At 41.4% G+C, this 127,615-nt stretch overlaps 7 protein-coding genes across 9 annotated transcripts in view; 3 read left to right on the top strand and 4 right to left on the bottom strand.

Moving 5' to 3' along the window:
* Positions 1 to 1,388: 1,388 nt before the first annotated feature.
* Positions 1,389 to 10,196, bottom strand: syngr3a (synaptogyrin 3a). The gene is made up of 4 exons (XM_008415707.3): positions 9,941 to 10,196; positions 7,490 to 7,724; positions 6,599 to 6,744; positions 1,389 to 5,097 (listed from the first exon to the last, which is right to left on the bottom strand). Exons 1-4 carry the CDS (start codon positions 10,040 to 10,042, stop codon positions 4,888 to 4,890), a joined length of 693 nt encoding a protein of 230 aa, XP_008413929.3. The 5' UTR covers positions 10,043 to 10,196; the 3' UTR covers positions 1,389 to 4,887.
* A 516-nt stretch (positions 10,197 to 10,712) lies between these two features.
* Positions 10,713 to 12,952, bottom strand: gfer (growth factor, augmenter of liver regeneration (ERV1 homolog, S. cerevisiae)). The gene is made up of 3 exons (XM_008415705.3): positions 12,549 to 12,952; positions 12,054 to 12,265; positions 10,713 to 11,049 (listed from the first exon to the last, which is right to left on the bottom strand). The coding sequence occupies exons 1-3, from the start codon at positions 12,753 to 12,755 to the stop codon at positions 10,887 to 10,889; spliced, it is 582 nt and encodes a 193-aa protein (XP_008413927.1). The 5' UTR covers positions 12,756 to 12,952; the 3' UTR covers positions 10,713 to 10,886.
* Positions 12,953 to 13,008: 56 nt separating this feature from the next.
* drg2 (developmentally regulated GTP binding protein 2) lies at positions 13,009 to 18,906 on the top strand. Of its 2 annotated transcripts, none has more exons than XM_008415704.3 (14): positions 13,009 to 13,141; positions 13,971 to 14,063; positions 14,935 to 15,095; positions 15,292 to 15,381; positions 15,492 to 15,552; positions 15,639 to 15,729; positions 15,813 to 15,885; positions 16,329 to 16,419; positions 16,519 to 16,616; positions 16,698 to 16,774; positions 16,859 to 16,947; positions 17,037 to 17,095; positions 17,182 to 17,235; positions 18,625 to 18,906. In XM_008415704.3, the coding sequence occupies exons 2-14, from the start codon at positions 14,000 to 14,002 to the stop codon at positions 18,709 to 18,711; spliced, it is 1,095 nt and encodes a 364-aa protein (XP_008413926.1). In that variant the 5' UTR covers positions 13,009 to 13,141; positions 13,971 to 13,999; the 3' UTR covers positions 18,712 to 18,906. The 2 variants fall into 2 exon arrangements, with proteins under 2 accessions (XP_008413926.1, XP_008413925.1); XM_008415703.2 differs by lacking the exon at positions 13,009 to 13,141 and adding an exon at positions 13,623 to 13,778.
* Positions 18,907 to 18,918: 12 nt separating this feature from the next.
* LOC145552487 (uncharacterized) lies at positions 18,919 to 28,093 on the bottom strand. Its single transcript, XM_081609816.1, has 2 exons — positions 24,756 to 28,093; positions 18,919 to 19,320 (listed from the first exon to the last, which is right to left on the bottom strand). The coding sequence occupies exons 1-2, from the start codon at positions 27,436 to 27,438 to the stop codon at positions 19,229 to 19,231; spliced, it is 2,775 nt and encodes a 924-aa protein (XP_081465942.1). The 5' UTR covers positions 27,439 to 28,093; the 3' UTR covers positions 18,919 to 19,228.
* A 4,072-nt stretch (positions 28,094 to 32,165) lies between these two features.
* myo15aa (myosin XVAa) lies at positions 32,166 to 78,129 on the top strand. The gene is made up of 64 exons (XM_081609817.1): positions 32,166 to 40,361; positions 40,668 to 40,750; positions 40,877 to 40,940; positions 41,710 to 41,819; positions 42,151 to 42,225; positions 43,543 to 43,633; positions 44,898 to 45,001; positions 45,092 to 45,155; positions 45,246 to 45,359; positions 45,437 to 45,598; positions 46,516 to 46,629; positions 48,607 to 48,665; positions 48,746 to 48,869; positions 49,665 to 49,760; positions 50,004 to 50,135; positions 50,221 to 50,346; positions 51,023 to 51,100; positions 51,190 to 51,353; positions 51,474 to 51,519; positions 51,601 to 51,725; positions 52,814 to 52,931; positions 53,108 to 53,283; positions 53,485 to 53,569; positions 53,735 to 53,788; positions 53,948 to 54,029; positions 54,293 to 54,423; positions 55,390 to 55,485; positions 55,566 to 55,801; positions 56,571 to 56,761; positions 57,188 to 57,260; positions 58,059 to 58,250; positions 58,350 to 58,468; positions 59,219 to 59,313; positions 60,411 to 60,537; positions 62,253 to 62,317; positions 63,291 to 63,428; positions 63,503 to 63,560; positions 63,638 to 63,785; positions 64,059 to 64,152; positions 64,244 to 64,367; positions 64,487 to 64,602; positions 64,747 to 64,806; positions 65,533 to 65,608; positions 65,690 to 65,805; positions 65,924 to 66,042; positions 67,519 to 67,660; positions 67,901 to 68,012; positions 68,131 to 68,205; positions 68,455 to 68,657; positions 68,755 to 68,879; positions 68,983 to 69,046; positions 69,743 to 69,815; positions 70,186 to 70,259; positions 70,348 to 70,430; positions 70,516 to 70,646; positions 71,777 to 71,871; positions 73,755 to 73,832; positions 73,977 to 74,073; positions 74,180 to 74,340; positions 75,102 to 75,235; positions 75,405 to 75,538; positions 75,757 to 75,890; positions 77,136 to 77,276; positions 77,394 to 78,129. Exons 1-64 carry the CDS (start codon positions 34,905 to 34,907, stop codon positions 77,493 to 77,495), a joined length of 12,435 nt encoding a protein of 4,144 aa, XP_081465943.1. The 5' UTR covers positions 32,166 to 34,904; the 3' UTR covers positions 77,496 to 78,129.
* Positions 78,130 to 79,354: 1,225 nt separating this feature from the next.
* llgl1 (LLGL scribble cell polarity complex component 1) lies at positions 79,355 to 116,079 on the top strand. Of its 2 annotated transcripts, none has more exons than XM_081609814.1 (24): positions 79,355 to 79,669; positions 83,511 to 83,608; positions 95,789 to 95,870; positions 95,983 to 96,143; positions 96,224 to 96,370; positions 98,690 to 98,852; positions 98,965 to 99,100; positions 99,287 to 99,341; positions 99,746 to 99,900; positions 100,981 to 101,201; positions 102,289 to 102,356; positions 103,722 to 103,887; positions 105,240 to 105,344; positions 106,050 to 106,342; positions 106,957 to 107,107; positions 107,172 to 107,310; positions 107,773 to 108,086; positions 108,163 to 108,354; positions 108,429 to 108,501; positions 108,637 to 108,751; positions 110,511 to 110,575; positions 111,812 to 111,947; positions 112,024 to 112,106; positions 114,757 to 116,079. In XM_081609814.1, the coding sequence occupies exons 1-23, from the start codon at positions 79,589 to 79,591 to the stop codon at positions 112,100 to 112,102; spliced, it is 3,195 nt and encodes a 1,064-aa protein (XP_081465940.1). In that variant the 5' UTR covers positions 79,355 to 79,588; the 3' UTR covers positions 112,103 to 112,106; positions 114,757 to 116,079. The 2 variants fall into 2 exon arrangements, with proteins under 2 accessions (XP_081465940.1, XP_081465941.1); XM_081609815.1 differs by lacking the exon at positions 79,355 to 79,669 and adding an exon at positions 82,008 to 82,196.
* Positions 116,080 to 124,695: 8,616 nt separating this feature from the next.
* flii (FLII actin remodeling protein) overlaps positions 124,696 to 127,615 on the bottom strand; it is a 16,428-nt gene continuing 13,508 nt past the window's right edge. The window contains exons 28-31 of the mRNA XM_081609813.1: positions 126,942 to 127,048; positions 126,736 to 126,841; positions 126,580 to 126,645; positions 124,696 to 125,995 (exon numbers count right to left, since the gene is read on the bottom strand). Coding sequence (XP_081465939.1) covers positions 125,861 to 125,995; positions 126,580 to 126,645; positions 126,736 to 126,841; positions 126,942 to 127,048 — 414 coding nt within the window. The 3' untranslated portion in view covers positions 124,696 to 125,860. The remainder of the gene's footprint in view (positions 125,996 to 126,579; positions 126,646 to 126,735; positions 126,842 to 126,941; positions 127,049 to 127,615) is intronic.

The following is a 127,615-nucleotide window of genomic DNA, read 5'->3' as shown; positions in this document are numbered from 1 at the left end:
TTTGCGTGTTGCGGCGGAAAATCACCTCTGGGGTGAAGCACGTCAAAATGCATCAACACAACGAGTCTAACATGGCATTTAAAAGAGGAGCACTTGACGGAGTTTGGCTATATCTTCGAGGCTCAATGCAGGAAAAAAAAAAGACATCCGGAGCGGCCAGATAGCAGGTAAAGCAGCGCACAACACTCACCCGGATTAGCATGACTGTCAGAAAGCTAAACAAATACCACGAAAAATAATTGAAGTCTTTGAGCTAGCGGAGTAAGACGCTGGTTCTGAGATCGGCCTCATGGATGATCGGTATCGGAATCGGCAGCCAAAAAATCCCGATCGGAACATCCCTATACATGTTTCACACCATTAAAAACATTTTAATATCAGATGAAGATAGCTTGAGTTACATTTGTAGGGAGAGGGGGGAGGGAGGCAATCCAAGCTAACCTAATTTTGTGTGGAAACGGTATCTCCTCTCGGCTATCAAGCATTTGCCGTAAGATTTGCTTTAGATGATTGCCCTGCTAATTAATTTAGGTACATTAATGTTGCAAACTGATGCTGCAGAGGAGAATTCATGATTTCATTCAATTTGTAAAGTTGTCCTGATCCTGAAGAAACAAAGCGGCTCCATTATAGTAGAACCACCAAGTTTGCCTGCTGGTATAACATTATTTGGTGAATTTAAAATGATTCTGAAAAACTATGGGTTGTTTTTCCCCACGAAGAGTTAATTTACATACCAAAATCTAGTTTGGATTTTTTTAAAAATGTTTATTTTACTTGAACTTGCATCTTTGTGTAGTCGTCGTCCATTTTGAAGGGACACAACTTTCTGAGTTCCTTGAAAACCGTCATCTAAAATTGTATTTCAGCTTCATAATTGTGAGGTAGAAGTAAGATGTAAAGTGATTATCAAAAATTACAGTCAAAATTTCAGTTGTGCTCTTCAAAAATCATGTCTCCTTCTAAATAAGTTGCTCTGTCTGCAGAAGAATGTGCTCCAGCCAGATTAAACCTGAGTAGTATTGCTTCCCCTTAACACAGCATGCTGACGCTCAGACATGGTGGTGGAAGTATCATACTGTGGGGATGCTTTTCTCCAGACAAAGAGGTTGCAGCTTTAATAACAGAAGCAGCCAAGAGACCCACTGTATCTCAGGAGGGGCATCAGTTGACACGGCAACTATGGTAGTTGTGACCCATACTTACTGTGAAACATGATAGTGGCAGCATCATGGTGTGGAGACACTCACACCACATTTTTCAGAATTATATTTTCAATCAAATTTAAAAAATGATGTGTCCTGACGAAGTCTTTCTCTGCTGCACGTCCACGTCCTCTTGAGTGCAGCCACCGCTGAAATAATGACAGAAACAGGCAGGCCAAGAGCGATTTTTGTTGTTTTTTTTATTGGCGTGATGTCAGACTGCAGTCCAGATAACAGACAGTGACACACATCTCTGTACACAGCGAGTTTACACTGAAGAGGCCGTACAGCTTCAGAACAGGAGGAAATAACTTAGAAACATGTTAAAGGGCTACAAAAACCAACGTCCGCTTCGTCAGTCAGCGAGAATCCTTGTGTTATTTTCAGATTTGTTTTAAAGGGCAGGGGCTGTATGGGACGGACGTATTGTAAAAATCCATGCAACTTACTGTTCTGGTACCACTGACGGCTCCAGCTGAACTACATCTAACAGCCTTTTCATCACTTCAGCTTCACAAAACAACAGAACGATGGCGTAAAACATCGACGTCGGCCCTGTTCTCCACAAAGTATTTGCAAAAAAGGAGTGCAGTCTAGGTAATAAATAACTCTTTTTGATAATATTTTCTTCTTTTCAGTAGCACAGGACAAACCGGACCCTGGACAGCATCACACAAGAGTTCCATTTACTTCATGAACATACTGAGGTTTTTTTTTTGTTGTTGTTGTTTTTTAAAGACTTTTTTCGATTTTTTTTTTTTTTTATTATTATTATTTTTATTTATTTTTTTTTACAATCAACCAATACCACATAGTGTACATAGGGCAGAGCACAAAACACAGAGAATGCTTGTATCATTATTATTATTAGAATTATTAATAATCATCATCATCTACCACACTGACTGAATAAGAGACTGAAGCACTGAGAACGATAAAACATCCTGACCTGACAGCAACCCAAATTCATTACATTAACCCAAAAGGGACTTAAAGCAAAAACAATTATGCTTATTTTCCCTCCCCCTCTTAAATAATATCATTATGATTATTTCCCACCACATGAAATGTCTTCACCTCACTTTTTAAAGTTTAAATTCACTGAATTGGGCCAAACGCACCAGGCGGGCAGGTCGCTGTAAACACGGTGACAGTCAAGTCAGTCAACCACCAGGGGGAGTAGTCGGGTTCAGACGCGCAACATAAATTACTTGTCCACATGATTCCGTGCATGTTTGATAATTAGTTTTTCCTCGTCTGAATTTAGAAATTAAGAAATAAATGAAAAGTGATTTATTATTTTTATGAAAACAGAAAATACTAAACTGAAGGACAAGCTGTGGGGCTTTTTTTTATATCCAAAACGGACATTTAAATTTGTTTGAGTTTTTTTTTTCACTCAGCTTTCATTTCTACCAACCCGCTGATGTTCCCTGATGCAGAAATATCAGCAACCGGAAACTGTTTTACACATTTAAACACTTACTCAGCTACATGTGTAAATTATATGAGTGATCTCCAGGATCACAGTGATGAAGAAAAACACTGAGTGAAGAGCCAGAGTTCTGCTTTTTGGGGACTTTTTTTTTAAAACTCTACTGCCTGCTCGTAAAAGCTCTGTGAAACGCCTTGGAGCCAACTTAAAAAATGATTTATTTTTATATATTTAATGAACTCTATACAAAAGGTTTAAGTGTTATTAAGTCCAACTTGCCAAGCTGACTTTTGAGAAAATATTAGTGTGAGCCCACTGTTAAAAAATAAGTAAATAGCTGAAATAACCCATTAGACGAGACTTCTGAGAAGAGTCTTCACATTTGGTGCTTATTCAAAACAAATAGACCTCTTGAGTTCATGCTTTGGACTTTGGATAACTTCAGTACAATTTAGGATGAATTATAAACAATCCAAGTTAGCGCGCAACAAGAAGTTTGCTAAAACTGTCTCAAAAACATGTGGAGGAAGGAAAAAAAGGTTTATTTGGCAAAAACTCAGACATCAGTTATTCTCCTCCTGCGTCCTGATCTCAGTTGCTCTCATGTGAACCCCTCATCACAACGACAGATCGATGAATGGCAAGAGTGTGTGTGTGTGTGTGTGTGTGTGTGTGTGTGTGTGTGTGTGTGTGTGTGTGTGTGTGTGTGTGTGTGGACCACAGCACAGAAGTGATGGTGCTATATACATCGGAGCAAACGGTGACCCATATCCTCCCGACATCAATCCATGTCATGATTTAACCCCCTCAGATCTAAACGCAGGACTGGAGGATTGACGGATCAGACGTCAACTCTAGGTTCATTCTTCTTTCTTTTGCCTGAGACTTGATCCGACCTCAGCAAAAGCTCGTCTGTATTCTAACCTCTAAAGAAAATGCTGTGAAAACTACCAGAGCAATAGCAAACACAGGACAGTTTGGCAGCTTTAAAAAAAAAATACATGGAAACATAAAAGGACCCGATTTCTCCAGAAAACCCCTACACACCTCGTCTTACGCTCTTACCATAGGATGCTGTCTCAGATTACACACCTCGTTTACATTCTCATCCACTGCAGATGGATTATGGACGTTTGTTTTGCATTCAAAAATGCAAAACAAAACGTACAAAAAAACTCAAGGGTTCCCCTAAAGAAAATTCTGCCCAAGGCCTGATACAGATTTTGCTCGGCTCTGCCGGAAAGTAAAACACTGCATTGGAGAATTGAGTTATCATTGTTATCAAACTGAACTGCCTACAAGAATGAAATAAAGCCTCAGAATTAATCTACGGGGACAAAGCAGAGAAGAAATATTCTCCGCTGTGATGCTGTTTACATCTTTGAGGATTCCTAGAAAGACCCTAATTCTGGGACTGATCATTTCAATTTCGAGAGCTGCTCATTTGTTATGCATGTTTGTATTAGAAACTTTCCAGGATAAGGATTTTACAGGAATTTCAGAAGTGTGTTATTTGAGACAGAACCTACAGTTGACCTGCCCTGACTACGACCTCTCTACCTCCAGTACAGTACAGTGTGTGCCTACCCTACAGTACATAAGAAAGCGAGATATTGCACTAAGTCACTTTCCGAACAATATGGCACTTAGTTGATCTCTACATCTGAAAACGTACAGATTCAGAGCAGATGATCGCCAGCTGGGAGCTCAGGAGGAGTTATCAGTGCAGCTTTAAAAAAAAAAAAAAAAAAGATATAAAAAGAAAGAAAACAAGAGCATTCCCAGTGTTTGGCAAGAAAAGGGGACACCTGAACGAATGAAAGCAACAAGATCAAGGTGCTCCAAGAGAGCGCCTTTAAAACAGCTTTGTTGTGGTGGAAATTGTTCAGCACTTCATCTCTTTCTTTGACAAAATGGTTTTTGAAACACCTTACTCGCAACCCGCTTCTGTTTTCCCTCCTCTGGTTTTGATTTCGATTTATCTGCGCTGATGCAGGAGGAAACTCCTTTCTGCAGGTCTAGAAAAAAGGCAGATAAAGCTGGAATGTTCAGGAGGGGTCAGGAAACGAGAGGAGGAAACAAAGAAGCAGACGCCTGACTATTTTCTTCTTTTTTTTTTTGCCTTTTCTAACAGCGACTGAAAATTGCGCCCCGGATCAACTCATAAACAGCTTCACTTGAAACAGAAACCACAGAAAGCTATTTTCTCTCTCATCTGCAATTCTTTCACCGTCACGTCCGTCTGTCCTAGTAAATGGGAACCTGGTATGTGGGGGCCGTGTTGTTCTCGGTGAAGGGTGGGCTCTGGTAGGCTTCCTTGGTCTCGGCCGGGCCGCCGCCCGGCGAATTGGACGGGTACGGCTGGGTGGGCGCGGCGCCGTCCATGTGCTCAGTGGTGAACAGGGTCATGTCTGTACCCAGAAGGTACTTCTGGACTGCACGTACCGTTAGGCCAGCCTGCAAAGGGCAGCGGAGGGGGCAGGGACGATAAAGTAGAGTAAATTATTCAAGATGCTGCACAGTCAGAGTGAGCTCATCAAAATCAATAGCCAGGATTTCATCCACGTAAGAAAATCCATCAAACACGACTGGCTGAGCTAAATTATGCCGAATATGAAATGTAAACAAACTGGTGTCTTCTGTTTTCCAGTTTCTTTAGAGAATACCTTGTAGTTTCTTTGAAATAATATGTCTTGTTAAGAAATGATAAGTATTACTATGTTCAAAACCCAAATAGGCGCTCAAGCTAAGCTAAGACAACTTAGCTTTAGCTAGCTAGTCGTCTTAGCTTGTTTTCTTACTCAAGGCAAGAAACCAAGTTAGCTTAGTGCTTAAGCTAAGCTGACTTAGCTTTGCTTAAACGAATTTCATCTGGGTAATGTCCAAAATCCACGCAATAACTCAAAAACTGTCAGCACAGAGAAACATGGTCCTAGTCACTCACATACTAAAGAAAAAAAAAAGTTTAGCCTTTTGGTTTAATTTCCTAGCACGGCCAATGGTAATCACCTAACTTTAGCCTGGCTGCTAACCAGATGGCTGTCTGTTTGCTGTACAGATTGAGATGTCTGAACTTTTTAGCAAAATTATCAACCTTCACCACAAAAACATAGATTTTCGTTTTTTATTTAAAAAGAAATCAAAAGCCTGCTCATTGGTGATCTTTGTTTTTGTTTTAAATGATAAGCTACATAAGCATTAAGCCAGCCGATGTCAGAATCACTGTTTTCAAACAGTGGGACGTCAGGTATAAAAAGACGTCCTGCTTTATTTCAAGAGCAGCGCTCTGATTTGCAAATCCTGACTGCCAAACGTTCCCTACCGACACCCCAGAGGCTAGGCTGATCTGGAAACAGGAAATGACTAAAATTCCCCAAAGCTGATGTGCAAGACTGATTAAAACCGACTAGAAACATTTAGATTAATATCTGGTCCTCAAGAAAGTCTACGTTGCTGTCAAAGTTGCTCTCCTTTCACCGTTGTTACACGTTAAATGTACAGAGTAGAGCTGCTTTTAATGTTGGGTGATAAGATCGTAGGTTTTTAAAGACACAAAGACAGGTGAACTAATCTTCTTGAGGCAGAAACTGATCCATAACTTGGAGGGAGTAGTCCACCATTTTCCAATTGATTTCTAAAAAATCCAACAGTACCACACCATCTACAAAAAAGCAAACCAGACACCATCCTTTCCAAGACTTCACCTTGAGATGTTGTCCATCAACACCGCTAACAGAATCAGTGAAAAGGAGCAACACCTGTTGGCAAACACTTTCGATTTTGTGCTGAGCAAACGGACACGGCTCTTGCTTTGGTTGTATAAGGACTTGAAGACGTGATAAAGGTGAAGAGACAGTCAGCACTGCTCCAAACCCTGTTTATGGGACCCATTTTATCAATTTCAAAATCAGTTTTTTGGCATTTTTCTTCCGGTGCGTGCGTGGTTTCATAGCCTTACCCATGTGACTATGGAGAAGAAGGAGAAGGCGATTGCTGCCCGTGCTGCGTCCGCTCCCTGGTTGAGAGGCAGATCGTCGACTTTGGTCCGAGACCACTGATTGGCTAGGAAACAGAAACTTACAAAGTACAGAAAGGTCCAAAAACCTGCAGGAAACCAGCAGAATAAAGAAATGTTATTTCCAAGGAAACTCGTTTGATGCTCCTGGCAGGAACAACCTGAGGTCCATTATTTCCCATTTCTCACTTCCTTGAACTGAGAATAAATATTTTAGGAATAAAAAAAAACTACTCTCATTTCTTTAATGGATGAAACCAGATTACAGTTTCATTTCACCAAATGTTTACATGATGTTTTGGAGAACGTACTTTCAGCTTTAGTCAGGTTTCATAAATTCTCATTGAATTTGTATAATGCTCACCTTTGTTTTCAGAGAAAAGCAACACCTATTTCTGCCTCTTACACTACCGTAGGAGGGATTAATATCTCTTGCAACTTTTTTTTATTTAGTTGCACTACAACTTCAAACCTAAATGTTTAATATTATTCTGACCTTATGTAACAAACCAAGGTAACGTTTGATTCTGAAACTGAAAAATGATGTACGTGGGTTTTATTTATTTATGAATGGAAATCGCCGGGGTTATGTCTTTACTGGCTTTGCACTTTTCTGTCCATTCTTCTTTGCAAAAGAATGTGAAGGTGAATCTCTGCCATAGTCTCAAATATTTTTGCTAACTCAAACAGGTTTTCTTCTCCTATGGTTCGAGTTAGTGACCCACAGCATGACGCTGAGGACGATGAATTCAAGATAACGTGCATTGTTGGTTTTCCTTCTTCCACACGTGTGTCCTGTCCCCTACTGCAATGTTCGATTTGACTTGCTCTCACCTGAGAAGCCAATCTCCAGCATCACAGCCTTCTTCCTGTCTTTGACCGAGCTGATGGAGGAGAACTTGTAGTCGAGAAGGAAGAAGAAGGAACACGCCAGCAGGCCCACCAGGCCCACAAACACGCCGTAGTTGCAGGCGTCGCCGTTCCTGTTGAAGACGCAGTGGAGGCGCTCGCTGCCCAGGTTGACGTAACCCTCGTTCACGATGGAGGCGAAGACCACCAGGGAGAATATCTGTGGCAGGCAGGAAGAACAGGAGGCAGATGAGTTAAAACGTGCAAATTTAGTATGAAAAATATCAGTATTGTAGGGTGAAATTCTCTTTTTTGTGCTTAGAAACTTTGAAAGCACCGTGCTCTAAAAGCCCCTCTTTGGCATTAACCTAATTTCTGCTTGGCCTTTTTTTTTTTTTTTTTTCTTCTCTGACTGACTGAAGATGAGGATGCTTCACTTCCTCTACAGAATCAAACTCCCCTGAACACCAAACACACGAAACAGAAGTGTGCCACCGGCTTGCCGTGTTCGTCTCACAGCATCGAGTTAAAGCTTTTACCATGAAACACCTAGTTCCTCATCCAGCCTCTTCTCTTTGTTCACAACCTAAACTCCAACATGCGTCAGCTGACCGGCAATCTTCAGCTTAATAAGGCCATGTGACACATCAACACAGAGAGAAAAATGCACTCATACTGGGGGGAGTCTGGGTCATATGATGAAGAAAGGACACACAATGGGATAATGTCAGGCCCATGTTCTAACCTCATCACATGAGCGGACGTAATCTGAGCAGAGAGACGCGCAGGAGCTCTGGGTTTATCAGTGGGATGAAGCAGCGTTGAGCGTCATGGCAACGCGTCGTTGAAGTTCAAAACGATAGTTTTCTCAGGTTTCCTGTCCTTTCCACTTAAATATTATCTTAATTTTTTATTATTTTTTTAGAAAAGTTTTCACGTATTTTTAAAAAAGCAACAAAAATGAAAATCACTGGCAAAAAAAATGAAACAGATTTATTCTGTTTTTGCTTTTTTTTTTTTTTTAGCCGCACTTGAATGCTTCGGATTTTGAAGGAAATTCTAATGTCATACAAAGATAACTTGAGTAAATGGCAGAAAGTAATTTTTGAACGGGGATTTTTTTTATCGAGGAATAAAAAAAAAAAAATCTATTCAAACAGACATGGAACAAGGTGAAAATGCTAAATTATGTTCTTATCAAATTATGTCTTAGTAGCCTTATCCATCCCTGCAGAATCATCCATCCATCCATTTTCTTTACACCCTTGTCCCTTATTGGGGTCGGGAGGGTTGCTATCTCCAGCTAACATTCCAGGTGAGAATCAAATAAAAAAAATTTTTTTAATACTTAAACAGAACCTGTCTGACAAAATAAGCTACTATAGCTGAAAAAGCAGTAAAACCTTTGTAGAGAACCTTAAATTGACAAAATAAATAAAATCACAAAAAAACATTGTTGGCACACTTGCTCACTTTAAAACCAACTATGATAAACACACAACACAAAAATATTTGGTGGACCCCCAAATTAAATTCTGCCCAGGGCTCCAGTCAGCCTTTTGCAGGCTCTGGATTCATTACATTTCTAATCTTGACTGATCTTCAATATTTCTGCTGGAAATATTTATAGGTTTTCTGTGTTACAAGAATCTAAGTAAAAAATGTTATGGCCCATCTATAAAAACACAAACACACACACACACCGCACTCTGTTGTCAGAAGACGTAAGATAATGCAACGCAGTGCACGCACTTCATTGTTCCACAAACCCCTGGGCCGCTAAAGACGAGCTCCTTCGCGGAACCCAAACGTCAGACCACGACGCATGTCCGTGGTCCTGCGTGCGTAATGATGCTGGCGGACCAATCACAGGTGAGATGGCGAACGACAACCGTGTAGGGTAAATCAGTAAAACCATCAGCTGGAAATTACATTGCAAATAAAATAAAAAATGAAAATAGCGTTTAACTAAACCATAAAATAATCCAAAATAGTAGCATCTAGTGTGTGAGTAATTTGGTTAATTTGATGGATAATTAGCCTGAATGTCTGATTCTCTGATCCGATTTGCTGTGTGCGCGCGCGCGCGCGTCTGTGTGTGTGTGTGTGTGTGTGTTGTGCTGTGTTTCTAAAGCGGTGCCCGGTGAGGTGTAACCTGGAAATAACAGCACCGGGCAACAATAGGTCAGTTTGTACCCCGGAAAACATCTGTAGTGGAAGCAGTTATGGACGGTGTCAGCCAAACAGCAGGCCCTGGTAACACCCTGCACCAGATTTCTTGAAACACACACACACACACACTCACAGCAATTCACCTTCATTTTTTTTTTTACGTTTCTATCCGCACACCCCGCTGCCCAGTTTTTCCCCACACACGCACGAACAGCCACACTAATAACAGGCTGAAATGCAGCACGCAAACGGAACATGTCTCACCCAGGAGAGCACTCTCAGGATGGTCTGCGGCTGCTTGGCGAACGTGATCGGGTCCACAGCGGTCCCGGTTCGGCCCGCTCCGAACGATCCCACTCCGTCCATCTTCTGTGTGTGTGTGTCTCTCTCTCTCTCTCTCTCGCTCTCCCTCTCTCGGTGTGTGCGCTCTGTGCGGCTCCACGATCATCCGGCTCCGCGGCAGGATGGATGCGCTGCTGCGCGCTGCTGAAGGGACTGGTCCTGCGCGCTCCCAGTGGCGCGGGGACGAGCACCAAAGACGGGCGCGAGAGAGAGAGAGAGAGAGAGAGAGAGAGAGAGAGAGAGAGAGAGAGAGAGAGAGAGAGAGAGAGAGAGAGCTGCCAGATGTAAATGTATTCATATGTGCTTAAATTAATGTAGCTTTAGAACCTTGTTTTTACTTTTTTTTTAAAGTATGATTCTGTAGGAAGGTTTTGAGCAGTTGGTATATTAATTAATATCAGTAGCACATCCAACATATTTTGCTTGGATAAGGAGAAAGTTATCGAAGTTGGGATGTGAGGGAATGAGGGAAGCTTTTTGTACCAAAGAGTTAGTCCAGTTGACTTCCTGTTTTCTGTCCAATCAACCTGCAGGTAAGATTCTGACTGTTCATAGCTTTTCCAGGTAACCAACCTAAACGAATCTGAACCGTGTTCTTCAAGTAAAAATATTCAGACACCACTCTCACAGAGGAGAAGAATGGGTTACAAAGAACCAAAATGTATATTTTGTTTAAAAAAAAAAATTAGAAATATGTTTTTCATCATTTTTTATTATTATTATTAATTTAGAATTACACTTGTCACACAAACTAAACACAAAACAACAAAGGTGTAGAATTGATCATTCACTGTTCTTTCATATTAGAGTCTTTGCAAGTCTCCCCTCAGAGGCTGACGCCCCGTCCTCACGTCTGTCAAACACGCGCTCAGTCACAGGAGCCGTCCTTCCAGCCGTCTCTCCACCTCTCGTCCACCAGCGAGCAGTCGAACTCGGGCTTCCCCAGCCGAACGTTGACTTGGTTGTGTAGGCGGCAGAGCCACTGGGAGAGAGCATGGCGGCTGCTCGTGTCCGGACGGTTGGTCTTCAGTCTGCAGGGAGGAAATGGGGTTTGATTAGAGCCGTCATTGATTTTAAGCTTTGTGCTCTCGTGATGGACGTTGTGACGCAGCTGATTGTCCTGACCGATGATCCCAGCCACACAGCTAAGCTGGCTTTAAGAATAGATAAGGAAGGCAGGCATTAAGCTTCTGGGATGACCGAAATGGAAACTCATTTAAAGAGGCAGCATTATGTGTTTTCTAGCCACAGAGTGCCGTTTTATAGCACAATCAAGTAACCATGTCGACTTCAGGTGTTATATTAAAAAAAAAAAACTATACATGTATATAATACGACTCAAAAGAAATTTGACTTCGTAACTTAACGCCTTGAAATTGAGCCTCTGTCTCTTTAAAAAGAGACAGTTTCTTCCTGAAATTCCGCCTTCAGGAAGTCATCACAACATGGCTTCTCTATTAACCCTTTAGCAACGCTTTTAACCAGCGTTTCACTGAGGAGTACCTCACTCAGCGGATGCGTAGTTTCACCAGGTGTTTGCTAATTGCTGCAGGCTAGTCTAGAGGAGCTGCGTCTCAAAGGCGGAGCTTGGTCCACCTAGTCGTTTTGCACAGCTGAATGGTTGCCACGGGAGACGAAAAGATTTCTCTAACACGCATGAAAGAAATACTCCAGGTATATTTCTGACTGCGGAATACCTTAATAATGTGATGTGAGGCTCAAAGCTGTTTTACATAATTCTGCCCCTTTAAATGAACCAGCTATGCCAAGAGGAATGTTAAAAATACAGATGAAGTTTTGCCGTAATCTTGTCGATGACAAGAAATTTGTAGTTTCTGTACAACTTGCAACGTGTCTGATTGTGAAATCTAGAACGGATAAGAGTAAACACACAAATTCGAGACTGTGTACTCAACTTTTGCTATTTACATCCTTCATTGAAGCTTTAATAGCGCCAGATTTAGGTGATATTCTTGTCCATGACAAGTGTATGTAAACTCCTGTGGGCCTTTACGGCAGTGCACTGTGGTCTGACCTGCTCCTGAGATCTTCTGCACATTCTTCACAGGGGTAGAACTTGGAGAAGAGGTTGATTAACTGTCCCATGTCTTGTTGCTGGGTGGAAGACGGACGATCGGGATAGTACGCTGCCATGGTGTGCAGAAACGACCAAGTACTCCGGCCCAACTCCTCTCTGTCCAGTGGGCACTGAGGATCTGGCTGCTCTGTTTCTGAACCTTGCTTCTGCTGCGGAAGAAGAGAGACAGTAAAACCCAGATAAGTCACTTAGTTACAAAACTTAAGAGGGTGAATTGGGTGAAGCAATGCTCTAAGGTCAACAACCCATGATAAGAGAGGTGGTGGTAGTATGGGTTGAGGGTACGATTCTTCAGCAGGAAATGTAAAGTATAGTGAAGTCCTGCAGTATTGATTCACGGGTCAGTCACTAAAGTGTACTCGGTGCATCTCTCCCAAGACGACTTCACTCAAAACTAAAACCTCTACCTTGTACCTTTATCCTTTGACCCACCTGTGCAGCAGCTACTGTGCTTTGCTGCTTCTGCAGTTTCATCCAGGACTTAAAGTCCGTACAGGCTCTACACGGCTTCTTTTTGGTCTCCCCACTTTGCTCATGTGCTTTCCCGGAGATGTCCTGCTGAGGTACCGGGAAGGGAAACCCTTCAAACCCAGGTGGGCTGGTGGATGACGGTCCTTTGCCTGCTGGCTGCTCAGACATGTTTGCGTTAGTTAAGAGCTCTAACAGACCTGCTGGATCGATAAATAACAAAAATAACTGTTGGACAAAACTAAGGTAGTTACGACTGGAGACATCGCTGGTTGCTAGTTTTCTCTGCGCTGTGAGTACATCGTTACGGTTAAGCCGGCGACTAAAGCAATTCCGTGTAATGTATGAAGGGGTCAAGTTTCGTAATCGCGAGGTTCCTTGTTTCTGCCGGACTTTTTACAGGAACGGAACTGTTTCCTGGTGTTGCGTCGAGTAGGAGTTCCCCCCACAAAATGAGTTTACCCATCAGATGCCATGCGCTTATACACGACTTTTTATGGCCGCTTTTTAAACTTGACGGTGCATTCAAACCAAATTACAGTTGATCGTATTTTCAAGTAAGTCAAAGGAATCAAGTTACATTTAATCCTGAACGCACTACAGACTTATGATATGACATTTTATTTTATTATAACATTTCTAAGCACTCTTAATTAAACTCTGCGAAGATGAAATGCCTAACTAGGTAAAGTTTTTTGCAGATCAGCTACTATTGTCAATATTCATATATTACTTTAATTTATGTATTACTGATTAATTTTATTTGTATCTACATGCCTTCTACGTCCCAGGCAAACAAGAATAATAAGACAGGAAACTGAATATATTCAACTAATTTCTTTCTTTGAACTCAAACTATTTCTTAATCAAGATTTAAACATTTGTTTTGGTTTTTATATAACCTTATTGTATTCCTCAAGCTTTTGAAAAAGTTACTTAGATAAAAGCAACATTGATTATTTTTGATAACACTTGTTTTACTCTGAAAATTTAGTTTTACTTATTTTATATCTATTTAAGTAAGAATTATGTAGTATACGAGGTGTACCTCTTAGAATTTTGTACTTCGCCGTAAACCTTAGTGTAGAAGCGCAATGACTTGACAGGTCGGGGATACATTTTGATGGTGGAACTGTGTTCCTCACACCACCGGCTAGCAGTGTGTGCATGCTGCTGAGTTCACCCTCTGTTAAAGTAAATTCCTCCTTTAATTTAACTTTGTAAATCGCTGACAATATGTTTTTTTATAGGTCAGATGCTTGTTTACCCTTCTAAGGACTGCTTTTAATGCTGTTTCTCAGCTGTTACCGGTTTGTAGTTAGCCCCGGCAGGCTAGCAAAGTTGACACGTTTCTCTTGTAATTTTTTTTCCCCCTCTCCCCGACAGATTGGCTGCACAACGCCTGGATTGCTACAATGGGTATTTTGGAGAAAATCTCGGAAATAGAGAAAGAAATTTCTCGGACACAGAAAAACAAAGGTAACAGAAGGGCGAGGAGGGAGCAGGGCTGCTAGCTGCTAGCTGCACAACAGGCGAACTTGGAGCCAGCTGCAGCTGTAGGTTTCTGTCCAGGGTTATACTGAGGTCCAGGAACTGCAAGAGTACTGAGCTAATGAGGACCGACAGCTTTCTGGAAAGCTGAAATGCACTTTAAATGCCTGCTTAGGATCAAGATTTGATGTTAATGTTAGTGTAGGAATGCCGCGTTTGCCCATGAACAGATTAATAAGTGTTATGTCTCAGCTGTTAATGTGAACAATCACGCATTTATAGCCGCATTTATGATTAATTCAGACACATCAATAAACCTAATAGTGATTACCTTGGACTGTGGCAGTCACCCCTTTATCGAATTTAGCTCAATAAGGTAACTCGTGTATTTTATCTATGAGTTACAATATTATATATATATTGCAAAAACACAAAATCTTTCCAAGTATTTTTGATCTAGTTTCTAGTACAAATAACAAAGACAAAACTAACTTACAAGTAACTTTTCAGCAAGATTTAGAGGCGTGTTTTAACTAAATAATTACTTAATATTGATGGAAATAGTACAAGGTCCATTGGCAGATAAATGTATTTATAACATGGGAAAAATGTCTTGTTGTAAGTGAAATAATCTCCCAATTGAACAAGAACTTTTTCATCAATACTAAGAAATTGTTTACTTAAAACAAGCCTCTATATCTTGCCAAAAAGTTATAAGTTCCTCTTTATTTCAAGTTTATTTTCTAAGGAACTGTAAATGTATTCTTTTAAAAGACAAAGTCAGAAACTATTTCATTAATGTGCTTCGATTTTTATTTTATTAAATGCTTTTTTCTCTTTCTTTCTTTCGTCTCTGCAGCCACAGAGTACCATCTGGGTTTGCTAAAGGCCAAGCTTGCCAAATACAGAGCTCAGCTCCTGGAGCCCTCCAAATCTGCGGGGCCCAAAGGCGAGGGCTTCGATGTCATGAAATCAGGAGACGCTCGTGTTGCGCTCATCGGGTTCCCTTCAGTCGGTAAGGTAGGTGGATGTGACCTGGGTTGGGAGCCGGTTTTAGATGCTTATCGCAGCAGTAATCTTTCTAAAATCATCCATCAAGGCATCGCAATCGTCATCAGTCGGAAGTTAGCGAGTTAAGGGGCAACGAGAGATGCATTTGAAGATTTATTATTTCTTTTTAATCCCTAAAATGTTAACGTCGATCTTCTCCGTGCAGTCCACCTTCCTCAGCTTGATGACGTCAACGGAGAGCGAAGCCGCGTCCTATGAGTTCACCACCCTCACCTGCATACCGGGCGTCATCGAGGTAACCCCCAGGAGACGATACGTCCTTTTAAACGGTGTGATTTGTAAAAGTTACAAAGTGTCACTTTGCTTTTTTTTTTTTGTCTTCTGCCATTCATTACTGCTCTTCAGTACAAAGGCGCCAACATCCAGCTGCTCGACCTGCCAGGAATCATAGAGGGAGCCGCTCAAGGTACAATAAGTTTCACACAGATTTTAGGCACAAGAAGGTCCTAATTTTTGTCAGAGTTGTTGTGCTCACGGGTAACTTTGTCGCAGGAAAGGGTCGAGGCCGACAAGTCATCGCCGTCGCCAGGACAGCAGACGTCGTCATCATGATGCTGGACGCCACAAAAGGAGAAGTTCAGAGGTGTGTGTTTGTGAATATGTGTGTGAAAAGGCCTTGAAGCGTGGAAGACTGTCATCGGTGACTTTGTGCTTTTTGTTTTGCAGAGAACTCCTAGAAAAGGAGCTGGAGTCGGTGGGCATCAGACTCAACAGGACGAAGCCAAATATTTATTTCAAGGTATCACTTCGTTTACTCGGATCGACTCAACAGAATTATTTAGCTTTTAAGATGTTGATACACTGATCTGTTGCTTTGGATTAAATAGAAAAATTGTTGAGTCCGTTTATTTGACTGATGCGTTCTGCTTAATGAAACCATTTTAACGATTTGGACGGTCAAAGATGACAAACATAGATGTGAAACGTCTATCGACATCTTCCAATGCTCCGAGGACGGAGGTTATCCTTCCATCCTTGCGCTTTTTGATTTATACATTAAAATTTTGCCCACTGTAGAAACAGCAGCCATAAATTCATGATGAACTCTTGTACGTTTTATATTTTACAAGGATTTGAAGGACTGAAAACTATGGAAATTTGGGAAAAATGAAAACTTGTAGGCACGATTGGTTGTTAGTTTTGTGTCGCCAGATTAAAAATGTTCTTTTCTCTCTCTTTCAGCCTAAGAAAGGCGGCGGCCTCTCTTACAACTCCACCGTTCCTCTCACTCAGTGCTCGGAGAAGCTCGTCCAGCTCATTCTCCACGAGTACAGTATCCTTCGAGAGACGGCGAGCGGAAAGCAAAAGCCGTGCGGCGTGTTTCTGCCACCATTCGCCTCGCCTGGCTCACGTCCTTAACTTCCCGTTTCAGAAATCTTCAACGCGGAAGTGCTCTTCAGGGAGGACTGCACGCCAGACGAGTTCATCGACGTCATCGTCGGGAACAGAGTTTACATGCCGTGCCTTTACGTACGCCAGATCTTCTTTGCTCGAAAATTGGAAAGCAGCTGCGAGACGCGACTTTTCCTGATGTTTCTTTTGTACCGTCAGGTGTACAATAAGGTGGATCAGATCTCCATCGAGGAGGTGGACCGCCTGGCGCGCCGACCTCACAGTGTCGTCATCAGGTCAGACATCTCTCTTCCGTCATCGACTTGTGTGCGTCAACATATTTAGTAATCTCATCTCTGTCGTCACGTTTTTGTTCCCAGCTGTGGAATGAAGCTGAATTTGGATTACCTTCTGGAGACGTTGTGGGAGTACTTGGCGCTTATTTGCATTTATACAAAGAAAAGAGGAGGTACTCTGCTCGATTTAGACGACTTCGCTTAGCTTTTTACATGCAGTAGATCCCTAAACGAACCGTCTTATGCTTCCTTTCCATGTTAGAGCGACCAAACTTTGGTGAAGCCATCATCATGAGGAGAGGAGCTTCAGTAGAGCATGTGGTCAGTATGGCAGCTGGAACATTTACACAAGTATAATAAGTAGTAAGAAAAGCGATTTTAAGTGTTTTTTATTTTGTAACCTGCAGTGCCACAGAATCCACAGAACTTTAGCCAGCCAGTTCAAATATGCCTTGGTGTGGGTAAGTCTGCTTTTTTTTGCGATAAACATCATTGATTTTGTGGAGCTAATTTAGAAATATTTGCGTTTCTGTATGACGGTAAATGTGACTTTTTGTTACTCGCCACATTGATCACAGGACAATAGCGTGACATCAAACAGGGCTGAGACAGAATGAAATACTGCCACCTACAGGTGGGAGTTAGCATCACGTCAACCCAACGTTGACGTGATGCTAACTCTTCAATTCACAAGTTCGCACTAACGCAAAAACATTTCGGGATATGTGAACAACAAACTGGAGGGATTGATTGACGTAATTTGACAGTAAGCAGATAAAAAGTGTTTTGATTTGATTGATAAAATCATATTTAAGCACAACGATTTTCTTTAAGGTTTCACTTATGTGTCACTCTTGAGTCTAGGAGGCCACATTAGAAGCTATGGTGGGCCAGATTTGACCCCTGGGCTTTGAGTTTGACACGTGTGCTGTAGCTTGACCTTAAACAGGCCATTCATGCTGACAGATTAATTAATACATTGCCTTGGATATTTTTCCCTTAAATTTTGCAAATGCATTGATTTATTTTCCGGACTACAGAGTATAAGCTGCATCCACAAACTTAAAAAAAATAAATAAAAAAAAACTGGTAACGTACATATATAAGCCGCATCTCCGCAGCTCTCGGTTTTCCACAAGGACACAACAGAGGGCTGGGTCCTTAATAAATCTGCTATTAAGGACGCAGCGTCTCCAACGCCGAACCATGGTTTTGTTTACGCCAAGTTTATGTATAGCGGCTCTATTTCCCTCCTGTACTGCCAGATCAAAAGCCCTCAACTTAAAAGCTGCATCATATGAGTTTTAAAACATTTCTCCGTCGTGCCTGCTGCTAGCATGCGCTTGTTCTAACTGAAAATCAGTGCTTTCTTCTTTGATTTACAATTTTGACTTCCAATGATTCACTTCCTGCTAAAGCGCCCCGTGGTGGTTGAAGAAAAATCCACAGAAAAGCCGCACCGGGCTACAAGCCGCATGGTTCAAAGTGTGGGAAAAAAGTAGCGGCTTATAGTCCGAAAAATACGGTAAATTTGTTCAATGATCTAAAACGTTCTGCTATGGACTGGCGACCTGTCCAGGGTGTACCTCGCATCTCGTGCTGGTGCCTGTCTCTCTGGAGATGGGCACCAGTACCTCTCCCAACCCTACTGGGGACAAGGGTGTAAGAAAATGGACGGATGAATCGAAAACGTTTAGGTGCGACGGAAAAGATCAGGAGCAAAAACTCTCTCACCTCCTGCACACTTCCTCTCTTTCTGTGTTTTATCAGATCTGTTGAGAACAAGAGTCTTTTTCCTTTTCCTCGCCGTCACCTTTAACTCAAAGTCCGCTTTCCCTCTGCCGTTTCAGGGAACCAGCACCAAGTACAGTCCTCAGAGGGTGGGCCTGACACACGTTATGGAGCACGAAGACGTCATCCAGGTCGTCAAGAAGTAAAACCGCTTCTGACTGGACAGAAAACGAACTGCATAACAACTATACAGCAAAAGACGAGTAGCTAGCCTTCCTATTTTGTATATGAAACCTAACGGCGAACGGAAGAAGATGGGGGAGAAATGTCGAGCAGATTCTGGACACAGCATGTAAGATAAGGAGAGAAAACGACGGAAATAAAGTCCATAAAACATTTTAGAGAGTCTCAAGTGTTTGCTTTATTTCTTATACTTCCTCTACGCGCGTCTCTTGGACGGTCAGGATGTGTTTTTGCTCAAGATGTTAACAATCCCTTTCGGTGCTCATCATGTAGAACACGATGCTCGGTCCTCTTTGACCCCCCTCACACACACACACCCGTCCCTGCTGCCCTGCTGTTGGAGCTCCACTCAGGCTCGCCACTTTTCTGTCAAAGAATATGGGCTCCCATTGACTCGCGTGCACACACAAGCACAATGGCGCCTTTAAATATTAACGAGCAGGTCTTCGGTCCAGGAGAGGGGGTTCTGAGCGGGAGGCTTCATCGGGAGAGGGAACGAGCGGACGCCAAGATGTCCCGAAGATGTCTCTTCTGTCCGTCCTGTGGATGAAGAGACGGTGTCTTGATATAACCTGAATTGGAAAGAGAGAGATGGAATATTCTGGAGCCTGACGGCAAGCAAAGGTAGCGTTAACTGGGCGTGTTATTGTGCAGAGCGGGCATGACACTTGATGCTGCTCGGCTCCATATGGCGTGGCCGAGCAGGAGCGTGTGCAATCAGGCTTAAGAAAGGAGGAAAAACTTTCATCTTTATGAACAATAATTGCTTCCTGTAGGGCTTCAGGGTGGGATTTGTTTTTCTTAAACCAGTTACAGCGCCTTGGGAAAGTGTATATTCTAAGAATGTGTCAAACTTCAGGCCCGGGGGACAAATCCAACCTGCCAAAGCTTTTTTTATGTGGCTCCCTAGACTGTCAAAAATAACAGTGGTGTGCTTAACCCTTTCATGCATGAATTATGATCCATTATGTCAGGATTTTTTTTCCTAAATTTCTTTATGATTTTCTTAAGGCATAAAAAAAGGAAAATAAAATTCTTAAAAAAAAGTTATTTTATTTTTTGTATATGAAATTCAACAACGATCAATTGTAATATTCTCCAAATGCAAAGTTATTTGAAAAGTACATTAGTAGTATTGTTCTTTATGGGTTATCTGATGTCACAATGTTTTTTTTTTGTTTTTTTTACCTGTAAGAGTCGTCTACAGTAGAAGGAGGGACCGGGTCGGTCGGCATGCTGTTTTTGTCTGTCGGCCATATTGGATTTAACAAAAATAATTTCTTGCATTTGCAGCTGATGGCCAGTAGTTGATGGTGTGTTTTATGATGCATTAGTGTCCAGTTCAGTGGTCTGTGTGCATTTATAGCATAAAAATCCACAAGAAAATGGCTTTTAGATAGCTGTCCACTGTAGTCACCACTATGCATGAAAGGGTTAAATATTACTTTATCAATCAAATCAAAGCAGTTTTTGTTTTTACAAAGTTTTACTGCCAAATTACATCATTGTGAAAAGATGTTCAGCGTCCTTCAATTTATGCTCTTGTTGAATTTAGAGACATCTATTAAGTTTGTTAGCTTTTAAAAAAAAGTTTTATCAATATAATCTGCCACAATCGGTCCTTTGAGGACATTTGTGATTTTGATATGCCCCAAAATAAAAATGAGTTCGACATCCTTGTCTTAGAAGGAAAAGCATAAAAGTTTTGGAAACCTTTTTACTATAACAAAAAGCTGAAAAGTGTAGCTCTGTTAAGCCCCCTGAATCTAAACGTTAAAGAATCCAACAGAGGTTGCAGTTCTTCAATGTGTCTCTCTTTGAATTTTACCCACTCGTTGTTTGCAAAATGGCTACATTTCAGTCAAATTGGATGGGACGCATCTGTGAAAACAATTTTTAAGCTAAAGACTAGCTATCAGTTTGATTTAAATCTGGACTTTAGGTCGTTCAAACACATGAATAATGTTTTTTCCAGTCAACATTGAACAGTTTTCCTGTTCCTGCTGGAGAAAAGCGTTCCCGTTGCATGATGCTGCCACCATTCTGTTTCACTCTGGCTGGTGTGTTCAGGGACATGTGCAGTGTCGGATTACTGCTGCATGCATGCTGTGTTTCAGATGTAAACCAAACAGTTTAGGTTCTGCCTCAGTGGATCGCCTGATGTTTCAAATGTGATCCCATGTGGGAGAAAATAGCTGCATCAAACGTTTTCACTGCAGAAAAATAAAAATGAAACCATAATCTCAAAAAATTACATTGTATGATTTTTTTTTTTATGTGGTCGACAATAAATGGAGTAAAATTATATATAGATTCAGACCTTAAAAATTATTTGTTTGTTTTTCTTGGTAAGAGAAAGGCATCCATGTTGCAAACTCTTTTGAACTTGTCCGGTTTAAAATGGGTTCTTTAGTGAGTTGTCCGTTCCATGTGGACAGTGGCGCAAAAAGTGGGTATGCAGCGCATGAAGCACAAAGGGGCGCATTTTTATTTATATATATATATATATATATATATATATATATATATATATATATATATATATAGAGAGAGAGAGAGAGAGAGAGAGAGAGAGAGAGACGTATATATTTATAGATTGACATTCATATAAAGATATCTATATATAGATATCTATATATAGATTTACATGTATGTAGAGGGGCATATATATATATAAAAAAACAAATTCCCTTCTCACCCTCCGCGGGTGGTCTGTTTCATCCTCTGAGCTCGGGTCCTCTACCAGAGGGCTGGGAGCTTGAGGGTTCTGCGCAGTATCTTGGCTGTGCCTAGAACTGCACATTTCTGGACTGAGATGTCTGATGTTGTTCCTGGGATCTGTTTGAGCCACTGCTCCAGTTTGGGGGTGACTGCCCCGAGAGATCTGTGCCTACTGGCTTAAGAAACTCACTGCCCTCCATGAGCGACTGGCAGCTCAACTAAACCAGCTGCTACAAAATGGGACTCACCCTGAATGGTTAACTGAAGGGCGCACAATCCTGACACAGAAGGAACCCTCGAAGGGTTCAGTCCCATCCAACTATCGGCCAATAACCTGTCTCTCTACAACATGGAAGCTCATGTCAGGCATCATAGCGGCTAAGATAAGCGGGCACATGGATAAATACATGAGCAAGGCACAGAAGGGCATAGGCATAAATAGCAGAGGAGCCAAACACCAACTCCTTGTAGACCACACAGTCGCCCAAGACTGCAAAACCCGACACACCAACCTGTGTACCGCTTGGATTGATTACAAGAAAGCCTATGACTCAATGCCACACACTCGGATCATTGAATGCTTAGAGATGTACAACATCAATAGGACTCTAAGAGCCTTCATTGCAAACTCAATGGGGCTGTGGAAAACCACCCTTGAAGCCAACTGCATACCACTTGCACAAGTGTCCATCAAATGTGGCATATACCAAGGAGATGCTCTGTCCCCACTGCTGTTCTGCATAGGCCTGAACCCTCTCAGCCAAATCATCAACAAGACTGGCTACGGATACCGACTCAAGAATGGGGCCACGATCAGTCACCTCCTCTACATGGATGACATCAAGCTGTACGCCAAGAGCGAGCGAGACATCGACTCACTGATCCACACCACCAGGATCTACAGCACTGACATTGGGATGTCATTCGGACTAGACAAGTGTGGTCGGATGGTTACAAAGAGAGGGAAGGTCGCCCACACAGAAGGGGTCTCACTCCCAGAAGGAACAATAGCAGACATAGAGCACAGCTACAAGTACCTGGGAATACCACAAGCAAATGGCAACCTCGATGAGGTCACAAGGAAAGGAGCCACAGCCAAATACCTCCAACGAATAAGGCAAGTCCGGAGAAGCCAGCTCAATGGCAAGAACAAGATCCGTGCAATAAACAGCTATGCCTTACCAGTAATCAGATACCCTGCCGAAATAATTAGCTGGCCAATGGAAGAGATGAAGGCCACGGATGTTAAGACTAGGAAGCTACTAACCATGCATGGAGGGTTCCACCCCAAATCCAGCACCCTGAGACTGTACACGAGCCGTAAGGAAGGAGGCAGAGGACTAGTGAGTGTGAGAGCCACTGTCCAGGATGAAACATCCAAGATCCATAAATACATCAAGGACAAAGCCTCAACGGACGATGTGCTCAGCGAATGTCTCAGGCAATGGGGAACAGAAGACAAGGTGCTGGAAGTACCATCATGGGAGGACAAGCCCCTACATGGGATGTACCACCGACAAATAACATAAGTGGCTGATGTCAGGAAAACCTACCAATGGCTGGAGAAAGCTGGACTCAAGGACAGCACAGAGGCTCTCATCCTGGCCGCCCAGGAAAAGGCCCTAAACACCAGAGCAATAGAGGCTCAGATCTACCACACCAGAGAAGACCCAAGGTGTAGGTTGTGCAAGGAGGCCCCTGAGACAGTCCAGCACATAATAGCAGGGTGCAAGATGCTGGCAGGGAAAGCGTACATGGAACGACATAACCAAGTGGCGGGCCTGGTGTACAGGAACATCTGTGCAGAATATGGACTGGAAGCCCCGAGATCAAAGTGGGGAACACCCCCAAAAGTGGTGGAGAATGACCGAGCTAAGATCCTGTGGGACTTCCAGATCCAGACAGACAAGATGGTAATGGCGAACCAACCGGACATTGTGGTGGTGGATAAAGAACAGAGGAAAGCCGTTGTGGTGGATGTAGCAATACCAAGTGACTACAACATCAGGAAGAAGGAGCATGAGAAATTGGAGAAATACCAGGGCCTCAGGGAGGAACTGGAAAAGATCTGGAAGGTGAAGACCACAGTGCTGCCTGTGGTCATCGGGGCCCTCGGGGCCCCGATGATATATATATATATATATATACAGAGAGAGAGAGAGAGAGAGAGAGAGAGAGAGAGAGAGAGATTTATAGATTGACATCCATATAAAGATATACATAGATATCTATATATAGATTTATATGTGTGTATATATATATATATATATATATATATATATATATATATATATATATATATATATATATATATATATATATATAGAGAGAGAGAGAGAGAGGTATATATTTATGGATTGACATCCATATAAAGATATACATTGATATCTATATATAGATTTATATGTATATATATATATATATATATATATATATATATATATATATATATATATATATATATATATATATATATATATAGAGAGAGATATATATATATATATATATATATATATATATATATATATATAGATTGACATCGATATATAGATATGCATACACATCTATATATAGATTTATATATATTTATAGAGAGGCAGATATGTACACATGTATGTATAAAATCATACGTTTCACAGACATTTTTGTTGTTTATTTAAGGCCACATGACTGTTTTTTTAATGATGTAAAGCACTTTGAAATGCCTTGCTGCTGAAATGTGCTATACAAATAAAATTTGATTGATTGATTGATCAGGAAGATAAAGTTTCCTAAATTTTTCCCAGTTTGTATCGGTTTAGACTTTTAAAATCCTCTTTTTGTTCCACGTTGTTTACATTTTCTGTGTCTAAATCTCCCTCTAATTAAAAAATGTAGTTTTCTGATTTTCTGTTTCGAATTAGAATTAAACATCTTACAATGGATGAAGATGACTACTGATGTGGTTGAACGTGGGGGAAGCCGGAGTCCCCGGAGTGAACCCACACCTGCACGGCGAGACGTGTCCCACCGTGCAGTCCTGTCTTTTCAATATTAAAATGTCCAATTAAAAATCACAGTAGCTTTTTTTCAAATTACCGCCAATCACTAAAACACACGTGGCCCCGCCCCCTTTTAAATCTACTTTAGACATCAGTTGATGTCTAAGCAGGATGGACTTTGCATCTGTTTTTGAACAGGCGTAGAGGAGGTGGAGTCAGAGCCTTTTTGATTCGCTTCCACAGCGATTTCTTTTTCTTGGGGTTCTCTTCTCCTTCAGAAAAATTGTTCTCCTCAGCTGACTCACCAGCTGATTGCGGCTCCAATTCCTGAGGTGGTGTTTGGACTTCATCTTTGTTTAACGTAATAATTGTTTGTGGAAGCGATGTCTGATTTTTCATTGGACCACACTCCTCCTCTGTGGAAACTGCCTCAACTTTACATGCTACGTCTTCTGAAACTGTCCCAAGTTCAGTTTTTTCTCCAGCGACCTGCTGTTCTTTAGAGATTTCTGTTTCTATTGTCTGAATATCGTTTTTAACCAAGGCGGTTTGATCCCCAGTTGTATCTATTGTAGAAACGTCTTGGTCTATGTTTGTTCCAGAAACGTTTCCCTTACAGAGGCTGTCCTGTTCAGACGCATCTCTTGTCGCTGCCTTTCTCTTGACCTTGCGTTTACGTTTCTTTGAACGCCTTTTCTCAACCTTCGCGTCTCCATTTTGTGGTGTCATGGAGACCGTGCCTTCTTCTATCACTGGTAGTACTTCACCCATGGCTGATTCATGCATGTGAATATCTTTTTCGATGCTCTCTGTCTGGTCTCCAGCTATTTCTAGTACTGAAACTGCTTTTTCATTGTTGTCACCAGAAACGTTTCCCTTACAGAGGCTGTCCAGTTCAGACGCATCTCTTCTCGCTGCCTTTCTCTTGACCTTGCGTTTACATTTCTTTGATCGTTTTTGATCCTTCGCATCTCCATTTTGTGGTGTCATGGAGACCGTGCCTTCTTCTATCACCTGCTGTACTTCATCGATGGCTGTTTCTTTCGTGTTAATATCATTTCCGATGCTCTCTGTCTGGTCTCCAACCATTTCCGGTACTGTAACTCCTTTTTCATTGTTGTCACCAGAAACGTTTCCCTTACAGAGGCTGTCCAGTTCAGACGCATCTCTTCTCGCTGCCTTTCTCTTGACCTTGCGTTTACATTTCTTTGATCGTTTTTGATCCTTCGCATCTCCATTTTGTGGTGTCATGGAGACCGTGCCTTCTTCTGTCACCTGCTGTACTTCACCGATGGCTGATTGATTCATGTGAATATCTTTTTCGATGCTCTCTGTCTGGTCTCCAGCTATTTTTAGTACTGAAACTCCTTTTTCATCGTTGTCGCCTGAAACGTTTCCCTTACAGAGGATGTCCAGTTCAGACGCATCTCTTGTCGATGCCTTTCTCTTAACTTTGCTTTTACGTTTCTTTGAACGCCTTTTCTCAACCTTCACGTCTCCATTTTGTGGTGTCATGGAGACCGTGCCTTCTTCTGTCACCTTCAGTACTTCAACAATGGCTGTTTCTTTTATGTGAATCTCGTTTTTTATGGCCTCTGCCTGGTCTCCAACGATTTCTAGGACTGAAAGTTCTTTTTCAATGTTCTCCCCAGAAATGGTTTCATTACAGACAATTTTCAGGTCAGATGCATCTCTCCTTGCTGACTCTCTGCTGTTCTCACCTGTTGAGCTCTTGAATACTTTTGTCTGCCGATCCTGATGTCTGTTCCTTTCTGTTTCAGTGGATTGCTTTCTAAGCAATAAGAAAAGCTCAGTTTGGGTTGGAATGCTTTTATATACTGGTTCCAAGTGACATCGGTTCTCCAGCACATCCATCTCCGTTTGCGTTGATACTGATTGTCGGATTTGTTTCACGTTATATATGGTTTCAGGCACATCCATCTCTGTTTGGACTGAAACACATTGGGAAACTTGTGAGGTGCCTTGTAATTCGCTTTGAGTTTGAACAGAAACCGTAGTCTTCTTCCTCTGTCTTGTCTCTGAGAGTAATTTCCTCATCAGTTCTTTTTGCTGTTTAAGTTCAGCGTTTAGTTTCTCATTTACTTTGAACATGTCATCGAGCTGTTTCAGTAAGTATTTTTGTATTTCCATATGTTCCAATTCAGACTCCTTACATTCGGCAGGCATTGAAACATTTTTGGTTTCAATAGTCTCGGCAAAAAAACTTACATCTATGCAAGGTTCTGACTTTGGGAGCATTTTCCACAAGGTCTTCTTTTTGCTGCTGGAAAAAGCTCCCTGATTATTTTGGTTTTCTGGCAGAGGACCATCATCAATTTCACTGTTTTCAGTGAAAAATGTCAGATCGATGCAAGCATCAGTCTCGGGGAAAGATTTCCACAATAGAGGTTTCTTCTTGTTGCGCTTAGTCTTTGACTGTTTTTCCCCTTTCTGGTTGACTTTCTTCTGCGTTTCTGTGACGGGTTTCTTTTCAGTCACCGGCTCTGATGTGAAACTAACAAGTTCCTCTTTGCAAATCTTTGTCTTTGGTGGCCTTTCCTCAGACTTAGAATGTTCTTTCTCTATTGTGTCGACTTTCTCCTGCACTCCAGTGATGGACTCTTCTACCATGGCCAGTGAATCCTTCTGCTTTTTGATATTTCCAGCAGAAACCTCTTTGTCAGTGGGGATGTCTTTCTCCGAACAGGTTTTAAATGCTACCTGGTTGTTTTCGTTGGACTCACTCTGAGGTTCCTGTCCATCCCCTTTTAGATCTACTTTTTGCGGTGCTTTGGCGCTCGATCCATTGTCAATAACCAACGAAGAGTCTTGCTGTTCCATGTTTTCAGTTGACTTCGTAAGCTCCTCAGATCCATGCAGCGCCCACCAGACTGAAAATGACATCTTCTTCTTGCGCTTGGGTGGCGTGGGTGGCTGTACTTCCCTCTTGACGATGTTGTTGGATGCTACGTCTTGGTTGGACTCCATTTTAACTTTTGCTTGTGGTTCTAAGATAGATCACTTCTCTAGAAATTCAGTAGATCTCAAAGTTGAAAATCCTACTACGTACTGCTAAGTAACTTCTCACGAGACACTATCGACAACAGCTGCTAACAGGTTGCGATGAAGGTAGATGGATGTGACGAGCTTATATAAACGCTGGTGATGTCAGAATTCTGCCTTTGGAGTTCTATTGTGATGTCACATTGTGACGTCACAGTTTTGTTTGACATTCAGAGTGGGCTCCTCTGACGGATTTTGTTAACACAGCGGATGCGTGCGCAACCTAACTGCAGAAAGAGTAGGCGGGCTTTTAAACCGTCACTGGTTGCCATAGTTACCCACTGTTGCGGAAAGTGCCTCCACTGTATGTGATGATTAGCTCAGTGAGTTGTGTGTATGCTGTGTGTGGGTGAATGAAATGTGTGGCAGTCGTCCTCCGGTCTAAAGGGGGCGCTGCGTACTAAGAAAACCCCGCATTCTTCAGGAGCGGGAGAGAGACGGTGTGTGTGGCGGAGTGAGTGTAGACGACGAGCAGCGGCTGAAAGAAAAGTCTGTGCAGCTTTCACTTGTTAGCTGGAGTTATTAAAAAGTTAACCTCCAACCATCTCCGTGCCACCGCGTGGTTCATGTTCAAGGCGTGTGAGGGAGTATGATGTGGACACAACACTGGTTCTTGCTTTGACTCTGAGACCTTTTCTTTTTTTATTTCAACACCAAATGATTCTCAACTTGTAGTAAAGTGTCCTAAATTATAATCTAACTACAAATTAAATGTGTGACAGGAAGTTTTTAGAGTCAGTCAAGGAGAATGAACACAAGAATGATCACAATATGAAAAATCTAAGAATCATTTTGTACTGGTTGAACTACTAAAAAAATCTAATCCTTTAACATATAATTAAGCATTATTATAATAATAATTACACAATTTAAAAATAAAAAATTACCCAAAATGTCTTAGAAAAGTGGCTGATAATACAGTAGTAAAATGATCTGACAACAGCTCAGTGCCTCAAAATGTTTGTTTCTTCCGCCCCCTTGTGGTTCTTTCTGATCATCGCATGGGGCTGCATTCTGGGCAAATACTGAAGATATGACACTCATACAATGTAAATTAGTCAACGTAGAGCTTGTGGAAAGTGTACATTTGCTCTCCTCTCAAAGTAGCTCATCCAATAACTAAATATGTTACGTTTGGAGGTTAGTTTTTCCGCAGAAATGTGTAAAATCACTAAACTTTCCTTAGGCAGATTTAATCAGATAAAAAGATGCAGATCAACAGCATTTAGTTACATACTAAATTACTTAGCATGGATTCAGCACAAACCATTAGTCATTACGAGAGCAGGTGTCTTTTTGTTATAAAGATGGAGAACGACCGGATTGAATTTCCTTTATGTTATCCTAATGCAGCTTTAGCCGGTGGGTTTTTTGTGCTTACATTGCTCTGTACATTGCGTACATCCATCATGTGCTGTGGATTTCTGTGCAAACAAAGTATATTTACTTTTTTTAAAGGCACAGCATACAGCAGAAAAAAAACATCCTGCAAGTCAGCTGTGACCCATACCGTAATTCTCCAGAGCAGATGATTATTGCTGAGGAAACCAATCATAAGATGATTTTTAGAAGAAAAAAAACAAACTTCTTCTTTTATTTAAAAAGTTAATAATTTTCATGGAATTTTATATTTCCAAAAGCAACTATTTAGGATTTAACATGTCAGTGCCACCTGTTAGTGTTTTACCCAACCAAAAGTGGCTTTTAGGCTTTCGTTTAAACATTAACCCAAGGTGCGCTGAATCTCCATTTCATCTGGAATCATTTAGACTTTTTTTCAGGCCAAACCAGGAGCAGCAGACAGTGTGAGAATAAATCTCAGTTCTCCAGATGGCGCCTCCTACAGACTGAAAGATCACAATGCTGTTGGAGAACGAAGTGAGCGCTTCACTTAAACTGAAACCCCAGTCGAGAAAAAAACTGTAAATTAGTCACTACAAGGATTTTGCACACAGTAGACACATTCTGGCTTTTGACCTAACTATGCGCAAAACTGCAGCAAAAAAAAAAAAAAAAATCAATAAAACAAAAACAAAAAAAAAGTATCAGGTAACAATATAATAATTTAATTCAACCACAAATATTTATCTCATCGTTAAAAAAAACAATCAACCTTTGCCTACTAGGCTTTACACATGCACACCCTACACCCTGTGTGTGTGTGTGTGTGTGTGTGTGTGTGTGTGTGTGTGTGTGTGTGTGTGTGTGTGTGTGTGTGTGTGTGTGTGTGTGTGTGTGTGTGTGTTTGAGTTTGAGCTGCACTGATAAGGTACACAAATGCCTCTCCAGTCATTGTAAATCCAGGCCCTTAATAATAAATCCCTCTTTCGGGCTTTGACGTGCAGAAACAAGTGTTCCTCGTTGATAGTACAATGCGTCTGTTTTTGTGTGTCTGAGTGCACATGAAATCCTGCCATTAACGCACAATAGGTACGTGAAATTGTTTGCTGGCGCTGCACAGATATAAAGAAGTGCAAGATGTTTTCTCAGTAACCCAATAGCTGCTACACCAATGCACGGATTGATTTGCAAACAGCTCAATATTACACATTTGTTTAGACAGATACTGAGTCCTTGCTAAAGCAGGGGGGTATCTGTGTTGTTTGTGGGTCCATTGTGTGTGCAGATGCTTGTAATTGTGCTTGGTCTTCACATAAAGCATTAGAGGCAGAGTACAGAGAAGGACTAGAGGTCAGAGGAGCTGCACACCGGACCCTGTTGATCTGAGCGCTTTGATTTTTAAGCAGGCGGTTGTCATATTTTCATGAATGAGAAATCTCTAAGTGTTGATCATGGAAGAATAAGGTAAGCAATTAAAAAGCTGATTTTCTCATTGAATGAGTTTAATCTTCCATATGCATATAGTTGATATTGTTCACACGAGATCTAACTTGTCAGAAATAAAATTCTTAATAATCGATCACTGCAGAGATACAGAAAATTGAATGTGATTGCAATCGGCTTGGTGTTTTCAAGCAAGTGGATGAATCTTCTTTCCTTATTTAAATTCTGCAAATCCAGACGCTGTTCATGTGTCCTACAGTTGTGTTTCTTTTGTGGCAAACAGGTTGATTCTGGTTTGCCATTCACAAAATGTAATTGAAACCAGGTGATTTATAGCATTGCTTCAGTGATGGTAGAACATTACTGAGTTAACGGGACAAAGTTCTTCATTTCAGCTACCTATTAATCCGAACACCCTCATAAACTCTACTATCAGCAACATCGGGGCATTTTTGGCGAACGTGGCGACCAGCCATCAATTACATCATGTCCCAAGTGGATGGTTTTACTTTAGATCACGTGTGTCAATTTGCATTGGCAACTTTTGAATCCAGTTCTCAAGTATTCAAGCAGGTTCTGACAGGTTTCCACCAATCGTCTGCGCACTTCGTGACATTAAAACCAATGCGATGCAGGAGCTGTGTTTGAAGTCCAAGGCAGTTCTTTGATATATTAACATCTTAGGAGCTGCTGCGTCTCCATTGTCAAGTCACAGGATAATCTGAGAGTGAAGGTTAAGACCTGAATGGAGCGTAAAGGCTTTTAGGAAACCTGAGTAAAGCCGACTGTCTCATGTTCTGTCGTAAGGTTGACCTCTATCAGCAACATCACTCTTTCTTTCTTCCTCCTTCTCTACGTCGCTCATCTTCCTCCTCACATTCTCACAATTCACAATCAAAGTGATGCTCCGAAATATCAATAATTTTTTTCTTCAACACTTTCTGTAGTTTCTATAGAAACATAGAAATATTTTGTGGACCTTAATTGCGGTGAAACTCTATTCAAAAGGCTCAATATCTTACTGGCATGCGAAGTGTGAACAATTGATTTTTGGAATACGTCAGCAAACAATTACAACACTCCAGATATGAATATTACTTGCACTGATATTCACAATTATTTCTCCTGTCCTGTTCTATTCTAGCCAGTGAGTATTTAAAAATGACATAAATTTTCCTTGTTTCTTACTTGGTATTTGTGCTTCATTCTGTACATTTAAATTAAAATCTAAATAAACGTAATACCTTGCATTCTTACAAGTGCAGTCATCGATATTCTCAAGTTGTACGATCTCATGCCCAGGCATGCTTAGTATTTTTCGCCTCTGACAGACTGCAAAGGGCAAAACTTCATTTTAATTTTGCTGAGTCACCTCTGGTGCTTCACATCATTCGTTCTTCATCCTAGGCAATCTTCATTACAAACCTGAATCTGTATTTTCTTTGTGCTTCTTATTGATTGGCATCAGGAGGCAGAATCTCTTGACTACACTCTCACTGCCTAAATTTACTCCATGTTAACAGAAAATCACAGTTTTAGTCGTCCTGATGCAACTACTGGCTATCATCTTTGTGCAGTTGCTTCATTTATTTATTTTTTATTTTTTTTACGTCACTTCTTCTCAGTACCTTCTTTTTGCCATTGTCTCCACTTCTCCTACCTCTACCATTGACCTGGTCAGCGCCAGTTCACTCGTTCGTCCGACCAAAAGCAGAAGATGCTTATCAAACATTCCCGTACATGTGGTGTTTGTTGAATCACACTACTCAGTATATCTGATATGGATTGAGGAACTTTTGAACTTTTCCCTGTACCTACTTGCCATGAATATCCCACGTCTGTAGTTAAATGATACCAGCGTCTGCTACCGTTACATGCCCAGCCTGCAGGATACGTAGCAGATTATTGTGGTCGCTGCTCCTGGGAAATGTGATGCAGACTTCAGCTCGATAATTATTAGAGGTCAAAAATGTTTCTCGCCACGTCTAGCTTTTCGCATTTTCACAAAACAACCAAAGATGTGAAGGTATTTTATGGGGATTTATGCGAAAGACGACACGTATAACCCAAAGTAAAGGACAAGGAGAAGCGTGGTATGAATTTGGTTTGGTTTACTGCTGTCACACTATCACTGCGAACAAAGCTTTCATTTTGACAGTGGTAGAATACATAGGAAAACCGTTCTCCAACATTGCCTTCCTTTGCATTTAATATAATACACGGTGTGATTAGCACATAATCCAGTCCACCACAGTTTCTTTGGACATGAGTTGAGTAATTCTGCATCAGTGTGCACCGCTGACTCAAACATCACAACCATGATCCAGTTACAAATCATAAAACTGCAACTCAATGAAATAGTTTACTCCTCTGCAAAGGCTAGTTTCTTCAAAGCGATAGTGGAACCCTGTGGACTGCTGGGGGGTGTTCATAGAGCATTTAATAACTAGACAGTCAGCTTAACCTTTAAAGAAAAAAACAAAAAACAAAAAAAACCAAGTGGTGATGTCATGGAAAAGCATGGTACCTGGTTCTGAGACAGCAGAACACTGTGAATTATGTCCATTGTTCACTGTATACAGGCTGTGTGATGAATCATGTATGGCACACATTCTTCAAAGACATTACAGGATTTCATGTTCCACAAAATCACTTTCAGACGTCATTTTTCTTGTGTTTCATAATTAATGCACAATATACCTTTATTGATCTATTACCTGAAACCCCAATAAAACGAATTCAAGATAGTCGTCATGAACTGATGTCATATTTAAAGGTTAAGAGGTCTGGTATGGATTGCACTGAGTGAAGGATGATGTGTGAGATTAAGATGTAAAATAAAATCTGCTTTTTGGCTCCCGGCTGCCAACCTTTGACTCAAATCTGTTCTGTTTATTCCTGTTTGTGTGCGAGAAGGCCCGGGTTGGGTTGACCTGTTGTGATATATTTATAGGAGCCTGTGATGAATGTTTCATCCTATCTGCGTAGGAGGAACACGGGGCACCCATTAAACATTCATTTCTGCCACTGAGATGACCTCCTGGAAAATCAACCCATCATTGACGAACGAACCCCAAACCCTCTTATCAATACGCTAACGCCCAGCTGTACTCAAAATCAGTTCCCAACCCAATGTTAAGTCCTGACGTTCAGTCAGAGATACACACACCTATATTTATGTTTTTAAAGCACATAACCTACTAGAAAAGTTGATATTGTTTTATAGTTTATGCTTTTTAGAAACGCAATAGATTGGCAACTATTAACAACTACAGGCAACGAGACGTGTCCGTGAACTCCACTGACTATAGGGTGTTACATTTGCAGCTATGCATGATAAATAATTATATTGCAATTCTATTTTCATACAATGCTATACTAATAACTTTTTTTTGTTTTGCATAGCTAATTTATTATATGAATCCTTTATATCTTCATGCGCGACAGTTGTGGCCTCTACATGCATTATTGGTGTAAGCTGATAGCGTTGGATGGATGAGCGTTGTGTCATACATCGTCATTCCCGGCTGTGATCCGTCCTGCCACTGATGGGCATCTTTTGGCTCCGAGTACCTTTGCCGCTCAGACACAGTTTAGCAACAGCTCAGCCAGCGTGCATTATTCATACACAAGTGAACCAGTAGATATGGTTACACCAAGATAGTACACCTGCTATATTAAGGTGCCCTTTGCGGCTTTAAAAGGTAACGCTCACTCAGATTGCACATGCAGGTGAAGGCAAACGGGACATGGGCTTCGTTTCTGGTTGTAGATGCATTGAAAAAAAAAATACGACAAGATGTCAGACCCGACAGAAACGTTAGAATGAGGGTTTCAGTAACCAGAGAGAGACACAGAGGGTTGCAGGAGGTCACAAAGGCAAGCTGACGTGGATGTGGGAGGATACAGCCACAGATAAAACACACACGGACACGCGGTCTAAAACAAAGAGGACACCGAGGCTCACACCATTGCACTCACGCTTGCTCTCCTTGTCAGAGGGACTTGCTGCCAAAGTTGGTGCGGCCGCCACCATGAGGATTCCCTGCCGGGCTTACGGACCGGATTTACAATGAACATTAGACAAAGGACTACACTGACTCTGTCATTGGAATGGCAGGATAATTTATTCATTGTGTGACCCTGGGAGGTTACTTACAAACACATAAAAGAACAGGATCTTACATCGGACACTACTTTTGTTTTTGAAAAAGAGATGCACTTTGCACTTCTAGCCACAAATGGATTAAACTAGAGACTTTTCTGGACACATTTCTTTCTTGTTAAACTTATACAACTCTTTTTCTTTCTTTTTTTTGACAACTGAAGGAGAACCGTAACACGAGTGAGCACAGATGGCTGAGATTTCGACTCCATTACTAGATCGTGTTTTAACAGAAAGTGGCTGGGGTTCGTCTGAGGGTACTTTACAGAGCAACTGACCTGGGAGAGAGGGCATTTCAAAGGTTTTCAAACTTGTGATGGACTGAGAAGCAAATGGAAGGATGTTAATGCTGTTAAAACCCATCGACTTTTTTATACTCACCTGCTTTTGCAGTACTTTTGGGAACTTCTTCGTCTAATTTGGAAAGATCTGAGAAGGTACCATGGCACCAAAGAAAGGTGACTCAAAATCAGCTGCTAAGAAAGGCAAGCCAGAGGAGCCAAAGAAGGGAGGAAAAGAAGACAAGAAGGGAACAAAAGATGACAAAAAAGGTGGCAAAAAGGATGCTGACCCACCGGCAAAGGGTAAGGGGAAAGATGATGGGAAGAAGGGAAAAGGAAAGAAACCTGTCAGTGAGTCAGAAGAAGGTTCAGAGGAAGAAGAAGAGGAGGTTATGTCTGAGGAACAGGAAAGTGGTGACAGTGAAGAAGAGGTAGTAACCAAGAAGGCAGCCAAGGGAGATAAGGGAAAAGGCAAGGCAGCTCTAAAAGGAGCATCCAAAGCTATGGCTATGAAACCTAAACGCGGTTCCCCTGATGATGAGGAAGATGAAGGCGATCCAAAGAGAAAACCACAAGTGAAAAAAGGCATGGATGCAGTAAATCTAAAGCAGATGAGTGATCTCAAAGGAGCGTCTAAGAGCATGATGGGCTTGGCTGCAGAGGGGCAAAAGAAGAACTTAGTTAAAAAAGTAGACGCAACAGCTCACCTTAAAGGAGCCTCCAAAGCCCTGTCAAGTATTGCTGGGAAGTCCTCTCCTTTTAGCCTGCCTTCTAAACAAGCTGACAAGGCAAAACCAAAGAGAAACCTTAAAAGCACCTCTCGCCTCTTTCTACGACTTTCCAAAAAAAAGAAACCCTCTTCTGGCAGTAAACCTCTTCTTGGTAACAGCAAGCTTTTTGCTGGCTTTGGGGGGAAATCTGGGTCTGCTGACAAAAAACCTGGTCTGTCTGGTTTCAGTTTGTTTAACAAGAAAGACGATGCCTCTAAAGAAACCGCATCTAAAAAAACACTGAATCTATCCAACTTGGGAAGTAAGGGAAATAAAATGGCATCCGAGGCAAAGGGATTAGGAGGGAAGTTCAAAGGGATGTTTGGGAAAAAGAAAGCAGGACAGGGATTTAAGAGTAAAAGCTGGATGGTTGGTAGGATGGCTGCAACAACTAACTGGTTGACGGGTAGGTTCCTGTCTTCTATGGGTCATGGCCGGCATGGGGGGCGGGCAGGACGACGGGCAAAAAAGAACCTATCCTTTGCTAGCAGGGATACCAGAGGGGGACACACACATTATTACAATGGGGCTTATGAATATGATGATAATTATGGATATGAAGAAGACTACCATAACGGGTGGGGACCACAAAACTATGAAAGACAACCATTTGACTATGACCAAAGTGATCCCTATGGAGAGCAGTTATACTATGATGATGATGACGAGTGGGAGGATGAGTATGGTTACTATGATGATGAGGGCAACTTTTATTATGATGATGAGCTTTACTATGATGATGATGTAGACAACTATGGTTACCCATATGGTTATTATGATGATGAATATGAAGACTACAATGGCCATGATGGGGCAGAGTATTACTATGGGGAAGATGGATTTCTGTACTCTGTAGAGCCAGACCCATACAGCTATTATGACGATACCATGTATGGGTTTCATGACTCATATTACCCTGAACAATATGTGGATTACTTTGACCACAACATGGCTTCTAACTATGGTATGCCAAACTCATATGGGATAATGAGCAACACCTATGATGCAGTCCCAGGAATATATAATGACCCAATGCTTGCATATGCGCAAGGTACTCAAATGTACAACCCTTATCAGCAACAGGTCACTATGAATCCTGGACTGAATCTGTCTGAGACAGGTCAGCTATTTGGACAGGAGCAGTTTTCCTCCCCTGTATCTGAACCATTTCCATCTGAACAGTTCAGAGTCCCTAGGCCCCAAGTTATGTTGTTTGGAAAAGAGAGACTAGAGGTTCAAACTTTGCCACCACCTTCTCTTCATACTCAACCCTCTCCCCAAATGTTTCTTTCTACCAATCCATCCTTGGCTCTCAATAATCAGGAGATTCTGTCAGATGTGCAATTTGAACAACCCATCCCAGCATACCTTTCTGCACAATCTCCTTTGCCCATTGACATGAATCAGCAACTTCCCACTATTCCTCTTGGAGATCCTCTCTTTCCAACAGCTGTGATCAATCATCAAGAGTACCTTCCTTCTCCTCAGCTAACTAATGTCCCTTTTACTGTTCCTCTGAACTACGTGTCCCCGTCTCCCTTACCCCCTCAATTTTCCTCCCAGGTTTACCAAGCACCTCTACCACAGGAGTCACAAATGTTTCAGTTGGGGCAAATTTCACCAGGAGCCCTGCAAATGCAGCAACCAGTGTATTCACCACTTCATTCACCAATGGTCTCCCCAGTACCAGTCCAAAAAATGAGTCCCCTTCTCTCTCCAAAGATGTCGTTAAGACCGGGATCACAAAGGGTACAAGGGCCTCCTTCAACTCACTTCTCACCACATCCAATGGACTTCAATTCAGGCTTTCAGTCGGACCCTTACATTTCTCCTCTTCTACATAGACACACTCACCGGGCCTCAATGGTAAGTCAACGGCCCACAACCCCAGTTGAATGGCAGAGAACATCAAGCCCCCCTTCTTCTCCACCGTACTATAGGAGAGGGATGTCAGTAAGAACTCAGCCATCCTTGAAACAAGGAAGAAGGGGAATTGGGTTACGCAGGGGTCCCTCCACTGTAAGACCCCATTCCCCACTTTCTAGTCCTCTGGCTTCACCACGAGCATCACTAAGAAAAAGACAAAGTCCACCTTCTTCCCCAAGATTGTCTTTCAGGCAGCAACCTCCTCCAGATGCAGTTCATCTGCCCCCTGTAAGACCACATTTGTTTAAAGGAAGAAAACAAACATCTATAATGAGGCGATCTCCTTCTCCACCTCTTCCTTCTCCACAAAGGCGGAGCCCAATTCAGCCTGAAGCTTCCCGTTCTCCACCAAAGTCTTTCCGGCCCGCTTCTCCCCATCATGCCCCCTCCCCTTCACCATCACGGGTCTCTGCTCGACCCCTTCCAACCCGCTCCTCTACCCGCAGGCTGAGAGGAGGTCCTGGAGTGAGAAGCCATGTCCCTATGGGAGCTGTGAAACCCTCACCAGCTAATCCCTATTTACAAAGACGCAGTAGACCTGGACCTCCTGTAACTCAGCAAGTAGCCCCTTTTAGGTCATCTATACATAGAGGCCCTGCCTCTCCTACAGGAGAAATGGGTTCTGGAACTACCATGCTAGCTAGATCAAGCTCTCGGCCTGCAGGTTTAAGGGAAACCAAACGAGCTGGTAGTGTCCAAGGAGCCTTCCACAGACCTGTGGGTCGTGGACAGCCTTTAGTACGAATGCCCAGAAACCAACCATCTCTTCAATCAAGGCAGTCATTCAGAGCTTCTCCAGCAGTGCCCCCACTATCTCCCCAGCCATCTTTAAAACAGAGTGGTCCTGTTTCTCCACAGCCATCGATCCGAAGGCTTCAGAGTAGACCCCATTCTCCACAACCCCTGCCACATAGATCTCCTCTGCCCTCCCGCGCCGCTTCTCCCATGTACCATATGTCTCACCCAGCTTCTCCCTTACCCCATCGATCAGTAAGACCCCACAGTCTGGGGCCAGTTTCCTTTCAGCCTCCTGTACCTCAGTCTAATCTTACTCATGGTGTCCACCTACCATCACAGGGGATTACTCAGCATAACTACACACTAATGGACCCAGGTCCATCTCCCATGCTTACCAATGCCTTACCAGGTTCTCATGTTCTCCCTCAACAACTACCACAATCCCCTAATTTGGGACGTACCCTCCATAATCCTTATTTACAAAATGCTGGCATTACAACACCTTTGCAAAGGATCCCTTCTCCCATACCAGGAATGCAGGGGGATGAATCAATCATTGCACAAGAGACTCAGATGGTAAACCCATATGGGCCTCAGGGTTTATCCACTGCTTTGATGCAGAATTCCCGCTTACGCACCGCCTCATTTTCATCTCCTCTACAGCACAGTGCCAATCTCCATACAACTGTCCTGCCTCCTTCATATCCCCCCCAAATACCAGCATCTCTACCCTCTTCTCCTCTTACCTCTCCACACTTGTCCTCTGCTATGCTTACCTCTCAGCTACGTAATGCTTCCTTTGCATCTCCTTTTCAGCAACACCTGTCTCCAACTTCAGCATCACCAGCTCCAGCTTCCATCACACCACCACAAGAAAGTGTTAGAGGTAGCTCCCCACTTTTCTCTGGAGGACTGCGAACTTCCCAGATTCAAGGGTCAATGTTCAAGCTTCCAAGTGGTACTTTGGGAATGTCTAAGGGTCCTGTGGAAGTTACAGGTACAAATGACGTTGGAGTTGGTGCTGGTAATGGAAGGCTTTCCCCCTCGGTGCTCTCCAATGCTCTTCAGAACCCACATCTACGTCAAGCCACATACAGACTGCCTGATGGCTCATTGGTCACCAGAAATGAACCTGCTGAACTCGCTCCGGGTCCTTCCCCCATGTCTTCCTCTATGTTGTCTTCTGCCCTTTTAAACTCTAATATGCGTAAAGCTACATACAGGTTGCCAGATGGAACTTTGGTCACTAGAAACGAGCCAGCCCCTGTGTCTTCCTCCCCCATGCTCTCCTCAGCCATTCTTAATTCAAATGTCCGAAAGGCCTCTTATCGCCTACCAGATGGATCATTTCTTACACGTCCAGGAGAGAATGTGGAGACTGCTGAGAATGTATCTTCTTCACTTGGGCTGTCCAGTGCTCTGATGAACACAAACCTCCGCAAGGCAAAGTTTCAACTACCAGAAGGATCGTCTCTGTTTTCAAAAAATCAGCCTCAAAGTCCTACAAGCCCTCTTCTTTCTGGTGCTTTGCTAAACAGCAACATCCGCGGTGCTTCATACAATCTCCCAGACACATCATTATTGAGGCAACGTGGTACTGCTAATACTCCTGAGCAACGTTCACTTGACCTCTCTAATGCTCTCCGCAACCAGAACCTCCGGTCTTCAACCTACCGCTTGCCAGATGGAACACTCATGACACGCCCCCAGGCTGCTTCTTCACCTCAATCACTTGACCTGTCCAAGGCATTATCTAAGAACCCAAACCTTCGTGGAGCAAATTATCGTCTCCCTGAAGGTAATATCATGACACGGCTTGGGGCCCCCAGCGCTCCACAACCCCTTAACCTTTCTGGTGCTTTACGGAAATCTCAACTACAGGGGGCTTCTTTTCGCCTTCCTTCATATGCTGTGGTATCACCACATGTCCAAGGAGCTGGAGCTGAACAGCACTGGGCACAAGGTTCAGGAGCGGACGTCATGCAAGAAGATCTAGATGTTTGGGGGGCAGAGAGGGTTCTCCCTCATGGGACAGTGGAGAACCTCAACAAGTGGTCAATGTACGGAGATGGAGAATTTCCTGAACACCCCCAGAGTCTAATGAGACAAAGACCTGAAGGGGAGGGACCAGGGCAGTGGAATCTGAACAGAGAGGGGGAACCTCAGGGGCAATGGTATGACAAGGTAATAATCTAGAATGTGATAACTAATGCTGCCATACTATAATTACATAAAACAGCATTTATTTCCTGCATGATATCAATGAAGCAGAAAGACAAGCATTGGTTGAAGGGTTTGTTGAAGATGAAAATACAATTTAAGGAAGGATTTGCAAATCAGTCTAACATTACTGATGGGTGGTAAACCACAAGTCAGGAGAAAAAAGTAAATTCAAATTTTTTTCTTCAGCAAAGTGTCCATATTTGTCAAATGCATGGCTGTGTTCTTACTTGATGTCCTGATTTCTGTCTGTATACATTTGAATTACAGATGTACTCAATCAGAAGCATGCCCACAATCACTCACCGGGACTTCAGGGAGGAAGACGGTGTGGAAGACATGACTCAGTTAGAGTAAGTTTTCACTCAGACATAAAATAAGGCAAAAATTTAAAAACCTTCCACTCTGATATTAAGTAGCGTCAAGCAACAAATACTGAGAAAACCTAAAAGACAAACATGCTTTCCGTTTCGTTTTAGAGAGATGCATGAGGGCGCTGTTTTGCTGAATTTAAGGAGAAGGTTTGACAGACAGCTTATTTATGTAAGTACTGACTAAAAAGTGCCATAAATGTTTTTTGACTCCATAAAGATAAAAAAAATGTTTTGCTTGTTTTTGCATGTTCTTTTACATTTCTGGGCCTGTCACAATAATCAATTAATCAATTAATCACATGATAAAATAAAACAAACTCAATAATTTCCAATCTCGTGATTTATTGTTTTTCTCTTTCTACCAAAAATTCAATGATAAAAGTTTTCAGTCTGGAGTTTTGGTCTCAACTAAATCTTTTTTGGAGACTTCCTAATTAATTTTATTTGTTGTTTCTGTTGTTTTGTTGATTTATTTTGGATATTTAAAATATCTATCAGTTCCTGTGTGTTCATTAGAATTTAAAGTTTATTGAGCTTCGAGAATGTGTCCTTGCCATTATTGTCATTGTATTACAGGCAAATTGTCTCAAAATAACAATGTTATTGTTTATTTGTTTATCGCGATAACTTCTGGGACAATTAATCGTCAAGAAACATTAGTTGTTGTGACAGGCCTTCATTTTCAGATCATCAAACAGGTTTTAAGATCAGACAGTAATAACCAGAGTAAGAACTCTGAGTGAAAAACCAAACCATGCGAACCTGGTTTTATTGGAAAATGTAATTAAATTTTCTATGATGTGACAAGACAAAAAAAAAAAAGAAAGAAATCAGTAAAGGCTCCAGGGTACATTCTTTTATTCACAGGACTATTTAAATCTCTGTATTCAGTTGTTTCACTTCCATTACTTATGTCGCTCTTTACTCATCTCATCCAGACATACATAGGTAGCATACTGGTGTCTGTGAATCCCTACAAGATGTACAACATTTATGGGACTGACGTTGTGCTGCTGTACAAGGGTCGTGCTCTGGGAGAACACCCTCCGTAAGTAAAGTCTGCTCATAGCAAGCATGCAGAACAAAAAAAAAAGGCAATATGCTTAGAGTACAGATTGTGGCTGTTACAAGAACAAACTATTTCTTTAAAATATACGACAAGAAAACATATTGGAACATAATAGGAATCTGATCTCTGCATAAAGCTAAAAGTGTAAACAGAAGTCATCTCCCATGTTCCTCCTTAATGCAGTTGAGTTGAAGAAGCTTCTGGCTGAAAACATTAAAAAAAAAGAAATAATCTGGTGCTTTTTGTTTATTTCTGATTTAACATGTGCTCAGTTAGTTGACATTTTTACCTCTGCCTTTCTGTCTCGCAGGCATTTGTTTGCCATAGCAAATGCTGCTTACTCCAAAATGATGGATGCCAAAGAAAACCAGGTCATAATAATCAGGTAGGAAATGTGTTCACTTCTTTCGCTTTAAATGGCGATATTCACTTTAAACGAATTAATGGTCTTTTGTGACCTAAATCTAATAAAGAGTCTGTGGCAAAGCTTCAAAAACGTTCTGTACACGAGCTTTCTATAGGGCTACTTATACGCTTTTCAGATTTTTTTATGTAAAAAGAAAAAAAGGTAACAATTATGGAAACTTTTACTCCCATTTCACAATTATACACCTATTTGTGTTGATCTAGCAACAAAAAACAAAAATCCCAATAAAATGCATTCGTAATGTGATTCAATATTAAAAAGGTTTAACATTTTCCAAGGCAAATCCCATTTAGAAACTATGGAAGTGCTTTGCTATTTTATGCACAGATGCTTGAATGTATGAGGATTTGTGTTTGTGAAGAAATGAGCAGAAATTGGCACCTGACATAAAAAAGACCTCTCACACGACTCAAACACTTTAGCCATATTTGGAAGGAGACACCTGTAAGGGAAGCCCAACAAGGTCTGGGCCAGGAGCAGATTGTCTTTCAGAGGTCTGAATCTTTGTGTGTGGACCATCGGTTTGTGTGTGTGTGTGTGTGTGTGTGTGTGTGTGTGTGTGTGTGTGTGTGTGTGTGTGTGTGTGTGTGTGTGTGTGTGTGTGTGTGTGCGTGTGTGCGTGTGTGTGTGTGTCAGCGAGTGCGTGTCAAGGGCTAACTGAGGTCTAGTGTTCAGTGACCATTAACGGCCTGATTCTTAGCCAGGCAGGCTGCGAGCTGAAACCTTATGCTGGAAAGTTGTGAAGGTGCCGTAGTCCCTTAAACACACAAAACACACACCGTTCTACCGTCCGCCGGCGTGGCCTGCGTAATGGTGGCTCTTAGTGCTAATCCCTTGGCAGTGGCACAGCACTGGATGTTCGTGTGTTGGCCCAGCTGCATGTGAGAGACTGTTTCGGATACTTTAATTTTAAAGTGGAATTGAGTCTTTGCCTAATGTGAGCTGAAGTGAAGTGTTCATGTAACTTAGTCAATTAAGCCAAACACTTATCGAGCACCAACAGGGTAATAATGAGAATCAAATAACTGAAGTGTTTAAGTAAAGAAAAAGCTCTTTGTGTTTTTGGGAGATTTGTGTTTTAAACCGCAGGGACAGCAGGATTACTATTGGGGGTCTCAGTTTGATGACTACTAATTAGTTAACTTGCTAACTAAATATTTAGTGTTCAGTTTTGTCTTTAAAAGCCTGTTAAGTATATGTTATGCACGTATTAAAGAGTCTTTAAAAAGTTGATGTGTGGTGGATTGTCGGTGACAAAGTTTTAATGTGTTTCAGTGGGGAGAGTGGGTCTGGAAAAACGGAGGCCACCAAACTCGTGCTTCGCTACCTGGCTGCAATAGATCACAATTCAAATCCTGTGCAACAGGTATGAATACACATCCTGACCTGCACAAACTGACACTGATATACTTTGATAAGCCAAATTATGTGGATTGTAATCCCTCTCTCCATGTGTTTGTCTCCTCTTTTTTTTTAATCTATGATGGCTTTTCATGAGGAAAGATTGAGGTAGTCATCCTTTTACCATTCGTCTTACCTTCTGTTAATTAGGATTTAAATATGTGATGTGTTGTTAGCGTCCTTGTTTTAATAATCCTACTTGAAGACTAACAACATTTTGAGTGACTGTTACAGCGGCTGGTGTTTATTTTTCTTCTTTTACACTTAAAGCTTAAAGGTCTTGATGCACATCTTATTGAGATTTTTTCTTTCCCTTTGCTTTGTTTAACCCTAAGTATTCTTCCTGATTTCTGGGTAGTTTGATAACCTCAAACGTTAAAACTCCAGGACATTTTTACAAATTTAAGATTTTTGGGATAGAGTTTTTCAAAATGCTTTGTAGTTTTTGCATTTTTGTAAACAATCTTTACTTGTCTGAGTAATCTGTCTTAGATCTTCATGAAAGTTTGACTTCTGTTTCTTCATATTCTCTTGATAAGCAATTGTAGAAAAGCACAGTTCTCACAGCTCTTTTGTGCTAGTGCTACTGCATTTACACAACTGCTTATCAGTATTGGTTAATATTGACCAATCAATATTAACCCTTTCATGCATGAGTTATGATCCTTTGTGTCAGGACTTTTTTTCCCCAATTTTTTTTATTTTGTTCTTTTATTGTTCTTTAGGGTTTATCTGATGTCACAATAATTTTTTTTTTACCTGCAAGAGTCGTCTACAGTAGAAGGAGGGACCGGGCCGGTTGACGTGCTTTTTTGTCTGTCGGCCATATTGGATTTAACAAAAATCATTTCTTGCATTTGCAGCTGATGGCCAGTAGTTGATAGTGTATTTTATAATGCATTAGTGTCCAGTTCAGTGGTCTGTGTGCATTTATAACATAAAAACCACCGTAGTGACCATTATGCATGAAAGTTATCACTGCTTGGTCTCATTCAACAGTCCAACAAGTGACGGACATGTTTGATTTAGAACGGCTCGTTCTGAATGGATGTGCAGAAATGTTAGCTGACAGTTTCAGTGTCCGTGTGTGTGTGTGTGTGTGTGTGTGTGTGTGTGTGTGTGTGTGTGTGTGTGTGTGTGTGTGTGTGTGTGTGTGTGTGTGCGTGCGTGCGTGTGTGTGTGTCTGTGATCAAAGTGTGTGACTTGCTTTGTGTTTGAACCCCTGGTAGATCCTTGAGGCGGCGCCTCTGCTGGAATCCTTCGGAAATGCCAAAACTGTGCGAAACAATAATTCAAGCCGCTTTGGGAAATACGTAGAGGTCTACCTGGAGGAGTGAGTACGGAAGAGAAATTTTGATTCTTCAACTCCTTTGTAATCCTACTTATGCGTTATTTCCCCCCACGCTGTATTTTGTTTGTCTAGTGGTATAATCAGTGGTGCCATAACCTCTCAGTATCTGCTGGAAAAGTCCCGCATTGTCTTCCAGGTAACGTCTGACGCAGACACCACAGCATGATGTTTTTTTTATTCATGTAAGTTATCCGTCTGTGGAATGACCTGTTGATGTCTGCGTCAGGCCAAAGATGAGAGGAACTATCACATCTTCTACGAGATGCTGGCAGGTCTTCCTTCTCAGCAGAAACAGGCTTTCTACCTGCAAGACGCTGAAACCTACTATTACCTCAACCAGGTGAGCAGCGCAGCGTCTTCCTCACCGATCGTTTCATCCAGCGCGCTCTTCAGTTTAAACTCTGTCTCTGGTTAAAGGGAGGGGACTATTTGATAAGAGGGAAGAGCGATGCGGATGATTTCCGACGTCTGCTCTCTGCCATGGAGATCCTTCGCTTCACCCCCGAGGACCAGTCGGCCATCTTTAGAGTCCTCGCGTCCATACTGCACCTGGGCAACGTTTACTTTCAGAAACATGAGGTAATAACTCGAGCTTGATGACCTGTTTTGCAGTTATCAAGATCTCTTCATTTTGTAGGTGCTTACTTTTTGAATTGCTTTGTTTTAATCCAAACGAGTCTATTAGAAATGATTGTATTTCAGCTTTGGTTCTGTGTGTGACACATGGGATCAACTCTTGCTGTTGTCATCAATAGAACATCGATTGGAAAGATGTTGCCGCCGTTAAGCTGACATTAAGCTGCGAGTTGGAGAGTCAGTCCGATATTTAAATTTTTTTTATCAAACACTTTGCTGCCTTCATTTTGTTTCTCGTAGAAACTTGTAATGAGATCACACTTGAATCGAGTGTTTTCTACATGAAAGGCAGAAAACCAAAGAGATTTACCAACTGTTGTGACGCCAACTACTGTCAGTAATTGGTATTTGTCACAAAAAGTATATCCCGCTACACAATAAGCGTAACCACGGTGACAAATGGAGGAATATCCGTGGCACGATTATTAAAAGACGACTGGGTGATTTTCAAGAATTACTTGAAATGTATGAATCAATTTCCATCTGATATGAAATGATGTTGACATGTCACTTAAATCCTCCTCTGCTTTTAAATGACAGTCAGACTCCGTGTTGCGTTCACGGTCCCGTTCTCGTCCTCAGACTCGGATTTCAAAAGTTCTGAACTTTCCTGTTCGGCTCGTCGTGATTCAAAGCAGATTTAGGGATTAATGACACTCCAGAGTCTCCAACACAGGCCGTGACTGGGTGTTTATTTAAGTCTAAACATTTGGGATGACTTGCAGAAATAAATTATGAAATGTAATTTTTATTTTATTTACTTTGCAAGCTCGTCTTAAGCTCAACTCCTTCCACATTTAAGGTTGATTTCCCTGCAGTGATTTCTCAACACATTTTCCCTTTTCCTTGCTGCGCTGGAGGCCGATGGCCAGGAGGTGGCGTCAGTGGTGAGCGCGCAGGAGATCAGGGTGGTGGCAGAGCTGCTGCAGATCTCACCAGAAGGACTACAGAAAGCCATTACGTACAAAGTCACGGTCAGTGTCAAACCAGACTGAATTTTCTGTTTAAGAAATCTGTATTTTATTCCCGGATGTGTTAGGGATGATATGTCCTCCTCCTTTCCTTGTAGTTTTGCTGTCACTGTTTGACATCTTGCCTCCTCTGAAGGAGACTGACTGGTTCATGCGGCAGCAGCCTTGTTGTCTTGCTTACACAGGTGTGGTGACAATGAAAGCATTGTATTGGCCCCCAGTGTCCTTTACACAGACACAATTAGATGCATGTGCTAACACACACACACACACGCACACGCACACACACACACACACACACACACACACACACACACACACACACACACACACACACGCACGCACGCACGCACACACACACACACACACACACACACACACACACACACACACACGGAAAATAGACAACAGAAACTAAGTGCTGTCACTGATCTACTCCCATTGTTGTCCACCTGGTTTCCTTTGTTCTGTTTTTTCAGCATTTTCACAATTAACTTCTTTGCTATGCACAAACAAGAGGATAATTGAGAAGGGAGAAATTTATTTTGTTTTTATATATATATATATATATATATATATATATATATATATATATATATATATATATATATATATATATATGAAAAGATTGGGTTTTATTTGTGCTCTGTATTCCCTGAACGAAACTTTATTATCTGGTATGTCTCGACCAGTGTAGAGATATTTTTCTTTTTGCAATTCTTCTCTACAAAGTAGCTCAAAGTAAAGTCAAAATTACCTGTGAACGTCAACTATTAAGTGTGGCTTCAGATTCTCGGCTGGATTATGTCTGGACTTTGACTGGGCCGTTTGACCACATCACATTACTTTTATCTAAATGATGCTGCTGTAGCTGAAATGTTTTTTACATTTCATTGATGAGCCTCATCATTCTGAATCAAAACAGAAACCACGCGACCAATCACCCCTCCTCCACCTCCTGAAACACAAACAGTAGCCAGATGCTAATAAATAATTTATAAATAGGCACTTAAACCTTCTAAGAGGAGATTTTGTCCAAACTTTTTTTTTATGCCTCATCCATAGCCACACGAGCAAAACATGGAAGAAAAGTCGCATTTTGTCTTCCACTGGAGTCTTTCTAAGTGCTTCTCTGAGAAATTTGAAGTCCACTCATGTCAAATCTCCACAGATAGTTTCAGAAAATAGGAAGAAGTCTGATTTTGTTTTCCTTTGCAGTAAAGTAAAAGTTAAAGCACTTTTCTTCTTTGCTCCAGGTAGATCCTCAGCTAGAAGCTTCCACCTTCTGTCACTGTGGAGCCAAACAAAAGTTAGAGATAGGAGGCAAACTCTCCCATCCCCTTACGCTTATATGGGGAAATCGATGCTTTATCCTTTGTTTTTCACTTGCACATTGGATCCATGAGCCAAATCATGTGGCAAAAACAGAAATGTTTAGTCAAAAATAAAGGCTTTCCCACCAGCCAGCCTAGTTTATCCAATCCGATCGACTTGTAATCCTCCAAAGAAGGAAGTGATGGTGGCGAGAGGGAGAAATCTTACGTCCGCCACATGCTTATATACACAACACAAGAGCCTTTTGCATTATTCAAACTCTGATTACAAAGGTGCGCATGTAACGGGAGAGGAGTCAGCGCCACCGGCTCCTTCCTCTGGCTGGATTTGTGCGCACATCGAGAGGCTGTGTGTGTGGGTGTGTCTGTGCGTGTGCGTGTGTGTGTGCTGGTCAAGTGGATCTTTGGCAAAGGAAGCTCTCGAATCTCAAAGCGCTCTTTATCCGCCGAGTCGATGAGGTGGCGAGTAGAAGTGAGGCGGAAGAGCAAACAGGAAGCAAAGTGTGTGATGGAGACGAGGAGGAGGGAATGCTAAAAAAAAAAAAAACAGTGGGAGAATAAATGCAGTAAAATAGTGTCTCCAAAATGTTTAAGTGAACATTTGCATGTCCCTAAATGGGAATCATTGCTCGGTTTTCTGCCACAGGAGACAATGAGGGACAAAATCTACAGCCCTTTGAGTGTGGAAAATGCTGTTGATGCCAGGTGAGAGAAAATAGGTGACAAGACCTGGCAGTTCACACATAAGCCCCTCCTGACTGTAGAAATTCATTTTGACTTTTTAGAGATGCTGTTGCCAAGATCCTGTACTCGCTCATCTTCCACTGGTTAACCGAGAGGATCAACGCTCAGGTGTACCCTCGCCAACACAGCCTCTCCATCTCTATTCTGGACATTTATGGGTTTGAGGTAGGCAAGTGTTGCAGATTTTGGATTCTGTTGGCGGAGAATTAAATAAAGAAACTGTCAGGAGTTTTGGCTAATTTTCCTCTGCCGAGGGCAAAGGCGGTCGTCGCAGTACGGCAGAACTGAGCTCGTTCTGTTACACAGATTTCGTGGGAAAAAACCCCCAACGTGATGACTGATCACAGGAAGTAGCAGCCTGAATTTAGCACAATAGGTCGCTTGTTTTGGATCCCGTTATCACACCAGGCAGAAGGTTTCCAGAAGCCATAAATTCAGGGCAGGCTGTGCATAACTCCCAGGTCTAAATGACCTGGAAATATTGTGTCCCGTCAGACACAATGTGATTAAAAATTCTAAACTGAAGAGTTATTACATAGATCTTTGACTTATGTATTTATTCTTTTGTCGTAACTCGTTGATATATATATTAAAAAATAGCCACACTGGTTAAGAAATCAAGGCTTTGCTAACAATTAGGATGGTTTCTTTGTAAGTAAAAGTCTCATGTTTTGTAACTAAAGGTTTTTAGATAGTCTATACAGTGTAGAATATATTACTCGACTAACTTTGCTTATTCTAAAGTGATCTCAATGTAAAAAAAAATAAAAGATATAACGGTTTAAGGGTTTGTTCAAGTTTTGGGGAACCTGCAGCTCATTCAGCACACCGGTCAGCAGAACCGCGAGCCGCTCTCTCACTTTCCTGTGCTCAACTTTAGAGAGATCAGATCCTAAACAATCGTCTGATCGGGAAGATCACACCTGAAGACTCACCTGCTGTGTGTGTTTGTGGTGACAGGATCTGGCCTTCAACAGCTTCGAGCAGCTCTGCATTAATTATGCAAACGAGTACCTGCAGTTCTTCTTCAACAGGATCGTGTTCAGGGAAGAACTGGTGAGTCTGCGGCGCGCCTGCGGAGTGGCTCGGTTTTACACACACACGCACGCACGCACGCACACACGCGCACACACACACACACACACACACACACACACGCACACACACACACACACACACACACACACAGACTCCCCAAGAAACTTGGGATCTCGCAGAAAGCAGCGACTGCATGTGCAGAGACGTAAAATGGATCCCCGTCTGAAACGTGTGTGTGTGTGTGTGTGATCGCGCTTGCAGGAGGAGTACAGCAGAGAGCAGATCCCGTGGCAGGACATCACGTTCAGTGACAACCAGCCCTGCATCGACATCATCGCCGCTAAGCCTCATGGGATACTGAGGATTCTGGACGACCAGAGCTGTTTCCCCCAGGTGAGGAGCGTCGCGCCGCCGTGTGCAAAATGTGCAAAATATACAAATGACCTTGTAAGTGTGAGTCGTGCTAATTTGTTGCCAGGCAACAGACCACACTTTTCTGCAAAAGTGTCACTATCACCACGGCCACAATCCTCTGTATGTGAAGCCAAAGATGCCGCTCCCAGAGTTCACCATCAAGCACTTTGCTGGTCGGGTCACCTACCAGGTACTCAGCCGCTCGTAGCTCATCTGGTTGATATTTCAAACCAAAATTAGGCATTTAACAAAAAAACCTTCAGCAATCAAACAACTTGAGCTTATTTTTTTTTGTCAACTCCAGACATTTTTGTTGCTTTCAATCAAACAATAACTTTCTTATAACACAAAATAAGTCATATATATAAAAGTAAAATTATGTTTCCTACAGTTATAGACCCCTACCTGAACAGTGTTTGGGTGCATTTGTTTTCAGATCTTGGGGTCAATGCTTTAAAAGTACCTTTCATTGCATTTACAGCTAAAAATCTTGCATGAAGGCCAAAAAGCGTTATTTTTTCTGAACCGGGCCGGGCTCTACTTACCAGTTAGAGAGATATTAAGACATTTGGTTGCACTAGATTGTATTTGATTAAAGAGGGCTCAATACAAATACAAGTTCCCCCTTTTAGATTCATGTTATTTTGTAAAAAAAATACCATGAACCGTGTTTTTTTGTTTTGTTTTTGTTTTTCTTACAAAATAACTGCTGTAATGGCCTACTTTGTGTTGGTTTATCACCTTTTAAAAAAGCATTAAAGTTTGAAATTGTAACGCGAAAAAAAAAAACTTGAAATGTTTAGCGGGCGTGAATACTTTCCTGTTTCTATTTTATCATTTGATAATGCCAGATGTCTCTGATTCAGGTTTATAAGTTCCTTGATAAGAACTACGATCAGGTTAGACAGGAAGTGTTGGACCTGTTCATTCAGAGCAGAAACAAGGCAAGTCCAAAAATGACGCTTAATTCAAAAGTATACTCAAAGGCCAGTTGCTGATAAGTTGAATAAAAGCCGTGTGTTTGCGTCTGTAGATGGTGTCAAGCCTGTTCCTGGCTCACGCAGACGCCATGGTTCAGCAGAGAGGAGGAGGAGGCCACATGAGGAAGAGCAGCTCGGTCACCAGGAAGTACCAGCCGCCCACCGTCAGCAGCAAGTTCCAGCAATCGCTGCTGGAACTCGTGGAAAAGATGGAGAGGTGAAGCGGACTGGCTGTCAAAAATGCCAAGGGTCAAATTAACCAAATTAGCTCTAGATTTAAAGGAAAACAAGCTTCGTGTGTGACGTTTCTATAATCTCTTCATTCTTTCATTTTCAGGTGCAACCCTTTTTTTGTCCGCTGCATCAAGCCAAATAATATGAAGGTACGCCGTCTACGTTCTGTGTGCGTTTGAGCTCTTGGCGGATTCACGTGTGAACCGGTGCGTTTGTCCAACTGTGAACAGCGGCCGGCCGTGTTTGAGGACGAGCTGGTCAGCAGCCAGCTGCGGCACTCCGGGGTCCTGGAGACCATCAGGATCCGCAGGGAGGGCTACCCGGTCAGAATGCCATTCTACGTCTTTCTCTTCAGGTATTGGACGAGAAGAACCACCGAGATGTGCCTTTAGCAGCACCTATGAGACGTTTTAACTAAACTATTTGCAAAATGTAAGAACTAACTGACGACTTGTTCAGAGACGTTAGACTTTTACGACGTCAGAAACGTCTCACAGAAGACGTGCAGCAGAAAAAGTTTGAATGACTCCTGGTTCAAAATTTAGTGGACGACAGAAAACTAGTAAAAAAAAAAACGCTGATGTGACTTTTGTTGTGTTTCATTCCCAGACGAAATGAGATGTTACTATAAACTATATATATATATAAAAAAAAAACATGTCCTTTTTATTCTCACTGTCTAAATCTAATCAGAATATTTAAGATGGACTTTTGGTAGTTTCTAATTAATTCATTTAAGTGGATTTGAGGGATAGCAGTGAATTTATTTTAAGGCAGCTCCTCACAAGCCGCCTCTTTCTGTGGCATAATGATAAAAAAAAAAAAAATAAATTAGCCAAGATATCTGGAAGGGACTTGCAGATCCCCATCGGTCTTGTTTATTCTTGGGAATAATTTCCAGATGCCAGATAATTCCACATTTATCAGATTTAGCAATTATATGCATACAGAGCTCTGGAAAAAACTAAGAGACCACTTACAATGATCAGTTTCTCTGATTTCACTTTCTATCTGTGTATGTTTGAGTAAAAGGAACATTGTTCTTTTATTCTATAAACCACTGACAATATGCAAAGATTTATTAGCAGAAAATGAGAAATGGTCAAAATTACGAAGAAGACGCAGGGCTTTCAGACCTCAAATAATGCAAAAAAAACAAGTCTGTGTTCATTTAGAAACAACAATGTCGATGTTTTAACTCTGGAAAAGTTCAGAAATCAGTATTTGGTGGAATAAACACGAGGTTTTAATGGAGTTCAGTGCAGTGGTCTCTTCTTTTTTTTTCCAGAGCTGTATAATTAGCATGAATGAGAAGGTCCAATAATCCCACCGGTCGATTTTAAAAACCCTCACCGGGGCTCCTACATTAAATTAAGTTGTGGGGTGTAGTTTTTTTATTTTGTTTTATTTTTTCCTCTCAAACTGGCAAACCTTCTCTCTCAGGTATAAATCTCTGGTTGGACTCAAACAGCCGCCTCCAGCAAATGGAGAAAACTGTGTGATTATGCTGAGCAAGCTGTGTCCCCTCCGACCCGGGGCCTTCCACATCGGGGTCACGAAGGTGAGGCGTCACCTCGACCATGTTCTCCTGCTGCACATTCATTGTGTCCATCCTTCTTTTTTTTCTGTGAGTTTACGCATTGCATTTGAAGGTGACCTTTTTGTTGTGTGTGTGTGTGTGTGTGTGTGTGTGCGTGTGTGTGTGTGTGCGTGTGTGTGTGTGTGTGTAAATGGCAGCTGTTCCTGAAGGAGGACGTCTACCAGCTGCTGGAGTGCAAACGAGAGCGATGCCGAGAGCTCGCTGCGCTCACGCTGCAGCGCTACGCCCGCATGTTCTTCGTCAGGAAGCGATTTGTCGAATTTCGCAACAAGATCATCGGGTTTCAGGCGCACAGCCGGGGCTACCTGCTCAGGTGAGACGTGACTTCAACATGCCAGAATACAAGACTTTGTGTATTTTTGGAACGCTAAAACTCAGGGTAACTACGGTACAATTTTGTATAAAAATGTGTTAATATATCAGAAAGGTTAGGAGGCAACTGGAAAGGTTTGTTCTTTTTTTTTATTAATTAGATCAGTTTAACTGTGACTTAAATTGTCGTTCTCCTCTGTAGGAAGCACTACGTGAAAATGAGGGAGAGTCTGGTCCGATTCCGCTCTTATGTGCGAATGTATGTCAACCGCAAACAATACATAAAGGTGCATCCACTCTCTTTTCCCACGCAGCGTCATTTGCTTTTTATGAGTTTTTATGAGCATATTTTTTTTTAGAAAACAAATGCAAAAGATTCATTTTCATATTTTGTTTGTTTGTTTTATATCCGATCGACATAAATGGAAATAAAAAGTGCGATCTGTTTCCAGATGAAGTTTGAAGCCAAGAGAAAAGCTGAAGAAGAGAGGAGGAAGAGAGAGATGGTAGGATGGATGCTCCCCTAGAACTTACATTTAAACAATATACTGTAAATATTAATAAATATGTTTTTCCCAAATATGTTTCGTAGTGCGCAGGGTAAATCTGTTCTATTTGCTTTAATTTTTGCACACACACACACAAAAACTGAACCACTCTTTCAGGAGCTGACGAAGCGCGAAGTGGTGAACGTCACTCATCTTGTGATTCCTGCAGAACTCGGCGCTCTCCTGCAGACGGCAGCAGGTGGGTAGATGTTCATCCTTCACATTAAGTGTTCGTCACATGATGAACCTACTCATAATTTATGCTCTGAGACTCTGGCAGCTCGTTATGGGTGCGTGATCAAGCTGGACGGGAGCGATAGTAGTTACTAAATAAAACAAAAAGGGGAAAAAATGTGAACTTTAATGGCGTCTTCGAAGAATCCCAAAATAACCTGTGTGGTCAGCATCCTGATGGTGCACGGAGTGTGAACTGATCTTTTTGGGCTCTCTGCGTTGCCGCAGTCAGGAGGGAGCTGCACGCAGACTGCTTGGCCCTGCTGCAGGCTCCTCACATCCAGGAAGAAGCTCAGCTCACGTTGCCCCTGGACATCAACAACCACCCGTTTTACCGCTACGTACAGGTCCACTTCAGGGTAAGACGTTCATCAACCTCCTCACAAAACGACAGCCTGATTATTAACCACAGACAGACTGCAGTCCAGTGCTAGTCAACGTCTGTCATGTTCCAGCCACAGACATCAGTGTGTTTTGGGATACAGGGATTTTAAATGAACAGACACAAAGTTTTGCATAACTCGGCCATAAAAAGCTCATGATTTTCCTTTAAACATTTCTGCTGTGGCTCTGACTGTGTGTTTAGGCTTGTTTTCACGACATTTTATTCCCAGATTACCCTGTAATTAAGCACAATCTTGATCATGATGAAATCTAAATATGTTTTATTCACCATCAAAATATGAATATTTAATATTACTGATTAAAAAGCAGATCTATTATTTAAAGCCCCCTCACCCTGCCTTACCAGGATTACTCGAACCACAAAAATAAGAATAAAAGATCATGACAACATCCAAATAAATTCAGAAACAAATAATTGAGTTCTTGATGATGGCATAGTGACGATGATGTTCCTTTCCAGGTCTGCCATGATTTCACCTTTGACCTGTGTGCTTTGTTCTTTGGTCCTCTGTATGTTCTCTGGTTTGTTCACTAATCTTTTTCATCAAATATCTGCAGTCAGAAACAAAACGGCTTCAAAAGAATGCAAAATAATTAGATTAAATTAAACTCAGTTGGACTTTATTTATTAAATTTGCAACGATGGAAGGCAATTTTTTTATTTAGTGACATAAGATTAAAATGGGCTAAAAATAATTAAATTTTAATTTGTAAAGAACGCTGAAAAAACACATTTTTGTATCTGTAAAGAAACAAAAGAAAACAGCAAAAGTTTGAGGGCTATGGATATTTCTAAAGTTGGGTCTGGTATCAAGACAATACTGGTGGAAAATCTCTCCTTTAAAGGATAAAATCTCTTTTGGATTAGTCAGATTGTGTTCAGTTCAGAGTTATAAAACTTTAACAATTTGTTGTTGCAGGATCCAAAATTTGGGATGCTAATGGTTCCTCTGGAGTTTCCTCTAACCAAAGTGGAGGACGACCTCAGGAGAGAGGCTCTGGAACTTTTCAACATGGTATTCTGACCAAAAAGAAAAATGCTTTACTATCAGAAACCCACCAGTTCACCATTTTGACTTTGTCCTGGCTTCTTCAGGTTTTGCGGTTTATGGGGGACCCTCACCTGAACGGGGCTCAGGAGAACCTGTTTGGGAATTATGTCATCCAAAGGGGGCTGACGTCTCCAGGTTTACGAGACGAGATCCTGGCTCAGGTCGTCAATCAGGTGTGGAGAAACACGAACCTCGAAAACGCAGAGAGGGGCTGGCTGCTGCTGCTGGGGTGTGTTTCCAGCTTCGCCCCTTCGCCCAAGATGGAGAAACATCTGCTGAAGTGAGAAACAAAACCCCAAAAGGTTTTATTTTCAAATAAAATGTTAAAAAAATAAAAATAAAATTTAAAATAAATGTTTTTGTTTATTTAAAATTTTCTAAATTTTTATGTTTAAAATGAAATATATATATATATATATATATATATATATATATATATATATATATATATGTGTGTGTGTGGTGTGTGTGTGTGTGTGTGTGTGTGTGTGTGTGTGTGTGTGTGTGTTATTGTAGTATGGAGAGCCATTTCAGCCAAAACTAAATAAAGAAATAAATAGGGAAAATAAATGAGTAAAATAAATAAATAAATGAGTAAAATAATTTCTACATTTATTTATTCCCACATTCATTTATTTCCCCTTTGAAAATGAAAAGGGACAATTAAACAAGGAATAAATGAAAAATAGGTAAATGAAAAATGGGTAAATGAAGAGGGAAAAATGAAAAGTGGATAAATCAAACTGGGAAATTGAAAAATGGATAAATGAAAAAGGGATAAATGAAACAGGTTAAATGAATCCAGGAATAAATAAATGTATAAATGAATAACTATTAAAAGGGAATAAAGATGCCAATTACTCTTTTATTTATATGTTTTACTCATTTATTTATTTTACTAATTTATTTATTAATTTTCCCTATTTATTTCTTTATTTAGTTTTGGCTGAAATGGATCTCCATATAAAAGTACATCATCTACAATTTTAAAAGAAAGCCACTGAAACAGGCTTTTTCCTTAAACCTTAATTTTGTAAATCGTTGCTCAGGTTTGTGTCAGATCATGCCCCTGCTGGTTGCCAGGCGCTACTGCAGCACAGACTCATCCAAGCCAATCAGAAGATGCAGCAAAGCCTCGGCTCCTTCCCCGAAGCTGCGCGGACCTATCCGCTGTCTCTGCTGGAGTGGACAGCCAATAGGAAGAAGGCAAACATGGTGCTGCAGGTGCACTGCTTTGACGGTGAGACGCTCGTCTACAAACTGAAAACCTTTATGTTTCTTCTCGAGAAAATAGAAAAACTGCATGAAAGTCTATAAAGGTGAATAGTAAATCAAATGCAATTTTAGAAATGTACTTCCTTACATCTATTTTGAAAGTTTAAAATGCATTGTTAAAGCAAATACTCTTAACTGCTGGTTTGTACGCAGCTTTTTATCAATTAATTGAAAGGCCATGCTCAAAGAAAAAGAGGCCATATCCACCAGACATCACTATTATTCAGCGAGATCAGTTACAGCCTCATTATCCGGCCACTGATTTATTCATTAGCAGGTCGTATCAGGTGAACGCATTATCCGGTCTCTACAGAGCTGAAAGGATTTTTCAGAAGAAAAATAAATAAAATAAGGCCACAGCTTTTTTTATTTTGCTACTTTTTTTCTGCAGGAGGATCCTTCCTGTGTCCCGTTCATCCCTGGACCAGCGGGGAGGATTTAGCGGGACATATCCTGCGTCACAGGTGCTAATATGTGTTTTTGGGGCAGTCTTTCAGAAAAACAATGTGATCCATCCATCCATCCATCCATCCATCCATCCATCCATCCATCCATCCATCCATCCATCCATCCATCCATCCATCCATCCATCCATCCATCCATCCATTCATTCATTCATTTTCTTGGCGGGGTCACCCTGGACAGGTCGCCAGTCTGTCGCAGGGCATAGAAATTGGTATTTTCAATTTATAGAAATTGAAAATGCCTTTTATTCAGTGTTTAGTGTTTGATTATGCTAATTATTTCAACAATGTTAAAATTTATATAAAATATTTTTTAACATTACAGAATAAACTCGTGTATTTCTCTCGAATTCCAAATCCAGATTTTGTGATTTTCACAATTTATTCACAGAAAATTTGACATTTTCAAATACCAAAAGGGGCAGGTCCTGGTCAACAACAAGTTATAACATATGTTAACATTTTAACTTAGTCCAGAAACCACTATTTTGTGAAATATCCCAGCCTTAATGGACCTTGAAATCCTCTCCACCAGTTGTTCTTGTTGTTTTTGGGTTCAGGTAACAACCTAAATACTTCCTCATATTGATGCTTGCCTGAATTGAACAAACACGGGAGGGAATGGCTATCTAATTACCTTTTGAAACATATTGTTGCATATATAAATAAACAATTTAAATAACTCCATAAGATGTGTTTCTTACCCTCCGCTGAGGTCGGTTTATTTATTTATTTTTAATTAATGTGGAGGATGCTGCAGATAACAGTCAGGCTTCTGGCACTGTTTTGGTTTTGCAGAGGAGTTTCCGACTGGTGGAGGGGGAGTTCGGTTCTGATGAAGGAGCAGAGCCAGTGGGTGGAGTTAGCCGGCCACGACTACGTGCTGGACCTGATAGCCGACCTGGAGCTTCCTGTGGACTTTCCCAAGCAGAAGAGCTACTTTATCATCAGCACTGATAATCCAGCGAAAGTCAGAGCTAATACCAGCCTGTCAGTCTGCAGAATACACTCAGTAGCATTAAATCCAGTAAAGAAAACCTCTAGCATGTGTTTGATATGGCGGATGGATTGTTTCCTCTCTTTTCCCAGCACCTTGTTGGGCAGCGGCTTCGACTCAGACGAGGAGCTTCCATCTTCCTTTCCTCTCAGCAGCAGCGGCAGCAGACCGGCCTACAGCCTGCCTGACTCTGATGGCTACTACAGCCACGGTGCACAAACACACACTGAGTAGTTCACAGAACGAGTAGAGAGAAGATCCGACCGACAAGGGGCTCTATACACAACTAAAACCAATCATCATCACAGTGAAACTTGTTGTCTTTTACTAGTACAAAATACGTTTTTAGGTAAAAGGGTGATTATTACACTTTCTCCTTTTTACTTGCATAGATTTCTGTGTTCAGAGTTGACAAATACTGTAATGTAAAATAAAATAAATATCTGAGCACAAGCAAGTTACCAAGTTTCCAGCTCAAGATAGAGAATCCGGTGATGTTTGGAGAAATGTCCTGATAGACTGCCACCCTAACCTGCGATTTACAGCGCTCACCCAGCATAAAGTAGTACAACTAACTAGATTTCAGATCTTTAGTTTCTATTCAAAATTAATATTTCCTATGGGATTCTACTCTGCAAAGTACGATACATGTCGCGGTACGTCGCCAACTTGTTGATTTCATGCTAGAGGACTTGATGTTTTCCTTAAAAATCATAGTGATCATACAAACTACCAGATGTAAGACGTCTTCGTTTCATGGTGTATTCATTGTTTAGCCTCAGCTAATCTGAGTAAAGCTGCAGATTTTGTGATCGCAGTTCTACTATTAACTTTGTTTTCACTTTGTTATGGTTGAAAATCAACCCCGTGAAAACTTTATTTGTTCTCGTTGAGATGCTGATTAAAATCTTTTCAAAGGGGGCTTCACCCATCATTATCCTGCCTGTTTTTCTGTGTCCAGCAGAGTCAGACACGTTCAGCGACGGTCAGACTCAGAGAGGAATGGACCGCTACCTGGACAGCCTGTTTGACCCGGTTCTGTCAGACGATGGCGTGGTGAGTGTTCACACTGACGTCCTGCAAGCGACGCAAATATATTCACTTTCTTCATTTGAGCCATGATGTCGTTCCCTGCAGATTCTAAAGTTTTTACAACATAACTTTTACACGTATCGTTTTCCTTCCACTTCACAACGATGAGCTACATCGTGTTGGTCTTTCACATAAAATCCCAGTAAAACAGGTTGAAGTTGCTAGTGGTGGCTAAATATGAAAAAGCACTGGCAAGAAGCTGCAGCTGTATTTTCAATAGATTTACGGATTTATCAGTAAAAAAAACAAAACAAAATGAGAACGCATCAGTTTAGTCTTACAGGCTTGAACAAGTAGCCAGCTAAAGTCCTGCGAGTGAATGGAAACGAGTGCTGATGGACGGGTGGAACATGTGATCTGGCGTCTCTGTTTGTGCATGAATGGGGTAGACGATGAGGATGATTAGGTTTCTGAAGGACATACCGCATATGATCGCAACAGCAGGCAGAGAACTTTAACGTGCAGGTGAATGACTCTCTTCTCACCACAGCTTATTGTGTATAATGAAAAAGAAAAGAAATGGACACGAGGTAGATTTTTTCCTGCGTATTTTCATATGTGGCAGCTTGCTAGCTTATTAGCACAAAGCATCTTGAATGGCGGGGATCTCAAAAATAGAGAATCTGCAAACCAAAGTTATTTTTGCACAAAAAAAAAACTTTAAAGGTTGAGATGTGTTGCAGAAGTGTACATTTTGTGTCCTAACAAGTGTGTGTCTGTGTGTGTATTTGAGCATCGCCTACAGTGTGTGTGTTTGAGCATCGCCTACAATGTGTGTGTTTGAGCATCGCCTACAGTGTGTGTGTTTGAGCATCGCCTACAGTGTGTGTGGTCGAGCATCTCCTACAGAGTGCGTGTGGTAGCACCTGGAGCGTATTCGGTTCCTGTGGCTCCACTCGCTCTCTCAGTGAGGGTCTGAGTCATGCAGCACTCTACGTCTCGTGGTCTCTTTGCTTTTAATCCCGTTCTCTGTGTTGTTTAAACTCCAGTTTGTTTGTTTTTTTGGGAATAATTTTTTTGTTGTTGCTCTGCCCGATCCAAATGACCTCTCTGTCGGCAAGAACATGGAAAAGGCCGCCTTGTCTACGAGGATGAAGGGAGGAGGAGGCGTCGGCGCCGCAGGGGAAGGCCGTGGAGAGGGGCAAGCAACTCCCACCCGGCCTTATCCGCCGGGGATTCGTCCTGGAGGTGAAACTCTGAACCTTCCTTCTGCTTTCCGTGTAGTTTCTGTTCCGACTGTGCAGGCCATTTCTTTATTTTGTATTTCTTCTGCATTATTTTATTTTATTTTTTTACATTTCTGTCCATAGCTCTACTTTTATGTTGACAGTGTTTGTCTTGGTGTGAATCCTTGAGACTTTAGTAAGATTCCTCACTAGTTCAAAATGCGCTGAGTTGATTTCTTTTAGTCTTATTTAACACATTATAGTGATTTTGTTTTTCTTGTAAAGGCTGATAAACTCTGCAGGGCTGTTGCTTAAAGATTCAGGTCCACGGATCAACACCCCTAATCTGGCGATTAGGAGCCACAATGAGCACCAGCCTAATTCATAATGCATCAGTAGCCATCCACTGCAACAACAGGTGTTTTTAAATGACACGGCTATTGCTTCACTCCTAGTTTCCACATTTTTATTAATAAAATAATCTTATTCCTACTACGGCCGCCGTCTTTACTCTTCTCATTTTGTTTCTACTTCTTTGTCTTTGCGACTTATAACTCATTCATGAGTCGTCTTGTATAATTGTTGGATAGTTGGTGGTCAGAAGAAAACTGAATATATTATCAACTTAAAGTAATACTAGGGTTAACAAGTGATTGGCGTCTGTGTGGGGATTAATTGTGCCTTGCAAAAGTGTTCAGTAGTACATAGTTGGGATGTTAAGGCAGTGCAATGATCCCTAAACATACAACTGGAGCAGCAATTGGCTGGTTTACATTGCAACATATTTATGGGCTCAGCAAACATCCAAATAAGGGTTCGTGGCAAAACTAACTTTCACATCCAACCAGCTTGACTTCTGAAGAAGAACAGACAACATTTCACTTTGGATAGATGGACAAACTGGATTTAAATCACCAATTCAATTCAGTTTGTAAAACGTCTACTCCCAATACATGCCAAAGCAGCACCATCAGTTGTTCACTCTTTTATAAGTTTTTTATCTGTTCACAGAAATATTTAAATCTCTGTCATGTAGATTGATTATTTTACTGAGGATTAAGGCACTGAATACCTGTAACCACCCACCAGTGCTCCAAACCTGCAGTAGGAAACATTCACTTGACTCTGATCTTGTTCCCCACCCGCTGCTCTTGAAGCTGTCCCAGTGCTCCCAATGGCCGGAGGAATGATGCCCCCCAGGCCAGTCCCCTCCCACCACCATCACCAGGAACGACACCAACAACCAGAGGAAGAGCCGCAGCAGCCTGAGTACCACCAGTACAACCGTCCCCAACAGCCCTACCCTCCGCCCGCCTCCCCCGCTCCTGCCACTCGCGTGGCGCCCGCTCCTTTGCCCGCTCGCGCCCCCGCCTCTGTGCCCACGGCCGCCCAAGCAGCTGCCAGGGAAACGGACGCGTCGCCTTACAGCGGGAGCGTCCCGGGCCTGCCGGGGATGACTGCTCTCCCGACGATGCCCGCAGTCCCGGGCTTACCCGTGGTGACAGGTGTGCCAGGTATAAGGAGAACGAGGCATGTGGCTCTCCAGCATGTGTGGCCTGAAACGAGTGGGCATGGTGGACTTCACCTGCGGCTCTAATCATAATTCCCGCCTTTCTAAGGCAGTTCTAAACCTCCAGTGTGTCTTGTTGCGGTGAAATAAACGCACGCTCGGCGTTTTACTTTGATGCAATTGCATCGCTGCTGTTTCACCGTAGATTTCTTCCTCGTTTTCCTCAGGATCGGAGCAGGTGGTGCTGACTCAGCAGCAACAAGCCATCATCAACCAGCAAGCCATCATTCTGGTGGGGATCATTTAATGTTGCTGTTAGTTCCCATGCTGTAGTTACACAAAGTGAATAATTGCAACACTTTATTGCTTTGCAAATAATACGACCAGGCTCAGCCAGGGAACCAATGAAAGATGGAACAGGAAAAGAAGAAATGGGTTTTTTTTGTGTGTGTGTTTTTCTAGTAAGAAGAATGTAAATAAGGCAAATTAATTATGATAAATGTCAAGCAAAGTGATCAAATGAAGCAGAAAGATCTGCAAAATACCCAACATAACGCAGAACATTTACTGCAGCATCTTATAGAAAAGAATTACCACTCAATCTATAACTCACAGGCGTAAATTAATATCCAGGATGAGCCCCAACAATTGCCATAATACTGGGGAATTACATTACATTTTCTGTAAATGTATAAGCCGATTGTTATGATAAAAACGCTTGACAGGTTGCAAAACTGACAAACCCAAATCGTTATTCAAAATTAATATCTTCATCTAAAGTATCTGCTCAACACGTTTCTCTGAGCAAATCAGAGTTTCATCCTGGAGGACGTCTAGAATCACAATTTGTAAAAGTTAAGACAAAATGTTGATCAACGGCCTAAACTACCTAGAAAATCTTCATAGGAGTGTAAACAAGCCTATTTTTAATAATTATCTTTATCAAACTAGCCTTGCAGTATAATAAATTCATAATTTTTGGCTTTCTAATCCTTGCCAGATGGTCAGACGTTAATCGTTTCTTTTCTTATCCGTTCTTGAATCTCTTTAGATCAGGGCCTGATGCGTTGCTTTCTGAGACATTTGAGCCTACTTCATGTTGTCAGACAGTTTCTGTCTAGGTGATGATTCCTTCATAGTGATGATGAGGAAGTAATTAAGCCTCCGCCAACTGAAAAGCAGCTGAAAAGAAAAGACAAAGTGAACTTTACACTCACTTCCTACAGAACAGCAAAGCTGTAATTCCTAATGTCGATCTGGTGCAGGCGCAGCAGATGACCATGCAGGCCATGGCGATCCAGCAGCAGATGTTGTCTTCCTTCCCTCCCGTTGCTCCAGCGCCGCTGACACCACCGCCCCACCACCACGCAAACCCGCCGCAGCGCTCGCACACACCGAGCCCCGTGAGTAAACACATCCCACAATATGCCGATTTCATCAACTTTCAAATGTCGTCTTGGTTCTTGTTTGTCTGCAGGCCAAAGAGAGCGGCGAGTCGCACAAGTCCAGCCCTGCTGTCGTCCAGCGGAAAACGAGTACGTCTTATTATATTCCGCAAACGTAGACGTTAAGCTTCTCTGGCATTTTCTCATTTTGTTGGCGTATTCTCCAGGTACGACACGTGGGCCGCCTCCCGAGGATGTGGTCCGGTCCAGTGTGAGCAACACGGAGCGAATCGACCCGAGCCACGACATCAAGGACATTATCAAGCAGCACCAGCCTGCAGGCGCAACGTCCTCTGCTGGGTCTCCAACGCAAAGGTGGCGCACTGGGTTATGCCAGCCCAGATAGACTTATTGAATTAAATCATCCTCGCATGTTTCAAGAATGCTGAGTAGGAATCGGGTAACAGATTGTTTTGCTTTCGTTTCCTGGGATTTTCTTTCAATCAGATTTAAACTTATTTTTCATCCAGCTGAATCTGATTGGTCAGATCTAAAAAACAGTGTTTAGTTGAGGGATTTTTTTAGTGTATATAAAGAAATTGCATGATAATCCAGTATATATTCGTCGTTATTTTCTTGTGCGTGCAGAAAAAGTGACGGGAAGAAGTTTGCCAAGAAACCTGACCCCCATGATGAAGCTATGGAGATCCTTAAAGATCAAATGGCAAATCCCCCGCAGCCGGTAAATCTCAACCCTTTGTACAAGTTTAATGCTACATTAACACCAACTAGCTAAAGAAAGCAAATGCTACTTGCCATTTCCTGATGCTCAGTCGCAGAAGAAGCCTCCACCCTCCCAACCTAAGGAAGAGGAAAAAGTCAAAGCTGTCAAGGTAGCCAAGCCTCAACCTGCAGAGTCAGCAGCCAGCTCCGTCATGATCCCGTCCCATCCTCCAGGTGAGCCTTCCCAAGCACTAGACATTGGAACAAACAGAAAAATATGCTGCACATTTTACCCTCGCACAGTTTAACATAAAGAGGAAGTCTGTTTGGACTTCATTGGTGTGTCTCTCCAGTCTCTAGAGAATTACCAGTGGAGGAGGAGAATATTCAGACTCAACTCCACGGCAGAACCAGTGATGAATATTACACCTACTCTAACGTCCCCTGGAAACTCTTCATGAGGAAGGAGGTGGGTTCCAGATCTTTTCTCCTCAATTTATTTGCATTGCGAGTAAATGCTTTGAGAGATGGGAATAATGGACACTGGATACCACATTTTGTATCTCTGTGATTCTTACTTGTCTTGCTGTCATTGTTTTTTGTTTTGATGCAGGTTTTCTACCCCAAAGAGAACTTGAACAACCCTCTGATCCTGGACCTAATTTTCAGACAGGTTGGTCAGAGACGTTTGTGAACATCGATTAATTCATTTCAAATTGAAACAGGCTCATGTGATACTTTAATGAGTATGTGGGATATTGAAGAATTACAAATTATTAATAATAAATAACCAAAGATGGAGCAGGAGGTTAGTCCTATTTCCTTGCAGAAAGAAGGTTCTGCGTCCAAATCCATGTATTTTTCTGCATGGAGTTTGCATGAGATCTCTCCAGTGACTCTTTATTTATCCTCAAAGTCCAAATGGTCACTCCAAATTGCTCTTGGGTATAAATTAGTGTGTTTGTTGTTTTTTTTGTCATGCGTGTTTCTGCGTTGCTCTGTGATGGACCCGTGCAGGAAGTTCTCCTTTCTCTCGTCCGATGACCGTTGAAGATTGGCCCCGGTCTGCCTCCGTGCCACTGCAACAATTCACTCTTGCCAATGACGGATTTGTTGATTTTTAAGTAATTATTCAGATCAGGAATGAAGTTGTGCAGGATCAGTTCTAAAATAACAAAAGAGTATTGTTTAATCTGGTACCCGAGAGTATTTTTGACAATTTGACACAAGCTTTGCAGTGGACACCACAAACATGTCAGAGAAGGTGATATGGTCACAACTAAGTCGGTCTAAGCTTTTAGACTGACACGTGGAAGAAAACAAACACCGTCTCGACAAGTGAAACATGCTGACGGCGGCATCTTGCAAGGTAATGCGTGTTTTCGTCTCTCTTTTGTAGATCGTACACGATACCTTCTCCGAAGCCTGCGTCCGCATCACTCAGGAAGAGAGACAGAAGATGAAAGACCTTTTCGGTAACAAAAAAAAACCCCAAACAAAATAAAGATCAAACACACACGGATGAAACTTTGAAGAGTCCGTCTTCTTTTTAACAGCAGAGAACAAAGTGGATCAGGCTTCAGGAACGCATGACGAAAGCGTGAAGAAAAAAGTGGTGGCCATGGCCAAAGACTCTTGGGAGATCTACTTCTCCCGCCTCTTCCCCGCCTCTGTGAGTTCCTCAAGTCTGCGTCCCTCCTTCTTTTGGCCGATGTACGAGTGTCGAACCACAGTTGCATGTATTCAGGCTGCGGTTCATGCATGTGTGTGTGTGTGTGTGTGCTTTTCAGGGCAGCGTGGGAACAGGAGTGCAGGTCTTGTCCGTGTCACATAAAGGCATCAAGCTGCTGAAGCTGGTGAAGAGCGGCTCCACCGCTTCAGACTACTTCAGGGTGCTGAGGCCTTACAGGTGAACTTAAGTTCTGGATTGGTGATGGAAATCTGCAAAGGTTTGCAAGAAACATCTGTTGCATTAAAGCATCAGCCACAACTAAGCTGTAAATTATAGTATAATCCAACCAATGCTGCTAACACTGTAGGTCATGTCCTCGTTTTTACCTCTAAACTACAGACGTTACGAGTGCATTGCGATAATCTATGGTCCTTGTGACTCTGGAGGACAGCTGGGAGGAAATAATGTGGGTCAGAACAAACTGATTTTCTGTCCTAAGGGACAGTTGGGTGGGTCCTGAGTTAAAGTATTGCAGGGAATGTTCTTCTTCTGCAGGTTTTTAGGATTTAGTGAAAAAGAAAAACACATCATTTTTCCAATTCTAGGATTTTTTCCCATCGATGCACAGTAAAACTTGCTTGTTTTTTTTTTTCAAGTGCAAAAACTATTCAAAAATAAGCCGTATGCACAGAGATTTGTGTACATAAACACAAATCTGACTCAAAACTATTATTATTCACTGACTAAATGTACAAGCTATGATTTAGCTCCTTGTCGAAACTCCCTCATCAGCGATATTTTAGGGTTTTCTTGGAAGTCTTCATCAATTTCTCATATGGTCAAGGAGTTTTTTAGCACAAAATTTCTTTATTCTTTTTGAATGTAAGATTACTTCACTGTTAGCAGGGTGTGGTTTTGGGCCTGGCTTCAGCAGTCAGACCGATGTTTGACTCTGGAACCCTTTACTTACACAATAACTGCACAGTTCCCAAATCCTGTTGCTGCAAAATATAAAATCATTGCATTGCCATCATTGTGTTTTGATAATTAATGCATGTTTATACCTTATGAATGTATTTGGTCTTCACCAAACGTGGTCAAATATCTCTATTTTGGTCTTACCTGTTCAAAAAGCATTGTTGCAGAAGTCTGGTCATTCATTGAGATGCAACTCTTAACGTGAAACACAATCATAAAGCATCATATATATATAATTATCACTGCCATACAAGGTAAAAGCACAATAAAAAATTTAATTGAGACAGGTTGCCTTTCAGACATGTAGCCTTATAAACATTCCCAGATTAATAACCTGCAACGGGTGTTACTTTAATGTCACTTGTGTTGTCTTTTCCTCTTGACATTGTGTGCCTGTAGGCTCTAGACCCAGAAACTACCAACACTGCTGTTTTTATAAACATGCTGTTGCCTTCTAATTATAAATCAATGCATTTATTAGCAGCACTTCCACACTGAAGATCTATGAATGCGTGTACTTGCCATTCTGGCTTCTTCAGTAATAAACAGTTGAAATAATTTCAGTACCTGGTCTTGACTAGATTATGTTTATCGCATCAGAGTAGACCTACGGCGTACTACAGATATGTTAGAAGCAGTTCTAAGCAATGAAATAGAAAAATTAGACCACTTAAGAAGAATCTTGACCTGCTTCGACATTGACCTGAGTTCCTGCCCTTTGACCCCCCCATGCAGCTACTCGGACATCCTGTTTGTATCCATCCCGTCAAAGAACATGCTGGAGTTCAACTTGACCAATGAGAAACTGATTCTGTTCTCTGCCAAAGCGCCGCAGGTCAAACATATGATCGACTACTTCCTCACGGAGCTCAAGAAGGTCAGCGAGACATTTTCCACCGCTCACTCGCTGTTCTGCACGTCTGTCTTTTAAGTTTGCATTCTTTCTCTCTTTGAACCTTTAGCAATATTATTTCCGATGGACGGTGGTTCAGTGTTTTCATTGGTAGTGCATGATTGTAAAGTGGAAGGATTTTCAAATATAAAATACATTTTTACTCAACCCCTCACCTCTCTGACGTAACCTAATTAGTAAATCTAACCGTGTGCAATTTCTCAGGACTCGGAGTACATGGTGGCGGTGAGGAATTACATCACTGAGAACAGGAATCACCTCAGCTTCCATAAAGGAGACATCATCCGGCTGCAGCACATGGATGGGCTGGAATCTGGTGAGAAACCTGGCATAGACAAGAACAAATATGAAAAAAGTCTGGTTATCATTTCTGTTTAATTCTGTTTGCGACAAAACATGTCGTCTTCATTGTCTGTGTGTGGATTTGTGTGCAGGAAGACAATATGGCTGCATTGTGAGGAAAACTGTCATGCTTCTGGAGGAACTGAAGAGGGACACACCAGAGTTTGGTGGGTGTGGCATGGATTTATCTTTTCTGTGTGATGAATATACTGTATTTCCGGCTATCATATGACCTGTTTTGCTCTTCTAGTTTTCTATTTCAAAATTTTTTAAAATAAAATTTATAATATTTTTTTCTCAAAGTAAAAAAAAAAAAAAAATTTCCAGTTCATTTCTGCTCCTTTTGCTCGTTTGACGTGACCCTTTTTTGTTTTGGGGGACTTTAAATATAAACTTCATGTTTCCGAATGAAACAGGTTGGCGTTTCGGGGCTGTTTTTGGAAGGTCCGGAGTGTTTCCCAGCGATTACGTCCACCCTGTGGCTGCTCCTGACTTCCTGTTCCTGCCAGCGGAGCGTGCGGAGCCCCGCGACAGGCACGGACGGGTCGCCGCATCAGCTGCCGTTGCTGTGGCGATGGGCTCGGCTGTAGCTGCCCATGAGCTCGAGCTCTCCACAGAGGTGCAGACCGGGATTCTGTCCTCAGATTATAATCCCAAACTGCAGTGCACAAATACACCTTTGGGTTAAACTTCGGAGTTATTTTTGTGTGCGTCAGGTTGTGAACGAGATGTATGGGGACAGCTGGAGTGTGGAAATGGACGATCTGCCTCTGCACAGCAATCAGTATTTAATGACTGAGTTTGCCAAGAAGTACTTCAGAGAAGCCCAGAGGAACAGGAGGTCAGACAGATGCACACCAACACATGTTCAGCCAAGAATCCAGCCCCGATTTTACATCTGATAAATAAATATGACTGACTGTTCTGTTGTTTATCCCTCACAGTGATCAGAAAGCCAAAAAAGGGAAGGAGGCCAGAGATCCTGCTGATATGGTCAAATTCTCCAAGGTGATTCTACTGACCCTGCTCAAACTCACACTTATGTTTAAACTTGCGCAGTTTGTTGCGTTATACCATAAAGATGAGTAAAAAGAAAAAAAAGCTCATTACCAGATTGTTAGCCCTCAACTTAAAAGCTGCATCATATGAGTTTGAAGAAATTTCCCGTTGTGCCTGCTGCTAGCATGTGCTTGTTCTGAATGAAAATGAGCACTTTCTTCTTTGATTTCCAATTTTGACTTCCAATGACTCACTTCCTGCTAAAGCGACCCCTGGTGGTATAAGAAAAATCCACAGAAAAGCCGCACCGGGTTACAAGCCGCATGGTTCAAAGCGTAGGAAAAAAAGTAGCGGCTTATAGTCCGAAAACTACGGCAATAAGTCCTGCATGACTAGTTGAAGGATGAGGTTTATTATGCGCTCCGTTTTTACTCAGAAGGTAAAATAAAGTCCACGTTTTACCCAGCTGCCCCAATCTCAAAATTCAACATGGCCTCCCTTTTTACGAAACTCGGTTTATTTGCACTTCTTACATTATGTATGTTATGAAATTAGTCACAAACACAGAACTCTACAGGTTGTCTCAGTGAAGATGTTGCCACAGTGTTTGAAAGTTCAAAATACACAAAAATATATTGGTTATTATTAGCTTGTATTGCTAATAGTAGTTGATCATCGGCACATTTCTCCATGTTTTCCTTTTAGTCTCCAGTCCACGAGTCTCTGATTGACTTCTCTGACAGCGGGATGAACAGAGTGGCTGCTGATATCTCTATAGGTAAGAACAGAACTGAATGGGATGATAGGAATCTGTTGGGAACTTTGGAATAAACCTTTAATTATGATTAAAGTTAAGGTACACATGTTTAGCGTCTCTAATTGTTTTTATAATTTCAAGACTATTGCCAGGATTACATCCACTGTGTATTATTTGAAATAATTATTCATGTTTTTGTTTCATCTTGTTTGTGTTGCTGCGATTATGTTACATGTCTTCGCAAAAGCATTCGCAGCGCTGCTGCCAGGCTTCTGATAAAATCATCCCAGCTTCCACATGCAAATCAGTCCTGATGCTTATTTGTGAAGCAGTTTAGATTTTTTTTTCTCACAAGTGCTTTATAAGTTAAATGTTATTTATTTTTTCACAGCTATTATGAAATTTATGGGGGACTTTCCAATGAAAGGCCAGACTGAGCAGGACCTGGTGGCTGCTATGCTAAAGGTATAATTGTTGGTGTAATAAATTCTCAATAAACTGCATTTAGGAGCGTTTTTTTGAGCATCATTTATATATCCATTAATCACTGCAGTTAAGTAGCGACCACAGTCTGATAAAGGACGAAGCCTACTGCCTATTGATGAAGCAGGTCACTACCAACACCAGTTCCAAACAGTAAGACCTCCAGTCCTCACAGGTCACCCTCAGTGATGGGGTGATTGAGTACCTATAAGTATGTGTGTGTGTGTGTTTCTTGCAGGGATAGCTGCCAGAGAGGATGGAGGCTGCTGTACATCCTAACAGCTTTTCATCGCTGCTCCGACGTCATGAAGCCGTTTCTGCTGAGGTTCCTGCAGGATGCCTGTGACAGCCCCGGGATGCCATACCAAGGTACGCAACCGATTAATTCACGTTCCGTCACATCAGACTAAAAGATGCTAAAAATGTACCATAACATGGACGGTGGTATATCAGCTCCATATGAGGAGCACATGTAAAAGGAGGTACTTTTACATGTGATTGGGGTGAACCTCCATGATTGGCCATTCAGACATCTGGAGAATGTTTGTTTTTTACATGCCAACCTCACTGACAGCTCTCTCCAAGAACTTTATTGAAACGCTTTTTGCAAACACAAAAACACGTCCAGTTCTGCCTCTGCTCCAGGTGCAGCCATAGGGATCTAGCCAAACAGCTAAAACCCAGAATTCACAACCTCAGTATTAAAAGGCGAGGTGCCTTGCACATAGAGATTGGAATGCATTGGCTTCAAGCGGGGAGACGCACACACACCCTTGATTGCAGAGAGACCAAGAAAAGTTATAATTTTTTTTCAAGCTGGGGAGCCGATGCGAAATGATTTTTATCACATTGACAAATCATATTAAGGGCTGAACAGGGATGAGGAAAAGGAAATAAGGGGATCATATAGCTAGTGATACATGTGATCAGCCCAGGGTGATTAAAGGATTCGGATGTTTCTTTCTGTCTATTCTCCAGAAAATGCACACAGAGCGCTGCACCGTTTTGAAATTATTGCACAGAATGGCATGCTCTGTAAAGAAACACCAGTCACCTGACGATGCAAAAACAAGCTGATGGAAGTCCTTGTTATGTCTCATAGTGAGACAGAAACTGACGACGGGGCTGCAGAAACCTCCCGTTTAGAAACAAGAACACAGATAGTTGCACAGAGCAGAAGCCATACAAACACGTTTCCTGTGGTGGAGGAATTCTGGACACAGTCCTGGAAAAGCAGAGGAGAAAACTTTTTTTTTTTTTTGACTTGCTTAATGAGCTCAGTAGGGTCATACCTGACGTCCCACTGCGACAGAGTTTTCCAGCTTGGCTATGATCCAGCAGTCTTTGAAGGTATCAGAGGTCCAGGAAACCTGGCGCGGGTTTTTATGAGTTGTGAACCATTCCCAGTGCTGTCACTGTGATCAGTTCTTCGCCAGCAGACTGAGGGTTAGTCATGTTCTGTATTAAAGTGTTTACTACCTGCTGGTTTAATTTGACAGGTATCGCCAAGGCTTGTCAGGAGAATCTGAAGAGGACGTTCCAATATGGAGGACGTATTCAGTATCCTAACAGTATGGAGATCAAGGCAATACTGGTTAGTTGTTTTTTTATTTCCTTGTCAGTTGTCCTTGGATCTATATATGTTGCTGTATTGTTAGACTGAGGAAATGAACTGCCACATAGGAACGAATACGTCTGCATAAATTAAAATGTAAATAAATAACTCGAATTTGAAGTTCTGTTTCCTCCAAAATATATATTTTTTGCTATAAAGTGTTGTTCTATAATGATGCAGTAGTTACATTTCTATATTTGGATTGACCAACACAAAGTAGCACATATCTGTAAAGTGGAAATAATCGATTCTTCTTTACTTACTTAGCTCACCAGCTTTCCCACCACTGCTGATCAAAAAGGTTCCCCATAGTGTCATACTTCCACCACCGTGTTTTACTATAGGAGTTCAAGATAATCTGAAGATTGTGTCTTTTGATAAACATACCAACCATTTTGAGGGTTGAGATCATTAGTGGTCCATTGCCCAGCCTACGAGTTTAGATGGAAGGATACATCTTAGTACATTTGATCTATATTGTTTCAACTTCCAGAAGATGGATTGAATAAAGCTGCATGAGACATGTAATGTTTGGGACGGTTATGTTTCATGTTGCATTAAGAGCCAGTGAGGGGCCAGTGGCAGACAGAGTTGGTGGGATTTTACAAATAAAATGACTTGCGAAAACAAAGGAAACGAACTCAACACTGTAAAGCAAAACGCAGAGCTGGCAGACGGCAGGAACAGAGCAAGCATTGAAGAGAACGGCAATGGCAAACAGACTACAATAAACACAGAATCTGGCAGGGAGGCAAGGAAACAAAGAGACTTTAAACTACTGGAAGAGTTCATGAGTGGCTTGGGAATCAGGTGTGACTAATCAGAGGAATGCAGCGCAGCTGAAGAAGAAGCAGATCAGGGAAAACGGAACAACCCAAAAGCAATCCAAATGCAAACACAAGTGAGAACCAAAAAAAGTACAAACACCTGTGGATGTTTAGACAACTACGTTAAGCTTTGAGACTGGCCTGCATCTTGGGCTCTCTGGTCTTCATGATGACGTTTTCTAACAAACCTTCACAGAGCAACTGGATTTGTACTGAGAATAAACTGAAGAAAAGCTGAATCTATTTACGAGTTACATTAATTCTGAAGGCAGGAGGGTTGCACTGCAATTTTATTGGCGTAAAAGTGTTCAATACAAATGCACACCTTTGTTTTTGTGACGATATAGTTTATTCCCCTTCACAATTTGCTACTTTGTCACATAAAAACCCAACAAAATATACTGATGTATTCGGTTTTCATATTTCTATTTGCCTTGAATGTTGATCTTGATAGTTATTTGACATTTAAAGCTTACATACACTCAAAGAAACAAAGTCATAAATCAATGAACAAACCTGCTCCATGATGTCATTAAAAAAAGAGCAATTTTTCTGTTTTGAAAACAATGTGTGATTATTTTATTGTTTGTAAAGCTTTAAAGATGGCTGCTTTGGTGATTTACTCAAAGCTTTCCAGCTTGTTGGAAACAAAAGCATCGCTTTAGGCCATGGAGATTTGTCACAGCTCATTCTCTTCCAAATCAAACGGTATCAGTGAAACCGATACCCCGTCCTGAAGAAGGGCCTGTCTGAATCTGCTGAGCATTGAGCAACAGAAACTCGCAGTCAAACGATTTGCACAGTGTCTGCAGGGATACACAGCACAATCAGAAAAAAGTGAACTCCGTTTGGGAAGGCTTGTTTTGACAGATTTGTTCTAATCCTGTATGGAAAAGTTGATATTTGTAGTTTTAAGTGCTTTGTTTGAATAAATGACAGAGGGCTAGAGAGGGGCTCACTCATGACAGTAGAGTTGTTTGGTTATGTGGATGGATTTTCAGATTTTTTTTTTCTTTCTTTTGGTTGTGTGTGTAGGCTGGGCGCAGCTCAAAGAGACAACTTTTCCTGCTTCCGGGTGGGATTGAGAGGCACTTGAAAATCAAAACATGCTCTGTAAGTGTAACTCAGATTCACACAGGACCAGTGACTACTAGGACAAAGTGAAAAATAGTTGTGGACGGTGTAAAAGTAGGAAAAAACAACATGCGTGTTAAATCTGTGAGGAAGGATGGACGTTAACTAACGTATTTATGTCAGGTCGCATTGGATGCGATTGAGGAGCTCTGCTCAGAAATGGGGCTACAAAGACTGGAGGCTCTGGATGAATATGCAGTCTTTCTGGTAACACACAGAGGTAAAGTCTGGAGGTTTTGCTGTAGGGGAACTTGAAAATCCCAACACTTTTTTTGCATCACGTAGCTACATAAGATCTGATAACGGTGCTGCTCCCTCTCACGCAGGTCAGAATGTGCGTCCCCTGAACAAGCGTGAGTACATCCTGGACATCGCCACAGAGGCCGAGCCGGTGGACGCCAACTACAGCCTGTGGTTTAGACGGGTCGTATGGAGTCTGGCCCTCAAACTTGACAATGAGCTTTACGTCACCATGCACTACAACCAGGTACAGCGCTGTCGTTTGAGCTGAGCAACGGCTGAACATCCCTCCAGCCATCTGGCCACAAAGTCACAAGTTACCCAGAGAAGTTATGCCTCCTGAGGAATCCTCTCCAGCTCACTCTGCGGGATCTCGAGGTGTTTTAGAAGGGATGAATAGATACCCAAACCGGTTTGAATGACTGGAGGAGCAGCAGTCTTCCTTAAGGGGAAGGACAATGGAGGAAACTTGTTTCTGCTTCTTGTTTTCAGGGTCTTTTTTTGGTCGGGATTTATGTCTCATGACCATTAGTTGGGGAGGCGGGAATGTAGACAAACCGGTAAATCTTCGCATTCTGGCTCAGACAAGGCCCCATTCTATCTATTTGTCTCGCCCGGTTTCTGTTTAAACAAGTACAAATGAATGAAATGCCAGAGATAAATGTCTGCTGAATTGAAAGAAAAGTTAGAAACTATCTAGCAACAGCTTCATTCGCTTGCTCCGCTCTGCCGTACGTATAAAAGCAGAGTTGGCCTTTCTCCCTGCCTTCAGCAGGCTCATACAAGGTAACCACTGAATCAGGGTGGAGTCAGAACAAAGCAGATTCTACTACAAGTGCTCCCAGAAGGGTGCATCTGTATTTTATTGGAAACTGTGCATGCACGCAGCAGTTACTGATGCGTGGGAGATAAAGCTCCTTACCTGAGAAACAACAAACACCAGTTATTAATATTGACAGTAGATAATATTTCGAGACTGCCTTCCACCAAGTTCTGTCATTTCTCCAGGTCTTACCAGACTACCTGAAGGCTTTGCTGGGTGTAGTTCCTCAAGGTAAGCCCAGTGACCAGCATATGCAGCAAATTGCCAGGCTGGGCGCCCTGCAGCATCGTGCCAAGGACGCCATCTACCTGCCCACGCTGTAAATATTCTCCTGGTTTTGTTTTCAAGCATGAATCATTTTCTTCTAGTTAAACTAAAGAATAAAAATAAGCACAGCATCCTGTTGTCCCTACGTTGTCATCACATATCCAGACACAGTAGAACATGTAATCTAATAAAACCCACTGCGTGTTTTTGTGTGTATCTAGCCGCGAGGTGCAGGAATGTGTCCCCTCACAGTTCTACAGCAAACAGGGCTCCCAACAATGGCTGAACATGGTAACGCAGCACATGCAGTACGTCCAGCCTTTAAACCCGCACCAGGCCCGCGCACAGTTCCTCGGTAAGACTTTGTCAGTGTGTCCAACGCCTTTAACATTAAGATGAATGCCTAAGAGACAGCTGTACGTAGATTGGTTCTTATATTGTTGACGGTTTCTTCTTAGATCAGAAACTAATTCAGTAGTTGAAATGTGCAACAGATTGATTTTTTTTTTTAAATAGATAATTAAATTTTTTTTTTGTATGTGGCTGGTTGTCTGTTTGTGTGCTTCTCTTCAGGTCTGGTCAGTGCCTTCCCCATGTTTGGCTCCTCTTTCTTCTACATACAGAGTTTGAGCTCCTCGTCTATCCAGGCGCCCTGCATCCTGGCTGTGAACCTGAACGGACTGCACTTTCTTAACAAGGACACCCACGTGAGTAATAGGCTAGCACATCTACAATGTCAGTCAGACATCCACAAAATCAGTCGATTCATTCTTTACATTGTAAAATTGGGTGAGTGTGGCGATGTGATGACTTCTTATTTACTAGAGCTTTTATGGAGTTAATAGGTTTTTTTGTATTTTTTTTACCAAGTTACGTTAAAGCGAGTCAAATAGCCCCCTCTTCTAGTGAAGTTTTGTACTTGTTTGCTTGTGTTTATTTTGTATGGAGGCCAGATGGTGCCAGATGTTTAAATAAAGTAGGTCAGGGAAATCTATTCCTAGTTTTAAAATACAATAAGACCTGATTTGTTAATTAATATCTGACAAGTCAATGAGACAAATTTTTGCCGCTAAGCGTAAGGGCTCTTGTGTATTATTATGATTATTATGATTGTGTTTTTATATTTAGAAATATCAGCCGTAATTGTAGCAGAACTTTTTTATAACTACAAAATGCATGTTTTTTTGTTTTTTTTTTTGCTTCTTGCTAAATTTAAAACCCAGTTCTTGTAAATTATTAAAACAGTTCATTTTACAATCAGTCTACCCAGAAATGTCTTTTTTTTAGCTTTCAATCCTAAAATTGAAGGCTCAAAATGAACATGACTTTCATGCTGATGATTCTATGTAAACCTTTAATCAGACCATGAACAAAAGTGGATATGGAGTATAGACAGATGTGCATGAAAACAGAAGAAACTGACAAGCAACATGATTACTGAACAAGACATACAAGGTCAATTAATAACGGGGTGCAGCTGTGAGGGAAGGCAAAGCAGGCAGACTGAGGGACGGCGACTAATCAACACAGAATAAGCTGAACTGATTCAATTAAGGAACATGAGAAACAGCCTGACTATAATCTAAGAAAAATACATGGAAAACAAAGAAAAGCTTTGGAAACAAAGATTAAGGAATAAACTAATATGGCATCACCTTAACGACAACAATAAACAAGGAGAATGGAATGAAATATGGCAAGACCGGTAGAACACAAATAACCCACAAAGAAATGAACACAAACAAAAACCGAACCAAAACATCCGAGGAATGTGACAGAGGGAACGCTGTTTCCCTAAACACTGTTTCCATTTCAACTCCTGGCACTTGCTGAGCTTCATGTGCACCATCTGGAGACACTAAACCACCTGCAAAAAGAAACAAAAACTAGTTGAGAAATATTTGTATTTGCTTGTTATGCTCACTTGTGAGCATGTTTGTGTGTGCGATTAGGACGCCATGGTACGTTTCCCGCTGAAGGAGGTACAGTCGACCCGCACCCAGAGACCAACTTCAGGCTCCAGTTACCCGTATGTGGAGATCATGATCGGAGACCTGCTCAACCAGCGAATCACGCAGCTGCAGCTGGAGCAGGTGTGTAACTGTCCTCATGAAAGACGCAGCGGTGACCAGTACGCAAACATTACAAATCTGCTTTCGCTTTAACGGGTTGATAAGGTCCGTATCAATCTGTGTTTGCGTGTTCCCCAGGGCCTGGAGGTGTGCCGAGTCATTGCCATGCACATGGAGAACATGCTGTCATTCAGAGAGAAGAGACTCACCTTGCCACCGAGTGAAATCACCCTGCTGTAGCACAGAAATCACCACGGATGGACACGAAAATGCTACTTTAGTGCCCCATGAGGGCACCTGTATCTACCTCTAAAATGTTTGAATATTTTGATATTTTTATACTCTCACTTTATTTTAGCTAAGATGAAATGCACACTTATTGAAATTAGATGTGAGTTTGCACTCAGCAAAAGGAAGAAGTTCCTCCTGTAGGCGTGCAAAGTGTTTTCCTGGCAGTTTACCGTTCTACTAAAACAGATATGCAAATTGAATAACCTACATGTTTCACCTTGCCTTGCTTGACGCATTAGCAAACGATCCTGGTTTCACATGATGCATTGTCTTTCATTAGGCTTGAATGTGCGTTCAGATTCAGCCTCATAAATCAGAGATGAGGTGTTCTCCTTGTTTATGTGCAGATAGAAGCTGGAGAATGCAACCAACTCAATTCTTTTTCTCATCTTTGCCATGTAAACAAAGGTAAATAACTCATCAGATAGCACTAAATAGGGCCAGATTTTGGTAAATAAAGTTTGAAGCCACATTAATGAGCAGTTTGCACTGAATAAATTTTTATTTAAAATGCATATTTTATAAAAAAATGTCTACAATTAATGTATTTGACTAATGCTGGACATTAAAGTTTGTAGTATAATCTCTGTGTGTTCGAATTATATGTTTATGCTGCCTTTAAAAAGTCTCCTTACCCCTTGAACTTAAACCTCAACATGTTTTATGCAGGCAATCATAAGTTACTTTAAAATTAAGTGAAAGGAAAATGATTTCCAACATTTTTGTTTTTTAATAAATGTTTAATTATAACCGCAGGCTTTTACATTTATAGCTAAAAAGAGGATTTAAATCCTTTACTTACTGGAATTCTTCAGTTTTTTTTTTTTTAACACAAACGTTATTAGACATTTAAAGGCACATTGATATTATGTCTGAACAAAGAAACACAATACAAATTGAACAGAGAGAACTGTGAAGAATACAGTGTGGTAGGGAAAATAAAACGTTTTGAATAGTGACAGTTCTTTCAAACGGTGGGAATAAGTTGCTTGCTGACTCAATCTTCACCACCTTCAAAAAAATTGGACCTAAATTTAGCTTGTTTTTTCAACGTGTAAAATTTGGTTTTGTTGTAAAATGAATCTGGGTTTGAAAATCTACCCATTAAGATTAAATAATCTGAAAATCTGCTTATTTATTAAAAACAAAAGAGCCAAATTGTCATAAAAATACTCAGATAACTGCTTTAAACTTCAACTTGTTCATTAGTTACCCAATGAACAAGTTGAAATTTAGTTAAATAAATCTCATTCAGAACCTTAATTTCCGAATGAGATTTATTGTAAATCGTTAACCTTACGAGAAACAGAAAAAATATGTCTTTCATCGTTTGAATAATCTCCTAAAATGTTTAACTTTTAAGAATATTAGTCTGACTTGGAGAAAGATTTTTCGATAATATAATTTTGATAAATTTGTTTGTGACTTTTTTAAGTGGAGCAGTCTCAGTTCAGTTGTAATATTTCAGAGCATCGAATCTAATTTAACCATTGATTTTACAACCGCTTGTGCTGTTTTTGTAAATCTCATAGGATTATTTCAGTGTGTTGTGTTGTTTTGATTTTAAACTCTCATTGGCTACTTATCCGGGGTTTGCTTAGTTTTGTTATCAACGTACCTTTTACTGTCGCCAATACACGTTTTGTAGCGGCGCCGCCGAGTCGGTGTGCTCCGTGTTACAGAACAAGCACTCCTCTCCGAATTTCTCGGGCGCGTGGGTGTTTCTGAGTGGTTTCTTGCAGATTTCTTTGCCGTCATTGGTTAAGAATGACGAGTTTCGTGTGAACTGGGATAGGGAGGGGGTTGTGGTCAAACCCACAGCGACCTAAACAGCCCCGGGAGGAGAGGAGGGTAGAGAAGAGTTGTCTCAGCAGCAGCTACAGCTGTAGCCCCGCGTTTAAAGCCTGCATGGGCTCGTCCGTTAGCTAGCTTAGCATAGTCCGCTGCGCCTCTCCTGCCGCTGATAACTCCGGGCTTTCTTGCTCCGCGTTTTCCCCTCCGTCCCACCCGGTCGAGCCTGCTCCCCATTACCCTCTTCGAAGATGATGAAGTTCAGATTTCGTCGGCAGGGCACCGACCCGCAAAGAGAAAAGATAAAACAGGAGCTCTTCGCTTTTAACAAGGTAAAGTAACGGGACAAGGAGGGGAGGGAGACAGGCGTTCCTCGTCTTCTACAGATCTGCCTAAAAAAAAAAAAAGCAACTGAACGGGTCTGTTTTACTAGAAACGGAGTGCATTTTAAATGGAGATCACTCTGCAGCATTTAAACTAGCTGCTCGTCTCTGTGTTGCTGTTAACGTGTAGTGATTCCCACACAGAGAGACGTTACCGCTTCTGATTGATGGGGCTGAGTGCAGACTGGACTCGGACGGGCTTTGTTGATGACTGTTTGTGGGGTGTGGGGTGGTTTCATGTGACCTCCTATCAAAGTTTACAGCAAAAACAGTTTGGAACTTATTAAACTCTTGTGGTGTTAATTACATGCCTTTTTTGGTCACTGATGGGGATTATCCGCGATTACAGATAAAGGAGATTGAGCAGTTTGATCCAGGAATCATATGTTAATGATTTGATCTAGATGGGGACAGCTACACACACACACACACACACACACACACACAAAAGTGATATTTAAACTATTCTCGTTAACTCATACAGTCATTCATGCTTCTGTCAGTCTCAGGGTGAAACTATGAATTTGAAGTTCAGCTTCATTTTCTCAAACTGCCTCGTTTTGAATCATTTGCTCTAACAAAGATAAAGCAACATTAAAACACGGTTCTGTAATGAAGTGTGGATTTTACTGCAGGATTGCAAAGAATACTCTAGTTTGAAAAAGCCAATCTGAAGGACTACAAAAGCTGTTTCTGCTTTGTGTGTTTGGATCGATGACTTCATAAGAGAACCGAGCTGATCTGCTGCTCTTGACATCACATGGTATGAGTGAATTTGATGGATTTTGACATGGATCATGAAGGATTTGAGTTGAAAGTCTTTCGCGTTTGAGACAGTTTCACTCAGATGTCCTCCAGCCATGATGGATTCTCTTTTCGATGGTGAAGCTAAAGCAACCTGTGATGCTGATAGTGGTCATATAACCAGTCCTGATTTATTTCTGTGCAAATTCATAACATGTCAAATAAATGATTGTGTAATGTTCTTTGCCGCAAACGTGGAAAACGGCAGATCTATGCTACTTTAAAATGATAGCACCGGGACTCGAAGGAAACAAAAATAATACACCTGAAATAACATATTACTTCTTAGACGATGATATTGGGTAATTCCAGTTTCCCATTGGAGACTATTGGTTGTTGCCAAATTTCCCTTAAATCCTGAAATCTATGGATCGTTCTCACATATTGCTAAAAGTTTTTACTTTATTCAGTAATTTATTATTATTTTTTTTACTGTAAGGTATTCATTGAGAATACCTTGTATTCGCATGCAAGCATGAAAATACAACGTAAAGTAAAAGATACAACTGGCAAAAGTTAGAAAAATCAATCTATTATTGAGGATAATGACCAGTTGAAATGGTATTGTGTAGTGATTATCAGATAAAAGCTAATAAAAAAAAGACTTTGCAGGAGATGATAAATAGCTTGAGCACTGCTGTGAAACTTGTGGTGTCCGTAAAAAGGATTTTGCCACAGATCTTTGTTTAATTTGGGTTCAGTGAGATGATATATTGATTAATTTTTGGAGGTTCTGCAGCTTGGCCACCAGAGTCATCTCTGAACTGTACTCATGTATTGTACAGAAATGAGCCAAACTTTCAGTGTTGTGGCCTTGAACTCATGTTGGGTGAGTCTGAAAGTGCTCCAGAGAGCGTCCCTAATCCAAACATTTCATTTCAAAAGACTCATTTAATCAATACCAGCTCTCCCGAATGGAGCCAGATAAATGTGTAGATCACTATTGTCGTTTAAAATAAACTCCATGCAACTTAGATCAGACAGAAAACTCGAGGAAATGCAACATAATTTGATTTTGGCACGTTCCTTCTCATTTTCAGCATCAAAACAATTAGTCACAGTTGGAAAGCTCTTATGCACTCCATTTGTTTTTCATTACGCTCCCCGACCTCCTCTTCTTTGGCCGCCTGCCGCAGTGTATGAAGTTACCTTTGTGTTTCTATTCTGCTTTCAAATGTGTCCTTTTAAACGTGAAAATATGAGCACTACAAACTTTGCAAGTAGAATCAAATTCACGTCGGAATGTCAGTCCAAAGGTTCTTTGCTTGTCTTGACCTCCCTGTTTATCTCTGTGTGGGATTAACCCGGTGAAATACTGTACATCTTGTGTATCTGTCCAGAGGAGTCGTCACCTTTTTAAAGACTTTGGTGAAACATTCAGGTCTCGATTAGTTCATTGCAACACCGGCAATCGCCTAGCAACCGTTGTTTACATGCAAAAATCGTACCGGTCATAGTGTTTGGCATATTTTCACCCATTTCCAGATTGAGTTGACAACTGCAAACTTTTTTTTTTTTTTTAATCATAAGATTTTTGAGAACCATTTGTTCCAACTTTTGTTCTTTTCATATTGACTCCCTTTTTAGAAATTTGTGGTTGAAATGCAAAATATTGCAAAAGTTCAAGGTGGAGGAAGACTTTCACAAGATGCTTCACACGAGCATCATAAAGGTGACGTTTTCATGTAAACTTATGTCCACATTTATTACTTTTTCCTTCAGTATATTGAACTGGAACTGCTATTGCAATATTGATGCACTCGATACCTGAAAGGACTGCGTGGACGCAATATTTGGATGAAGATGGTATCTAGAGTGTTGTGCGTTCCTGCTTTGCATATTGATTGTTAGTTGACTAGTTGGGAGGACTTGAACTGCCCGTAATGTGCATGTCTAATCTATTTAGTGGCAGAGATGCCCATGCCTACAGAGTGGAGGGCAATGAGAGCAAAGTAAGCATATTTTGATGCACATCCAGCTTTAACAAGCATGTCTGAACAGCAGCTGAAGAGAAAAGTTGAGACAGGATTTTTCTCACATTATCCAGATAATCTTTCTAAGCTTCAGAAAAGCTGATGTTGCTAATTTTTCAAAGGAAGTCCAACTAATAGTGATGGGATCTGAAATGTCTTTTATGTTTTATTGTATTGAGGCAAACAGATGTTTTAGATTTTAGCCTATAGCGGTTCTTCTTGAGTTTCTCCTCACATTTCTGAATATCCTTGTTGTTTTTCAAACTTTATTACATTCCTTGGTCTCGTTGGACTCTATTGAATATCTGTGAATGCTGGTCTGTTCATCTAAGCAAGATGTCTGCAGAGACACCCTATAAGTAAATGCCTTTGATTGTGTGTGTGTGTGGTGAGGCACCTCAGTGTCGTGTAGAGTCGGTTCGTCTGAATGGCGTATCGTGTTTAAAGTCCACAGACTGTTTGTTTTTGTTGGAACAGCGCGCTTGTTTTACTGTTCGGTACCAGCTGCTGCGACTGTCACAGAGGTGGTCCGTCCACGGGAGGCGTACTTTGATGCGACTGCATTTGTGTGCAGTCGGCTAAAGGCAGAAAGCATCGACGCTTTCACGTCACGTCACTTCCAAGAGGGAAGACCTGGGACGGTCTTTTACGCTTTTTCCAGAATCTGCTCGCTTCTTCTCTGCAGCTCTAAGTGCATTCCCAGCTGTCTGCCATGCCGTGCCACGGGCACAGGGGGGGAATAAGCCTGTGAATTGATGCTAATCCCAGTTAACAAGGTCTGCAGAACATGGCAATAAAGTGTCGGGGGCTGCCATTCAGTGGCCTTTTTTAAAAAGTTTCCTCTGACTTTATTAAAGCGGTCCTCCCTTTTAGACGCCTCGCTGATGAAAAAGTCTAACTTGGAAAAAGAGGTGGACGTGTTTTAGGCGGGTTTATACGGTGAATTATTGTGTCTTTGCTGTGTCATCTTGTGTCATTTTTTCCCCTCCTCTCCTCTGTCTTCCTCCTCCCAGACTGTGGAGCATGGGTTCCCCCATCAGCCCAGTGCTCTGGCCTTTGACCCCAAGCTGCAGCTGATGGCCATTGGCACAAAGTCAGGAGCCATTAAAATGTATCCTTTATCGCTGGTGAGCTTCTGTTTCTGTGTTTACCTTTTTTATTTTTTGATTGTCGTTGCTCCTCAGCCGAGACCTTTGGTACAAAAGTACTCAGGCCACTTTTTTATATGTTTTGTCATTTTAATGTGATAGACCATCACAGTGTACGGTATTATTGTGAAGTGGAATGACGGAGTCAGCATTTTATTAAGTCTGCAAGGCTTGTTGACTAAGTGTCTTCCAGCTTTACACAACTAGTTTCTATCAACTGTTTCTAATGTGAAACTTCAAAATTAAAATATTGATGGAAACGGGGCTACAGTTGTGCAATGTTTTGATCTGTTACGTAAAACCCATTGAAGGTTTTGGTTACAATGGGACTGAAAGGGTATTAACACTTCTGTAAAGCAATGCAAGTTATTTTTACTTGAATCCTTGAGCTATCAGTCTTCCAGTCGCACACTTGTCATTTTATTAAGTACTAGAATAGAATCCTCAAAGTTAATGAGAGAAATGTCATTGAGAATATAAAATTATATTTTAGGGTCAAACCATTCAGGAAAGTTAAATGTCTGAGGCTCGGGATCATAAACAAAAACCCCAGACTGAGTGCGGAAGCTGATTTCCTTCCTTTGCTGTCTGTTTGCATCCCTTTAGCAGGCTGCCTCTTATCTCCACATCAGCTCTGAGATGCAGCCAAAGACCTGTGTTCAGTTGTGCGCTATCAAGTGCTGACCTATTGAGCTATGAGATGTTTTCTTTACTTACCATTTATGCAAGCATAGATGATGCTTCACTGCTTAGTTTTTTTGTTTGTTTTTTTTTTCTTTGAAACTGTGAGGAAATGCCGATCAGCTGTGATTGTAGAAGTGTCGTTTATGTAACATTGGTCTGGTGGAGCACTGAGACGTGTGTGTGTGTGTGAACTCTGTGGGAAGTTGCACTGTCTGCACCACTTAAGTGAGGAGAACAGCACTGATCTGTCGCTGTTTACTAAAGTTGTTGAAGCATTTAGCCTTGTTTCCTGGTCATGCATGTGAACTCCGCTGCAGGGATGTGCATATTAACCAATCCGAGGAGGATCCCCTCTCTTAAATTTGTAAAGAAATGCAATAGCGTTAAGATTATTTCTCCACAAAAGCACTTCGTCTTTCTTCTGGGTTATCCTACCTGTAGCTGTTCCATGGGACACTACCGGATTCTGATCCATCTGAGCAGCACAAGATAATTAGGAGCACCGAGCGAAGCTGCACTGAGAAAAGCACAGGTTTGGCTCGTCACATGCATTGCACCAAAACTATAATTTGGCCCAGGCTTTCAGTTATGTCAGAAATGCTAACAGCTCACAGACTCGTGCACTTGGTGATGTTGTCTTCCTTGTTATCTCTGCTGCAGTCGACGCTGTCAGGGCTTCAGCAACACTTCCAGGGCGAGACCCGAAGCGGTTTTGTGGATGGATTCGTTTCTGATTAGGATGATCCTACCAAATAAAACTCTCGAATGTTTTGAGGTTCATATATACAGTTGTAGCGTGTACATTGTACATGTGAACATCTGATATGCAGAGTAGAGAAGTGTTTTGATTTGCATTTGTAGTAACGGGCTATGGATCTACAGTCCACATTTATCCATGTGTGAAAGGAGGCTGCAGCCTGCGCTTGCAGATGCATTAGAGTGGAGAATCGACTCTTTGAGGCGCAGCTTTAAGAGAGAGAGAGAGAGAGAGAAAGGGAGGCTGGTGGTACCAGGCTCTCGCACCCCAGAGACGGATGGAGATAAACAGAGGCTGTAAAGACTGGGGAGGAGGAAAGAGGAGAAATGGCCCCACTGTAAAGCTACACCTATGTTCAATTAAAGCCATAAAACACAACACTGACTTCTCAGCCCATCTCTAATGAGGTTTCAGCTCTGCTGGGGATGTGGGAAAGTTGTCCACACAGAACCTGGACTTTTACAATCCAGGAAAATGTTATGGAGCATTGTAGCATAACTAATGATGCCGTTTTCACAAGTCAATACATAATGATATGAATACTGTATGTGTACTTTGTGTGAGGCTTTAAATAACCCGGTACAAGTAATGTTGAAAATTAAAACAAAAAAAATCATCAACTGCAAAATTTTGAAATATTCTGGGTGAAAAGTTGGTAATTTCTTCTATGAATTTGTGTATTAACACAGGAAATGCACTACTTTATAGTTTAAAAAAAACACATTAACCATTTAAATGACAAAACCCATGATTACAGTACATTATTCAAAATAAAACAAATTTCAAAAATGTACTTTATGTCTAAAACCATGTAGTAATTGGAGTAATTATTTTATTAAATATATATTTTTTGCAGCATGTCCTGCACTAACTTCATCCGTCCCCCTGAGTCTAAACCAATGACCACGCTATTGACCAAGTGATTGGTCAATCACTTGCTTGGTAAAGCTCAGACCTTAAACATATTGTTTGCCAAGGCTTTGGGAATCATTCACTTTTGTACAAATAGCATGTGTGCAAGCACAGAAAGATTAATCCAGTAATGCTGGGTTTTGTTATGAAATGCTTTTAAACAAAAATACTATGTATTGTTCTCTCGCCAATGATGCATTCAAAACGCATAAATCCCACACTTTACTTTGGGTTTCTTCACTTTTTTTTAAAGATAAATCAACTTCTCTCCCTCTTGCAAAGGGAGGTTATCATGAGAAGTTAGATGGTTCCAGCTAGTTGTTACCAAGCCTCTGCTCACTGAAGCTTTAACTAGAGCATTGTGCTCTCTGTAATTAACCCCACGGAGCTATTGTCTGGGAACTTGATGTGTGGTTGCAAGGCATGCTGCTGTGGTGAAAGCTGTAATTTTCAGAGACTGTGCAGGTAAAGATAGATCCGGGGTTCCTACAGTCTTGAAAAGCCTGGAAACGTATGTAGTTTTCCAGGGTGGAAAATGTTTCATTTTTTTCCATATTTTTTTGTTGTTTGTTTCTCTTTCTGAAGGACAAAACTCTTTTAAAGTGATAGTTTTCTCAAAACGTTTGTAAGTTGACATGCTTGACCTTTAATTTGCAGCATCATAACTTCATTTCTACATTTTATTCATTAATATGATGTGATTTACTGACTTCTCAGTCAAAACATAATTTCGTTCACTTCTCTTCTGTTTGATCTATTGTCGACTTTAAATTTAGGTTGGACTAGACTTGCTGCTCTTAAACTTGGTCTAAAAACTTAAAACTAAGCTGTAAAACTTCTATTCTTTGGATTTTCTTTGCTGAATTTGTTAACATATCATTGCAACAGTTTTTATTTGTAGAATAATTATTAGATTTACGCTAAAAATGTAAAAGTACCTTTTTAGCTTGATTTTATTTTTATTTTTTTTATTTTTTTTTGCTTAGCTTTTTTTCTGAAAATCATCCTTGTAATATATTTCAGAAAAATGGTTTTCTTGCTGCATTAATGCTTTAGACATTAAACAACGTAAGCAATCGCAGATTAGTGCAGGGTCTAAAGCATTTCACAAACTGCATCAACCAATACAGTCTCTCTTTCAGACATGAAAACGGGCAGCTGACATTTTGACCTCGTGGCTTATTAGCAGACAGTATCACAGAAAGTAGACCAACAAGTTATCAGGAGTTTCATCGGTGGCCGTTCATCAGGAGGTTTTGTAGTTATTCGTCAACATCGTCTTGCCTGAAAAACAGATGTTGGTTTTTCACATAACACCCTTTAAGTATTTAGGTCCAATCATAAGGTGGTCCTGCCTGTGCAGTAGATTGAGTTGGCTGCTTTGCAGATCCAGAAAGTTAATTGTCTTGAATATTATACACTTCTACTACATGTCTGAGTTTGTGGTATTTGTTTGGTGTGAACTTCTGTTTTGCCCTCTTATCATTTTGTTCACTTGCGTCGTCTTCCACAAGGTTCTACTTTGTTCGTTCCCTTTCTTTTCTCACTGTCAGCTTTTCTGTCCTGAGAGGTACTGCTTTGACCACAGATTGGGGCTCAGCTGAGGGGAAGGGACAACATATTGTTTTTCTTTTTGATTCCACCCCTTTCATCCCCCTGTGTGAGTGTGTGTGTTGAATGAGATCGTGTGCGGGGGTGGATGGGCGATCTTAAGCAGTCTGTCTTCTGTCCTGGAATGCATGTTGCACTGCCCTGCGTTAACCCCCCACTGCACCCCACTTTGTGTGTGTGTGTGTGTATGGATGGGGAGAGTAAGAGCTTTGTTGCTGAGTCTAGTCTTAATAAAGGGAGCATTTAAAATGGTTTCCAAGACAACCGGGACAGTTGCCTAGGATGAGGAGTGCTTGCAGCCGGGAGGATTTCAAAAGTCTGCACCTCAGCAAATCAAATACCAGCTCTTTTTTTTTTTTTTTTAGGTTAAAAATGATCGCATGATACAAGTTCAGCTGTTGGTGAATCAGACTGAAACTGTGACCATGAATCCTCAGTATCAGCTAAACATGAGCTAATATTTACGTGCATGCAGCAGAGCTTTGGTGCTTGCTGTTTAGAGATTGCTGGGGTTGACGGTGCTTTCTGTTATCTTGCCGGTCGTACGCAGCTGTTTGAGATCTGCCCGTTTTGTCGTCGCGTGTGCTGAATCTTAATTGTCCAACTTGGTGAAATTTATTTGTTCCAACTTGTAACTTTGTTTCTCTTCTACTAATGTGTCCTGTTTTCAGTTTTACTGTGACAGGGAGCAACAAACCGTGGTCAGATCACCACGGTGTGTTGATCTGAAACGGTTTGTGTTTAAATACCAAAATTTCCAAGAAAAGGAGTGCTTTCAGACTATGATTCATGAAACGTCATGCAGCCGACTAATGTTCAATGGAAAAAGTACAGTCTTCTTCCTGTTCTTAGTTCAGCTGTTTTAGTTTTAGGCCTTAGTTTATTCTTCCAGTAGATTTCTTCTTTTGTTTCTTTCTTTCTTTAACCTGTTAAAATTCAAGAAAACATTAGTGCATGTGCTAAGTTGATGTGTTCAATATTTGGTGAATGAATTTCCTTTAGTATATGCTGCTGGTCACTAATAGCAACTTTATAGTGTAGTACTGAGTTCCTTTGATTGTTGGTTTACTGTAGGTTATACTAACAATGGTGAACCAAGTGGACGATTGGGACTTTTATGAAGAAGTGAAAGTTAAAGAAAAGGTTTCTGTGGTAACAAACCTGGCTCTGCGTGCAAAGTGATATTCTCCTGTACTCATAACTGGCTCCTGACGGATACATTTGTCATGAAGCGTGATGACTGGCAATACATTTTCTCTATCAATGGAGGAATTTTAGCCCATTGCTCTTGTTTTAATTCAGCCTCACTGGACAGTTTTCATGCATCAACTTCCTGTTTGAGTTCATGCAACTTCATGTCAATCTGGACGCTCACAAAAGCTGTCCAAATCCGTTCAGCGGCAGACATAATGGTGTGCTGCACTCGATCGTTGAGACCAGAAACTTATGAGCCGATATTCTATCTCAGAATTTTCCGTTGAAGACCAGACTTGATGACGTCATCGATTAGGGGAAGTCGTCCAGTTCTTGAAGTAGGAAAGCACGTCCAGCATGTTGGATGGTATATTCCTTTTTCTGAAAAGCCTTGCTGTCTTAGTGGGATGCAACTGGACACACACCTTCCAAAAACTTTCACTTTTGTCTTGTCAGTCCACTTAATGTTTTCCCAAGTCAAAATGTTGTGTTTTTATTTTTTGATAGATTTGAGGCCGTCAGTGTTTAGGTCTTCTTGGCTCTTGCTCTTTCTGAAACGTTGTCATTGACTTCCATTGCAAAGCAGCCAATCCAGGAGCTGCATTTATTTTTCTTGGCGCTTATTGGCTGTTCCCCCAAGGGCAGAAATAAGGAAGACTGAAGAAATTAGCTGTTGTGGTAGGGCTAAGACTGTTCCCACACTCCTTATAAATGCAAACTGAAGTACACTGTGTGTTTGAACAATTAAATGAAATGTGTAGTCAAAGAGTTTCTTGAAGGGGGAACCCAGGCGATTTAGATGCAAGAAAGAAAAAAAAAAAAGTCAAGTGCCTAACAAAAAACTCTGAAAGTTGAGTCAGGCACTCTCTAGTGGAAAAAGGGCTCATTTTAGTAATTTCATTCGTAGTCATTTTTATTTATTTGTCCATACAAATAAAAAAATAACAATCAACAAGAGGACATGAGTGTGAGATTAAAGAATATTCATTTTCTGTTGCAATGACAGATTTGCAGAATGAACACCAAAATGTTCTAGTAAATCGTTTTTCAGTACATTGCACCATAATTTTTATGCTCTGTAATTTGCTCAAAAAATACTAGAAGCGTGCTGCAATAATGATGTAAATGTTTTTATTTGGTCTCGAGCAGTCCCAGCCTTAACCCTATTGTTGTTTCTTGTTCTTGCTTTCTACAAAGTCAAGTTTGTTTTTGTTGCAGTTTAGCTCTTAATATTTCACTTTTTGTCTCTGCCACTCGGCCCCTTGCCTAATTTACATTCCTCGTAATGCAAAGATTCTTGAAATCCTGATCTTTCCCAAGCGTTTGTGTCGTAACCTTTTGCACATTCTGTGTATTTGGTTTGTGTCGGGCTCCTAACCCACAAGCCCTCATAAATAAATGGCCGCACACGTACAAACTCTTGGCAGCCGGCTGGAGGGGCCTGCTTTTACAGAAGAGGGGATATGTGATGTCCCCCGATTTGAACCCAGTTGCCGTGCCGCTGAATGAGTGAGTTGTTGCATGAAAAAGAAAACATTTATCTGACCTGACAAATCAAAGCATCCGAAAACAATCAAACGGGAAAACGTGGAGAAATGTGGATGCTGATGGCTGCTAGCTTGCTGTCTACCTTTTTTTTCTCTCTCTGGATGAAGGAACGTTACCACCTGCAGTTTCTATGTTTCATTGAAGATATGGCTTTTTTTTTTTACTGTTTGATGAAATTCAGTTTTTAATCAGATTATTAGTAGGGTAAATAAATATTCATTTTAAAGCTTATTCTTTATATTATGTCATGTTATTTCCTCATGAACAACATAAGGAGGAACTCTGTGATATGTTGGAAAGAGTAGGAAACACCAACATTTCTTTTGTCATGTTTGATATATAAATATATATATATATATATATAAAATGCATTTTTGTTTATATATATTTAAAATGGATTTTATGAAAAAAAAAAAAGAATGATTAGCTGGATTGTCTGTGAATAATTTGGAGTTGCGCCTCAGAGAAAAATCCATGATTATGTCACTCAACTAATACTGAACTAGGTGGGGATCCACTGTACCGTGAGACTGGTTTTGCTTTTTATTTGGAAGGTTTTATTGGCTCTAGCGGTCTATTTGAGTGGTCAGACAGGAAAGTAGATGATGAGAGAGGGAGGAGACATGCGGTGGCCGTCATCAGGCTGGGACTCGAACCTGTGACAGCCACGTCGAGGATTCAGTGCTTTACCACTACCCCACTGCAGCATCTCCACTTTTTTTTATTAAACAATTTGAACATTTTACCTAAATCTGTGTTTACTGTCTGCAGTTTGTAGTGCGTTCAATGTTTGAAAATGCATGTAGCTTTAGGAAAAATGCTTCACAAATTACAAACGTCTTTGTAATGTATCTGTAGTCCTTTTCATGAAGCTGATAAAAGTTTTGCTTGTGTTTAACGAAATCTCAGAAGAGATGGGTTTGATCTGCAGTTGGTGGGTGTAGTTGTTTGGCCGGTCTGACAGACATGACTCTTTTGTTTCCTAAGGAACTTTGAACAAACCAGTTAAACCTTCCAGACGCCCCTGAAACTCTTCTCCACACTCCCTTGATTGTCTTTCTGTGTGTGGTCAGCTTGTACACTGACTCTTAGGTCCCGGGGGGTTGTCCTCTTCCTCTCTTCCTGTCCATCTCGGTATTCCACCACATTTCTATGTGTGTTCGAGGGTGTTGGCTGAGAGTCCAAAAGGGGGACAATGCCCTCTGTTTGTCTGTATTCAGACCGTGAAATCGCTTTATCCCTGCTCTCTCTCTGCATCACCGGGCCAACTGCACTTGTCTTTGTTTGTTTTTAAGATATATATACATATATATCATCATAATTCTGCTCCATAATGGCTCAAAGTGATTTGTTTACATTTTAGCACCTAGTTTTAATAGTTTCTGGATAAGTTGAGGGTAAGAAGTGCGGATTAAGACCTGGTTAGATCTGGGTGACGGATTAGGGGACACACTGTGTCAGTGGCGTGTTTGCATGGGGATAAAGTTTGGAGTCTGAGTGGGAGAGACTGTATTGTTGACTCATGTGTTGCAGGGTCCCTTGTCACATTGGGCACATAATAATCTTAATGCAGCCAATTGAATGTCCAACTAGTTTAGAGTATTTCTAGTTGTAGAAATGAGTTGTATCATTCTCCATTTGTAATTTTTTTGTCTTGTTTGTTTGTATTTCTCTGAAATGCCTCAACTTTCAATTGATTTTTATTGCTAAAATATTCTAATATAGATAATTAATTATTTTAATTGTGTAATCAGAAAAAAACACGACCTACATTTTAGCCAAAAGCCAAACATTTCAGAGGGAATAATTGATCATAGATTTGTGGAGATTAGTCTAACTTGTCAATCTAAATTACATCAAGATGACAAACGGAGGCAAAGTGTCAACAGCGAGGATTTGTAATGCTGACCAATAAGCACAGCTCTTGCTGGGGGAAGCGGCTTAAATCAGACAAACTGAGACATTTAATGAGGTGTTAGAGCATCAGAGGCCTAATCGTTGTGAGGAAGTGCTGACATCATGGCTGGAATCCCTCCACCAGCTGTTCTCTGACACAATGCAACCAGGAAGCCGACGGAGTACGTGTGTGTGTGTGTGTGTGTGTGTCCCAGAGCCGTGAATCATGTGTCACACTTCAGCTTTCATGTTTCTCTGACTGGCAGTAAAAATATCATTATCTTTACCGCCGCCTCCCTGCCAGAGGGTTATTTATTTATTTATTTTTTGTGAGGTATGAAGACGATTGGAAGTGGAGATCCTGGCAGTCTCGTTCCTGCCAGAGGTGCCACAGGGCGGCTAAAAGTCGAGGCTGTGACAGACTCCCGAATAGTCATTAGTGGTCCTCTCTCCCCCGCCCCCTGCCTTCATTCCAGTCTGATGTGTGCTGGGAGCCGTATAGATTTGTGATGAGTGAGCTGTGGCCAACATAACTTTGCTGCAGAACAAACCAACCACCGAGGACCATCTGCTTTCTGTCAAGCTATCCGATAAATAAATAAAAAAAAACTCAACTTTCTTGGTTTTTGCTTTGTTCTCATTGGCATGCCGCAAATACGAGTATCTCATTCATTGATTCCAGCTGATATGAAGTGGTTTGACTAAAATGAATAGACTGAGGATATTTTAAAAACATATCTTCACAGCACGAACCTTTTGAAGCAGTTTCTCTCAGTTTTTTAGATGGTTATGAAGGCCAGACGGTGGAATTTTTGCCACTTGTGGAAATATAGCGTCTCGTTAAAGTATTCCCTTTGACCATTTCAATACATTTCATGTACTGGAGCAAGTGAAAGTATACTGCTTTTGTTAACAATTACAAACGTAAAAACTCTGGCATCTGTTTTCAGAGTCGAAATTTATTGTCACACTGATGGTTTTTCATTATTATTTGTACTCCAGTAGCCTAGCAACGACATTTTTTTTCCAAATTCACAGCCGTGTCTTTGTGCAATGACAATAAAGTAAGTCTAAGTCTTTTGCCGCAGTTATAGCTGCTGGTTATTTTTGTGATTTGTCTTTATTAGCTTTGCACATTTTTCTGACAAATTAGCTCAAGCTGTGTGTGTTTGAATGGAGAGTCCCTAATAATATTTACGTTTCAAGTCTTACAGAGTCTGATTTGAACTGAATCTGGACTTTGACTGGTCCAGTCCTCCGTATGTCTCGTGCGAACTAATCGAAGTACTTTTAGAAAACGACGTATTAAAATAACGGCTTACCTGATCTCCATCAGTCGCCCTTTTGTGTTTCTTTTTTTGTCTGGAGCTGCGGTTCGTGACCCGTGCGTTCCTCCGACACCTCGACTTCCAGCTGTTTGAGGCATGTGTTGTTGCGGTGAATAAAACACAGAGCCAGGAAGTGACAACACTCAGGAATGCCTGTATAACACTCTCATTGACCTCCCGGGGGATCAGCAGCGGGTCGCGGCGAAATAGGTGGGGATTTAATAATTTAAAAGTAAAAGAAGACCAAGCTGGCGGACATGAGGTGGAAACTAAAAGGTTGCTACTCTCTTTTGGCTAGAAAGCGGTAAGAGAGTAGTAGTAAGGTCAGAGTTAAAACACTGGGGAATGGTGGCAACAGTTTTTAGTTCATGGGTATCACACAAAATGGAGGGAAGAAGGAGAACTAATGAGGAAAATGGAGGTTGATTTCTATCCGAACGCATAGAATAGGAGCAGAAAAGACGGACTCTTAATAATGCATCGCCTTTTTCCTAAACAATTCAGAACGGCTTGCAAACAGCAATACGATTGTGTCCAAAAACAAAAATGAGTATCTTATGCTTGCTTGGATTCCCCCAGTTTTGTGTAAGCATTGGGTTTGAGTGTGTAAGTACGAGAGCTGCACACGTCTCTCAAAGTGTGCAGCTCTGGTTTTTAAGTGTCGTCCCAAGTTGATCAACTCTGCTTTCTTTAGTACGTTAAGAAAAAGAGGACTGTTAAAATCCTTGTTAATTACACACACTCTAAAACGTAGAGACGAGTGGGTTCAGGCGTGTGCGTCATCTAGTGCTGATAATTGCTATGATCTTTGTTTATAGTGCTCTACTTTCTCCCCTGTTAAGGCACCGAGGCACTTTGAGTTTACAGGTTAGGATTGTAACCTTCAGTGTGTGGCTGGTTTATTTTGCTTCTATTTTTGTTTTTAAGGAGCCTTAATGTTGAGAATGTTTCCAGATATTTTCTACGTTTTCACGCATAGAAATTATGTGGAGAGTATAATTACATTAATGAACTGTGTAGGGGAATGTGCAGTTTTCGTTTTTGCGCATTGTGACCTTAGTAATGTTCTCTATCAAAGGCTTGAAATGTCAAATCCATTTAGATCCAGATTTTTACTTTTACAAGCTCAGCTTTGTGTGAGATGTCGTCACAATGACTTGAATTATAAACACGGATAATTACCATCATGTTAAATGTCTGATTGTCACTGGCAATGTTGTGCACTGTGATGCATTAAGATGAATGGAAAAGAAAATGTGCAGCGTTTAAACAGTGCTGGAGGTCAGAAATGAACAAAAATGTTGGTATTAAAACTTTATGCTTGCAAACTTATTCCCACAGTTTCTGCACACATTTCAATACATTTCTGCATATAGTTGAAACTTCCTACCTAACACGTAATATTCTGAGTTTGAACGCAACTTTTAAAACGGTCCATCACAATTTCAGGTAACTTGGCATTTTGGCTAATTTGATTGGATTACACACGGGTATCAAGAAAAATGACTTGTCATACAGAAACATATTTAAAAGAAGAAAATCTTAATAAACTAAAATGTAAAATATGATCTCCTTGCTTACATTAAAACAAGGATATTATTTATGATAAAACTTTATAGCTTATTGATCACATTACAGTTTTAGCAATTGCATAACATTAACTTTCTTTTTGAAACATGGACTTAATATAAAATTAAAATCAGCCATAGTCTGTGTCTGTTGAACTGCTGAATATTTTCTATTTGAGCTCCTGATTTCTGCGTTTGTCTAAAAAATTGTGAGCTTTTTATGGGTAAAGAAGACTTGTGTGTTGAATGCCTGGTAGTGACAGAAAAACATCTAATTTCAGTCAGTTTACATGATACTCGCAGGTTGCTAGTTAAAACAGAATTAGTTCAAAAAAGTTGAAGTTAGTTTTAACACCATGAGTCCTAATGCTTTTTGAAAATTTAGACACGATTTTTGTAATCGCTATTTTTATATTAATATTAATCTAAACATCTAATATTAAGAGACTTGTTGTCTTTTTTTCTTCTTCTACCTTGAACTCTTTTTTTTTTTTCCCAAAGGTCCATTCGCTCTCATTAGGAAGCACGAGGCTTCTAGTGTCATTTCAAGACACCAGAAGAGCAGATTTTTGTTTTAATTATCGTAAGTAAATGAACACAGAAATGCTTCCTGAGTTGTGGATTTCCTTGACCAGAACCTTTCAGCTACGGGGCTCCTGGAGTCGAGTTCACAGGGCTACACAAAGACACCACCGCAGTAACTCAGATCCACTTCCTTCCTGGTCAGGTGAGCGTTAGGAAGAAAAAAACAAACAAAAAAAAAAAACATCATCTTGCTTTCTGTTTGTAATATTCTTCTTCTTTCAAATGAATTTCATGGAGTTATTTCTGTGTCTTAGGGTCGTCTCCTGTCGCTGCTGGATGACAACACAATTCACCTTTGGGAACTGGTGGTGGGGCTCCACAGAGAAGTGGGCGGAGCAAAGAAAGAGGGCGGAGTCTGTCTTAAACAAGTGGATAATTACACTCTGCCTGGAAGGCCAGGGATTGAGAGCTGCAGGTAGGAGGAGAAAAACCATGGAGGACTGTAGCTTCTGATTGTCTTTAAGCTTTTTAATTTTTTTTTGCCCTCTGTGTCAGCGCTACGCATGTGACTGTCCTCCTCTTGCTGAAGTCATGTGACCTGCTCTGCGTCGGAACAGAAGGAGGAGGCGTTTACTTTGTGGAGTTGCCCCGCCTCGAGTTAAGGGAGAGCCAGACGCTGCTGCAGGACCAGGTCACCCAGAGGTGAGACAGTCTGAGAAATGAGAAGCAGGTTCTGTTCATAAATGAAGCTCAATATAAAAGATGAATATGAGCATCATGTCCAGATTTAGGTTTGAAGGACAACATGAGTGTCAGCTGCATTATTCTACATTATAATATGACTAAGAAGTGAATTTAAAAAGTGAAATGTATAGTTTCTAGATTATTTTACACACGCAGTGATATATTTAAAGTGTTTACTTCTGCTTATGTAATATAGAAATATGAGCATACTGGAAAGTATGTCTATTTTTAACTGAAAAAGAGGACCTTGAACCACTGAACCACAACAGTCCAGTCTTTTTTTCTTTTGACATCTCTGAAGATGGTTTAATAAAGCAATCGTGGCATTTGTAGCCAATGTCCTGAATACGTGTGAAGTAGCTCTTTAAGGTTGAGCTTCTCTTGTTTCTGTTGCTTTTCCTTCCACTAAACATTTTATTCACAAGATTGAATCCAGTAGTCTGAACAGTCTGCCACATTTTTAATTTTACGAAATAAATGACTGAAATGTTTGTTTATTTCAATGACATTATTTGTTTTTTTTTACATGCGTCTAAGTGGTTAATTTCTTGACATTACAGAAAACCAAAATGATTATCTGTTAAAACATCCTATCCAATCTGTCCTTGTTTTCTCTTATTGTCTGTCACAGTATGGTTTCTGTTAAACTTTAAACAGTTCAGTCTCCTTTGCTCGTGTCCAGCTGAGCAGGCCACACACACACACACACTTGCTGATCCAAATATCTGTGTTGTTCCTCGCAGCAGCAGGCAGGTCAGGTTTAAGAGGTTCGATGGAGCACAAGACAGACATTCTTCCTTTTTTTTTTAAACTTGTTTTTACCTTATTTGATCAAAAAATGTAAAACAAAATTGTAATTTGTTGTCGTATGCTAACATGGGCATGTGGATGAGTACGGATGATGTCTCTGTCAGAATCGGGTTTTGGTTGCGAATAATGCCCGCTGTTAATAAAAAAGTTTAGGATGCCTTTTTTTTTAAATTGTTGCTTAGCCATCCCTCATTAACGTAGGCTGGCAGAGAGGAGCCAGCAGGACTGAGGCGTAATGAAGGCCTTGATAAGCTGTGTGTGCGCATGTGTGTATATGTGAGTGCAAACGAATGGCGATTTCAGACAGTGATGCTTTGTACCAGCTGCCAAAACTCGGTGTTCCGGTCGGGGAAGTGTTTCAGCTGAATATCCAAACGCGCACATGCAGAGGGAAGCGAGTGCATGCGAATCCAAAAACATGCGTGCGTACACACACACACACACACACACACACACACACAGGTCTATGGCGCATCACCAGGATTCTGCAACGGGATGCTGGATTCCCCAAAAATACTTGTGAGCACACAGGCGGAGACAATGGCATGTTTTGTTAGGAATGTTTCTGCCTCTCTGCGTGCGGAGAGGATCTTCCTCTGTGAGCTCCATCACAGCAGTCAGATGTTTTGTGTGTGTGTGTGTGTGTGTGTGTGTGTGTGTGTGTGTGTGTGTGTGTGTGTGTGTGTGTGTGTGTGTGTGTGTGTGTGTGTGTGGCGAGGAGTGGACAGGCTGGCTTTGCTTCATCAATACTGAAGAGTCCAGAAAACCTCAGTGGTTTGGTTTTCTTCCCCCCTCTGCTGCTTTTTTCCCTCTTCCTCCTTCTTCTATCTTTTTCCTTGGCCGAGGGAATCCTCTGACATCTCGAGGGTGTGTCCTGCTCCACATTCCTCCGTTGCCTCAGAGGAATGTCTGTCTGATCCACAAGCTGCAACTCTGCTTCATCTCGATGTTGACAGGCTGCGTTGTAGCCTTGTCTCTCACAGATGACTTCTGCTCTTTGATCATTTCATACGAGTTTGAACTGTTTTCTGGAAATTGGAGTAAAGTGAGAAGCTCTGTTGTTTTCATCACCTCTAAGAGTTTATACTCTCTATAATATTTCCCTTTCTGTGGAGTTGTTGCTGCATCCTGTTCTGATTATGGATGTTGTGGTATTTTGGATCTTTTAATTTATTTACATTATTTTTGGGCCTTTAAAGATGATACGAGCTTCAATTTGTCCAAGTACTAATATAAATATTTCATCCTGAAATTTACACATAGTTCCCCTCATATGTTTGTGGATATGTACACACTTGCTGTCCTAGTCAAACCAGGTTATTATAATGTATATTATAATTGAGGGGTCGCATTAAACGGGTTGCTTAAGTAATCAGTTCATCGTTTCCTGGGCAGCTTTCAAACCCCATCGTTTTCTGGCAAAAGTTAACAGACGTTTTCCTTTTTTTTTTTTTTTTTCCTGCACAGTCTGCCAGATGAGTACAGATGTGGGAAGTCATTGGGTCCGGTTGAATCCCTCCAAGAGCATCCTCAGCAGCCAGGGAAGATTCTGATTGGCTACAGCCGCGGCTTGGTGGTCCTGTGGGATCTGGGCACTCGCCACGCTGACCAGCTGTTCCTCGGCAAGCAGGTACTTAAAACTCAAAGATGGGTCACATCATCATCATCATCATCATTATTATTTTTCCTCCCTGTGTGTTCATGCCTGGTGGTTGTGTGTGTTTGTGGTGACCTTCCTGCAGCAGCTGGAGAGCCTGGTGTGGGAACGCTCTGGAAGCCTGTTCGTCAGTTCCCATAACGATGGAGGATACGCTGTGTGGCCCATTACCAGTGGCAACTCTTGCACTCACCAGCCAGCGTCATCCACCATCCCGTATGGTGAGACATGTATAGACAGACGCGGCGGCTACGTCGTTTATTAGTTCAGTCGTGTTTTGTGGAAGTTCTAGACTTAAACTTGGCTTAATGGTGTCTTTTTTTTTAATGAGATGTTTCTGTTGTTTGGACTAAAAGATGTGAGGGATTTTAGTTTGCATTCTCACAGTTGCAGGGTTTTCCTCGCAGGTCCGTTTCCTTGCAAAGCCATCAACAAAATCCTCTGGAGGACTTCACAGACGGGGTGAGTGTTTTAGTTTTAGTTGATGTGTTTGATGTCGAAACTGTCTCAAATTTCTGCCATAACGGAGCACAAACAGTTGGCGTTTTAACATCTGCTTTGTGGTCAGGGATTTTTGTACTTGAAACAAAACGGCTTCTAATTGAAACAATCGATTGAAATTGCAGAAACCCTTTTTGTTCGTAAAAGGGAGTTGAAACCCCTGGATCTTTTTGAAGTAAATTTATCCACAGTCAAATTGCTCCAGTCATCACAACGTCACTGTGAGGAGTATGGCCCTTCAGGACCATGGAAATGCATCAACACGCTACTTTCCTGATTGTCTGTTTATCTTCTCCCGTCCTGAGAGTAACTTGTAGTAAAACGACAGTCAGCCTGGTAATATTCACTACAATTTTGTATCTCAGTTCTCCGGTGCTGCTGTACAGCGGAGGGATGCCCAGAGCCAGCTACGGCGACCGCCACTGTCTGACCATCCAGCAGGACAAGGAGCACGTCACTCTGGACTTCACATCCCGAGTCATCGACTTCTTCACCATCCACAGCATGGAGCCGGACAGAGGTGACGGTCCCACCCTCGTTAGAGAATTTACAACGCCGTCTACTTGAATTTATTCAATGATTTTAAAAGTGAAGCTCAACATTTTACAAACAAATTGTTTGGGGGGTTTTAGAGTCATTTTGAGGAGCTGAATCCAATAATAACAATGGTTTTGCTCAATCGGGTCAACTTTCTGAACTATGGATGCAACATGAGCATCAAAATGCAGGACTTGTTCTCACATGTGGATCGGTTTCCTGAGAATCTGGGATCAGTGAGTGATGAGCAGGAGGAGAGACTCCATCAGGACAGAAGAGAGACGGAGAATTTTACACAATGAAGACGTGATGTTCAATTTACATGCACTAACTCTCATCAGTGTTTATTATTCAACTTACAGAAATCCACATTTGTAACATTTCATTAATACACTTTGTTAGAAAACATACAAAGAGTAATATTAACGGAAATGAACTGATAACGTCACAAAAATGTAACCAATTTTAGTCAGAAGATCGGCTTTCCCTGAGTCAGATTAGGATAAAAACCTGATTGAGAAAAATGTGTCATCTTTAGATTGCAAAATTGTCCTAATGCAAAATTGGAAAAACATAGACAACTTCCAAAAAATCTATTTTTTTGTAACCCAGTGTCATTTATGAACAGAATATTTTATGAAGTTAAAAATTTACGTGAATTTTCTCAGAAAATGTAAATATCATTTAAGGCCACGCAAAAAAAATTCACCAGACGGCCGTTAACACCTTCCATAAGCTACAAATAATTTTATTTGTATAGAAGCTGTTTTGAGTTCTAGATGCAAACATATTGATGGAAAGTTTAGTGGAAGGAAAAGGTTTATTTTAATAAAAACAAAACATGTACTAGCAATTGGTGTAACTTGGTGAAGCAAGGCCATTAGAGAGTTTGGAGGAAGATTAAGGCATGAAGTGCAGCTGCCATTAGTGCTTCACCACACACACACACACACACTCTCCTGAACCAGACACTGCATCACTTTTCATCAAGCTTCTATTTTATTAAGATGTGTTTTATTCCCCTTCTCTCTTCAATCAGTTTTTCCTCTCTCCCCCCTCCCAGAGTTCGACGACCCGTCGGCTTTAGTGGTGCTGCTGGAAGAGGAGCTGGTTGTGATTGACCTGCAGACCCCAGGGTGGCCCACCCTGCCCACGCCCTACCTCGCTCCCCTCCACTCTTCAGCCATCACCTGCTCCTGCCACATCTCCAGCGTGCCTCCTAAACTCTGGGAGAGGTTAATCAACGCGGGCAAGGCGCAGCGGAGCCGGCAGCACACACACATGGTGAGGAGCCGCTGGCGGAGGAAAAAGGCCTTTTCTTCAAACCCAGCAGGCTTAAAGGAAGATTTATCTGTTGGCAAGTCGCTGTAAACACCAGGGTTGGTTTTTAAAGTGGGTTAGATGTGTAATCCGGATAATCAGTTTGTGGGAATCCAAGGTAAACGGCTTAACCTGATGTGTTGGAATGGAGCGTGGTTAACTCTCTATGTTTGGGTTTATTTTAAAGTTCAAAAGAAATCTGAATAGAGAGAAGCCTTGTTTCTTCAGGGGTTTTAATGTGTAGGATCACATTAAAACCCGTAAAAGTTAAGCTGGTTGAGTTAAACTTTCTGATCTTAAGAAGAGGAAACAAACACGATGCATTCTTAGTCGGCCTGTCACGATAACAAATGTTGCTAGACGACAAATTGTTCCAGAGTTTATTGCGATAAACAGTAATGTTGTTGTTTTGAGGCCATTTTCAAGTAATATACTGGTATTGGCATAGCGATGCAAGAACTCATTCATCAATTAATTTCTAATGAATGTTTTACTGGGACAAAATAAACAAAACAGAAACTACAAATAAAATGAATTATGAAGATTGTCCTTCAAGCAAGCGACTAGTTCAGACCGAAGTGCCACCAGACTGAAGACTTTTGTCATCCAGTTTTTGGTAGATCAAGAGAAAAAAGATCAAAACAAATCATGCAAATGTAAATTATTGAGTGATTAACTGATTTATTGCAACAGGCCTAGTCCCTAGCTTAGCTTAAACGGCAGGTGTTAGCCGTCAGTCTTTTAGCTTGGATCAGCTGTTTGATTGGTGGCAGACGGACACAAACAGCTGCCGCCGCTGCGTTCGTAAATCGCTGCTCTTTGTTGGTTCTGCGTGCGGCAAAACCAGAGAGACTGGAGGCAGCAGAAGAGCGGAGAATATGCTCACCGCAGTAAACGTTCAAGCTGACGTCACGACGACGGGGAAAACAAAGCAGAAGCATTTATTTGTTCTGGGCAATTTAGTAAGCGAACAATTACTGCTGCTTTTTTTAGGGTCCTAATTTGCCCCAACTCCTTTTCTTTTCTTTTTTTTTCTCCCCTGTTTGTGCAGAGCTGGCCCATATGTGGAGGAAAGAATCTGGCGCCTCCACCCAAACATCAAGAGCTGCTTTTGACCGGGTTTGTGCTTTAACACTCTTACTAAGCCTCAGTTTAACACGCAGCATAAAGAAGAGCACGTTTTCCACGCCATTTCTGACGCTCAAGAGGAGGAACAACGACAAGAGCAGCCGGAACCTCTGGTCAGATCCGACAAGCCGATCCGACTGTCAGGATGGTTAAACCTGCCAGGAGTTGGACTTGGTCTGGTTTTAGCTTTTCATGGAATGATCAATTTAATCAGAAACCAGAGTGTGAAGCAGTTTTTACGCTGCCATTCAACACAAAAACAGATTTCTGCTTTAATTTTATCTGTGAAATGTATCGTTGTAGTTTTGAGTTTGATGCGTCGACTTGGAAGTCCGTGGCAGTTTGTGTTTTCTTGTAACAGCTTCGTTTCAGCCAGCTGTCTGGCAGTGCACAGCAGCAGAACAGACAGAAAGGCAGTGTTACTTTCGCCCTGTAAAAGTCTGGGAAAGCCCCGGCCGCTCTGGCTCGCTCTTTCTACCTCGTCCCACTGGAAGGACTTTGAACCAAACCACAGGAACGAACGACGGAATATTTCAGTGGTTTTCAAACTGCAGCTTTACAGCTTTGCTAATAATTGAGACTGATAACCAGCCCGTGCAAACTGGACGCCCTGAATTTTTGACTTTTAACATGTTCCATGCACTAGTTTCATAAATCCCCCATTAAGAAAGTATAAAAACTGAGCAGATTGAATATGAAATTTTGTTGAATATTTTGCGCTCTTGCGATTCTTTGTGCATAAAGAAACCTGATTGGTCGGTGCTAATATTTTAGTTAAGCTACAAATTAAAGGCTGCCAAGCATATTGTGAATATATTGTTTATGCAATATTAGGATAGTTGGAGTTCAGTTGAATTCAAAGTGTTAGAAACTTGTATTTTTAATGTTAGTATAATATTTATCCAGGTAGACGATGTCTTAGCTGCAAAGGCAAAAAGTCACAAAGTGATGGAAGCAGATATGAGAAAGAGAAAGGATATTATTATTACAATATTTACCCAACATTTATCAGCATCGTAAGATCTTCTAATATCTTGGAGGGGTTTTTTTGTGTTTTTTTTTTTATAAATAGACAGTAGAAGATTCAGTCTCTATGCTGGAAATGTACATTTCTATTTGGGAAGAACAAAGAAATAAAATGCTAAATTCAGCTAGAAAAGCTACCACCACAAAAAGATCAAAGACAAAACATTTGAAACATTTTCGTCTTAAAAAAAAAAAAGGGAGAGCAAAAGAATAAAAGAGATGGAAATTGTGTTTTATTTTAGAAAAATCCCCACTCTGACGTGCTGAGCTACACTCATGAGTCACAACTTTGTTTGATTTCCTCTGATTTCATTCATCTGGCGTTTCCAGGCACGAGGACGGGACGGTGCGCTTCTGGGACGCGTCGGGCGTCGCCCTCACGCCGCTCTACAAGCTCGGCACGGCCAACGTCTTCCACACCGACTGTGACGAGCCGCCAGACCCCAGCAACGACCCCGACATGCAGCAGGAGGAGGAATGGCCCCCTTTCAGGAAGGTATGGACCGAAAGGACAACTCCGACCGAGGTCTTCTCTTCAGGGTTCGGTTTTACCAGCTGTGGGAACCAATTCGGTCCGTGAACGCTACGTCCGTGGCCTCGTTTTCCTATCGGATGCTTTTCATGCGTTCGGATGCCAGCGCTTGTAGTTAAAACTTTGGCTTTGAACATTTGATTGTGGTTTAAATAAGCTGACTTATATTTGGAGCGCGAGTAATTTCAGCAGTCGGGGAAGTAAAGGATTTGAAGATGAGTCGCCACACGACAGCAAGCGAGTATTGGTGTGTCAGCAGGATTAGCTCAGCTGGAATTTCAAGTGAAATGAAGATGAGTTCAGAAGACAGCAAAAATACAGGCTTAAATAAAGAAGGGTTTTTGTTTCTTTTTCCCTTTTGCATTGTTTCGTCTTTCCAACTCTCGCTGCACTCGCATTTCTCCTCTTGGGTCTCACGGTAACAGAGCTGCATGTTGAGGAATGTGGCCCTCATATGGGATGAAGAGACCTTCCCTCTTTTCTCAGCTGTAATGAAAACCAGACCTATGGGCTCTCTCTCTCTCTCTCTCTCCTTCCTTGTGTGCATGTCTGCGTTTGTTTGCGTTCAGCTTCTCCAGCATTGTGTTTTGCAGAGACTGCCTCCATGTGAGCCACGATTCTGCAGGAATTCCTGCCGTTTCTGTGTGGGAGAGCGACAGATTATTGTGCATGTTTAAGGGTGGAGGGACTGCTAATAAACGAGGAAGAAAAGGAGGTTCAGGTTGCAGCCGAAATCAGATTGAGACGACTCGTTTTTGTCCTAGTTTGTGTCAGAAGTTGTTTGTGTCACAAATTGTTAGATGGCAATAAACCACTATTAAAAAAGCGACAAAACTGTGTAGGGCTGAAACGATTAATTGCTATTAATCAGTTATTGAAATAATCGTCAACTAATTTAGTAAATTATTAATAGTTAACTGGAGTAAACAGACTTAAATAAGACGATATGGAAAAAAAATTAACATCTTCAGATCAGTAATTAAGTGTAGAAAAATATATATATTTTACATTTGAGATGAAAACACCTTTGTCTGTAAATATGATTCAGCCAAAACTCCTCAAGTGATTTTCTAAAAGTAATTGGATTATTTGTATATTTGCATCCTGAAATACTGCATAAAAAGGGCTTAAGTGGTTAAATGTAAAATCTGTAGAATGTGCCATTAAAAAAAAAAAAAAAAACATTAATCAGAATAATCGAGGGATTAGTAAAATAATTAGTTGCAGCCCGAAAAATGATCTATAGTGTTTTTTGTTTTTTTTTTTTTTTTTTTTCCAGGAATGAATGACAATAATCTTCCTTTTTGCCTGTGCAGGTGGGCTGCTTCGACCCGTACAGCGACGACCCCAGACTTGGCATCCAGAAAATCAGCCTGTGCAAATACAGCAGCAAGCTGGTGGTGGCCGGAACAGCCGGCCAGGTGAGCATCTGCTTCCTCACCTCACCTGTCCAACTCTTTCTATGGCAAAACAAAAATAAGTAAATGTAATTTTCAGCAGAGCACGTTCAGTACTCTGTGTAACCACGTCAGCTTCACTCAGAGAGTCTCCTATTGTTTGACAGTCTGAAAAGAAAAGTTTCACACTGTTTGCTTTGTTTACAACACACATTCCCTGTGGCTTCATATTTGCTAAGTTTGTCGCATCTATTTTCAAATCTGGAAAAAATGTCGACCTCCTCTGCGTCATTGTCATCTGGAAGTGTTTTCCTTCGCTCTCCTTCTTACAGAATTAACTAAGTGGAAGCAAAGGAAAACACCGATGGCGCGAGACCTGGCCATCAGTTTTTGTCATGCAAGACGGGTTCAACTCGTGTTTCCAGCTAATGGAGTTGCTGAATTTCAACCAGACCCTGCAGGCCTCTACAAGAAGACACTTAGCATGATGGAAATGTCGGTTTATCTGCTGTGATGCTCCGACCGCCGGGAGGAGCCATCACATTACCTTTTATTGTACCTTCAAAGCTTTTATCCTTTGTGCTCAGAAAATGATTAAAAAAACGTCGAACCTCAAAAGAAAACCTTGAAAATACAGCTTAGACTAATTGAAAGTGTGTCTCGCGGGACATGTTGACGTCACGGAGAGCAAACCGTTTGCCCTGAAACGATAAAACCGTCTCTCCACAGGTGATCGTCCTGACCCTCAACGACGAGCCGTCAGACCACTCGGTGGACGTGTCGGTGGTGGACCTGCTGCAGGACAGGGAGGGCTTCACCTGGAAGGGCCACGACAGGCTGGAGGCGCGCCTCAAACCCGCGCCCTTCCCGCCGGGCTTCCAGCCGCAGGTGCTGGTCCAGTGCCTGCCGCCCGCGTCGGTCACGGCGGTGGCGCTGCAAACGGAGTGGAACCTGATCGCCTTCGGGACGAGTCACGGGTTCGGCCTGTTTGACTATCACCGGCGAAACACGGTGCTGGCGAGGTGAGAAAGGCGACGTTTGTGGGATCATGATGGCAATAATTTCTTATTTTCAATCAGTTATTATAACCAAAATCATTTCTATTTACCAGAAACATTTTAGGATTTAATTTGAGCAGGAAGGTTATTTATGTTAACATGATTTGTTTGGATTGTTTATTATTCCTAATGGCTCAACGACCTGAATTGATCTGCGTAATAAAGATTTACTTTTGTTTTTACATTAAGCAACATTATCGACATTGTGAGAGTTTTTGATTTGTTCTCAGACCAGTTGTGTGTGTATGTATTGTGTGTGTGTGTGTGTGACACGTTTTAAATTTTGTTCTGTTTTAAATTACCTTGTCACTGTTGCAGAACGTTGAATACTACAGCAATGCATTATTCAGAACAGTAAAAATTATCATAGTGAATTTAAACAATCTTTTTTTTCCTTTTGTATTGTTTTTATCTCCAAAGTGTACTGCTAGAAAAGTTGGAAAGCATACTTTGAAGATGTACAAATCCTTGCATAAACGTCTCACTCTACATCTTTTATCGTCCTTGTCTCTCATTTTCTTGTTTGATTTGTAAATATTGAATAATTTAATTGATGTCTGCTCCTCGCTTTCTCTCAGGTGCACCCTGCATCCCAACGACTCGCTGGCGATGGAGGGTCCGCTGTCCAGAGTCAAGTCCTTAAAGAAATCCCTTCGCCAAAGCTTCAGACGCATCCGTAAGAGCAGGGTGTCTGGAAAGAAACGCGCCATCACCACCCCAACCAGCAAGGTGAGACCTGTGACGTGTGGACCGAGCCGGGCTCTGCAGACCGCTAACGACGTCTCTGCCATAGGTTCAGGAGGCCAACGCGGCTTTGGCAGAGCAGGAGGAAGTGGCTCCTGTGCAGCGACGGATCGAGCCTCGGTCAGCGGACGACTCATTGTCAGGAGTGGTTAGATGTCTCTGCTTCGCTGACACATTTCTGCGTGACGGTTTGTCCTGCTTACTCTAAAAATATAGCTTCAGCATTTATTTTTCTGCATTTGGTTGACGAGCGTCTCAGAAAGTCCTTATCCTTTGATTCTGTTCATGTTTCGTCCCATCAAAACCTCGACGTTTTACTGAAATAGTTTAAAAGTATAAAAAAGAGTAGAACCAACTTTTGCTGGATTTGCAGCAACAAGACTCTTGGGGTTTGTTGCCACCAGCTTTGCACGTCTTTGAGATGGAAACTTTTATTCTCCCTTTGTTGCAAAATTGCTCAAGCTGAGTCTGATTGGAAGAAGAGTGATTGAGCAGCAAGTTTTCAAATCTTAATGCAAATTGTTGATGCATCATTTAACATTTTTGTGTTGTTGATCATTGTTAACATGACAAACATTTTTGGGATAGGAATGGTTTGTAATTTCACTGTATTTCGATGTTTATCACTCTCAACCCGGTGTGTGTGTCAGGTACACACCACGGCCCCACGCTTTGGGCCGGCACCAACTCGGGCAGCGTGTACGCCTACGCTCTGGAGGTCCCCGGCGTGGGATCGGGCCGCGCGTGTGAGCGGGGCGGAGCGAGCGAGAGCAGCACGTGCGTGGAGGCGGTGCTGGGTAAGGAGATCCAGCTGATGCACAGAGCGCCCGTGGTGTCCATCAGCGTCCTGGACGGGCGAGGGAAACCGCTACCGGATCCGTACGAAGCCTCACAGGACCTCGCCATCGCTCCGGACATGACCAACGCTCACTCTGTCCTCATCGCCTCGGAGGAGCAGCTCAAGGTGGAGCGAGGAAGACAAGTTGAGCTCTTGTTCATCGTTCCCAGGGTTACAGTTTTTAACCGTCCTCCTCCCGCAGGTGTTCTCGCTCCCCAAAGTGAGCGCCAAGACCAAGTTCAAGTTGACGGCTCACGAAGGCTGCCGGGTGAGGAAAGTGGCCTTAGTTCTCTTCCACTCCGCTGCTCAGGAAGACTACAGCGAACACACACTCGTCTGCCTCACCAACCTCGGAGACATGCACCTCTTCACCATACCCGCCCTCCGACCTCAGGTAGAAGCAGGACGACGTGTCCCTCCGAAGGAGATTTCACCGTGTGCTTCTAATTGTGCGTTGCGTGTGTCCAGGTGCGATACGACTGCATCCGCAAGGAGGACATCAGTGGCATTGCATCCTGTGTCTTCACCAGAAACGGGCAGGGTGAGGCTCTGAAAAAAATCCTTCGCCAGATAACAATCAGACACGTTTACATCCGAGAGGCACAGAAAGCGAGTTGGTCTGGCTGAATCCTCCTCCCTCCCTAAAGGTTGACGTGCGTTTTGTTGTTTTCCGCAGGATTTTACCTGATCTCCCCTTCAGAGTATGAAAGGTTTTCCCTTTCTGCCAAGGTTCTAACAGAACCGCTCTGCTCTGTGCAGCTGGACCGACCACTAGAGCCCACAGCTACCAGGTAACGCACTCTGAAAACGTGCGACTTTGAAGTTTTTGGCTCATGAACTTTTACTCTATAATACAGGAAACATTTAATTATCTACTGGAATAATTCTTCATATATTTGGAAGGATCAGAAATGACTAAATAAACTAACATGATGCTGGAAACAACTATTGTTGTGCCAGCAGGAGTTGGTCTAATAGATTAGCTATTATAGCCTGAAATGCCAACTTAATGCTAAACATATCAGCGTCCACAGTTCACATTTTTAAAGTGTTTTATTTTTTCTTCAAAGAAGTTTCATGAATGATCCTGGATTCCTGAAACACTTGAAAGCACTTTACACTAATCTGAATAAGACTAAAATCAGTAAATATATTTGTTGTTTATCTCATATTTCTATTTATTCAACACTTTGGCAGCAAAAAGGATTTTTGAATTGAAAATATTTTTGCCGATGTATGGTTTTTGATTAAAATGCGCTTATTTACAGACGCTGAAACTAAACTTGATTAAAAATTTTGAGTCCCACCACTGAAATCAATATCTGATCTGATCACCAGGAAATCAACCTAACTGACTCCAGTCACAGGCCAACTCATCTAAAACTGGGAAAAGTCTGACTTTTATCCAGTCATTGAATGCTCCACAAGTGCTACCAGCTAATTTCTGTTGTTCTTTTTATTTATTTAAGTTGAGAGAGGGAGAGAGAGTGCATGACTTCCAGCAGATAACAGGAAGGCTTGACGTATTATAGCAAATATGCTGTGTAATCGTAATTACCTGCTTTCTTCTGTGCTAACAGCGTCATGCAAGAGGCTAAAGAGGTTAAAAATTGAACTATTTTTGTGATGACAGTAAATCGGCTCTTCTCCAAATATGAATCATTATTCATAACCAGAAGGTTCAAGTAGGCTGAAAGTCACTATAATTAGTCAAGAGTTAAAAACTGGAACTCGAGTCAAAGGCACCAGCAGGTCAGTTGGTGTTCAACATCTTTTGCTTTTTCTTCTAAATATTCTACGGTCTCTGCTCTGTCAGTATCTACAAACAGAAACCAGAGTCTTTCTTAATGATATCTAAAGACCAAGATATGAACCACTAATGGTTGCCAATGCTCCTTGTGGTGGGGAGTTACTGAGTTTCTCATACTCAGGCTGCTGAGCGGCTGAAGTCATGCGTTCAGCAGCAGTGAAGACGAATTCCTCTTGCAAAACAGAAACAATTACTTTGCTCACTTCCCAAACGATATAAACTGTAATTAACACGAATTACACAACAGAAACCGATCCTCTTTCCCAACTTTGAGGCCGAGTCGCTTGCTTTGGGTTCTGGATGAATCCGTGTTCTTCTGAGGACTGAAAGTGTTTACTTCTGTTCGTCTAAAGGATCAATTACATGTTGACGGGTCTTATCCAGGCCGATTACGAAACCCATTTTGCAATGTAGACACTCGATCAGTGACGCTGAAAAGTGTTTCTTTTCTTTTCTGTGTTTTTCAAATTTCACTCCAGAATCAGAACAAGCAGGCGCTGTTTGAAAATGACTCTGTCCTCATGAAAATAAAACTCCATGTGAAGGTTAACGACATGACATGTCCCTTTCAGAAACGTCTTTTTGCTGCTGTTGATCTCTAATAGTTTTGGCGTCAGTAAAATCTGCTAAGCCTGCCGTTCTCCTTATGCTTCACACCCAAATAAAAACTAAACTCTCACTGAGCTTTACTACTGTATTAGCTGCCAGACTAAGTGTTGTGTGTGTGTCTGTCTCCACAGCGATGGTACAACAATGCACCCGCAGGCCAACGGGACCCACAGAAACCAAACGGGTCAGGCTGAGGGTACGTCTGATCGCACCCTCTCTTGTTCTCTTCCCGCCCCCTCGCTCTTCCCTATCTATTATAACGTTTTTATTTTTAAACAACTCTCTGAAGCCTCCAAAACCCTGACCATGCCTCTGAGGGGGGGCTTGTCCTGTCCAGTCTCCATGGTAACCATTGAGCATGCCCCAGTTGCCTCTCCCATCTCTGGCAGGGAGCACCGGTTGTTGTGGAAACGGCTCAATTTCTTTTTTCTGGTTTTTACCCTGCACTTTCTGGTTACTTAGCAGTTTTACAGCAGTTTTTAAAATGTTGACCTTTTTATATGAGCCAGCTTTCTAAATGCTTGAGTGTAGAGATATTTTTTAGCCATTCATCATTGTAATTAATGCTTTATAAATACAGACATTAAAAAAAAAAAATGGCTGCTTTAAAGTGCGTCACAATAACAAACTAAATGCAACACATAACTTTATTATTTGTCTTTAAACCTGCAGCTGAAGCTAAATGTTTTACAAGAGATGTATAAAAAAACTGCTTAGGTCAGTTATGATGACTACAATTATTTTCTTGTTTCTAAATAACAGAATAATGAATGAAAGATAGAACTTTTAGGATGACTTTTTTTTTAAAGTTCAAACTTAGAAGTTTATAAGCTTTTAGCAGAGTAGCAGAGGTCGTTTTTTGTTTTCTTTTTGTTTGTTTTGCAAATGAAATATTAGTCGTGTTAGCTTAAAATGAAGGAAAACTAGAAGTTTGAAAAGTTAAGCTGAGTCTGGTTTAGCATCACTCAGCAACTTTCAGATTGCGTCTTTAGCTGCATTTCCATTAACCTTAAAATTGCGCCATTTGACATTTCGAAAATAAATGTGCTTAATGAAAACACGGCAAATAAATTTTTTAAAAATGCTTGTTTTGATATAAAGTTTTCGCGCTAGGATGAAGTGTTTTTTTTAGCCTTATAGAAACTAGTACGTTTCGCAGCGCTGGCAGGGGAACGCTTTTTTCGCATCACACTCGTCATGTGATCAACAACCGGATGTTATTACTGGCAGAAAAGATAAACACGACAACAGGAAGTGATAGAAAAATGATGGCGCTGCATGTTTTTTTTTTTTTACTTGACGCGGAATTTTAATCGTGAAATCGCTCCCTTTACACCTTTACACCAAGCGTGTGTCTCCCTGCCACACACCACAATCAGCAGCCTCGGGTGTAAAGTGAATCATTTACGATGTGCGGATTCCTCCCTCTCAGGGCGAACGGAGGCGTCTCCCTGCACCCTGTCTTCTCCCATCCTGGAGACCCCGCTGGACTCCCCCCTGAGCTGCGCCGACCTCACCCTGGACACCACCGGGGAGATCACCGTGGAGGACGTCAGGGACTTTCTAACGTAAGCGCCACACCAAAGTCTCCGCTCGCGTTTCTTCGGGAGGCCCCAAACCAATCGGGAGCGCCTTGTGTTTCAGGACCGTGGACGAGGCCGAGAACAACCTGAGGAACATGAAGGAGGAGGAGGGACGCTCCGCTGGCATCCTCATCAACTGAGGAGGTGAGGAGCAGCAGCTGCTGCTTACAAAAACTGAAGCCGCAGATTCGCATTTGTTGACGGACACGTCAGACTGGAGGGGTTTTCTTTGCGCACGCACCTGTTTGTGATTGAGCCGGTCCGGCATGTTCGAACTTCAAAGAGCGGCTCTGTCTGGGCGCCGCATTCCTGCGCTGCGTTTCCATCCAGGCAGGCGCCGTCAGCGGTTTGCTCAAAGGCTCACAAACACACACACACGTTCCCACATTTCCATCCAGCAGTGTGTTTTAAGACAGACGTAAGCAAAATAAACTGCCCGCATAACGGGAAGTTAGACACTTAAGTAAATAATGTTTTGTAGTCGGAATAAACGTCCATCTCGTCTTTATCTTTGGCTCTCTACTGCCTCCTTGTGGTCAGACTAGAAGCTCACACACCGCAGAGGTATGCTAAGCTAAATTATGTTTTTCTGAAACAAAAAATTAGCATATTGTGATAAAGTTCATTATTTTCCATAATGTAATGATAAAAATTAAACTGTCATATGTTTTAGATTCATTGCACACCAACTGAAATATTTCAGGTCTTTTATTGTTTTAATACTGATGATTTTGGCATACAGCTCATAAAAACCCAAAATTCCTATCTCAAAAAATTAGCATATTTCATCCGACCAATAAAAGAAATGTGTTTTAATACCAAAAAAGTCAACCTTCAAATAATTATGTTCAGTTATGCACTCAATACTTGGTCAGGAATCATTTTGCAGCCTTCAATGCGGCATGGAGGCAATCAGCCTGTGGCTCTGCTGAGGTGTTATGGAGCCCAGGATGCTTCGATAGCCTTAAGCTCATCCAGAGTGTTGGATCTTGCGTCTCTCAACTTTCTCTTCACAATATCCCACAGATTCTCTATGGGGTTCAGGTCAGGAGAGTTGGCAGGCCAGTTGAGCACAGTAATACCATGGTCAGTAATACCAGTGGTTTTGGCTCTGTGAGCAGGTGCCAAGTCGTGCTGAAAAATTAAATCTTCATCTCCATAAAGCTTTTCAGCAGATGGAGCATGAAGGGCTCCAAAACCTCCTGATAGCTGCTACATTGACCCTGCCCTTGATAAAGCACAGTGGACCAACACCAGCAGCTGACATGGCTCCCCAGACCATCACTGACTGTGGGTTCTTGACACTGGACTTCTGGCCTTTTGGCATTTCCTTCTCCCCAGTCTTCCTCCAGACTCTGGCACCTTGATTTCCGAATGACATGCAAAATTTGCTTTCATCCGAAAAAAGTACTTTGGACCACTGAGCAACAGTCCAGTGCAGCTTCTCTGTAGCCCAGGTCAGGCGCTTCTGCCGCTGTTTCTGGTTCAACAGTGGCTTGACCTTTGACCTGGGGAATGCAGCACCTGTAGCCCCTTTCCTGCACGGTGGCTCTGGATGTTTCTACTCCAGACTCAATCCACTGCTCCACAGGTCCCCCAAGGTCTGGAATCGGCCCTTCTCCACAATCTTCCTCAGGGTCCGGTCACCTCTTCTCGTTGTGCAGCGTTTTCTGCCACACATTTTCCTTCCCACTGAGGTGCCTTGATGCAGCACTCTGGGAACAGCCTATTGGTTCAGAAATGTCTTTCTGTGTCTTACCCTCTTGCTTGAGGGCATCAATGATGGCCTTCTGGACAGCAGTCAGGTCAGCAGTCTTACCCATGATTGCGGTTTTGAGTAATGAACCAGGCTGGGAGTTTTTAAAAGCCTCATGAATCTTTTGCAGGTGTTTAGAGTTACTTTGTTGATTCAGATGATCAGGTTAACTGGTCGTTCAGAGAATCTTTTCATGATATGCTAATTTTTTGAGACAGGGATTTTAGGTTTTCATGAGCTGTATGTCAAAATCATCAGTATTAAAACAATAAAAGACCTGAAATATTTCAGTTGGTGTGCAATGAATCTAAAATATGTGACAGTTTAATTTTTATCATTACATTACGGAAAATAATGAACTTTATCACAATGTGCTCATTTTTTGAGAAGAACCTGTATTTTTATCACCTCATGTTTTAAAGATTGTCAACCTCCAAAAATACTTTTTTACATTTTCCCCCCCCCAGCAAATAGAAATCTGAGATGTGTGGTGTGCATGTGTTATCAGCCTCCCTGATTTGATCCTTCACTGAAATAAAACACTGATGCAATTGTAGTCATTTGGGGCACGAGTCTATTAGCTTTGCCCATTTTTCCTTGTTGGATTTGATGGAAAACAAAGATTTAAGTGCCTCTCATCCCTAATTGGTTGTTTTTACGTCTCAACTTTGACTAGGCCACTCTAATACACAAACATATCTTATCTAAACCGTTCTACTGCAGCTGTATTATTCGGGTTGCCCATCCTGCCATATGTTGAAGCTCTTCCTCAAGTCTTTTCTGCCCCTTTCAGTTTTTCCTCCAGGAAACAGATGGACTGTGTTAACTAGTTGCATGTCTTCTGAGTTGCACTTTATTTAGGGGTGTCAGAGTAATGCTGGTCACAAGCTGGTTTTGAGCAGCCATTTTGTTGTTAAGTAGGGGATCAATGACACCGCCGTCTCTTCTGAAGCGTCACGAATCTGTTTATCTGTCAGCGACGTCTTTTCTTCAGCCCATTGATGTTCACTCATGATTTCTCTCTGGTTTCGTTGGAAGAGCTTCCTGGAGCAACTCGAGTGGTTTCCTCTGGATCTCAGTGCTGGACCACAAACATCTGACATGGAGCCACCGAGGATCTCTCCCTCCATCCCTTACTGACCTGGTACAAGCAGGGAAGGAAGTCTTGTAGATTCCTCCTGCTGGACGAACAAACTGCTTACCCATAACCACTTTGGAAACGCGACAGTGCCCCGCTCCACACATGCAGACACAGAAGGCCCAGCGTAGGCAGCATCATGGACGGACACGTCCTCCTCCTCTGCGCTCTGAATGCGACTCGGCTAACTCTGTGAGGTTTCTGCACGGTTGGAGCCGGACGCGGTGCTCCGTCGCTAAACGTGCCACTCGATGGGATGGAATCACAGTAAAACAGAAGGTTCGAGGTTTTAAGTGTGGTAAAAAAAAAAGAAAAAGCAAAACAAAAAAAGGTAAATGAAGTATTTTTTTGTGTGTGTGGGGGGGAGTTGTAGCATCTCCATTCCTCTGGATTCCAACGAGAACTGCTGATTTTTTCTTCTTTTTTTTTTTTTCCTTTGGCTATCCAGGATGTGAGAAAGTTTATGTTGGCATTGAAGAAACGAGTACTGGAACAATGTAGGTGTTTTATACAGTTAAGATTGTTGCTCTATTGAATGTTTTTATGCTTATATGAGAAAAGTCTAGATATTTTAATAACAAATAGTTTGGGGGGTAAAGAGGAACATCCCACACTGTGATTTAAAAGGGAACCAGCTGGAGAAATTTATTAGGAATCATTGGGAACCAACGCAATGTGATGTTTACCATTTACGTAGCAAATAAAGTTCGACTTTTGATCATCTGCTCAAGTTGAAAACTGGGATTTAAATAAAATGCTTTTTTTTCATATAGAAAATAATAACATTTGGACAAAGATGAGGGAAATGTAAGTGGTTCAATAAGTTTGTAAAGTGTAAAATGGTGCATTGTGGGTCATTTAGCCGGCGAGCTTCCATCCTGCAGTGTTTTTAAACCCTTTTAAAATTTTACAGACTCTCTGGGGGTCAACAAGGTCAGAGCCCTAAAAACAAACAAAAGGGCTTGGTGTAAAACCTGGAGTACAACTTCACTAATGTAGCTCAGCTGGTAGAATCATTGAATCACCTTTGTTTTCTGTTTTGTTTTATGTGTCCTGAATTGGACATGTCATTAACCCTTTCATGCTACACGCAGCACAGTTTAGCATTTTAATCCCGCCAAGGAGAAGAGTTGTTCAGTTCCATTTGTAGGAATTAATGAAGCTGTTTAGCATTTTGGTTGATGAACAATTGTGAATGTTAATAAAATGTATTTACTCTGAAACCCTCCGCTTGTTCGTAATAATTTATAACTGCGAACATGAGAGACGCTCAGATTACACACCTGTTCATCATTGAACAGATTGGTTCTGCCATGAAGCGATAGCAGAGTAGCACCGTGTAAGAGCAGTCACTTCAAGTTCATTCTTCCTTTAAAACCGTTCCTGTCCGAATGTACTTTTACCGGTACTTAAAATGTCAAGCAGTTGCTAAATTATCTTGAGTATAATTTCTACAAAGTAAATTGGCTCAATAGTGAATCTGGCTGTATCTAACCAGTAGAGGGTGTACAAGCTCTAATTAGAGCCTTGTATCAAGCTAGTTAGCATAGCCACTGATGACGACAAATAGTTTTTCTGTAACGGTAACTTGCTTCCCTGCCATTACCTCATTGAACAACGTGCAGAAGCGTTGACGGTTCTAAGACACGCTTCCTGGCTCTGATTGGTTGATGGCCGTGTCTTTGTAGACGGCATATGGACCTTACCGAGCTCCGCCCAGAAACGCCCCTCGAAAGTCCCACGTGACTACATTTCTCACAAGCAAAGCCTCGCGGTGCTTAGCTTCTATGTGTAAACGTGGCATTTTCCATTTCGACTGACTCTGCGGAGTATTTCTAAGTCGATTAGTGTAGCATTTCTGCCGGATTTTCACAAAATATCAGCCACGACAATGGACAAGGGAACCAACAAGTTCATGTCATCTTTTTTTGGACGACATCAAGGTGTTTGAGCCACGCGATGCCTCAAACATTGTGCAAGTCACAGCGAAAAGCTACCGGTCGATGAGGAAAACAGATTCTCACACCCCCAGCATAAATATAGCTGTGGACAAGATCACTGACGCCTATTGTTCTTGCAAGGCTGGGTAAGTCGGGCATTCATGGTTTACATCAAGGGTCCCCAAACTTTTTCCTGTGAGGGCCACATAACTTTTCCCTTCTCTGGTGGGGGGCCGGAGTCAGAGCGTAACAGAAAAAGTGTGACGTTTGCAGGAGTGCCTAAATGTAAAAATGTATTGTTTTTTCAGAAAGCACAATCAAATGACCCTCTCTGGGTTCTTCACGGAAAAAATCCAGGAAATAACACTATTAATGAAGTAAATACCGTATTTTCTGGACTATAAGCCGCACCAGACTATAAACCACAACCCCAAAATTTAAAAAAAAAACAAACAAAAAAACAGTAAACATACACATATAAGCCGCAGACATTTTGGCGGACAGCCAAAATTTGAGTCGTAACAGGTCAATTGAATATCACATTTATTACGGATGAAAAAGAAAAAGTTGCCAAATTTAGATTTAACTGAACTGATTGCGGTAGTTTCCGAACGGTAACTAACGGTAAAAGTGCTGATCCTTCGTGTCTGCTACTAGCGTGCTAAATGAAAATGGGCACCTTTTTCTTCTTTAGATTCCAACGGCAGCTTGCATCCATTATTGTTGCACTACTGCCAACTACTGGATCCTAATATCTATACCCCAAATTCTCATAATGAGCCCAGTATTATAAAAAAAACCAACTAAAAGTCTTCTTTTTCCTCCTCAATGCTATTTAACTGATCAACATTCTGAAATTTAAATTCCCTATTAAAACCTAATTCCGTTTTAATGGGCGCTTTCTTCTTTTATTTCCAATTTTGACTTCCAATGATTCACTTCCTGCTAAAGAGCCCCCTGGTGGTTGAAGAAAAATCCACATATAAGCCACATGGTTCAAAGCTTAGGAAAAAAGTAACGGCTTATAGTCCGGAAAATACGTATATGAAAACAAATCTAAATGCTCTCTGGTATTGTTCAGGGGGCCGGACCAAATGTGGAGGTGGGCCGGATCCGGCCCACGGGCCATAGCTTCGGGACCACTGGTTTAGAGGGTTCGAATGTGCCTAAGCCTTATACACGGTACTCGGTGCTAGCGTGGCTAACATGATTACAGTTTAGTAAAAAGCCTTTTCAGGTAAAATAAAATCTTTAATGTACGTCAGATACGGTACACATTGCATATTGATCTGTTCAGCTAATTGTAAGACTGTGTAACAGACAGGGTTCAAGGTGGAGAAGTTGTATCGGTACTGCCATTATGCTGTACTTGGCTAAAAGGTTTTCATAATGGATGTGTTTATTATTGACTTTCTTTTTTTCATTCACTAAACACAAAGAAAGCAAAGCAATAATACTTACACCAGCAGACACTCCTTTGTTCTTATTGATCCTACGATGGTTGAGCTGCAAATGCGGTCGTGCACAAGCTTTAATCCAAGCAAGACATTCCGTTTCAGATTTTGGAAATCTGAATTTTAGTTCCACAAATACGATCAGGATACCCGACATCGCCGTACAGATACCCCACTGACGGTGGAGAACCATTCTTTTTCGAGTCCTGACGCAAAAACTTTCTGCCGGTCTGCTAGTCCATAATGTACATAAGCATGTGTTTACTACAGTAGCTTGCGTTTGTGAGACGGTCAAGCACGTGGTAGCTGCGCTGTGATGTAAAATGGGCATTAGCCAATGAAACCCGGCCCCTGTGGTAAGGTCCATTAGAACCACAGGCAAAAACAGCAGAGCTAGACATATAATCCGTTCTATTTCATCCCTACTGACCGCCAGAGGGCGGTGCTGAAAGCACTGAATGTTCCCTTCGCGCATGCGCTTTTCGAGCAATAATATCAACGGAGTCACACCAGTGACATATCGGATGATCAATCAGAGGCTGCATAGCATGACGTTATGGGAGGCTCTGTTCCTACAGAATCTTCTCGCGAAACGCAAGGATTCTGAGTGATGGAGAATCTCTGGCGGTCATCCGGGATTCATAGAACCGTAGTTACATACAGGGCCGTGCAGAGACCACTAAAGGGGCAGGTGCTCAAAAAGGGGCACATCTAACCGCATTCTTAGACAGATAAATTACAAAATTGTGAGATATACAATCAAAGCTAAGGAACATTTCTATATAGAGCATACTATGCATATGTAAGATATTTATTAGTAATTTCTTTCTGCAGGTCTATTTTGTTATAGGTCTATTTTGTATTGCAATATTCAAACCCAATACTCTTCAATGTATTGTGGTGCTAACCCGTTTAGTGATTTATAAACCAACAGTATTTTAAAGTCTATTGTCTGAGCTACAGGAAGCTAGTGAAGGGACTATAAAACTGGTGTAGCCTCCACTTTATTCACCAAAAACTTTTTTTTTTGATTCACCAAAAACTGTCCTGTAATCTGCAATGTTCATTATGTTGAGCTCTGCAGTTAGCCGCCTTATCTCACTGTGCGAGAGGCAACTGTGTCGTGCGTCATGGGCAAAAGGTCAAAGGTAACAAGGTGACCGGAGGGGCTTATTATGTTGTTTTTCTTAAAAAAATACAACAAAAAAACAATGATTTCAGTACATGCAATTATGTGTCAGAGGGCTTACGAAATAATAATAAATAAAAAATTTACCAAAAGGGCACTTGGGGGCAAGGAGCAAAAGGGGCAGGTGCTCAAGCCCCTTTAACCTCCCCGCCCTCTGCACGTGCCTGACGACATCAGTACTCATCTTCATCCATTGTAAGATTTTTATTTCTAATTCGCCTTGGGATTCCCCCGGAGGGAAGGTGTTTCCATGTGGAACATACATTTTAAAATAATAATAATAATAAACGGATGTGTCAGACTAAACATGTTGCTGATAAACCAAATAACTTTCTTATTAAAATGGATGCAACAACATGTATCAGTGGGAGATTAGAAAGAAGGTAGACAGACTCCAGTAACTGTCAGAAAACACCATGAATACACAAACTAATCAGCTCACTGACAGGAAACCAGGAAATTACACCAATTTCCCAGTTTTATTCACCTTCAGAGAACAGAATGTGCTGAGAAAGTGCCTCCCCTGAGCGCACGTCACTGTTCTGGATATTTCTGAAAGTCATCAGTTGACTGCATCCAACATGTCACATGGAAAATTATATCGTCACTTGACTATTTTTCCGTTGACTAGCATCAGTTAAGCCAGTCAATAAAAAGCGTCTTTCCAGTTACATATTTTATTATAATAAAACTAAAGATTATGATCTGTGTTTTTCAGTGTATTTATGTCTTGGTTTTTCTGTGTCCTGTTCCCCTGGGAGTCTGTTATGGTGCCATTTGCTGTCTGGTTGGAGACGCAGGAGCAAAAGAAGTCTGCTGAAAACATCGAACAGCAGGACGCTTCATTGATGACTGAAAAGAAATTGATCACCAAACCACTGGAGACGGTGGATCAAAAAGAGCCACCTGAGAGCGAGTCCAACAAGAAGAAGAGTTGTAACGATGAACCAGTGAATTCTACAGCACAGCCGGCCATCGAAAACAAATCCACCAGAGTCACAGAAGGAAATGGATCAAAAACGGGACCAACAAAGACGAAAGACGAAGAGCATCAAGAAGAAGCCACTGCTATGGAAATCTTTCCCCGAGTCAGACGCTTGTATCGATCTAACCTTTTTTACTGAAAACGGTGACAACAGTGACGGCCCTCTGAATGAAAAGCAAAGTGATCAGGCAGGTTTGGCCAGCAGCAGAACAAAGACATTTTGGAAAACGCTCCCCAACTCAGAGCCTCACTTAAATGTAAGTTTTTTTCCTGAGAATATCGAACCACAAAACGTTTCAATGCCAGCAAAGGGACGTGACGAGGCGGCTTCCTTGAAAAAGGAAAGTAAAGCAGACTGTGCATGTCTTGCTAAATTTAAGGAGTCTGAAATGAAGTGTATCAGAGTCCAGAAATATTTAATGAGACAGCTCGACGAGATGTTCGATACAAATCGTAAACTAAATGCTCAGCTTAGACATCAGAAAGATCTGATGAGGAATGGAGTATCAGACAGAAGACAAAGCAGCAATTCGATGTTTTCTCCTCAAATTCAGAGAGACATACGTGAACACGCACAGCGTAGGACATTTCGTCATCGATCTGATTCAGTTCAAATGGACATGGCTGGACAGGAAACTAGCTATCAGGACAAAACGGTGAGACGAACGATTTCCACCTAAACTGAGATGTTTGTGTGTGAAACCAGCAGTCAGACAAAACCAGATCAAAAAACTATTTCAACCCAAACTGATCCCTTTGCATTGCCCTTTGAAACCCAACTGAACAAGCCTCAGGAACAGCAGAGCGAGCTATTTGACAGATCTGCAGGTCAGTACAGGACAGAGGCAGCAATGAATACTGCCTCTACTTTGGAAACCCCAGGTCAAGACAATGTTCCTGTAGCCTATAGTCACCAAGAGAATTCAGTGCCAGAAACAGTTGGGGATCCGACAGATAACAACATTAAAAATGAGATTCATTCAAATGAAACAATTATCAGCAGCAATCGAAGAGGAAACGGTTTCCACAGAAGGAGAGAGTGACTTGATGGAAAAACAGCCACAGACAGAGGTTACATTAACTGAAGATGCAATCCTAACACCACCTCACGAATATGAACCTCAAGCAGAAGAGTCAGCAAAGCAGAACAATGACTGAACAAGAGAAGCCCAAGAAAAGGATTTTCCTGTGGAGGCGAATCAAAAAGAGTTTTAACACCATCCTGTCTGCGCCAGTTCAAAGACAGATCCAGAGTAGAGATATAAGTAGTAGCTTATATCTCCAGTAAATTAGATGCAAAAGGGGGTGGCTGATTGGTAGGAACGGGAACAAGAGGTGCTGTTGTTAATTGGGCATTTTAACGTTAAAAAGCAGGACTGCACGGCGGGGAAATGTCTCCGTGTAGGTGTGGGTTCACTCCAGACGCTCTGGCTTCCCCCACGTTCATCTTCATCCATTGACAAATCTGAAGACATAACAGGAAAGGTTCTAGAATTGGAAACAACAGGAACTGGAAAAAGAGCTGCTGTTATTGTTAATTGGACATTTTAACATTAAAAAGCAGGACTCACAGTGGGAAATGTCTCTCTGTGTTAGTGTGGGTTCACTCCGGGCGCTCCGGCTTCCCCCTCGCTCAACAACATCCAGGGCCGTGCAGAGACCAGTAAAGGGGCAGGTGCTCAAAAAAAGGGCACATCTAGCCACATTTTAGGACAGAATATTAAGAAAGTCACAGAGCTTTCAGAGTTTAATAAACAATGATAAATTACAAATGGCGAGATATACAACTAGAGTTATTACATCTTACCATAATAAAAACATAACAGCTGCCTTGTAATATTAAATATATTGTTCACTACCAAATACTGCATGTTGACCATGGTGAGAACATTTATTTCTTTGTTCTTACCTACAGTCCTCGTTCTGACCCAGTTGGTCAACAATCCACCACTTTGGCTGCTTGTAGCAAATCCTTTCTTTTTTTGTTTCTGACGTCTTTCTTTATGTGGCGTCTTTGAACTGAAAAAAGCAAAATATAATGAATTATGATCAGAACACTATATTAAACCACACTACCAATTCTTTACCTTTGTGTTTAAACCAATATGTTTTTCAGTTCGTAGCACGACATATTAATTTCAGAGAAAATGAGACCTCTGCTTTGGGGTTCAATTTGTTTCACAATTATTCTATTAAAAAAAACTAACCTCAATTAAATAAAATTGTGATCAAAACATTTTTAATTGTAACCATTTTAAACAAAAAAAAGTTTGGCTTAAAAAACTTATTTCAATTAAAATCACAAATTTTTGTCTCGTGAAGTGAAAAAATTATTAGTAAAACAAACTTTTTTGCACATCAGAAATCTTTTCTTGCTAATCAAAGTTTTTGTTTGTGACTCAAAGTTTTGCTTGTCACTCTCACATGACGTCGTGGGCAGGGCCTAAAATCGCAACAAAAGATTCCTGATGTGTGCAAATAAACGTTTATGTTTGGTAAAAATGAGTTATTTAATTAAGAGTCTTTTAAACAAAACTTTTTTTTTTTTAAAGGAATCATTACAGTTCCAGAGCTGCACAGTGGTGCAGTTGGTAGAGCTGTTGCCTTGCAGCAACAAGATTCTGGGTTCGATTCCCGGCCCGGTCTTTCTGCATGGAGTTTGTTGTGCATGCGTGGGTTTTCTCCAGGTACTCTGGTTTCCTCCCACAGTCCAAAAACAAGACTGTCAGGTTAATTGGCCTCTCGAAATTGCCCCTAAGTGTGAGAGTGTGTGCACATGGTTGTTTGTCCTGTGTGTCTCTGTGTTGCCCTGCGACAGACTGGCGACCTGTCCAGGGTGACCCCACCTCTCGCCCGGAACGTTAGCTGGAGATGGGTACCAGAAACCCTCCCGACCCCACTGAGGGACAAGGGTGCTAGAAAATGGATGGATGGATTACAATTCCAAGTTTTGATTATAATTTTATTTTACTTAACTGAGGTTAGTTTTTTTTATTGAATAATTGGGGAAATTTTTTTACTCAATACTCTGTGGACCAGACCCTACATTTACTTAGTCTGGATTGAGTTTTTTTCCCTTCATTAATGATTAATTTTATTACATACATTATAGTAGTTCAAGGTGAGTTATTTTTAATTCTAAATTAATATCCTTGTTGGACTATTATTTAAGTGTTATTCTCCTTGAAGACACTTTTACCTAACGCCAGAATAAATGAAATGTACATTATGCAGCAAAGGAAATTATAAAATCGGACATATATCCATTATGGAGATGACCGGTTTTGGGCGGGCGATGTGCCCCTAGTGCATTAACAGTCCTGAAGAATGACTGATATCATTAACGACACAGGGGAGAAGTTTTTTAGTTATCTAGCTTTGCTAGCAGAGCCGTTAGCTAGCAGCTAGCTAATAGCGCAACAACAGCCTAATATCTTTATGATAAAAAATACTGAATCGATAGATAAGAACAGTTTCTCCTCACCTGGCTGTCTCCTCCCGCTCAGTAGTTCTTCAGAGAAAGGCAGAGGCCTGTCAGTGTCTGTTGTATTTCATTATCTCTCTGCTTAAACCGCGACTCCGAGCTGAAGCAGAAACGATACTTCAACGTTTTCTGTCATCTGACAAGCAGCAAGTTACTCCACTTTATTCACCAAAAAAGTTTTTTTTTTTAAATTCACCAAAAACTGTTCTGTAAACTGGAACGTTCGCTACGTTGAGCTCCAGTTAGCCGCCTTATCTCACTGCGCGAGAGGCAACTGCGTCATGCGTCACGGGCAAAAGGTCAAAGGTAACAAGGTAACCGGCTTATACAAAAAAGAAACAAAAAGCAAATAATTTTAGTACATGTTTTTATGTCAGAAGAGGGCTTATGAAATAATGATACCAACAAAAATTTTTTAAAAATGGACCAAAAGGGCACTTGGGGGGCCTCCTCTACACGTGCCTGTGTACGTAACTTCCGTTTCAAGTTAAACTGTCACGGCAGAGTTTTAACATGCAAAAAATTTTTTGTATAAGTCAACTACTCTGTTAAAGCTCCTACTCTTCTTTTACCATGCATTCGGAGATTTGAGAATATAATTTTTTGATAGCTTTGAACAAAGTTTATTCCAACCCTTAAAAATGATTTAAAACAGATGCCGAGATGCTGTATTGGTCGCTACGGCGTCTGTTCTGAGTGTCATAACAATTTTTTAAGATTTAAGAACGAAAATTACAGCCTGGTCTGTATTCTAACTTGACGCTAAACAAGAACCAGAAACACAAAGTTGATGTGAGGTTTTTATTTTATATAAAATACATAAATAAAGCATCTGCAGGTGGCATCAGGAGCGTGTGCGCGCGCATTTAGAGACACGGATATGTGCAGGAATCACACGCCAACAGGCATATAAATCACCTCATAAAAATATAAAGAAGTATGAGACATATTGCAGTCAGCTGATCCCTTCCCCGGACCAATACCTGCACTCTACACAAGTCACATGATCACAAGATAAACTACAGTCATCTGGTGAACTTGATTCGACTCCACGGAGCCAGAAGTCCCTCTTTACAAGGAGACACGCGTGATATGATGAAAACACTCTGGTCTTCTGAAGATCTGAGCCTGGTTGCTGTAAAACGCCTCCAACAGAAGAATACAGTAAGGTCATTTAGTTTCAGCCTGTCCCAGGCTCTACTGATTGCACATTGAAACGAGAAAAACAAAACAAAAAAAACGTTATCTTGCAGTCTGACCTCTAGAAAACGTCTTTGGCCAAATAGATGTAAAACTAGATTTTCACAACTAAACAGCAACAAACAAAATCACCCACAGCAAAGAGCTGTTTTGCATTCGGCATCAGTGGGAAATTAATACGAGAAAAGTGATAAAACTAAAGAGAAGAGCGCTTTATAGTGAAAGGGGGGGGGGGGGAGGGTAAAAAAAAAAAGCATAAAAACATGTAATAAGTATTAGGCTGACATTCCTCAATTTCCTGTTTAATCCCTCAAAGTTGAAAAATATCAACAAAAAACTAAATGTGTGCCTTAAAACTGCTTGGATAAGCTGAGTGAACGGCACCTCGTCCCCCTGAAAACCAGTGAAAGCAGCACAATAAGAGACGATATGTCAGGTGAAAAACCTTCCCTTAGATTTCATAAATCCTCTGTACATTTTAAAAGATAATTCTCTTATTTAACAGTAATATTCAAGCTTGTGTAAATAGAAGTTCATAGAAAAAAAAATTGCATTATTTTTGCCATCATTCTCAGACTTTAAGCATCCAGGATTTTTTTCTGGAAGATTTGGAGACGTTGGGTTAAAATCCTGGTTGTTTTTGGCTGCAGGATGGAGGGAAAAACAGGAACCTCAGATTACTGGTTTAAACAAAACCCCTACGTGGCAGCGGATTGGCTGGGTGGATGTATGTGTGTGTGTGTGTGTGCGGCCTATGAGGGGGGGGTTTTGAAGGGCCCCCAGGCGTGGAAGCAGCGGGTGAAGCAGTGAGGCTCGTTTCCCTTCCGCACCAGGCGCAGCTTCCGCGGATGCTCCGAGTCTTTAGCGCGCATGTGCTGGATGTAAACCTGGAGAGCAGGAGAAACATTTACAGACTAAGAAATCAGGTAAAAATATCAGGTTACATGAGTTCCAAGGTCATTTAAATTAAAACTAGGGCTGTGTAATTATATCGATTCTACGATATTCATCGATTTTTTTAATGTCAAATCCACATGAATTAAGTGACAGCTATCACACATTACATTTTTTACCCAGTTGCACATGTACATTAAAAATGACATGTAATGAAACAACCAGTTACAATTATATAATGAAATAGATAACATTATCTAATATAAGTGAATAAGACCAAAAATGTTCCTTTTCTACATAACCAAATACACAACTAACATTAAAAAAAGCAAATGTATAACAAAAACAACATTTATTACACCATAAGGTCAATTAATTTAATAAAAGTCTGTGGAAGAGTCACAAAATGCCACCAAAGTCACTCTGTATTGAACCCCATCGAACAGTATCGTTTGCTGAATATTGTGATATATATTGCATTACGAGCAGAATATCGTGTATCGCTACAGCCCTAATTAAAAATAGAAAACATTAAAGTTTGTGAAAAAGCGGACGGATCCGGGAAGCTGCTGCTCACCTGACAGGCTTTCAGACTCAGTTTTATCTCCACCTGGCTGGTCTGAGTGCCGACCCACATGTAAACCTGCAGAGGAAGGAAAAACCCAAACATGCTGAAGGAACAGTCTGGAGCGATCGATCCGATGATGCTGCGTTGAGAGCTGAGCTCGCTCACCTCCTTGCCGTTGTCCAGCAGCATGATGTCGTCGTCGGCCAGGTCGTCCTGGCAAAAGTCGGAGCATTTCTCCGACACGGAGAAATAACCCTTCTCGTTTGAGCACCTGGAAGGAGAAAAGCCGTAGAATAGGTCAGTGATCACTGAGAGGTTCCTGTTTGACTGTAGAGGAAGTGGCGCGGCTGCGGTTGCGACGGCGCTCTCACCTGAAGAGCCGGGCGTATTTCATGTACTCTGCGTCTTCGTCGTACTCTTTCTGAGATCCGATCCCGACCCAGAAGAAGTTCTCCGGCTCCTCGCCCTCGTTGATTACCTGCCAGATGATTTTGTGGTTTTTAAATCGACAAATATAAACATTTTAATTAACAAATACAAAAACAGGCCATCACACTGTAAAGACAAGGTTTCTGCCAACTTTTAAAGTTTTCTATAAAGTATGGAGGGCCATAAGTGACAAAATTATCTAAATACATCATTAAATGATGAATTATATGTACCATGAAATAAATAAACGTTTAATAAAATGCATAAGTAATTCATCTAAATATTAAATGCAAACTTATTATAGCTGATGCAGAAAGTTAATTACATGTGTTTTTAGTTTTTAAAAAAAAATTATTTCACCCATATCCACATTCACATATCATATATATTTTTTCTATAACCATTTGTTTGAAAAGGAGGTAGGTGGAAGTATACAATTTTTTATTCCCTTTCTTTTACGTCTTAAACTGTAAAGATGGAAAAAAATTAAATGGACGGACAGACGGATGATTTTAGTATTTTTTTGAATATGCAAACAATACGTAGCTTCCCACCTGCTGCAACAACACACATTTCACATTAGCCAACAAGAATTTAAGGAAGCACAATAACTCTA

The sequence above is a fragment of the Poecilia reticulata genome, chromosome 8, assembly GCF_904066995.2.
Source record: "Poecilia reticulata chromosome 8, P_reticulata-male-v2, whole genome shotgun sequence".
NCBI classification, from domain to species: Eukaryota; Metazoa; Chordata; class Actinopteri; order Cyprinodontiformes; family Poeciliidae; genus Poecilia; species Poecilia reticulata.
The sequence above is the reverse complement of the archived record's forward strand: the minus strand, read 5'-3'. Positions and strand labels throughout refer to the sequence as shown.

Coding starts and splice junctions, on each gene's coding strand:
- syngr3a (XM_008415707.3), bottom strand. CDS start 10,042: ATGGACGGAGTGGGATCGTTCGGAGCGGGCCGAACCGGGACCGCTGTG. Junction 7,725..9,940: donor TCCTGAGAGTGCTCTCCTGG/GTGAGACATGTT, acceptor TGCCTGCCACAG/ATATTCTCCCTGGTGGTCTT. Junction 5,098..6,598: donor TCTTCTCCATAGTCACATGG/GTAAGGCTATGA, acceptor TGCCCTTTGCAG/GCTGGCCTAACGGTACGTGC.
- gfer (XM_008415705.3), bottom strand. CDS start 12,755: ATGTCTGAGCAGCCAGCAGGCAAAGGACCGTCATCCACCAGCCCACCT. Junction 12,266..12,548: donor GCACAGTAGCTGCTGCACAG/GTGGGTCAAAGG, acceptor CTTCTTCCGCAG/CAGAAGCAAGGTTCAGAAAC. Junction 11,050..12,053: donor GCAGAAGATCTCAGGAGCAG/GTCAGACCACAG, acceptor TCCTCCCTGCAG/ACTGAAGACCAACCGTCCGG.
- drg2 (XM_008415704.3), top strand. CDS start 14,000: ATGGGTATTTTGGAGAAAATCTCGGAAATAGAGAAAGAAATTTCTCGG. Junction 15,096..15,291: donor GGTTCCCTTCAGTCGGTAAG/GTAGGTGGATGT, acceptor TTCTCCGTGCAG/TCCACCTTCCTCAGCTTGAT. Junction 17,236..18,624: donor TCAAATATGCCTTGGTGTGG/GTAAGTCTGCTT, acceptor CTGCCGTTTCAG/GGAACCAGCACCAAGTACAG.
- LOC145552487 (XM_081609816.1), bottom strand. CDS start 27,438: ATGGAGTCCAACCAAGACGTAGCATCCAACAACATCGTCAAGAGGGAA. Junction 19,321..24,755: donor ATTGGAGCCGCAATCAGCTG/GTGAGTCAGCTG, acceptor TTTCCAATTCAG/GTTATATCAAGACACCGTCT.
- myo15aa (XM_081609817.1), top strand. CDS start 34,905: ATGGCACCAAAGAAAGGTGACTCAAAATCAGCTGCTAAGAAAGGCAAG. Junction 50,136..50,220: donor ACCAGAGCTGTTTCCCCCAG/GTGAGGAGCGTC, acceptor ATTTGTTGCCAG/GCAACAGACCACACTTTTCT. Junction 73,833..73,976: donor TGAAAATCAAAACATGCTCT/GTAAGTGTAACT, acceptor TATTTATGTCAG/GTCGCATTGGATGCGATTGA.
- llgl1 (XM_081609814.1), top strand. CDS start 79,589: ATGATGAAGTTCAGATTTCGTCGGCAGGGCACCGACCCGCAAAGAGAA. Junction 95,871..95,982: donor TCCACTTCCTTCCTGGTCAG/GTGAGCGTTAGG, acceptor TCTGTGTCTTAG/GGTCGTCTCCTGTCGCTGCT. Junction 108,752..110,510: donor CTAGAGCCCACAGCTACCAG/GTAACGCACTCT, acceptor CTGTCTCCACAG/CGATGGTACAACAATGCACC.